Consider the following 144179-nt stretch of genomic DNA (forward strand, 5'->3'; position numbering starts at 1 on the left):
TAACAATTCGAAAGTTACAATATTTCAGTCATGTAATGAGACATCCAGAGGTGTATAACCTTCTACACCTCATAATACAGGGTAAGATCGCCGGAAGGAGAGGCCCAGGCCGACGAAGAACATCCTGGCTCCGAAATCTCCGAGAATGGTATCAAGAGACCACCGCTAATTTATTTAGAGCCACCGTAAACAAAGTTATTATTGCCAATATGATCGCCAACGTTCGATAATCGGACAGGGTACTGAAAGAAGAAGATGTTGTGTAGACTATGCTTTCCTATCGGAGGCATGAAAACTCGCTCTCGTCCTATTTTTGCATTCTTGTCATATAATACAATCTTAACGTAATTTCTGGGACATCTTCTGATTCTTCTGTAGGCTTGCTCTGCTGTAATTAAATAATTTCCCTTTTAAACGCAAATAGCACATTCTTTGACTGTTGGCTTTAAAGTCAATAACAAGCCCTTTTGTTTTGCCTTTTTTTAAATTTGTTTAAAAAAAATGGCGTTCAATACAAAAAAATATTTTATTAATATGAACTGCATTCGTTTAAATACCAATAATGTATCAAAGATCTTTTTATTTTAATTTTTGTAAAATTTTTTAACCACGTTTTATACTTTTTTTTTTAATTACTTTTTTATAATTTTTAATTTTTAACGTTTTAAGTCGATATTATAATGTAAATTATAATTATAATAATAAGTATTTTTTTTTGTAAAATGGTATGTAATTTTATTTTTAAAATTTCTAAAAATTATCCAAAATAGATTTATAAATTTATAATTGTTATCCTTTATCATCACTTAGAAAAATATATATTATATCAAAAATATTAAATTTTGTTAACGAATTGATTTATATAATTATAATGCCACTGATAACATGTTTAAGAAGTTTCATTCCCAATATGTATACCTTCTTAGAAATTTAAATAACGAAAAGTAAACCCTTCTTAAATATTAATTCCTATAACTTTTTAAAGTCATTAGAACTTCATAATAAAAGAAGTTAGTGACCAACCACAGAGTGCAAACAAATCATTTCAAATTTTACAACGAAATTGTCACTTTCCAAACCATATTTTCAAAAAGATTAGTGCGGCATCTTTAATAAAATATTTGAATATCTGCGAGTAATAATATCCCGAGCCCATCTGCAAAAAAAGAAAGCAGGTAGAAGGATCACATTCTTTTTTCACCGTACCTAATTCCTCTGTGCCCACAAAAATCATCCTTCTCATAAACACAAAATGGACTTTACAATTCTGAAAATGTAAAGTAGCAATTAGATTTACTACTCTCTTAATTAGTTTATTGCAAGTGAAGGTTAAGGCTCTGTTTAACGGTATGGGTAGTTTATACAGGTCAGTAACAAGGTATTTTCTGATGATTTTCTTATACATAGCAACAAATGCTATTAGACATAAAGGGACTTCAAATTTAAAGTACAGTACGACAACTTTGTTATCAAGATTTTGATAAGCGGCTATTTAGCTACGGCTTAATAGATTAGAAAGTTTCCTGAGAGAAATAGAATTGGCTTGTAGTCATGGTTGAAAGTATGGTATTTCATACAATTTTACATGCGTGTCAAAAATTTAGTTGTGATGTAAATATAACAAAAACTAAGTGTATTAAATGTTACTATTTTATATAATATTTACGCAATGGTTCATTTTAACTTGTATAATACGAAAGGAATAGTAAATTAAAATTAGGGCAAAGAAATGAGTGTAAGACATACTCAAAATCAGTTTATTGGATCTTGAACATCGGTTTCGAACACTAAACTTTGCTGTTCGTGTAAGTTTATCGTCGAAAGATTACTTAAATGCTAAAAATGACTACTATTAGTCAGGTAAAGACGGGATACCAAAGGAATTACTGAAATTTTGTGGAGCTGCAATGACAGAACAATTAACATTAATTAATAAAATTACAAAACACAATAAGAGAATGGAGAACGAGCGAACTGATTCTACTATTCAAAAAATTACATAAATACTACCCTAAAACTTACAACTAAAATTTAAAAGTACTAATAAATCAGAGGATAAGTTTAGCAGACGAACAACAGGGTTTTCGTAGTGGAAGGTCGTGTACAGATGCAATATTCGTTATAAAGCAAATTACTGAGTAATCACTAGAGTATAAAAGACCAGCCTTTCTGTATCTGATTGTGTCGCCAAGGTAACCAATCACGACAAAGATTGTTACTTTGGCCGGCCAATCATAGCGCTCGTTATTAACTACGCTGTCATTGGCCTCTCGGCGGAAGATTGCTGCAAATTCTCAAACACGATGTATATAAAAGAGCAGCACATCTTCCGATCGGGATCCAGTTTCCTAGCAGAATGCTAAGAGAGCTGACTAACTACAACGAAAACATCAGGACGGTACAAGGAAGACCAAAACAGCAGATAGCAGCATATAGGTCTCTCTGTCTAAATCACTTTGGTTTCATCCAAAATTTTAATTATCACTTCTACATTCATTGTAAATTAAATTCTTCATCATAGACCAAATATGGAGGGCCCGTCTGGCTCTCCATACACCGCATTAGCGGACTTGGCCCTCAAGGCAGATCAGGTGAATGCTGATCTTCACGCGAAATCCGAGCACTGAGGTCATGTGCGGCATACATGGGCTTAGTGGCCGGACCCCACTCGGGTGCTCAGCCGGCGAGGAGAAAAAAATTTATTTTGCCAAATCGGCGGCTAAGTAACCGAGCACACACTCTTTTCCGGGCATACAGTCGTCAGCTCAGGCTGGCGGCTCTATGGTCGGAACACACGCTTTTTTCTTTTGTTTTTAGGGACTCAAGTCCCGAAGTCATGATAGAGTAACTTCAATAGAATCAATAAAGTAAATAGGGAGAAAAGCCTAGATGTGGCTACCCCTACAGTTAGGTGGCATAACCACAGTCAATAAAAACAGACGGTGTTCCATTACCTAGGGCACCTTAAGTAACTTTCAGATCACAAGCCTCCTCGCGTAAGTCACACGATGAGGAGGGGTGGAGAAAAAACCTGGGGGTCAGATAGGTACCACTTCGACTAGCGAAGTATGACCGGTTTGATCTTCGGACATGTGGATCCCACTCTTACATTGGTATGCACATGTTCCTAGGGGCAGGGTTGATCACTGCGTGTGTGTGTGTGATCGGGATCCAGTCGTCATACACTACTAGCCCCGCTAGACCTTGTTGGCCTGGTGTGCTACCACGCTACTTTGAGTTTTATTATTTAGAAGACGTCGAACCAAGAATATTTTATCTAATTTAGAAGTTAAATTATCAAGAGTACGAGAACCGGCGTGTCGACTACAAAACGCCTCCTGGCAGTAGAACACGACTTTCTGAGATAGGAAAAGACATTGGTCTTAGAACTATTTCAAATTGTGTCGAACTGACCACAGCGTTATTTGGGCCTGTCACGGTAAAGAGCGAATGAAAGTCCCGACGGGGACTTGCAATTGCTTTTTCGATCAGGTCGAGCTGCAATAACACTTGTCGCCGGAAACCTTATGCAAATAGTAACTATAGGTAATACTGTTAGCGAAATGTAGCAACACGAAGCGACAGGCAGCAGGAAGAGTCGACATTGCCGGCATTCTTGTGCCTCTATCTCAAGGAGAGGGAACGCGGCTACACAAAGTGAGAAGGCCGGCATCTCTGTGGAATTTGAGATATACACCACGCATCAGCATTCTAACACAAATATTAAGTCATTGTAAGAATATTGTCTGTAATAAAGCTCGAACTGTTAGAGAATTCTGATTGGCAGTGTCCCCTCACCTACCACAGAGGCTCGGCGGAGCTTCTCACAGTAGAGGCCGGAATCCCAATTTAACTCCTCGAAATGAAGATGGACTCTCGAAACTTGAGATCCTCTTCGAGAGCGGCGGTCCTGAAAACCAGGAGGACACTACGTCCTTACGACAATTGACCTAAAGAAAGCGTTTGGTGGAGTAAGCCTCAAAGATGTAATCCATCTTCCTTACAATAGAAAAGTTTTCCTAAATATTATAAAAACTATCGAAAACATCTTCCAGATCAACAAAATGGAAATCAGAATAGATGAACAACTTATAGAAGCTATAGAAATAGGCAGCGAAATAAGACAAGGGGATTCATTAAACCCCATGCTCTTTAATTTAATCATGGATGAAATCATCAAAAGCATTAGCAAAGAAAGAGGATACAGAATAGGAAACAAAGAAATAAAAATTTTCTGTTACGCAGACGACGCAATATTGGTAGCCCAAGATGAAGATAGTCTGCAAGGACTGGTCCACAGATTTAATATAAGAACAAAATAATTTATTTTATTTATTATTTAAAAGAAACAATAGTAGTCAGCAAAGAACCAACTAGATGTAAAATAGAAATTGATGGTATCAGTAATAAACAAGTAATGGAAATAAAATACCTAGGAATTACACTGTTTAGCTATGGAGACCTGGACAAGGAAGTGAGATATCAAGTACAAAAAGCAAATAGACTGGCATAATGCCTTAATAACACTATATGGCAAAACAGATACGTTAACACGAGATAAAGTCAAGAATTTATAAAGCCAGACCAATAAAGTAAGACCAATAATGACATGCCTTAGAAACAAGACTCGACACAGCCACAACACAAAGGCTACTGGAAACGGCAGAGATGAGAGTACTGAGAAGAATTACAGGAAATACGCTGAAACATCGAAAAATAATTGAAGTCATTACAAAAAAATGTAACGTACAGTGTATAAATAAATGGACACAAAATAAAACAAGAATGAAATAACCACACAAGCAGAATGGAGGAGACCCGTGTCGTCAAAATAGCAAGAAATAAGTCACCAATCAGCAGAAGAAGTATCGGACGACCGCACAAAAGATGGAGTGACAAAATTCCATAGAGGTATTAATATGCCAATGAACAAGCAGAATTGCTTATAAAGAGAAAGAAGAAGAAGTACGACAATTTGGTTATCAAGATTGTGAGAAGCGGCTAGTTATCTGCGTCTAAATAGAAAAGAAAGTTTACTGAGAGAAATGGAATTGGTTTGTAACCATCCTTGATGGTTGTCCGGTATCCGGTTTCGAACACTTACAAGTGGTTGATGATCAGATCCAATATCTGCTCCAGGAAATGTAGTGACTTTTTTGACGAAAAATGACGGCATTTAGGAAACGCTATACTTGTAAATGTATATCGATCGTTCGGAAGAAAAGGGTTACAACTCGAAAAAACTACTTTTGCAGGAGAAGAGTTTTAAGATTTTTTTCGGAGTTTTTTTTTTATTACCTGATCATTAATGAATAAAACTTTGTGATTTTTATTTAAATAAGTAGGCTAAGTTGGGTTTAATTAAATGACATAATTGTGATTTTTCAAACTGTTTATTTATTGTTATAAAAAAATACATGCAACGGTTTTGAATTAAAAATTAGTAAATGTTTACAATTTGTAACAATGTTAACTTAATTTATAATTATTCAATACATACCTAAAATCGTTAAAAGAATTAGATTAAAGCATTACAAATTATTGTAAAAATCAAAATAATATGGCGGTACGCATTTTTTCTTTTCGACTAATGATATCAAACCTGTTTTTTTTGCCTCTGATATACCAGGTTTCGTGGAATATGCGTTTTTTATTTTGATTTGTTCTATACTAACAGTTTTTCTCGAACTAATAATTTCCACTTGGCAGAAATCTGTATCTTCAAAAGAATTTTTATAAAATACTGTATTTGGATTGTTTTTTTTTCTAATTTGATTTCCTTAAATGACGAAGTTTTTACATTTTTATTGATATTTACAAACAAGTCAGAAGTTAATTTTTTTAAATTCATAAAATCCTTAAAATAAAAGTTGGTTTACTTTATATGTTTTTCCGGTTTTTTTTGCTGATCTCATAATGCAAGCATACTGATCAGGAGCGTAAATAGGGCTTGATTTTCTGTATAGTTTTATTGCCTTTTCTATTGTCGCGTGTACACTATCAACTTCATTTTGGCTATGGCCGGAAACAAGAAATTTATGGGTGATTGAACTTATATTTAATTTTAGTATTGCATAAATATAAAGAGCTATTATGAATTTGTTTTTGTTTTGGCCTGTACAGTTGTCGGAATAAAGTATTACATTTAAATCTTCTTCATTTTGATTGCTTATATATTCTAGAAATTTAAAAAGACGGGAACCTACTTCATTCGCTCCCCTTTGTGCCTCACCCTCATGCCACATGAAGCAAGTACCTGGGTGGTTTTTAATATCATACAAAGTAAAATTTAGTACATTAAGCTTTGAAACATAATAGAAAGCTGCAGTATCTCCTACACGATCAGGCAAAACTGCCTGCAGATCAAAAACAATTACTTTAGTATTTTATGTAGTATTTCTGTCATTATCTTTTTCTTTGCGACTTAAATCCTTTTCTTTCAAATGTTTCTGATATTTTTCTAAAATATTTTGCTGTTCAATAATAGAGGAATTTTTAAATTGCAAACAAAACACCTTTGTTAACTAAACTGGTTATTTTTGTTGAAAAACTACCAAAAGATTTTTTTATAATTAAACAAACTTTTAATAAAGATACACAAAAAAATTAAATCATTTTATATCTGGATTTTCAACAAAAGCCTAGGTATTTAATATTTTTTTCATGCACGAAAATAGTTGCAGGTCTAAAATATTATCTTAAAAAATTACAAAAAGTATTAAGAAAAGTGATATATTTTGACATAACCCAAAGACTGTGAATAAACTTATCACAAAAGTTTAGTCAAAAGTGTAACATGTCCTAATTTTACAGTAACTATTTAAAAATCAATCAAGAAAATTAACTGAAAAAATTGGTTCAAAACAGTTACAAAACAAAATGTTGCGGCTTTGTTACAAACGCGAAATAGTTAATTTAATCGAAGATTGTAACATTCTGAGATGTATCTGTTTCGTTGTAAAATTTACATGCATTTACTACTTACTTTTTGCAATAATATCGAATGTATCTTCTTTCTCCTAAATATTTGAAACACTAACGGTGAGAAACTGAGATACAACGATCTTGTACAAAATATTCTGCGAAAAATGTAAAAATCCCCGTGTTACATGCGGACATCTTTTGGCTGGTAGTAAAGATTCTCTCTAAACTTCATGCGTTCCTAATAGTAGGCACCTTTTTAGTTAGTTTAATGAAATAAATTGAAAAATAAACATTTTTGAGATGTAACTAACCCTTTTCTTCCGAACGATCGATATAGTCTATTTGATTTCTTGAGGACTCAGGGTTATTGCCATCATCAAATGGGGCTTTCCAAGTGTATAGTCGTCGCTTGGATAGTTTATACCAGGTGTTTGCAATGATCATATCGTGTTCTTTACAAAATTCATACAATCTCTGTCCTTGATCGTTAGGTTATCCTAGACCATAAGGACCTACAGTCTGACCTCGTCGACCTTCCCCAATTTTTGCATTGAAGTCGCCTATAATATATAAAATTTCGTGTTTATTAAGTTTCTGTAAGATGTCTTGGATCTGATCATATAACTTCTCGACTTTGTCGTCATATTTTCCACCTGCAGTCGGGGCATAGATTTAAAGTATGTTAGTTTCAAATAGTTGAGTATTTATTTGGAGTAATATTATTCTATCCGAGACTGGTACGAAATTGGTCACATATTTACTCATTACTGATGTAACTAATATACCTACACCATTTTTGTGATGTGGGTCTTCTGTGCTGTTACCGGAATAATATAATACACTTCCGTCCTTTTTACATGATCCTGACTCTGGCCATCTCATTTCGCTGATTCCCAGTAGGTCTATTTCCATTCTTTTCATTTCTTGAATTGCGTTACAAGTTTCCCAGCGTAAATAGACTTCTAGCATTCCATGTGCATATTCTAAAATTAGATTTCTTTATTTTTAGGATTTTTTCACAAGGTTTTCGCATGTTTACGACCTGAAAGTCTTCGTGGTTAAATATGTTTCTCCTCTCCTGCCGAATCTTGTCCTCTGCTTTCCATGATTACTAACGGTTTGCAATTGCAGTTTCAATTCTATGGTGATTTTCCTGGGGGTACTCTATGAACCGTTAATGCAGTAGTTTCCCTTTGCCTTCTGCATTCTTATGCCGTTGACCATTATTTGTTGATTCATCTGCCTTCGGAGCCGATTTCTCAACCCCAGGACAAAATAATGCCCTACCACTCACCAACTCATCCGCCCTAAGCCGTTGGTCAGTAAGTGGGGGATTGTTTATATCGGAAATCACTAGGACGTCAGAGCCTCATTCATTTGTTATCTAACAGGATGCACCGGATGACCATAATCAAGATCATAACGCGGGCAGGTGAGGTTGACATTAGGATAGGAGAGGCTATACGTTGCGCATCACTATCCCTTGCATCCCTAGGATATAATCTACTAGGATCCATAAAAATTGACTCAAAGCTTGTTTGAAAAAACTGTGGTAGGCTAGATAGTTAGATGCACATCCAGATAAATTTACTAAGCCACATTCGAAAGCTTATTTGGATGTTGTGGGCTAGTAGATTATGGGAAAACCGTTTGCTTATTTCCCTACATCACTGGGAAGGCCTTGAAAGACTAATCTAATCTAAGACTTCTTCTTCTTCAGATGCCATCTCCGCTACGGAGGTTGGCAATCATCATAGCTATTTTAATTTTTAAGGCAGTAGCTCTAAATAGTTGTTTTGAGCTGCATCCAAACCATTCTCTCAGGTTCTTAAGACATGAAATTGGTCTTCTTCCGATGCTAACCTAAGACTGGATTTAATATTATTGGGAATCTTATGATTAGCAACAATTAGAGCTTCTTCAAAATTAGTTTTAAGATTTATGAACATACAACATTTAGTTGTTACGATTTCTTCTATCTAGAATTCTTATCATTATTAATTTTAAAAGATGAATATAGCTACAAAGATATAATTTTTATTTTTTGTAGCACAAGTTCGGCTCTGTAAGTTCTAGTACTTTCAAATAACAAATGCTTCAAATGTGACCGGGGAAAAAATAAAAAGAGATAAACCATTTTACATCCTAAGGCATAGGGATCTTCGTGGTGTAACGAGGTACCATAAAATGCGAGCCCATAGGATATGACTTCACGGTTTAAGGAGTCTTCAAATAAAACTTTTCAGCTGCAGCAGTTTTTCAGTTTATTACAGTTAAACCATGACTAAAAAGCACAAAGGTATGGTCTACCGTTTTGAGTTTAAGATTTTGGTTTTCTTTCTATGCTGATTAGGTCATATTTCAACACTTTTAGACACCAATTTTTTGTTGGGTGCTATATTTACAAGCGGCAAAGAGCTCTAGAGGACAAATATTTTTTCTGTGATGATTTTTGGAAAAGTTCAACATTTATATAAAATGAAGTAGTTTTAATGTATTGTAAAGTAACTAAATATTAATTGCTTTACTTTTATATAAGACTCACTAGATGTCAAAAATTGATCAAAAGGTATATTTTTATAAAGGAATAATTTTTATGACGGAAATAAACATCACAAATTTCGATCAGACGCAAATAAAGGTGTTTAGAAGGTTTTTGAGAATATCCAGAAGGGATATAACTAAAACTGATATTATCAGATTGGAAAAGCCTTTTATAGAAAGATCTTATAGTGCAAAAAAATAATTTAAACTGAGATTCAATCTGTGCAAGGACACGCAAGGGAACATAATAGTTAACAAGAAGAAAATCATTAAAAGATGGATGGAACATTTCAACCACTTGTTGTGTACCTAGTGATGGTGATAATGCCCCCTTGATAAGCAATTTATCCTTGATCCAAATAAAAATAAAATCGATTCACCGATCTTAGATGAAACTAACGAGGCAATCCAAATATTAAAGAATAACAAAACGCCATTAAATGTTGAAGTTTGCACAATGAACTTCATAAACTCTGTGTTGCTCGGATAATTCTTGGTTGATAGAAAAGCGTATGGGGTCTATGGTTCTGGAGTTTTTAAAATCAATTTGATGATGATTGATATGTAAGATGGTGTTGACCTAGAGCTGAAATTGAGTCAGAATTGCGAACAGAAATGGAATGTTTATAAATTCTATTTTGGATTCTACGATTTATTTGGCTTATGTAGGATCGGAGGCACTCTGCACAAGGTATTTCATATACTTCGTCTTGTTCATTTGGAATGTTGTCTTCAATTGATCGGACAAGAGATGAAAGTTTCTGTTGGGGGGTAAATATTGTCTTTATTCATCTTGATTCAAGAATTGTGTCGATTTTGAGTGAGATCTTTGACGTAAAAAAGAATAGCTTTCGTATAATGAAAGTCTGAGTCTTTGGTTTGCGATTTAGTGGGAGATTGATGTCTGTGGATGCTCCTACTGATGTGATTTTCACGTTAACCGTTTTGGATGAGGGTTCATTTTAAACTAGCGGGTCTACTTCTACCTAGCGGGGTTAACTTCAGCGGGTCTACTTGCATTATCGCAAAGGCGTATTGATCTGGAGACAAGGGTATTAATGACTGAATTAATTTGTCTAGGTAGATGATGAGAGTTGGTATGCAAGTAACGATTTGTATGAGTGGGTTTTCGATAAACAGAGTGATGAAAACCTTGGGATTGGTTCTTCTTTATGATAACATCGAGAAACGTTAGGGATGAATCTGTTTACACCTCCATCGTGAACTGGATACTAGGATGTATACCATTCAGATTGGTTTGAAACAACACCAAAGCATCCCTGCCATGGGACCAAATGATGAATATATCGTCAACATATCGAAGCCAATACGTGGGTTTGAGCATTGATGTGGATAGTGCCCGGGTCTCGAAGTCTTCCATGAAGATATTGGCAATTACTGGAGATAGTGGGGAGATAGCCCATTGAGACACCATTTATTTTTCTGTAGAATTGATTTTGAAAGATGAAATAAGTGTTGGACATACAATGTTTAAGGAGAGATAAGTGGTCTTGCTGGATATTGTATTTAGTTTTCAGAATGTTTAGAGTTTCGTCTATAGGAATGTTAAATATACAGAAAATGAGAACACTCCTTTTTTTTCTTAAATATGTGTAATTTTGATTTTAATAGATTGTTACACCACAATTTTGGCGAAATACTTAAAATCTTCTTTTTCTAGTTAATAGCTTTAGGTTATAATTTCTTCTGAGCTGAGTGCAGCTTTTGACAGTAGATATTGTCATTATTGATTTTTATTACTACCATCACAGACGTCAATTTATTATTAGTTAAAAGCTTCAAATGATGTGTGTTTTTGCACGTAATGTAATTAATTTAATTATACAACTAATCATAAAGTTGTTCTTTTTGCAGGGAAACGCAATTGAGTTTTATTAATGAAACTTTCAGTGGCGGATCCAGAAACTTTTGTCGTGGGAGGGAGGGTCGTGGGTCTTGAGGGTGATTTTGATATAAAATTTGGATTTTTGCACCTTTCAGTGGATGATCCCCAGAAATTTTGGTCGGGGGAGGGGGGTCATGAGGGTGATTTTGATATAGGATTTAGATTTTAGCACCTTTACGATTGATATGATTTGTGCCTCATGTAAGGTAATCATTTTGTCAATATTTATTTTAATGATATATTAAATCAATGAGAAGTTCTTAAAACCCAAATACCCTACGGTTGCAAAGTAGAGTACAACATTAAGGGGTCTTAAACTTATACCAAAAAAAAATAATTAAAACCCACATACTCCATAACAGTAAAATCAAGTGTAAAAGACTATTAAACCAAAGGAAAGTTATTAAAATATAAATACTGAAAAATCAAGGACTGTCAATATAAACTTGGTATTTTAAAGACAATTAATTTAAACCCACCCATCCTTTAGCTACAATATCAAGAACAAACCAATGGTAAATAACTATAAACCAAAGTTAAGTAATTTAAATGCAATAACTTAATGTAAGTGTAAACATTAATGAGTGTATTAAACATTTCTAATAAACTCTATCTTATCGTTAGATATCCGATATCAATTTGTAAAAACATCAGTTATTCCTTATTGCTATACGGAGTCGAAACATGGACTTTCGGAATTACAAGTATGAGGAGTATAGAAGCCTGTGAAATGTGTGTGTTTTCGAAGGATGCTGAAGATTTCTTGGACAAAGCACGTGACCAACAACGAGGTGCTGAGAAGAATGAGGACTGAAAGAGAACTCCTAAACATTGTAAACAATAGAAAAACGAGTTATCTAGGACATATTTACAGAGGAGAAAAATATAACTTTCTACGACTCATAACGGAAGGGAAAGTAGAAGGAAAAAGAGGTCCAGGAAGAAGAAAATGCTCCTGGCTGAAGAATGTAAGAGAATGAACAAGCATGGACACACATTCGATAATAAGAACAGCTCAAGATAGAGAGCAATTTGCTGTAGCTATAGCCACCCTTCCGTAATGAAAAAAGGAAGAAGAAGTGTAAACAGCATTCTATTTAAATTAATTTATTCAACAAAAAACATAATACAATTTAAGAATAGTTATTTCTATAATTAGACATATTAGGCTACAAGGGAGTGAAATATTTTTTTACTCCGTATTGAAATTTTTCTCACGAATTGTCAGCAACTCTGAATTTGCGGAAGTCGTGGTAGCGTTAGTTGAGGTATTACTGTATTCAGAATTGTTGATTTTTTTAAAGAGCAGTGTAAAAATCCTTCCACATAATTCTACACTTACCCCTAGAATAAATGAGTTTGAATCATTTCAACTCTTGACTTCCTGCTTATAGGGTTGATGGGTTTTGAATAATTTTTTTAGGATTATTTGATTAAAATTTATTTTTGTTTGGGGGGGGGGGTCATGACCCCTGTGCACCACTTGGATCCGCCACTGGAAACTTTGCTAATTGAAGAAACAAACATTCTTACATATATTTTTTACAATCCACAATTTACTGATAAATGGAATGGAATTTACCTTCTCTTGATAGCACATTTTATGAATAGTGCTAATTATGAAAATATATGTACAATCACAGTTCTATGGTTCTCTGTCACCTTTATTTTAATTTCCAGAAGATTTTCCTGACCATCTTCTCTCTCCTGCATTAATCGTAGTTGTTGTTTTAATATTACCAAAAATCTTAAACGCTACTCTACTTTTGGCATAATAATTTATTCTTTTTTTGTAATATACTAACTCTGCGTTGGCCCAAAACAAGTAATGACTTTTATTGGTTTCACGATACTAATTTTCCAAGTTTATCGTTTTTAAGTCAGTCATAAATCAGACTGATTGTGGTTTTAATTTCTGCGGCTATAAAGACATAAATATCAAAATGTTCTCCATTCAAGTGGAGTTTATGAGAGTTTTAGTGTTTTGCTGTTTTCGGAAATATGCACTTGTTTATAGTCCTAAACCACATGAACGGGAAATGTTAATAATACTATAAACCCGATAGCGATACTCGCAATTCAATAAACTTGTATCGTATATAACCAGATAAAATTTTACCGGTACACGTGCTTCTGTTAAAACCAAAAATCGCAGATGACTAGAAGTTATAGCTTTTTGAATACAGACTTTTAGAGTATTAGATGTTGGGAAAACCTAGATTCCCTTAGCTTAATCAAAAATGAACAAAAAATATGAATATAAAATAAAGTTAGTAAAGGGACTAAGCAGAATCAAATACTCATAGCTAAAGATATGTGAGACGTTATATAAAATAATATAAAATTAATGGGTCATGATAAATAGAATAGACAAATCTAATTTGTAGTTAACAATAGAATATAATTTAATCATTATTTTATATCTGGGATTTTAATCTGGGTATGTTGTTTCATGTTGTTGAAATACGATATAGATGGAAAGCAGACATTGTTGACTGCGAAATAATTTTAATATCCTCCATAAGGCATACCTTACTTTCAGGCAAAGTTAAAGGAACGATAAGGCATACATTGGACCTAGATATGGCCGCCGAATAATTTCAACAGGTTATCATATTCGCGTTCACAGACAACTTATCAAAAATAGTGAGAAATTTTAACACGAAAGTACCCTGGTGGAATCATAACCTTGCAAGTAAAGAAGTCAGATGAAAATTTAATTCCGAAAAAACATCAGGTGAGTGGGGCGATTATCGCAAAGCACTGACGGATTATAATAAGGAACTGAAAAGGACAAAAAGGAAATCATGTGGAAGACAGAACGGACTACAGAAATGTCCAGGTTCTACAAAGTTTTCTTAAAAGACTCTTAGATAAGTATTCCCTCGTTCCAAAAGAAGTCAGGTAAATATACTGAGAATGTCGAATAAACCCTGAAAGAACTTTGCAGGGCGCACTTTCCTGACTTTCAAACAAAACTTATAACAGTAGTAGCAGACTAGACTAGATACCATAACTTATGGTTCTATGAAAAACTGGCATGTGCCTAAAGAGTCAGGACAAAATCAAATAAGCAATAAACTCATTTAAGCCATATAAATCACCGTGTCTGGATGGGATTTATCCAATAATTATACAGAAGGGAAGGGACCTTCTGTACAAAAATTATATAAGATACTTCAGACTAGCATAGCACTAATAAGGAATGATGGATATTGTACACAATTACATCCTAGCAGTCATTAAGAAGAAAAAAAAAAGAAAATAAACACTAGCCGGACCAATGACAGAAAAAAGATCTAGATAAAAGACGGGAGTACTCCAAAAATTTCGTCAGCCTTACAGCGCTCATCCCATTTTCGGAGTACGGTACGTGCGACAGCTAACTGTAGCAGAACTTCCTTCTAGGAAAAAATGTGCTCGGATGTATTCCTCTACAATGAATCGAACACACGTCAGCTATCCCTAGGGATAAGTTAACCTGGTACAGTTTTAAGGACTGTGGTACATACCCGAAGTATAGAGGCTCAAAAGGGTAGTTTTTATAGAAAAACCTGGCAAAGTCAGTTAGAAAAATGTCCCTGGCGACAATAAGTCTTATGCGGTTTGTACTGAAGGCTCTAGACAAACTGCTCGATAGGCATATTAGCGATGGTATATTGGTAAGAAGTCCAATACATCAGGGAAAGTATAAAGCAGAAGTCGGAAACGGCACTGCACCAACTCGTAGAGAAGGTACAGTACGTTCTGGAAAACTAAGGAGTGCTGTTGGGTGCATTTCTCGATATTAAAGGAGTATTCGACAACACCTCCTATGAAGCAATCATAAGGGCGATTCGTTTAAAAGGAATATATGAAACTAGCTGTAGATGATAGACTGCATACTGAGGAGCCATTGATATACGCAACGTTACAGTGCCAGTACAATTAGCCAGATATTGTCCAGAAGGGAGAGTGTTGTATTTTCTCTTGTCTTCTATTGTCCAGGGCTAAGTGGATGACCTAGTTATCTTAGCCTACGACAAATTTAATGGTAGATAGAGATAGAATGCAACAGGCTCTGACTCTAGTTACAGAATGAACTGCAAATGTAGGACTTAAAATAAGCCCCCAGAAGTCCAAAATCATGAAATTTATCAGAAGGAGAAATTTGAAGAAAGTGATACCTCTAAGCCTAAATGGTACAAATCTAAATCTTTAAATCTGGTGAGTGAATCTTGGAGTAATATAATATTAGAGGCTTCAATCCGCAGATAGAACGAATATCCAAGAGAACGGTATCTACGTAAATGGTAACCAGACGCACTCATAGAAAAATGGTGGTAAAACCAACAATTACATAGGCATCAGTGGTATGGTGGCCAAAAGAGTTATCCTTAAACTAAGCAACATACAAAAATTTGCTTACCCCAGGATCACAGGCTCTATGAGAGGCACAGTAACGGCAGCCATGAAGGTTTTACTGGATCTCCTGCTACATATAATTATAAGGGTCTAGGCGAGGATGGGGTATTATAGACAGCGAGAAAACCTGACTATGAAACTAGAACTTCGACTATGAAACTACTGTTAATAATATTATCATAAATAAAATTAGGGATTCCGAATAGATGACAATTTATGACCATGAGGTACATAGTTATAAACCTAAAGTACCTTTCCAAGGGATTATCAGTCTACGTGAGGAATGGAATAGAGGAAACACTCAACTAAGACTGCAGGAATATGTCTGATAGATATAACTACTATCTCCAATAATCTGAAAAGTTTTGAAGTGGTTATAACATCTTCTTATTATGTATAAATCGAAAGGTTTTTCGATTAATTAATTGAAAAATGTAGCAATGAAAGGGAGAAGCTAGCCATTTGTGTATTTGTTAATTTTAAGAATTTAAAATATATAGTTAAACTCTCAACTTTGGTAATATTCCTAGAGTTCCATTTTATAACCTTTTTTTTTCATTTACTCTAAAACAACTTATTCTCGTATTGTCCTACTAAATTCTCCCTGAATATTTTATATATGGAAATAAATCGTAATTAACTGTAATAAAAATTTCATTTTTTATTTTGTTTTTGACGTTTCAATTTAGTCACAAATTCGTTTACAAGAAAATTTTAATTAAAAATTGTGATAAAACTAATTTTAACATATTTACGGTATTTTCAATTGTATTTAATTACTAGTTATCATCACTTGTTTTGATTAAAAAAAAAAAACACAAATAACTCACTCAAGAGCTTCTTAATATTCTTTTCCTGTGATTTTTAAAACACTATAAAAAGCTGGATCCTTATAAGTTAACAAATTTGTGGCTGTACAAAAATTTCTTCTTAAAATTTAGTTTCACTTAATAAAAATAAAGGAAAGTTATCCCATATGTATTTTAAGGCCTGTCCTTCTTGGTTTATCTATTTGGCAGAATGCTTTACTTAACATAGCTTAATATAGGTTTAGCAATGATATTACTTTTTTCGGGTTAAGATCCCTTTTACGAAAGAGTTGCATCAAATGTGTGGAGTGCAAGTCTTGTTCTGGTACGCTACCTTAATACCAAAATAATAGGCGGTTTTCACAACAGGGTTGAGTTTACGCTTTTGTAATAAATGTTTACTGGGTATCTAAATAAAAGGAATTATCTTACAATAAAACACTAAAAACTTTTGTTTTTAAAACTTCCACAAAATTTATTATATGTAATATATTATAACTACAGCCGTTTCGACAGTGTACCTTTTTCAAGTGATCTATTTTTGGTGTGCGTTGACACTTTATAGTCTTCAACTAAATAAGTTAAGGAGGGCTGAACTGTCTCAAGTTCATTCAGAATTATGTCTGTATTTTTTAATTTGCTAGTTTTCATAGATTCTAATATCCTCCTCCTCTATCATTTATCCTTCGTAAGGATTTGGTGACGTTATGGTATTTCACGAATGGTTGCTATCCATTCTTCTCTCTCCTGGGCGCGGTGTGCTGCATTAGACAGAGAGTAACCGGTAGCGCACTTTATTTGGTGTGGCTATCAGATTCTAAAATAAATAGCTTAAAACTTTTATTTTGAATGGGATAAATTTAAAATTTATCATTAAAAGAATGATTATGGTCTGGAAGGTGAAGTGCGTACGTAGAATCTGAATATGCTCTGCCATCCATCTGTTAAAAGTTCTTCCAGTTTGACCAATGTAAGTTTTTGGGTAATCGCCACATTTAAGTTTGTATACATCACTGTATAAGTGCTTTTTCTTTTGGCTCTTAATGTCCTTAATATATTTGTCTAAGTTTTTGTTTGTTCTGAGGGTTGGTGTTATTCCTTTCTTTTTTACGTGTTTGAATATTGTTTTTGATATCTTTCCTGTATATGTAATCGAGCAGAAAGTACTGGGGTTTTCTTTGCTGGTGAAAATAATAGTTTCAGGGCCTTTTTATGTAGTTTTTGATTAAAAAGTTTATGTATTGTTTGTTCGTTGTACCCATTGTTTACTGCTATTTACTTAATAATATTTAATTCTATCTCGAAGTTGTTTTTTGACATGGGAACTTCTGTGTGTCAAAACATAAATCAGAATGACCAACTTAAGACAAACAGTTCTCCCCTCCTCAACTCATTCAGTTAAAGACTATAAAGTGTAAACGCATGCCAAAAATAGCCTACTTGAGAAAGGCACCATCCCGAAACTGCTGTAGTTATAATATGTTATGATAAATTTTGTGGAAGTTTTAAAAACAAAAGTATTCAGTGTTTTATTGTTAGATAAAATAAATTTCCATCAAGTAACGGTCAAGTCAATCATCTAAAAGGAATAATTGTTCACTGTTAAACTGGAAGTTGACACACTTCCGTGACATGTTCATCTCATACAAGCAAATTGTTCTGAAACAAGAAATCTTACTATCATTATAGCATAAATTATCAAAACCCATAAAAAAGTTGTACTTTTACCAGTCCAGATAACATAAATAATATAAATCTCACAAATAAAATTGAAATGTTAAAAGAAGGAGGGGAAAAGATAAAAGACTACCTAAAGATACTTTTCAATAAATGTTTGTTTGAAGGACAAATAGCGCAAGAGTGGAACAAGGCAAATACAATTCTCATATATAAGAAAGGAAATAGATCAAAATTAGCTAACTATAGACCAATATCTCTCTTGTCACAAATCTATAAAACTTTCACTAAGGTGAAAGCTTAGCAACCAGCCAGTTAGCTCACCAACCAGTTGAACAGGCAGGATTTAGAAAGGGGTACAGCACAACCGACCAGCTTCACACACTTAAAATATTGATAGAAAAGACCAATGAATACAACATTCCAATATACCTAGCGTTTGTTGACTATGAAAAAGCGTTTGACAGCATAGAACTATGGGCAGTGGAGGAAGCGCTAGTTAATTGCCGAATAGATTCACGGTACAGAATGTTAATCCACAATATATATCAAAACGCCACTATGAGAATTCAGCTAGACAGAGATTTGCAAACTCCATTAATTAGAATTTGTAGAGGTGTCAGACAAGGGGATACAATCTCACCCAAACTATTTACTCTGGCGTTTGAAGACATTTTTAAATCTATAGACTGGGACAATAAACGGTATAAACGGGAAATATTTAAATCATCTAAGATTCGCCGATGATATACCCCTGATAGCAACAACTATGGAACAACTACGAATAATGATTTCAGACCTAGAAAAAACATCTCTTGAGAAAGGACTAAAAATAAATCTGAAGAAAACTAAAATAATGACCAATACAGAAGACAGATCAGTAATTACCTTAGGTGGAACAAACATAGAACACGTCCAAGAATATATTTACTTAGGACAAGCTATCAGAGCAGACAAAAGTAACCAGACTAAAGAAATAACCAAAAGAATAAGAATGGGGGCATTCGGAAAACTCTCATATACTACCAAAAACCAAAAAATACCTTTAAAATTAAGAACGAAGGTATTTAATGCATGCGTCCTACCTGTTCTGACATATGGTGCCCAGATGTGGACGTGTACCAAGAGCAACTTAGATAGAATAAAGAAAACTCAAAGAGCTATGGAAAGACAAATGTTGGGAATATCGTTGAGAGATAAAAAGAGGAACGAGTGGATAAGATGCAAAACCGAAACAACAGACGCTGTCGAACATGCATTGAAATTAAAATGGAAATGGGCCGGGCATAACGAAAGATATCAGGATGGAAGATGGAATAAAGAAATTGGCCACTGAAAACCATATACTGCAAAAAGGTCAAGAGGTCAACCGCAAATGAGATGGAAAGATGACATTGAGCAAAGCGCAGTTCCAATGTGGAAAAGACAAACAGAAGACAGAGACAAATGGAGACAAATAGACAAATGGGAGAGGCCTATATTCAACACATGAATAGATTTTGGGCTATAGATAGATAGGTAGATAGATGAATCTCACAAATATGACATCAGATATGATGGTTATGTGCTAACTTTAAAAAACTAAACTTCTTTTAAACTAAAAACATTAGCTGTTTTACTGCTCAAACGATTACATTATTGGCAATGTAAAGAACGGGGAAAATGTTTATAAAGAAAATCAGAAAAAACAAAAGACATTTTAAAGGAAATCGCCGCAGATTCTACACAATAATGAAATACAAAGTTAATGAACAAAATATTTTTATTATTCGTTAATAAGTGTTCTTCATAACCGTCTGTAATTCAATCCTCGTTAATATTGGTAAGACTCTTTTTTATACTTCCAATCTGTCATGAAATTGAGATTAGCAACTAGATTTATGACCTCGATGAACATGTAACACATACTTTATTTACAATCTGGTCATGTAGGCACATTAGTTTTTAAACTGTAGACAGGTGTTTGGTCAGTTCCTGAACACAGCATCGCAACTAGAATGTTATGTCTTTGAGAGACCACCCTGGCGGCATTGCGATGTTTAGGTAAGAAATTAACGTGTTCGTCCTTCGATACCTGATATACGCTGTGTGTACACAATATTTTTATGGTGGCCTGTTCCAAATGTCTAAAAGACCATAGCATATCCCTTACTAATTACGTTCAGGCTAATAAAAAGTATGAACTTATGGATTCCTATAAGAAGATATAGTAAAATGCAGTTAGTGTATTTTTCAAGTATAGACTTGAAAAGATGGGCGTTTAGTCTATAAAAGGTAGGCTAAATTTTTTATTAAACAATTTGTGAAAATAATTTTAAAAATTCAAGTTATATAATTATTTTCGTTGTTATATCTCGGCTGCTATGTGTTTTAGAAACATTTTGTATAAACAAAAAAGGTTGGCAATTAAATTTCCTACACGTAAAAATTGCCTGCAAATTGAAACAAGGATTATTATTATTACAAAATTAGCAAAAACCATTAAAAAAGGGTAAAAAATCAATGTTTTTCAATAATCTTTTTCAAATACTTAAAAGCCACATAGAATTTACAAAATTTACTTTCTCTGAAATTCTCTGAAATATAAAAAACTGCACAAGCTTTCAGCACATTCAATTTAGCAGTTTTTACAAAATAATTTTGCAATCTATATTCGAATCATTGAAATCCGTTGAATAGGAGAGCCTAAGGAATTTTTTGAACAACTGTATAATTTTTAAGCTAATAAACAAATAGAATATTTTTTTCAATTTTCAATTACAATGCAATATATGATTAAAAGGCTTGGATTAGAATAGATTTTACAGTTGTGTCTAATAAAATTATTTAATTTTTTATTTTTTTGTTTATTTTTGTATTTAACTCTTAAACCAAAACATCTGGTCTCATAATAATGGGAAACATCCGGTCTCAGGGAAGCGGCGCAAAAATATCTACATAGAAACATTTATTTTGATTTTGGATGTATAATATGATGTAGGATGTATAATTTATATTTTCATTCATAAAAGAAAATACTAATGATACTATTCTGAAAATTTATTTTTTAACACAGGGATACTTACAAAAATATTTCAAAACTTAGAACTATTTAAAGTAAACACACCGATTCTCAATAATTACTATTAATTATAAAGTTAGACCCCCATTACAGCACAATTATTGTGGATTGTGGATTGGATGTATTGATAGGATTCCTACATTTTATGCATTTGTATGATGTTTTTCTCCCTTTCTGAGGTGGGTAGATAGCATATTTTGCGTTTAAAAGTTTTTTTAGTTTATTGTGCAACTCAACTACAAGGTAAACAAATTTTGAATACAAATTCGTTTTTCGAAGGAAATCTGGTACATTCTGAAGAAGTTCTTATTGGCTAAGAATAATATTAGTAAAACCTTTTTTATATAGACATTTTTGACTATATTTTCATAGACAGGTGATTTATCAGAAGCCATGAGGTGTCCGTGTGTTAGCCGAGTTTGGCCAATTCTTAGCCTGCGAACGATTCATTTGTTTCTTCTAGTTAAGTTAGGTAGCTGAAAGATTTGGTGAATGATAGATAGGTTGAATTTTGTGTAGCTTTGAGACTGATCTCCTGTATTGGCTTTACCAGAACTTTTTGATCTAAAGCCTGAAAAGTGGGTTTGGATCTGATACTAGTTGAACAGATTTGATGTCTGACTTGGTTGTAATTGCTTCCTTTGTATTAGTAACAGCAGCCTAATTACTTAAAATACCAACGTGTGAAGGAGTCCAGATTAATGTCACATTTGTTCCAGTGTCTAATGGATGTTCGGAATATATATTTTAAATTGAGTTGATGGAGTCTATGCAGCTAGAATATATCGTGTAATTTACCGAATTTATTTAATAATAACTATATTTATTTATTGCTCGACACTCGCTATTTTTTATATATTGGTATATATATAAGTAATTGCTAATTTTTTATAGCAAGGAAATCTTTAAAATTTATGATGTTGCTAACACAAGGTTTATTATTCTAGTTTTTATTGACATAAATATATTTTTCTTATTCTTATTTTTTTTTTCTTATTCCCCTTGTTGGGTGGAATTTTCCTGCTCCTCTTGGTGCATCACACATTAGATGACAGACAAAACTCTATCTCCATCAACTTACAATTTACTCATTCAGCTACAATCCATCGAACCAACATCAGAAACCATCAACAACTTATCCTATTACCCACATGAAGTTATAAGTGTCTGAGAGAATACGTGAAATGATGGGAGTCAAGCATACAATAGTTGATGACATGAAAACAAAACAGTTAATATGGTACGGCCATGTACAGAGAATGCCAGATGACAGGATTCCAAAACAGATTTTGACGTGGACACCAGTAGAAAGGTATGCGTTTCACCCCACTTTGACCTTTGACCCCTGACGTCTCAAGCACCGTCCGCTCACTGGTTACGTCCCGCGATGACGTCATGAACGCTAGCCCGCGCCCCGTCATGACGCTCAGCCTACTAGGCCAATCGGTCATTTGGTAGGTGTCAATAGGTATAAAAAAAAGTATTTATCAAAGGTGTAACGGTCATTTGTCATGGTTAGAACGGGATATACGAAGCAATGTGTCGATATAAAGTGTAAATACAAACCGCAGAGAATAACGCAAAAGCGAATAGTAATGTCAAGGTTGTCGATATGGGTATTGCAAACATATATTTTTATTTAAACTTGTGTGTTAAAGAAATCCGCAAACTCAAAGTGCGATAAAGAAACTATTTTTAATCGAGTATTTATAATATGAAAAATTACGAATGTATTTACAAATTAGCAAAGATTTCAGATATCACCGATGCAGAAAGCCGCAAAATATTATTTTTATTAAAATGCAAATAGCAGAAACACATGAGAAATTGATAAAGTTGTAAGCAGGTTGCGATATCGCCAAAACCGCAAACTGTTATCTAGGTGTAGAACAACAGCGAAGACTTCATCGTTTCATTTTAAATAATATTTTTCAAAGAAATGTGCGTGTTATGGATTATAGTGTAAAAAATCAGAAAAATGTGGCAAAATGTAAAAATTTTGTGAAAAAATATGTAAATATACATTTATATGCCTGTAAGGACCTACCAAGAACAAGGATTAACAGAAGAAAACAGAGGTAAGTAATAAGAACTATTATTATTATTATTCAATGACTGGTGTCTAAAACGATTCAAAAACGTAAGGAAGGTAAAAGCGCTAGCATGTATTTTGTAAAAAATGTAGATTTAATACACATGTACAAAATGGCGGTTGTACCGGCCAAATATTTCAAAATGTGGTAAAATAATTAAGAGATTAAAACAGTTTTACTTTTGCTTACAGAGTATACCAAAGGGATAAAAAGCCCATAAAGTTCTAAATTGTCAAAAACTAAGGCGTAAAGACCGACAGGAATAGACGAAGTATACAGATACTAAGGTAAGATATTGTTATTCTGCATTAAACATGCCTATTTTTTAACAAATACCATAAATGTGCCTGGTTTTTAACAAGCACGTAAATAAAATGTCTACGAAGGTTTTTTTTTGCAAAATGTCCAATATGCAGATGTCCCAAATGTCTAATGAGCATGCGCAACAAAGTCACGCTATTTGTTTAATAAAAAACGTTTTTAAATGTAAAAGAAAGAATACACGAGTACCTAGAAAAAATATTACACAGTACAAGCATTGTACAAATTATGTAAACTTATAATTTTAGATGAGAAGCCGAACATGAAGCATCAGTGCCCACCGTAATTAATATTTGGAAATCAACAACAACAACAATTGACAACGTTAGACGCTGAATAACTAAGGGTAAGCAAATGATTGTAAATTTTTGCTTTAAAGAAAAGAATATAAAAATATGTAAAATTTGATTGTTGTAAGTATCAGAAGTCATAAGTTTGTGCAATATGCGGACAAAATAATAAATTTATCGTTTTCACCGGTTAGATAACAATTTCCTGTTGTTTGTTTGGGAATTGTCGATCTTCTAATAGTATCAATTTATTTTACATAATAATTAAAAGAAATACCAAATGTTTAGTAATTGTTTTTACATTAAGAATAAAGAGATTATAAATAATAGATAAATAACAAAAATTATTATACAGGGCGGATAAAATGAAGATTTTACATATAGGTTTAACCAAAATGTTCTTGTACAGGGTGTTTATAAAACTTAAGTAAATATAATAGCCCTAAGTAATGTTACATCTCTTTCCAAGGCCTACCCAGGAGGCAATACGTCAACATTATATGACATATTCGTGGATATATCAAAGAATATTGAAGTATTGGAGATGCTTACGGCCTCGTTAAGATTCCCCGCCATATGTCTCAATATACAGAGCATAGAAAGACATAAGACAGGCCTACGGTATTTGGGCCCATCCATGCTTTGCTTATGTAGAAATCACATATAAGTAGTGTAAGGCCCAGTAAATATCTTTTAGTGATCTGTGCAGAGTATCTTTTGGGTATCAGGCAGCTAACAAACACATAGCTCCGGAGTTAACCAGACAGGTTCATTAAGTAGCCAGTGACTCATAACAGATATCTTTTGGTGATTTATCTGAGCATCTTTTAAGATTTTTTATTATACAGAGGTATGGTCAGGGCTAGTTCAAGGTAAGGCTCAGTAAATATCTTTTAGTGATCTGTGCAGAGTATCTTTTGGGTATCAGGCAGCTAACAAACACATAGCTCCGGAGTTAACCAGACAGGTTCATTAAGTAGCCAGTGACTCATAACAGATATCTTTTGGTGATTTATCTGAGCATATTTTAAGATTTTTTATTATACAGAGGTGTGGTCAGACCTTAGTTCAACGGCTACTACTTTGGGGTAGTCTACCACTGACTAAATAGTACTGACTCTTGGGAAGGTTATCAGGGATTAAAGCTAAAAGGTTTTTACACTTAAATATGTAGATATTCTTCGTAAACAAAGCATGGATGTTGTCAAAATATAACCTATGCAAAAAAGTACAGTAGCTCTTAAATATTTTTTAAAAATGGTAGATAGCATTTTTAACATTGAAAATAAGATAACATTCTGAAATTTTGAATATTGTTGATGTTTTTTAAATTGAATGATAATTTTCAAAACAAATCATTTTACATAAAAAAAAAAGTAATTAACGAGGCATTTTTAAGATTTGAATGTCGAATTTAGTGTCTTTAAGTTGTATGTAAGCATTGGAACTGGCTACATTTTCAATTTGTTCTAACATTTTTGCCATATTGACATCTGTACTAGTTGTTGTCGAAATAGGATGATTGAAATTGTCATTTAAAGCCACAATACGGATTCTGTCACCCTTTTTGTAACCAATTTGTTTTTTTATATCGTTAAGAGCAGAGTCTAATTTCTTTTTCAAAGAGTCTTGATTAAGACCACCACCTACATAGTTTTCACAGCATAGTTGGAAAGTGCACTGATGAGCATTGAATTTTTTAATTTCTCGTTGATTTATAATATTTACAGACCACATTTTGATACGTGTGTACTCTACGAGTGTTCAACTGTGAATGAGGAGATTTTGGCATGTGACACACTATTAACATCAATCTAAGAGGCCTTGTAGCCTAGAGGCAATGTATCCATACACTCATCATTATGTACAATTTTTCGTTTTTTGTAGTCCATCTTGAATGTCTTCGATACCCTTTTTTTCGTCACTATGTCTTTAGTGTGGACATCGCGGCATATTTGGTCATATGTGAGCTTGATTTGTTTGGTGGGATCGTGTATGATATCATTCATCGCTGAGGTATTGAGTACTAGGCTGTTCTCGTAGTTTAAAGTAAAGCCTTTGATTTTAGTCACCTCTTTGCCCTCGACTGTTTTGTAGTAATAACTTTTTGGTCCAGTAGCCTGCCATTCTACAATATAATCATCTGACCCAAGCTCATCGCTCCAATCGCCCAACATTTCACCTGTTTCGACAGTGTTTAGGCCATCATCAATATAAACAACGGAGTCTGTGTCGAAATAAGCTACAGCCTCTCCTAACCTATCAATCATATCGTACAGTCTCAGACGAGCGTTACTTGTCGTAAATAAAGCCACAAAAATATTTGTAGATGTGGGGTCTTCTACAAATACGTCCTTGTAATCATATGAGACTTGGGCTATATGATCGTTAACAAATATCACATTAGTTATGTTAATCTTATCATCCATCAAGAGCTCATACCATCTTTTGAGATCCACAACATACTCTGTCTGTTTCATATTCATTCTTTGCCCAAACTTGCCCCATAGACTATTCAAGCATAGTTTAGCGACTGCTCGTTTACCAAGATTTGGAGATATCTTCTCCAAGTCTAAGTCTATGCCCATTTGTTCTTTTACAACCCGAGCGTATTCTTCGTTTGAGGCATATGTATGTGGACTAGTTTCTAATTTTATTTTCATAAAATCTTTGACATAGCCCTTAAATAAATCCGTCGAAGTTTGTTCAAAATTCCACACCTCGTACACTTTCAACATTTTATACCCCTTTTCTAGGGCTTTATTGATCTCTAGAGTCGTCCACGTACCTTTTAATGCGCGTTCTGAGTCATCATGATCACAATGTTCGCAATCTTCCAAGGCGCATTGATTACACAACGGAAACATTAATTTGTCAGTTTTGACAGGTAGGACTGGGTGATATAAGTTGGTAGGTGGTAGTATTTGACAATGTACTAGGCCAAACCACGAGGGGTTGTATGATTCAGGTGCATGTATTTTAACAGGGTGGCCAATGGGGTAGCGGTCATAATACTGTACAGTAGGGTAAAGCGATACAATATCTATATATCTAAGCTTTTTACCAGTCACATTTAGTTTTATGGCGTTTGTTCGTCCTCCAAAGAATGCTTCACGAGGCTTTAAGGGTTCAACAATTTGAGGGCTCGGTGCATTTTTACATTCTTTTGATTTTAACCATTCACATTCCCACATTTCTACTAGTTTGTAACCAGCTTCTTTTATTTGTGCGGCTCTCCTCAGTGTTCGTTCGTACAAGTCGCTCATTGCCTCATTGTTGACATGATTAATAGTGTTGGGTGCAAAACACTCGGGGTGGCCATGCCAGAAACAACCGTGGTACTGGTACACAGTATTTGTACAGGCATCATAGCCATCCACTTTTGCACCACAGATCGTAATTTCGCCTCCATTAAGAGCATGTTGTACGTCTGGAAACTGACTGAGCCACTTTATGGATGCTTCACTGTATGTATCCTTAAGATCCTGTTTTACAACCCCAATAGTATTTGGTTGCAGATATTTGGCCCTATATATAGCCATACAAACACTAGCAATGGTCAGATATTGAAACGGGTCTATGTTAGCGATCCCCAAAAATTCTTTACGAAATTCCAAACAACCTCTTCGTAGAATATCTACATCTGAATCGCAGTAGGTATGTAGCTCCCTCTGAAAATCAAACTCATCGTTTTTATGGTCCTCATACCATTCGAGGAAAGCTGTACGTTGCTTCTCTTTCATGGTATTGGGACCATAATATTTAGGGTTTGGTAAAGCCCCAACATAGTGCTGGTTCTCAGGCACATTAAAAAAGTGAGGAAAATACCCCTTCTTCAACTCTGTCAATCCAAACGTTTTGGGGAATTCTGCCAGAGGACCGCTCACGAAATTCGAACTATCAATTATTTTTAATTTAATAGCAGGTACTTCTAGCAGCATCAGTTTTGACCCGTTGTAGATGGTGTACGGTTTTATCGTGTTTTCTACACAGTATTTCAAAATAAAATACGAGTCGTAACTTTTCCCGTTATGGGCAATTGCTGTATAACCCCTGTGTTTCTCAGAAATTAACCATTTACAGAACTCATCATTGTCTTTGAAAACAAATTTATTACCATTAAAATCGTGGGCTATCACCAAGTTCGGTATGTGTATACCTGTGTCTTGCATTGCTTCGTAATCGAAAAATAAATATTTTTCTGTATATGTGCAACGGTTTATGGGTGTGTTAGAGAGGCCGTTGCATTGACATGGATATTTACATGTAACAGTTGTTTTATAATGCTTCCGACAACCCATATTTTCTTCATTACTACGATTATTACATACACACGGTACTTCGCAAATTCCTCCTTTGGCGGGCTTTTTCATCATATAGCAATGATGCGTAGCTATCTCTACGAATGTGTTACAATTCCTGCACATCGAGTAGCCGCACACATGCTCGTTGGCTCTTTTACATACTTTATTGCACTTTTCACATTTAAATACTTCTTTGCACATTGCTTCGTGATTATGCAGGCATTCAATATTAAAGCAGAAGCGGTTACATAATTCGCAAAGGATCTTTGTGTGCGTCGACAAGTCGTGTTCTGGCTGCTTGCAGATTGTACACAGAGGTGCTTTCTTGCACTTGTGCTTATTTGAGCCCTGATAAGGTGTATCGCACTTTGTACAGTAAAAATTGGTGCCATACAACCCTTTCAAACTGTTGATTACATCGAAGTGATTACCGTTTTTATATAGATAAATTTTGTTTGTTTTTTCGGGACCCTCGTATATGATTGTGTTGAAATTTTCAGCGCAGATGATCTTAATTTGCACATTCAACAGTTCTTCGGCCTTCTTAAAATCATCCAAAGTAAAGCCGTCGACATAGCAACCACCCAATAGACCACAAAGTTTTTCCGCCAAAACAGTCTGTAATGTTCGGCCATCACGTATGCTCTGAGTATCCCTTTTGATCAATTTGTGACCCAAAATCTCGTTTGTGATGTATGTAAGAGCCGTTACGATTGCTCTAGCCCCACAAAGATTATCATTATTAACAATCCGTGTAATGCTCTTTTTGGTTCGACGATCCTCTGACAAATTTATCATTCTACGACGACCGCTACCCCTAGGCATATTGAAAATTTGAATATTGAATTTCGTGTCACCCAAAAGAACAGTATCGTTAGATGTTAATATGTTTTCAACTTGTTGTAATAAATTATCCATATTGTCTTCTGTGGTCACTTTTGTCGATATAGGGTGATTGAACTTGTCATTTAAAGCCACAATACGGATTCTGTCACCCTTTTTGTAGCCACCCTGTTTCTTTGCATCATTCAGCGCATCCTCCAACAGAGCTTTCAAGTTCTCTTCGCCGCGGCTAGGAGAACCCCCTGTATGCTGCTCGCAAGAGAGCTGAAAACTATGTAGGTACGCACAAAATGTAGTTATGAATCTACGCGCTAAAACCTTCAATGACCAATTTTGAACCATTTCGAAAATTATCAAAATTAGAAATTTCAAAATCAAAAAACTTTACAATTTTTCAAAAAAAACTAAAAATTCAAAATGTAATATCTATTTTTCAAAAAAAAAAATGCACACTTACTGTAAAGGCTGATAAGAGCAAAAGCTGATAAGAGAGAGAGCACGTCTTAACGCCAGGGCTGACTGATAAGAAATGAGAGTAAATCATCTTTTGCGGGCCTTTTATACGTTTTCACCCTAGGTCACGTGACACTCTATGATAAGGAAAAGGGTAATACTGTTTGAGAAAAACAGGGGTGTTTATTTTCAATTTTACATAAAAACAGCTGTATAAAGTATTTAAAACATATCAGTTAGTCTTTTTACGAAATCCCGGTTGTAAATTATCTATATTTTCGAGTTGCGGCTAGCTATTATCATATTGTGATAAAGCAATTAAAACCGAGTTTATTCAAAATAATAAAAGTATGTACATTTATAATTAATTATTAGAACAAAACAAAATCTATTTTGCCAAAAACAACGATCATTTTTTCAGAAAATGATATTAAAATTTAGGGCGTTGTCCCGCTTCGGGAGAACTCGTAGCACTTCGGCTAGAAAATCTTTGCAAAATTAACAAGATCTTACCTGTCGACGAGAATTACGTCATCGCTACTTTTAGGCAAAGATAGTGCCGTGTGCAAAACATACTTGTTGTTTTTTATCAAGGTATTATGTCAAACGGTTAAGATAGGTGATGTCATTGATATTTTTAGGTAATGACGCGGGCGCGGCGTTTTGGTTATGTAGAAAATAAAAAGGCATGCTAAATTCCATATTATTTTATTTGTTAAATTAATACATATTACATGATATTCTTGAAGGAAGGCATCGGTTAGTGGGATGATGACTTCTGAAGTATTCCGTTTTCTTAGTAGCCACTAGATGGAGACAATTAATGAATAAGCTCTAGATAACGCAATTCACTTATTATTTCTTCTGCTTCTTTTCCTTGTAGAGCATCGCTTTTCGAAAGAATTTTGAGGCCTTCTACAAGTATATTTGGATCGTTATTTTCGTTATAGAGGGTCCATATTTTTTCCACTTCGTCAAGTAACTGTTTGTCGACAGCACTCAGATCCTCAATACGAATTTTATTTTCCTGCTGTATGTCTGGTGTATCTTGAACATTGTTGTGTCTTTTAGACTTTTGATGTACTGACATTGACGCATCGTGGTCATGTATTTCGACCTTTCTTGTAATATCATTTACGGTCTGTGGTCTTCTTTTACACAGGTGTTCCGATGCAGCGTGGTCACGTGATTCGTCATTTCTTACGTTAGAATGTAAAGTCTGTGGTTTTTTTCTTTTAGCTGGATACATGGGCTTAATAATTTTTTCGTATTTAACGGTGTGAGATTGGTGACGTAGCCTGCCTCGTCCGTCCTTGTGGGCACCTGATATATCTAGCAGAGATTTGTAGATTTTTTGATCGGCTAGTGTGTATTGTAGAGGGTTTTTGGAAAAAAGCAATTCGTATAAACCAGGTGTAGCTTTAAAAATGTGTGAATCCATTTGAATGTTATCTTTATCAAAATCAATGGGATGAGTTCCAAACTTCCAGTCACCGGTAGACCAATTAAATCTCGGACCGTATACTTGGTCGATGTTCCCCACATCTTGGATATATTTTTTAAGATAAGGGTAGGTATCATTACCCTTCACGGCTTGAGTACGTCGAACTTCCTCGGAAGTGAGGTGTTTTGTTTGAATATTTTGTGCTTCGTCTTCTTCGAGATCTGGTGCTTTATTAGTGTTGGTTTCATTTGTGTAGTTGAGTATTTCATTAAGAGGTGTAGTTACTGGTTTTAACGTCGATTCTAGTAGCTCTTTTTGATCAATTTGCATCCTTTTGAGATCGTTATACTTTGCCCTCACAATTGCGGCGAGTCTTTTTACTTGAACTGCTCTGTTTGACGACATCTTAACAAATGATGTCATAGTTTTCATCTCCTGTATTTATACCCTCTGCTACCCTCTGGTACCCTCTGCTACCCTCTGCTACCCTCTGTTACCCTCTGCTACCCTCTGGTACGCTCTGCTACCCTCTGGTACGCTCTGTTACCCTCTGTTACCCTCTGCTACCCTCTGGTACGCTCTGTTACCCTCTGGTACGCTCTGTTACCCTCTGTTACCCTCTGCTACCCTCTGCTACCCTCTGGTACGCTCTGTTACCCTCTGCTACCCTCTGGTACGCTCTGCTACCCTCTGGTACGCTCTGTTACCCTCTGTTACCCTCTGCTACCCTCTGCTACCCTCTGGTACGCTCTGTTACCCTCTGGTACGCTCTGTTACCCTCTGTTACCCTCTGCTACCCTCTGCTACCCTCTGGTACGCTCTGTTACCCTCTGTTACCCTCTGCTACCCTCTGTTACCCTCTTCTACCCTCTGCTTGCATGTCGCTGACGGCGTCTGAACTGTTAGCGTGCCACTGATGGCGCCTGCTATGTTCTGCAAACCTCTGTTACACTCTGTGTGTCTCTGTGTAAATCTGCATCCATCTGCTAGTATATAGACATTGGCCTATTAACACTTTATTTGATTCTCTTTTATGATTTTTCTTTTAAACAATACCATTCTTATCTGATATCCTTTACAAAATGACTGCGGTTTCTTGTTTGTTTCTACATAAAGATATAAATTTCGAATTTCGACCTGAAAATGTAACAGTCTTTGATATTCTTTTATCTTTATTGGTTGCTTGAACATGGCTGAGTGCGAGTTTCTTGTTCAAATTAACATTTTATCTGAAAATTTTCAATTCGTTACCATAAATCTGATTCAATTCACACAAGATCTTGACTTTGTGTTGATTACGTTCGCAATAAATAATTTCGTCTACAGTGGTGAGATATGGCTAGGTAATAATTATGGTGAGGGCGACTTGCTTCAATTGCAGTTTTCTATAGATGGACAGATATTTTACATCGAGAACTTGTATGTGAACGAGGGTGAAACGATGGAAGTATTCGTAGAAGATGGTTATTTTACCTTTGGCACTGTGTACATTGTTTTCACACCTACTATCAGTAATGCTATAATGATTCTCTAATGATTTAATGGTTCTATTATATATGTAGTTTTTACTGTAAAAGTGTAAAATAATAAACACATGAAATTTTTAAAATTTTTATTTAAATGTCTTTTTTTTTTTGGGGGGTGGTGGCGTTGTTGTTTGATCCTCCTCTTCGCTACTGTCCTTACCATCAAGCCTGAAACAAAAGCCACATTATATTATACATATTGCAACACGTTTAATACTTACTCATACAAAGACTCCTCACCTAAAATATCCAGGATGGTTCTGTAAATCAATAAAACAATAATTCTATATGTAATAAAATGTGGTATATACATACTCTTCAGCAGCTGCCTCCCCCTGCTCCTCGCCCTCCTTTAAAGTACCGTCTATTAATTTATCTATTCTGTAAACATAAATGTCTGTTAGTATAAATATCAGTATTCATTAAAATTTACTTACTCTTCGTTACATTCTAAACCATCAAGCCTGAAACAAAAGCCGCATTATATTATACATATTGCAACACGTTTAATACTTACTCATACAAAGGCTCCTCTCCAAAAATATCCAGGATGGCTCTGTAAATCAATAAAACAATAATTCTATATGTAATAAAATGTGGTATATACATACTCTTCAGCAGCTGCCTCCCCCTGCTTCTCGCCCTCCTTTAAAGTACCGTCTATTAATTTATCTATTCTGTAAACATAAATGTCTGTTAGTATAAATATCAGTATTCATTAAAATTTACTTACTCTTCGTTTTCTTTAGGTCTTCCGCCACAATGAGGCTGTACCAGAACCCCATTTTTTGTGTAATAACTATAAAATAATAAATAATAAACAATAATAACTAATAAAATAGAATTTATATAGTAACTTACTCTAGTGTCTCTTGACAAAAACAAAATAAACATTTGCATTTATAGCAGAACATTTTGTATGGTTGTGTAACAGCTTGGTAGGCCTTATATACATTGGAGTAAACCACTAATATTTTTGTTATTGTGTATTTTACGAAAAACAATCTTGGTTTTGTATCGTCCTAACCAGGCATTTGTTTGCTGCATTTTCCTATTATATGCAGATAAATCAATACTTTGATAAATAAGTGGTTAAGGTGTTACAAAAATCTTTTAAACAATTTTTCAAAGTGCGGGAACGTTTTCGTTATCGTTATTGTCCTTGCATTTGTTTGTTGCACTTTTCCGTATTATCTGCGGTGTGTATCAATACTTTGATAAATAATTGGTTAAGTCGTTATAAAACTGTTTCAGTTATCACTATTGTTTTTCCGCTTTGGTAGGTTTAATCAATGCAGAAGCTTGCATAACCCGATCAACAACAGATTCTGTGGTTAGATATACGTTTTTAGAAAAACAAGTCTTAAGACCAAGCCTTGATACTACCCCACCATATACATACTATAAAAAGCCTGCTCGAGAGCATTGAGTACTATTTAGTGTCTACAACCTGAAGCACCAACACGATACCTCCAGGTATGTATATTCTAAGCAAAATAATATTTCTTTTTTTTTATTTTGTACATGACTTTTTATACGCGACTATGTCTACTTATAAATATTACTTAACCTCTTTACTGTTTACTAATAATTTAAAGGAGTCGGTTGTTTTATTTGTATACCTTTCATAGCTATTGCTAGACCCTTGCTGTACATTTTCACAAGCAAGTGGCTGGTCAGTAAAATACTCTAGATAGGAAACTGTGTTTGATATCATTTGGCTATGCGGTTTGTTTGTTAGTCTACTTGCCCTGTGTTCTGGTTTCATCACCCTCTTAGCACATGAATTATACTTATATCTACTTATTTTATCAGGAAATTCTGTACTAAAGTTGTTTTCTTTAACAGACATATCACAATACCTTATTAAACTAAGGGTTATTGTAAGGGATAACTTTTGGATCGTCTGAGGTATCAAAATATCGATGGAAAATCTTGCTTTGTGTTATAGGATTAACACGTTGTTTGTCAGATCGGATGATGTTCTGTGAGACAGTTACCTTTTTTTTTTGTAGTTATCCAGGCATTTTATATAGTCCTTTATGTAACTTAAATATACGTCATGTAGTCCATAGTTGTAAATGTTGAGATCTGTGTGGAAAAGCCTAACGAAAAGGTTGTGTCATGTGTAAGGAATTATGTCCTCGACCGTCCATACAAATTATTAACATCCAAATACATCATTTACCGGTTTTCGTTGAAGCATAATTGTTTATATACTTACGGCGGATCTTGTGATCTTGCTCATCAGTATTAGACTTTTAGATATATCCACTTATTTTTAATCATTATATAAGGAAATTTTTATGGCCATATGTTGGTTATTATTTGCCTGAGCGACACTGTATATTCCTCGAACGCCGTTTACCTCTGTAATCCTTGACGGATAGTTTGTATTACGTTTTTCGTTTTTTCTATACGACTAAATTATATAGATGTATCATAAAATAATAATAATATAAAATTATGTAGTAACTTAATCAGGCTCTTTTCTGTGGTTCTCCTGATTTGTTGTAATACTCTATGGTATTACCTGTACGAACCCGTATAAAACATCTCGAGGATTCATCGGTCAAGTTGTCATTAGATGTTGAATCTCCATATTTTACATACCCTAGGGTATAGCGTTTAAATATCTACGTATATTATTTTTAGCTGTTCAGCCTGAAGAATCGCAACGGCACCTTCCGTATTCTGGAGGCTTCAGACGTTGTTGTTGTTTCTGATAGCGGAAACCTCAGTACTCAATATATATATATATATATATATATATTACAGTTTTGCTTTAGATATATTCGGACCATACTTGGCTTTAGAAACTGCTAATACTTGTTTTTTTAATTAGACCCTATCAATACTTCCAAACGGTGCTTCATGGTGGGGTGTATTACCTTCTGTGTCACAGCTAAGTACTTTATTGCTGAACTGTTTACATACAAGTACATATTATACTGAATAGCTTTGTTTAACATTATTAAATACCTCCGTAAAACATATTTGTCGCTTATAGGAGGGCTTTTCGCTGGTTTCTTTACTTCCTCCTGTGAATATGAACTAACTATATTTAACCTATTTTTGTACGAGTTGCTGTAGTGCCGTTTTAAATGGCACGGTTGGTTGGTGCGAATACCTTTGTTCTGTTCCTTTAAAAATGTTCTTTTTCCTTCTTTTCTGTCGTTTAATCAAAATATTCGAAACTATAAAACGTGGTGTTTTCGTTGATCCAGTAAGACGTTCAGAAGCCCTGTCACAAGCGCCTGTAGACGTTATGTCAACTAATTACTTTTTACAAAACGCACCTCGTTTCGCAACGAGTTGCGAAACATAAGAAAAGTGCCTGCTGAAGTTCGAGTCCAGTGGTTACTTTGGTCGATATCGGATGATTGAACTTGTCATTGTGGGCAATTATTCGAATTTTATCGCCCTTTTTGTAACCGCTTTGCTTCTTTGCATCAGCCATAGCATCCTCCAACAGAGCTTTCAAGTTCTCTTCGCCGCGGCTAGGAGAACCCCCTGTCGCAGAGAGTCGAAAACTATGTAGGTATGTGTGATTTTTTTACTTTCAGCTGTACCGTGACCATGCAATATCGTCGACCTTAAATACTGGCTTTAATTTTATGTTAATTGTTTTTAATCCTATATTTAACCTATTTTTGTACGAGATGTTGCAGTGTCGGTTTAACTGGCACGGGCGGTTGGTGGGAATACCTGTTTTTCTGTCTCCTTTACCAATGCTCCTTTGTTTCCACCTTCCTGACGATTGTAGATTTTTTCAGTAATCATTGAAGTTAGGACCTCTTATGTTTTTCCTGTGGTTCTTAGCGTTGTCTAAAACGTTATCTGTAGCCAAAAAGCGTTTTTCGCAAATATGGCACAAAGTTGCTCCATTTGTGTTGGGCTTTTCAGAACCGATATAGCTGGCTATATATATATTGAACAATATTTGCTTCGTAAATACTTCTTTGTTACTTTACTATTTTCTGTTCGTTTACTTCGTGTTGCATGAAGTGTGAAATGAAGAGGGTTATCACCATTTGTTTTACCTACTTCGTGTAGAATGGTATTACTTTCTATAGGTAGTGTTATGCTTATACTCTTTCTAATATGTAGCCCTGTTTTCATGTTTATAACTATTTTTGTGGCGGGTATTCTTTAAATATCATTGTACGAAATATTTGACCTTTAGCGATGTCTTTTGTTTTAGCGTCTATACAGAAATTGTACACTTATTTTGCTGGATATTTGTTACCCTATTTTACCTATTTTTTTTTTTTGTACGAGATGTTGCAGTGTCGGTTTAACTGGCACGGGTGGTTGGTGGGAATACCTGTTTTCCTGTCTCCTTTACCATTGCTCCTTTCTCCTTATCATACTGTCGTGTTGTTTTTTGATGTTATTTATAAGGTTTTAAGGATGTAGTATATCTAATAGTTTTTTGTAGTTGCATATTCATATCCATTCATCACCATTTCAAGTGATGCTTTCAAGGTTTTGTTAGAGTTGAATTTAGAAGAAGAACTCGCTGTTTGGCCACCATTACTCTAGATTTCCATAGTCTGCCGGAGAAGGTACGCCTTTTACCTTTTTACGCCTTGGTCAGCTTTTTCTCTGTCTTTGCGGTGGCTTTTGTTTCAGGCTTGATGGTTTAGACTGTAACGAAGAGTAAGTAAATTTTAATGAATACTGATATTTATACTATCAGACATTTATGTTTACAGAATAGATAAATTAATAGACGGTACTTTAAAGGAGGGCGAGGAGCATCTGAGTCGCAATAGACATGTAGATCCCTCTGAAAATTAAATTCGTCGTTTTTATGGTCCTCATACCATTCGAGGAAAGCTGTTCGTTGTTTCTCTTTCATAGTGTTGGGGCCATAGTATTTAGGGTAGGTTAAACCCCCAACATAGTGTTGGTTCTCAGGCACATTGAAATAATGTGGGAAGTAACCCTTTTTTGTCCTCTGGCAGACCAAAAGTTGTAGGATAAGCTGCTAAGGGTCCGGGATATAATTCAAAATATCGAGAAACAGGCCATTACCAACAAATAGGGGGATTAATCTTATTCATGTAATTTTTAAATCTAAGAATGTTTTTAGTTTTCTCAGGCATTTTAATGGCTGTTTCATTAATTTTTATGCAATCCTTGGTGTGGGCTTCAAGCTGGGTAGATGATGAAAATGGTTGTAGGCATCTATCGCGTATATGATTTGATCGCCCTTTGCAGCATGCCTTATGAATATTTAATTTTTCATCAGTTCTAAAATAGTGAAGGCAAGCATTACAGAAATATTTTGTTTTCTTTTCTTTGCTAAGCTGCTTAGAAAGGAGACGGGATAAATTTTTTATCCAAACGTAAGGATATCTAATACAACCTTGTGCATAATCGTATTTATCTTGTATTAATAATAAGTTAATATGTTGATCCTTCTTTTCTTTTGTCAAATAAGTTGGGAGGGTCGTAAAATGTTTATCTTTTTTTTTAGGTAATATAAGTTTATTGAAATGTCATTCTGCTTTAGAGCCTACCTGTCGTATTCTTTTTTTTGTATCGCTGCTTAATCATTATTGAAAATGAATTTTAATACTTTATGTATCTTTGTTAAAACCAAGGCGTGTGTTAGCGTTTTATGTCCTGTTTTTAGAACCACTTACTTTACCCTATACTGAACGAGATGTTGTAGTGTCGGTTTATCTGGCACGGGTTGGATGGCGGGTATACCCATGATCCATTTCCTGGACCTGTTACCTTTTCCTTAACCCAACCTGGCGTATTCTTATAATAATTTTACTAATTTTTAAATTAGTTTCTCTCGACATCTCCTTGTATTCTATGCTTTGCAGTCTGCGTAGTAGGCATGAAGCCGCCCTCCTTCTTCTGCTCACCTTTTAGTTGGTTTGTTAATGTTTTTATCTACCTTTGAAGAGGGCTTTTTGTACCTTGTTGTTTTCAGGACCGTCTTTAGCTTAAGGGCTTGGTTGTATGATTTTTTTTGTATTGCCATCCTGCGTTGAGTTTTGCAAACTAGCCAAAGTGCTACGCGTTCTCCCTAAGTGGGACAAAGCCTTATATTTTAATATCTTTTTATGGAAAAACGATCGTGGTTGTTAGGGAAATAGATTTTGTTTTCTTTAAACAGTCCTGTAAAGCAGACAAACATATTTGGTATTTGTGAGAGGGTTTTCAACGGTTTTTTACTTTCAGCTGTGCCATTACTAAGTATAATCATCGAATTTTAAATTTGATTCTTATACCGGTTTTTTGTTAATTGTTTTTGATCCTATATTTAACCTATTTTGTACGAGATGTTGTAGTGTCGGTTTAACTGGCACGGGTGGTTGGTGGGAATACCTATTTACCTGTTCCTTAACCACTGCTCCTTTTTCCCGCCTTCCTGTCGTGTATATTTTTTTTCAGTAATATTTGACGGTTAGGGTCTATTATGTGTTTTCCTATATGACTAATGTGTGCAGCGTATAATAATAATAATAAAGAAATTATATAGTAAATCTATCGCCTCTTTCTTGGAATTCCTTTTTTGAGAAAATATTATTTTGTTTGGAATATACGTACTGAGTCTTGCTCACAAGACGCTTCAGTTTTAGGCATGGAAAGGTGTGAATCGCCTGCCACTAATGGTTTCCTTGTGCTGTGTTTGAAAATTTTAAAAGAGCATGACCTGTTACTGGACCCATTGGCGTTGTGGCTGAATTTTTAAACATACACACGGATGCATAGATCGTAAGTTTTTACCATTAAGTATATTTACTTTAGTTATTACTATTTATTTTGAACTCTTTATTAAATAACATGTCCCCTATAATTTTCTACTTTTCATAAATATTTATTGCATTCCGAATATGTGCATTGGGTTATTATGAACTATTTGTTTATATTACGCTTACGATACCACAGAACTTTTGCGGTCTTCTGCAACACTGATATTTAACCTAATCTTTACTAATTTGTAAATAACCGAATTAGATACTCGATTCAAAACATAATTCTTTACAACTAAAAACTGTTTTTGTTAAAAATAGTTTCTCTTTATCGTACTTTATGTTTGCGGCTTTTTATATTTAACACACATTTCTTTGAAAAATATTATTTAAAATGAAACGATGAAGTCTTCGCTGTTGTTCTACACCTAGATAACAGTTTGCGGTTTTGGCGATATCGCAACCTGCTTACAACTTTATCAATTTCTCATGTGTTTCTGCTATTTGCATTTTAATAAAAATAATATTTTGCGGCTTTCTGCATCGGTGATATCTGTAATCTTTGCTAATTTGTAAATACATTCGTAATTTTTCATATTATAAATACTCGATTAAAAATAGTTTCTTTATCGCACTTTGAGTTTGCGGATTTCTTTAACACACAAGTTTAAATAAAAATATATGTTTGCAATACCCATATCGACAACCTTGACATTACTATTCGCTTTTGCGTTATTCTCTGCGGTTTGTATTTACACTTTATATCGACACATTGCTTCGTATATCCCGTTCTAACCATGACAAATGGCCGTTACACCTTTGATAAATACTTTTTTTTTATACCTATTGACACCTACCAAATGACCGATTGGCCTAGTAGGCTGAGCGTCATGACGGGGCGCGGGCTAGCGTTCATGACGTCATCGCGGGACGTAACCAGTGAGCGGACGGTGCTTGAGACGTCAGGGGTCAAAGGTCAAAGTGGGGTGAAACGCATACCTTTCTACTACAAGGGAAAAGGAAAAGAGGAAGGCCGAGAAAGAGCTGGAGAGAGGGAATTGAAAAAGAACTAGAGGAAAGAGAAATCCCTCCAGGCCTAAGGCTGAATAGAGAAGAATGGCGGTTAGGAGTCGGAAGGCGTCGGAGAACTCTATAAACCGATAGTAGTAGTAGTAAGTTATAAGTGTCACGTTAACGCAAACGGTCAATACCAGGATTTTAGTGCAATATAAGCTAACGGAACAACAGTAACTAGAGATGCAGTTTCTGTCACCTTCAGACCTACATTAAGAAACACAAATTTGGACAGAACATCAAATTAAAGTGAGAACATCTGATTCAACAATATCGGCTACATCTCAACGGCCACCAAACTGCTTCGCTACCACATGCACAAACCAAGACAACTACCTCAGTGACATATTTGGTTACTGTTCTTGCTTTTGTACAACAAACACTAAATGTGAAACACTGAAGAGGATGCAGAATCCTAAACTAAGAACAAACTAATTTATGACCTTCAATTATAATTACAAAACCTGTCACCCAGTCAATTTATGTTTTTTTCAAATATTCAACACAAATATTCATAACAATTTCAACAAGGGACTTGACATTGTGATGTTGAGGTTCGTGACTGACTAATATATTATGTATGTTAAATATTATGCCATGGTACTAAAATAGGATAAGTTTGTAGGAAAATAAAAAAATATTTCCTGTAGTATTTCCAATCGCCTCTTCATACTCAATGTGCATTCTAAATTGAATTCGAGCGTTAACAGTATTTTTTGTCGAAAATAATAAAAACAATGAGTACAGCTTTCAGCGGTTTTAGCTCATATAAAATGAGCCGTGAATAATGTCAATTTTCTTGCTATTGTTAAAATCTAATTGTACCTAAGCCGTTAACACAAATTGTTGATTTTACACAGGAACCACAATAAAGTGTGTCAATTAGATACGTGCTAGGCATTTAATTCTACTTCGGCGTTAGTTGGTTAACGCAAACCGAGGGAAACTGCACTAAAATATTTCTCGGTCTAAAGAAAAAGATTCAATTTTTTGGTTTTGTAGATTACGTTAAAAATTTTGGTTATAAGGACAGAAATATTGAACGAGCTAAGCTATAAAATTTGTATTTCCCCGTATGCAAAATTGAAATTGTATTTATTATTATTATTACTATTACATAGTAATAAGGGCTGGGGTCATTAAAACCCATAAGCCCATTTACAAGAAAAATTAAATAGTACAATACAAAATAATTAGTTGGGCAAATAAACTTCAGGCTATAAGTTTAGTAGATTGTACACAATAATGTTCAGATTACAAACAAATCAGTCTAGTTATAAATTGAAGAGGTGGATTCCAAAGAGCGTAGGCGCAAAATTTCGGGCCAAAGCTTTTTAAATGCAATCATTTTTTTTTCGAATCCTGAGAAAACTAACAAATATTTTTGAAAAATTTAAACGCAGAATGGAAGATTACATTATTACCGAGGGCCGAAAGTCCCTTAGAATAAACAAAACGTTTTTTTGAATGAGATATTTAAAATTAAAAATCACACTAAATTTTCTCTTTTTTTTCACCCCTGTAACTTATTAAAATAAACATTATAGAAGTTTTCAGGGACTTTCGGCCCTCAGTAATAATGTATTCTTTCATTTTGCGTTTAAATTTTTCAAAAATACTTATTAGTTTTTTTAGGATTCGAAAAAAAAAATGAATGCATTTAAAAAGCATTGTCCCTAAATTTTTCAGGAACGAATTTTTTGTATGTTTAAGAATATAATTAAATGTTAATTTGGAATAGAATCAGTCATGTAATTTTCAGGTTCAAATTTGGTTTCAAGACAATTAAAAGTAAGATTTAAACAAAAAATCATGGCTTTTAAGAAGTTAAACATTGTTTTTTTTAAACGACCTTAAGTGATTTAAGTACTTTTGAAAAATTCATGTGGGAGACAACTTCACTTTATTATTCATTTGTAAGTTTATTGATAATCAGAGCTTGTCTTTAAGATGTCAGCAAAGGTTTAATTACTATCTAAGTACATAATTAAAAATTAATTTTTATTCATCAAAATAAATGATTTACATTTTTATCAAAATTTGAAAAGTAAAGTTGAAAAACTTTTCAAAGAAAGGGATCTAGTTCATCATACACTGCAGTATTATTATCGTTGGAACCATTTTGAACATTGGTAAGTGCAGTATTATAAAAGTCTTTTGAACTTTCAGATAATGAAATAAATAATTTGAGAAGGTTTGCCACATCTTTTTTCTTCTTTTCACTTACATGATTCACTAATGACATATACTTCACTGTACTGTACACTTCCAACAATTTGCATCCTTTTTTTATAACTTTAAAAGTACTAAAACCCTATTCATTTTACAAATTCCCAATTGTCAATAGAAGCACGTGAAAGCCAAACAGGGTCTTACTGATGTGTGTCATATGATGTTTAAAAATATCTACTTTTGAAACTGTTAGTGTAAGAATTTCTTGAAATTTAATCATTATATCACAATTAAACTAAACTCTAAAAAATAACACGACCAGTAAATAACTTAACAATAACTATAACATAAATATAACACAATATATTAACTTAAAAATCAACATGATACAATTTGAATTTAAAATGCTGGCAAGTTTGGATCTGTAACATGAGAATCTGTCTGGCTTAAGCTAATAAATTATATTTAATAGCCTCTTGACGAATTAGATGGCGAATATCAACACGTGCTCATGTTTATAGATGGGAATTTGGTAAACGAATGTACTTATCACCACAGTAGGTTGTTTTTAGCTTCAATATCTTTATTACTTTTGTTTAAAAATAAAAAAACTCGTTGTTCCTGCATAAAAAAGAAAGCTTCTTCAACAAAAGTCGTTTTGCAGCATCCATGAAATCAAAAAGTTCCCAGTATTTTCCTCAAACTTTAACTGTAGCTGAAGATGCAAACACTTTGTAGTACTCTTCTGGTTCAACTATTGTTTCTTTTCTTTTAAGTATTTTTTCAAAACGTCCTAATACTCTATCAGGAGGCATATAGCTAAGTCCCCTGATTGGAAAGCAATGCCGAATATCACTAAACGCTCTGGAAGTCTGCACATAACTAAGTAAGAAAACCCAAAACATTTTGATTTTTATTTTGTCCACTGCAAGCATCAGAAAACAGTTGAAGTGTCAATGATTTTACTGAAACATTTTTAAAGTTGTCTTCCAAAATCTACAAAAAATTATACAGAGCTAAAACTATTTAATTTTAGCCTCGTCCACTCTGGTTTTCAGTGTATGTGTACACAAAAGTATTAGTAGAATCTTGTATATCTTGCATAAATACAAAAGTAAGGTTATAAACCCAAATTTGTCGAGAATAAAATACCTCACCAACTCTTAGTTTTAGAAGAGGCTGCTTTTGTTCCATGTCGGAAGATACCTTAACTATATTAGCTTGTGTTCTTTTAAGCAGTTTATAAAATTTCACTTTTTGTTAGATCACAAAATGAACAAATGTCTGTCTTTGGACTGCCAAAACTTAGATTGTTTGGAAAATCTTGAAGAACTTTAAGTAAGATGCAAGTAACTTCCTCTGTTATTTTTGAGTCTGTTTCCAAATAAGCCACAATTTTTTAATAGATAACTCAGCGTTAAGGTAATCGCGGATGCTCTTACCCCGACCATAATGACTTTCACAGCACTTTAATGATTTTATGAAATCAATCATCAATTGAGCTGTATTTGAATCTTTGGGTTTTATCCTAGCTCTACCTCGCTTTTCACGAGGACAATCTCCTGACTCGTTTTTGATTACTCACTTGTTTCACCTCAAACAGTCAGCATAACCAAAAACTCACAGCAAATAGATGCTGACAGCTGGAATCGCACATACGCAAACACTCAACAGCTGACGCTCTTTGATGCTACATTGACGCTACATTCTTTGATGAATCACGAATGTAGTAATGATAATGGTACTGTCCAATCTGGAAAAATCGACACATTTATTTAGGAGTGTAATAAATGTATATTCTTATTGATATTTTTATATTTTTCTATGTGAAAGTAAACTCCTGTGCTGCGTCACTGAAGCGATCAATTCAGGCTTAAACCCTTAGGAATTGCTTACGTACATTTTGTGTTGTACTGTAAGCTTGTCGGGGTGGTCATATTAGTTTTATAAATTCTTGTACTAAATAGAGACAAAAGGATATTGATATTTATATTTTTCAGCTTTTAATAGTGTAAAGAACGTTATAATCTTATGCAATAAAAACTGTGCTATCATGCATTCACAAATAGACTTTAGTTATAAACTTGACTTGATGCAAATATACTTCAATCTGATTATAATTTTCCATGTCCTTTTTCTTGGCGCATTCTGTATTTCTTTATCTAAATAGTTCAAGGTAGGTTCACCTTATTCCCGGGAGAACAATCAATAGGACAATAAAAAAATTCCAGCAAAATTACATTATGCATTACGTAGGTTGCATGTCTGAAGAAATAAAAATAATTCATATTTTATTGTGAGAGTATGTTTTGAATATAATTTAATTAATTATAAATGATTCAAACAAAGATCTATTCAAGTCACTCCTGATTGATGTAATATGATAATAATATAGGAATATATACCGGGTGTGCCAAAAGAACTGGGACGGTCGAATATTTCGTAAAATTTGCGTTGGATCTAAAAACTGATCAAAAGTACATCTTTTCAATATTTTTTAAAAATCTATCGAATGATAGCAACCATAACCACCTGCGGGTGTGTGTCCTGAGTCCTGAGTAATTTGGGCTTCTCTTCTTCGCCTATTTCGCTGAGGCCGATGTTGTCCCATTTTATTCTTTTCAGCTCTTCCTCCAGTTCCATTATCTTCTGGTCAGATATAAGAGTTCTAACATTGTATGAAGTAATATGCATTTGTCGCTCTTTGTAGTAGCCTGATACTTTCCGGGGATTCTTAGCACTCTCTGCTCTAAACCTGTTCCTACCGCTACCTTAATTGGGAGGGTATGCCGCCAGAGACTGAGGGCCTTTGAGTAGGTTCGTCTTTTATGGAACATAACTTTTGCGGTTTTAAGCCATTAAAACGCCACGCTTGGCTAGTGCGTGTTGGCAAGTTGGTTTGGTAGTGGGGGGAGGAAAGGAAAGAAAGGGTGGAGATCGAAATGGTTTGGATTTGGAAATGGTTTCTCCGGGGATAGGAGGCTGGGGAAATCCATAAGCTCGTGTGGGCAGGTGTGCTATTCCTGAAGTAGACCTATCCTCTGCCGGGATCGCGGAGAATATCCACCCGCAACTCATAAAATTACACTATTCATTAAAAAAAAACCAAAAAAACTAGATGAAAAGCCAAAAAATAGTTTAATTAAAATCCTTTGTAAAAGGTATATATTTAAAAACCCAAACGGCCTGTGTTAGACAAAACGTTTTCGGAATTCATCATTCCATCATCGGTGTCTAGGAGTACATGAATGTAGCCACTAAATATATGGGTAAAAACCCGTTAACAAATAATTAGTTACATTTGTTTGACATTATATCTTATAAATAATTAGGATGTTAAAAGTTTGGATTGTTTGGGTTTTTAAATATCGTCGGTATACTGCGAAAACCAGGTAAATGTCGGAATACCGAAATCGAGAAAAAACGTTTTTAAAGTTTAGTTTTATATTGTGCATTAAGCAGTCAGCTTGTTTTTGATATTAGGTATTCTAAAGAAAGATTCATATATCTGAAATAATATTCTATCATTAGTTTGAAAAAGTTGAAACACCTATCTGAGTAATCCTAAATTTAAGTTGGAAATGCTATCACTTACCTGGTTTTACCTGTAAATCTAAATAAATCAATTACTCTTCAAATAACATATTTAACACAAATATAATAAACCAAGTATAATATTGTCCAGTTTTGTGATCGAGATATGAGGCTTTTACTAGGTAATAGCAATGTTTTAAGGTATTAGTCGATATTTATGACATTTAACTGGTTTTCCCTGAAAATTTTATTAACAGCTGTGTGTAGTTATAGTTATTGTTTATATGAATGACAGGCAGTTTTATAGAAAAAATCAAATTTATTTCGAATATAATAATAACAATATTATTATGAGGCTTCCTCGTCCGATTCGTCACTGAAAGCAGGTGATATCACCCGTGATATTCCTCCGGTATCACTCCCTTATCACATAGCTGTACCAAATCTCTCTTTTTTGCTGTGCTAATTGGCAAATGTGCATCATAAAGTCGCTTAAGTTCTTCAAGATTGCTTGAATTAGTTGATAACTTGGTGTGCTTTTTTCTTGTTGACTGCCGTGCAGTATCAGTAAGGAAATAATTGAAGCTTGTTGACATGTCATAATTAAAATAGATTATGTTTGTCTCTCCTTTCACGAATCTCATTCTTTTTATCTTCAACCACATTATTTTTTCGCCGTTTTGGTCTTTTGTCCGGTTTTTAATTAAAGTGTGTGACAAATTTTTTAAATCATAAAAGTCGTAGTATTTAAATTCTTTACATTTGTATGGTTCTATACATACTTTTTTATCATCAACCTTGATATTTTTATCTCCTCTTGCATTTTGAAAAATAGACAAGTAATCTGGCATCCCATAGATAGATCTGTGTTTTTTAGCGGTTTCGTTACTACTCTGCATATAGTCAACTTCCGTATAGGAATGTCCAGACTCTAAAAATTTGTGTTCAATAATATTTAAACGGATTCTGTCCTCTGCAGGTATCAGAAAATAAACTTATTTTACTTACATATTCTGGAACACATTTTGATAAGTAGTTGAGTATAATGCTTTCTATTTCAGAACTTCCTTGTCTACCGTTAATTTCTGACCAGTCAAAACAGTAAGCTGCATTTGGTAATGCAGCTTCATATACACACAAATTGTAGACACATAATTTTCGAGAATAATATAGTTTCCAGTCAATCCACTTGGAATCTGTAGTACGGCCTGTAGATCGAAAGTAACTGAAACAAAATCCCGTTGTTCATTAGATCGTTTCTTATCATTTTGTTTTTTAAGATTACATACTTCTTTTCTTTTCTGATGTTCTCTGTAACTGTCTTCTAAATCCGATTTGTCAGTTGGATTAGCCCTATCATATTTATTAAAAACTAAACATTGATCTTTTTTAGCAACAAAAAAGCTTAAATTATAGTCGTTAGAAAATATTCTTCCATATGTAATTTCACTAACACCTTCCAGTTTCTTCTGCTCATAGTGATTTATAAAAAGTTGGTACATTTTTCTTATACTTAAATTTTTGTCCAAATATCTACGCTTTGAACTTTGGCGAATATAATGTGGGCCCATGGTTGGAAAAGACAATATGAGCCTTCAAGATTTTTCGGGTTTTACTGCTTGTTTTATTTGGCGGTGTATGCTTGCCTCTTTTATCCGTATCTGCAAAACAGCCTAGAATATCAGTTTTTCGTACATCTTGTAATAACGACGCTGATATACAAAGTGTCTTACAAAGAAATTTCTCACATACCTGTATGTCTTGACCATTCAAAGAAAAGTAACACTTTTTGGAAAATGCACGTGGTTTTTTAAACTTCAACGAACTGCAACGACTCTCTTTGGTGGCTCCGTTTTAATACGTGCAATAAGAAAATGTTTCTGGCCTATATATTCTAACTTTCAATAATCACGACATAGTCTTTGTCTGTAATCTTTGCTGAAATAACTGGCACATTTGTAAAAGCACTCTGAACAATTAACTGGTTTTGGCATTGCTGGTCTATGGTCTTTTTTTTTATCTTATAAGGCAAACCCTCAGCACGCCTCCTTTTTGCAACATTTATTACCCAATCTTTGGGGTTAGCTTTTCTCCAACGTTTTAGTGGACGTACGTCTTTCCATACTTTATCAAAAAGTAGATTTAATATCCAACTAGCTATTTCAGTTGACACTAAGTTGTTCGTGGGTGCACCTATTTCAGTATCTTTTTTCTCATCATTTAGGCTATCAAAGTGTGTAAATCATATAAACTTCCTAGAGAGAGCGATCCCTCTTCACTTGGCTGATATGTGGGGTCTATATCTGAAAAGTCACTATCAAAAATAGATTCCATCATTGAGACTATATTGTTCTCAGAATCATCAAGAATTGAACTGCTGTCTTCAGTTATTCTATCTGTGTATGTGTTATAAAGATCATTTATGGGTTTAGCTTAGTAACCATTTCTAAATTTTAACTCAACCCGTTTTCAGGTAAAATGAGGTAAGTGTACTTAAAGGTTTTCACTAGTCGATATGAAAAAGAAATTTTAATAAATCATACACGTAAAATGTATTAAAGACACTTATCACCTTTTTACTGAATATGGTTTGCAGTAGTAGAAATATATTGTTGTCCGGCATAATAATATATGTGGGCTTACTTTGTTTTACATGCAACAGAACTTTAATTTTGGGAAGTAAGTAGCGATATATTGTTTTATTTGAAAATGAAAAGTTAATTAGGTGTAACTTATTTGTTTATTACACAAATTATCTGCTGAATGGTAAGTCGTATCATTTATTGGGTTTTACCTGTATGTAGAGCGGAAAAAGCTGAGAATTTTCGTATACTTAACTCAATATTTTAAAATTTACCATTAACTGGTTTTCGCAGTATACCGACGATATATACCTTTTACAAAGGATTTTAATTAATTTTTTAATATATGGTATACAGCCAAATACAGGAACGTAGATTCCTTGTGGATTACAAAAAATAGATGTTTATTATTTTTTGAAAATCTATCTAATGACACCAACAAGACTCATCAGCTCTACTTTGAACAACTTCGGCAACTTTGAAATCTTGAATATAAACCCCCAATTTTTTATTGCAAATTTAGATTCTACTTAAAAAATTGTACTCAGTATCATAAAAATTAGATCGCAGACTTCTGTTTTGTATTTTTTTTTAGTTATAGAGTAAGTGAGAAAAATATTTCAGATAAACTTGTTTACTTTTTTTTGCTCCCTTTTTGGGATTTGCCCCTGTAGCACCTCCACAGGTTGGTGGTGAGTGGTCGCGTTTGATGTTATTTGATAGGTTTTTAAAAAATAATAAGTACGTGTATTTTGTTTTTCATCTAACAGAGCATTTCTCGAGAAAGACTGATTTTATAATTTTCCTATGGTTTAGATTTTCAGATTACACATAGTTTTTTCCGATTATAATTCCATATATTCGACTAAAATGTTTCTAATAAAAGTTATAACATATTATATAAAATCACCTCCAATCATGCATAGAGAAACTCTTTGCACACACCAACGATTTACATAACCTGGTAGTTACCTTTCCTACGTCCTTTAGAAACTCGTATTACAATAATATGACACTTAGTGACCCATTTCTCGAACACCTCATTCTAGGCTCTTAAGGATATCAACAGTCAAAACGTTACGTGAGGGCAGTTCTACTATCACTATTTCCCTAATCTAATTTATTTAGTCCCATAATATTCCAATAATTTTTCCGGAATGCGTTGAATTTCAAGCCACAGCTCGGTAGGAAACAGCGCCGTACCAAATAATATTTACGAGTGTCTTTAAATGGCTTGTTAAGTTAAAAAATAAGAAAAAAGGTTAGTTTTTATTAAAAAAATTAGTCAATTAAAGTAGTTGTACCAAAAGCAGAATTTTTGTATAAATATTTTTACTGTACAAAAAATAAGAAATCTGTTTGACTCCTTATAATGTCCCGATGCGATTTCAATCTCATTTTCATTTTTAAGTATTTGTTATGACTAAATCCTTGTATCGACTGAACTATATTAATCTACCCCCTCTATCGTTTCTCTGACCAAGAATAAACTTTCTCGCTACATGATCTACAGCTCCTTCTCCAACTTTCGCATTAAAATCCCCTTATACGATGTTAGATTCGTAATTTATATACTAATAGAAAAATTAATATTAAACTCAACAGTCTTTCGGGGTGAACCGCATCGATTATCATTGTGCCGAGCTTTCGACATCCTCATCGATGTCTTCTTCAGGATTTCCGAGGTCTCAGTCTCCCGAGCCCCCAGACACTACTACACTGATTACTAACCAATACATTACTGCCACTGTGAACAAAAGACGGTTCATTTATACCGTCGATGATGATGTGGTTTGGGTGGAGGTTGGCGTGGGAGAATGGCGCGAGAATTGGCGTGGGAGTTGTCGCGAACATTTTTGATAGTAGGATTTTGATTGTTGGGTAGAGCAGACGATATTTTCTTTATGAGAGGTCTTCATGTCGAAGGTAACCATATGCCGTCATCTCTTTTATTGGGATAATTTGGCCTTCTTTCAATTTTTATGGCTTCTCGGATAATTCTTGGTTTATAGAAGCGGATGGGAGCTATGGTTCTGGAGTTTTCAAAATAAATTTTGTGGCCTGTATGAAGATGGTGTTGACCTAGAGCTGAAATTGAATCAGAATTGCGAACAGAAATGAAAGGTTCATACATTCTATCTTGGATTGTACGATTTGTTTGGCCTATATAGGATCGGGGGCAGTCTGCACAAGGAATTTCATGAACTCCGTGTTGTTCATTTGGAATGTTGTCTGTGATTGATCAGTCAAGAGATGAAAGTTTTTGTTGGGATGTAAATGTTATATTTATTCCTCTTGATCTAAGAATTTTGTCGATTTTGTCAGAACACCTTTGATGTAAGGAAGAAAATATTTTGTATGATGAGGGTCTGAGTATTTGGGCTCAGATTGAGTTGGAGATTGATGTCTGTGGATGCTCCTTCTGATGTGTTTTTTTCGGTAACCGTTTTGCATAAGGGCCTGTTTTAAACTAGAAGCTCAGCGGATCTACTTGCATAATCGCAAATGCCTATTGATCTAGAGACAAGGGTATTAATGACTGACTTAATTTGTGAAGGTGGATGATGAGAGTTGCGATGGAAGTAACGATTGGTATGGGTGGGTTTTCGATAAACAGGGTGATGAAAACCTTGGGATTGGTTTTTCTTTATGATAACGTCGAGCAAAGGTAGGGATAAATCAGTTTCCACCTCCATCGTGAACTGGATATTAGGATGTAAACCATTCAGATGGGTTTGAAAAGACATCAAAGCATCCCTGCCATGGGGAACAATGACGAATGTATCGTCAACGTATCAAAGCCAACATGTCTGCAGAATTGATTTTGGAAGAGATGAAAGATGGAAGATGTCATAAGTGTTGGACATACGATGTTTAAAGAGAGATAAGGAGTCTTGTTGGATACTGTATTTAATTTTCAGAATGTTTAGAATTTCATCTATAGGAATGTTTGCAAAGAGTGATATTTTTTAAGTTCGATGCAATAAAAAAGGATTTTTGACGAAGAATGGAGCATTTTCAGAGATAGTTGTTTTGTTGTAGAGTTTTGGCCAAGTACCTGGTCAATGATTGAGTAGGGCAGTTGTATGCAACTAAAAGTGGACGTAGAGGAATATTGGTTTTATAAATTTTGGGTAGATCATATATTCAAGCTGTTCCGGAAGACTTTTCACGACGAATTAGAGATTGTTTTATGTCAACTGGAAGAGAGGTTTTATTGACAATGGCTTTTGTTGTTTTCACCAGATATGTTGTTAAATTATTAGATGGTAAATCAATCGGTCTCTTGTCTGCAGTAATAATGAGATTTGAGAGTTTATTAACATCGCTGTAGTTCTTAGAAACTCAAAGCCTCCTCCTCCAAACATTAGCCAATCCGAGGAAAAGCCCTAAAAGAACTTTAGTCAAATTCAAATCTAGTCATTCTTAAAGCCGATAAAAAAAATTCCACCTTCACCCTAAAATTTCTTCTTACATTAATAAACTCTCAAATTTCATTAATGCTCGAGACTACAGACCAATTCCTAATAATTCAACAACCTATCTGGAGAAAACAACAAAAGCCATTATTATATACAATAAAGTTTCTCTTCCTGTTGACATAAAACAATCTAATTCCCCCTAAAAAGTCTTTTAGAAAAGATATCGAATTTTTACCTTCCAGTTAATACAAATTTTAATTAAAATTGATTTCGCTCGCGTAACTGACTTCAAAGTCGGCGGTCGCTTCAAGCGTTGTTTCTGAGAAAACGATCAATTCTACACAAAAAGTAATAAATCAATTTCTTTCATTCCCCCCCCCCCCCTACAAGGAGGAGTTTTAGATGGAAGCCATTTTTTTCCATTTCGTAAGGAAATGCCTATGAACAAGAAGCTTGAGGTAACAAAAGAGCTCTTTCCGGCAGATGTCATAGTGTATGGAGGGATGAAGGAGCTGAGCGAGCTGTACCCTTTACCATGGATAAACTTATCGAGGCATTGGGTTCACTGAAGACTCGTAGGTCCCCAGGACTAGATCAGATACCACCTGAGGCGGTGAAGGGTCTAGGACGGGTGGAACCTGCGTGGCTTCTGGAACACTGAGTCAAGGCTCAGGAAAGCCACACACACACACACACACACACACACACCTTTCCTGAGCCTTGGAGGACATCGAGGTTGATACTGCTTCCCAAAGCTAGGCAAAAGTATCGCCCCATCTGTTTGCTTCCATGCATCAGTAAGCTGTATAAAAGGATGCTGCGAGTACGCATAGACGACATGATTGAGAGGTCAGGTGGTTTATCAATGAGGCAATTTGGTTTTTGTAAAGGGAAAAGCACGATTGATGCAATCATGAATGTACTCGAAGCATTGCACAACAGAGGAGATGAACATCGCTGGGCGGCCCTGTTGTTGTTTGATGTTAAGAATGCATTCAATACGTTGCAGTGGAACGAGGTAATGAAGGCAATGGAGGATAGAGAATGTCCTGGTTACCTGATGAATGTGGTGGCGGAGTATCTGTCCGAGAGAAAGATTATGGTGGAAAAGGGCACGATCGTGGACGTGACGGCCGGGGTACCCCAGGGATCTGTCTTGGGCCCGACGCTATGGAATATGGCATATGACGCGGTTATGCACTATGAATACGGAGAGGGTACAACCCCCTTCGCATTCGCGGATGACCTCGCTGTACTGGTAATGGGCCGGGGTAAGCCAGATCTCAAATACCGGGTTCGAAACGCAGGCGGCGTCGTAAAGAAATGGATGACGCAGCACGGACTGAAACTTGCGACAGAGAAAACCGAAGCCATCATTCTGAAGGGGACAAGTAACAGGCAAAATATTGAAATAAAATGTACGGGAGCATGTCTAACACCCAAGAAACAACTAAAGTATCTAGGAGTGACATTGCACCAGAATGGAAAATGGGGGGAGCACGTGCAAGAGGTGGTCCGGAAGGCTGCAAATAGTGCGGCTGCGTTGGGGAGGGTGATGCCGAACATTGGAGGACCCAAATTCGAAAGGAGGAGGGTCTTACACGGTGTTGTACAGTCGATCGTAGCCTCTACGCGGCACCAGTCTGGAGCGAGGCGGTAGAGATAACGGCCTATAGGAGTCTCATGACACGAGTAGGCAGAACAAGTCTGTTGCAAGTGGCATGCGCCCACAGGACTGTGTCTGCGGCAGCCTTATGGACCATCACTGGATGTGTTCCGTTGCATGTTTTGGCGGTGAAAAGAAAAAAAAATTATGAAAGAAGAGGTCCAAACCTTACTGTGACCGAGAGAAGACAGGAAAGGGAAAGGTCAGTTGAAAGATGGCAAGAAGAATGGAACAACACGGAAGATGTGGCACAGTGGACGAAAATGCTGATCCCGAACATAAGAGATTAGGTGGACTGTGGCCACAGGCGACTGGATTATTTCCTGACGCAGGTGCTCACAGGACACGGGTGTTTTAGGGCCTACCTCTATAGGATCGGAAAGGCTGATACAGATGAATGCCTATACTGTGGATACTCGGACACTGTGACACATACGATGTTAGATTGCAGCAGATGGATAGTGGAAAGGAACAGAATGGAGAGAGAGACAGGTGTGAATTTTGTTACATGGACTAACATACACAGCTATATCCGTGCAGTGATCAAGAAAAAGGAAGAGGAAGAAAGACTGCTGGACCAACGCTAAAGGTAAGAGTGAATGATGCTGAAAGGTCAAGCTAGAAAAGTGGGTCACACTGTATGAGTTAGAATGCGTGAGTCAGACTGTGGGGAAGGAGAAAATACCCATCTGGGAATGATGCCGAACTAGGAGCGATAAGTGTCTTCTACGCGCTACCTGGAACGAGACAGGGAGCCTCCTTGCTGATGAATAGAGTGTTGATGTGTATGAATGGAGAATGAATGAATAAAGGTAGTGATTCGGAAGTGATGCCGGCCTTACAGCGGCCATTCCGCTTCGGGATCGCTGGATGACATAGGAGGGTCTGGTTTAGCAGGTAGGCATTCGGCGTAGACTCGGCGACGAGAGGGCATTTTAAAGTACCTCGGGAACTATCGCCGGGAGTATGAAGAACGAATCCTGCACTAAAGTTAGTCAGGCGGCGTCCTGGACTAAGATGTCTTTCGAAGATTCCAGACCCCCCCCCCCCCTCTATAAAGACGAAAAAAAAAGATGGAAGCCGGGGGGTAAAGGTTGGTAAACTTTTTTATATCTTTTTTTGAGTGCCATGATTAACATTCTCACAAAATTTAACTTGTTCGTATGATTTTTAGAAGTCCAGTGGCATTTTCGTTTCTAACGACTGGAATATCAACTTAATTTTCTAGTTTTACTTCTTAGTCAGCCTACAAATCCGTTCAGATATTGGATCGAACTCCAATATCAAACTTTGTAACCAGTCACTAATTATAAAATCTGTTCTCAACATTCGGTCTTTCCCACGACAGCTAAAAAAGCTGTAGTTGTCTGTCATTGTTACACTAGTTTCCTTTTGTTTCGTTTAAATGTCTCTCTGGGGGTCTGTGTTACAATAGGTATATATATCGGATTACCAGTAGGTCGGTTTTTAAAATTTTGCATAGATCTTGTCCCTCACTATACTTCTCATTTTCCAGGAATCTATCCGGATTGTACTTAGATGACATTTATTTTTCCTTATTTTTCTTGTTTCCTTATTGATAATCCCTCCATATTCCCGTTCATTGTCATAGTTCCATTTTCCTTTGATCCATTCCTGCTGATCGGGTCTAGTTTGCTGTGGGTCTAGCTTCCCTTTTGTTTGGTTACATCTTTATACTCTCTTAATTTCGTGATTTTTAGTAACGTTTAAATTTTAAAGATATGTATCATAATAATCATAACTCATGGTCATAACATATTCATCACCAAAAACCTAGTTTCCTCTTAAAAAATAACATTTTATTTACATTTAGTTAAATCGATAAAAAGTATCAATTATGAACGTATTTTGTAAGTTCCACTTTTATTGCATTACAATCAATATTCAGCAAATATTTCTCTCGTTACTTTTTAATCCAATGTTGTATATTACTTTAGCTATGGCACACAAAAGAAAATAGCAAGTGGGAACAATCGCCACTCATACAATATCAATCTCGTTGTACGCTCGTGCTGCGGACTTTTCATTGCATAGTCAGAATGTCAACGGGACTCGATTTTCCTTTTCTCCAACGTTTTCATGCAAATGGAAATGATATTAAAAAGTTAATGTCTCTTTACCACAAGAGAATGGATCTAGATTTTTATCGGACTGCGTCTCGAGTATTCAAAAAAACAGTCGAGTGTCTCGTAGAGACATAAATTAAATTTTTTTCAGTTGGTAATTAAATACTTTGAATTTTGGAATAAAAGTGAATATTCGTGTTTTCTTTTGTCTCCACGCTCTACAAAGCGAGGTTTGTTAAGGGATGTGGCGCATGATTTTTACTTAATTAAAAGGTCAAGAAAGTTTTAGTCGAATTAAGTACTTGACAAATAGAACTGTTAATATAATAGAGTGTTAATATAATAAAGAGGTGCTTCAAACTATATTAAACAGCATTAAAATTGATGACGATGTGGTGTCAGAGTCTTATTTAGTCGTATTTCAGCGTATTTTAATTTTATTGTTTATAGCTTATCTATTTCTTTCAGTTTTTTGATCTCTAGTAATTGCTCTCAGTTTTTCGGTTGTCTCACCTTTCTTTTGTCCAATTCCTTTGATTCTACCTATCCATTTTCACTTTGTCTTTTTTATTTTCTTTTTTCTACTTGCTTCTATCATCAAAACAATTCTTAGGTAAGTTCATTCTTTTCAGTCAATGTAAATTGCCTCACGTCTGGACAGAAGTATAAGCTGCCCATTAATATAAGCAATTCTGATCCGTTTTTCACGTGGAAGACTCCGCCTTTTCTTTATTTTCTTGTTTTCTACCGTCTTCCTCTACTGGCTATTATTGTATAATTTTGCGATTAATTTGTCATTGGTGATTAATCTACCTTTTCTTATTTATTAGTATCTTCAATCTATCTAGCACTGCCCTATCAAGAGTTTTATTAAACTGCATCTAAACCAGTCCCTTAAATTTTTCAACCATGGCACTGTAACGGGTAGCTCTTTCGAAGCGACAGACTTAGTAAAAGCCAGGTTGAAATAAAAATAAATCTATTAATCTCCACTTATATATAAAAATACAAATAAAATGTATTCTATGTCCTTGTCTGGATCCCGCGGGAGTGAATTCCCCGGCGGACGCCTGTAAAAGAAAAATTATTATTACTAACACAAAGATGGAATACGCTAATTCAATCCCACGCAGACTTATACTCGCTTCCATCTCAATCCAGCGGAAGCGCCAAACGCACTCGCAATCGAAATATTCGCTTGTGCAGATCTACGCTCTACTCTGAGTTAGAGTTGACGGTAAGGTTCAATGCACGATACCCACGGGTTCTGCTTAATTGAGGACCGAGTATAATTCTCAATAGGGAAGTCTCTCTGTCCGGGTCGGCTCGCAGATTCAATACACTAGCGAGCCAGGGAGCCTAGAGCGTTAGCCACAAGACTAATTTTATTCCGCCAGTCGCTCGCCTTAAATAGCCGCTCCGGATACCACCTCGTCGTCTCGTCGTGGAAATGGGTGCGTGATTATCGACACTCCCATGGTTCGAACTGTTGAACGTTCAGCATATCGTTACAGCATTCTCCTTCTTCCTAGTCTCCTTCCTTCTTTTATCTTTCCCTGCAATATCAATCTTAGCATTTCTAGCATTTCATATCGCTGTCTCTAATTACGTGTCCCACTTATTATAACTGTATTTTTTATTTCGTATTCTTGGCCCATTTCTCGCAATCATTCCGTATTCTTTTTCTTTGTGTGCCGTGCTTATTTTCAAGCGTTGACTATTATAGTATTACCAAGCTAATGAAATATTCTGAGCATGCGACGGTAACACCACAACTCGAACGCTTTTTATTTATTAAGATTTGTTATTTTTGTGTCCAGGTTTCACATTTATAGAACAAAGTGGACCAGACGTACTACTTCAATACTCTCAGACGTGTGGTCAATGACATACTTCTACTGCACAATACAGATTTCTTGTATAGCAGCAAGCAATTTAATTAAACCCAGCCTGAGAGACTTGTTCACTCCTTGAAATGACGTTCGGCTATAACAATTCGTGTTCCAATGCTCCAGACCATCCCTTTTACCTTAGCACTTTGATGCGCGATAGCGGCATACTTTCAGCCAAATGGTTTTCATGTGGGAGTCCTGGGAACAAGGACTTTAACATGGTTCCCTAACCGAATCACATGCAGGCTAACGTTAGAACTGGATGATAGATCACGGACTAGAACTTGTAGCAAAGAAGACCAAAACCATCATTCTAAAGAGTTAACGGAAAAGACAAGTTTAGTAGTATCATTGGAGAACACAAATTGGAAAGGTGTTGTGTGGTCAATAATCTTTTACTCGGCATCAGCCTGGAGTGAGGCAATAAAGATACCGATCTACAAAGGGCTCATGATACGAGTAGACAGAACAAGTCTGTCTACTCGTATGTACTGTAGTACATACGAGTACATACTGTAGTATGCGACGGCCTTGTGGACTATCACGGGTTGTGTTCGTCTGCATGTGTTAGCAGTAGAAAGGAGAGATCTCTATGAGAGAAGTAAATATTTGACAGCAGCCATAAAAAAAGAAGAAAGAGAAAGATTAATAGAAATATGGCAAGAAGAGTGGAACAACACAGAAGATGTTCAGTGGACCAAGGTGCTGATCCAGAGCTTAAGGGACTGAGGAGACTATGGTCACAGGCGACTGGATTACTTCCTGATGCAAGTGCTCATAGGACATCGTTGTTTTAGGACATATATTCATAGATTCAGAAAGACAGATACAGATAAATGCTACTGTAAATACTCTGACACTGTTACTAACACAATGCTGGAGTGTAGTAGATGGACAGTAGAGAGAAACAATATGAGCCTTATTACTATGAGAGAGATGATCGTGATGATGATGGGAGGTAAGGAGGAATGGTATATTGTACATAATTACATTCGTACAGTAATTAAAAAGAAATAAAAAAAAACAGCCGGAACGACAGATAAGATATAGATAAGAGAAGGAAATGCTCCAAAAGTGTCGTCAGCCTTACAGCGGCCATCCCACTTTCGAAGTACGGTACGTGCGACAATCAAGTGGGCCCAAGTAGGAGAGGGTGTTTTTTGTTGGAAGGCAGAATAACAGGAGGGCATCTGTTTGCAGGACTTCCTTCTTCTAAGAGGACATAAGCTCGGATGTACTCCTCTACAATGAATCTATCACACTCCAGCCATCCCTAGGGATGGGTTAACCTGGTACGGTTTTTAGAAATTTCTACCCTCAGAGAAAAAAAAAAGGATAGCATTAGACGCTTTATTCCTGCTATTCTTTGCTCGGGCCCCAAGTTTCCGCTTTGGGCTGCGACAGTTCAAAGACTTGGTGCTTACGGGTTTGGGCCCTAAGTGCCCGGGTTTTTTGGTTTCTGTTAATTTTTTTAGTATTCTTTGTTTTTTTTTGGTGACCGAAACTCTTTTTATATTTCTTATTTTTTTGTAGGATGTACTGAAAAAAAATCTTATTAGTAAGTCCATACAGTGATTGTGACTGTCTGTATCGATAGATCCAGGAACTATCCTCTGGTTCTTTCTTTTTGTTTTCTCTCTGTGTATATATTTATAACAATCTTTTCAGGTTATTTACTGCTATAGGATCTACATTTCTATGTTTGGCCGCTATCGCTGTGCCGTCAGCATAAAAGCTGAGTAGAGTTTTAGGTTATCTTGAAACATTGGCGGGGTATATTGTATACAGTAGTGGTGACAGGACCACTCCCTACGGTACTCCAGCCTCCAGATTTTTGAGTTCGAACAGGACTTGTCCTATTTGAACTCTAAAGCTCTGGTTGCCCAAGTATGAAGAGAACAGTCTCGTCGTTGACCCGCTGTATTTATAGACTCTCATTTTGTAAATTAGCTCTTTATGCCAGACTCTATCGAACGGTTTGCTTACATCCAGGAAGGTTGCTCCTTTTATTTCCTTTTCTTTCCATCTTCTGTTTGTCATTAAAGCCGGCTGTTATGTACTCCGTTACTCTTAGTACTTGTAGCTCGCTGGAATGTTCTGATCAGATTTCAAACTGTGCTTTTGAAATTATTTCTAGCCTGTCTATTTTTGGGTAGAGTCTGCCAAGGATGACTCCTTCCACAATGTTCCTGATTGCTGGAAGTAAGCTAATCGGCCTGTAGTTTTTCGGGAATTTGCTGTCCTTTTCTGGTTTGGGAATTATGATGACATGGGCCTCCTTTCATCGATTTGGGAAGAGCCTGTATCTTAGAATCGCTATGTTGGTTAGAAATAATGTGGCTCTTGTCGGTAAGAATTTCAGACCCCTATTTGTTATATGATCTGGTCCAGATGCTTTCCTTGGCGAACTGTTTTAAATTAGTTCTTTTTGTCTCCTCTGGTGATGTTAGCGGGATAATCTTGTCTAGTTCTTTGAGTCATTTTTGTTTTTCTTCGACTTCTTCTATAAATTATTATATATTTCATGTATAGTTCTTCTGCAATTCGCTTATACGTTTTTCATCTGTCAGAACTCATCAGAGCACCCAGTATAGCTTTTTTTGTACATACAAAATAGATATCGTTTAAACGATGAGCGTCAGACTTAGGTCTGTCTACTGCTTGTTTCTGTTTTAGACTCATATTGGGATCGATTTAAATATGCTTTGTGTATACTATATAAAACACTTGACAATAAAATACCACAAGTTTAAAATTTTAGTATTTTAGTATTTTAGTATTTAGTATGACCGACCAAGTGAAGATCATGCGAGGAGTAAGGCAAGGATGTGTGCTATCGCCGACTCTTTTCAATACATACTCTGAGTTTAATGAAGCCCTCACAAACCTAGACATTGGGAATCCGAGTGAACGGTGAATACATCAATAATATCCGCTACGCCGATGACACTGTGTTACTGGCAACCAGCCTAAACGATCTGCAGGCCTTACTAGACCGAGTGTGAACTGTGAGCGTACAGAGAGTTGACAGATTCACTTACCTCGGAACTACCCTCAACGTACAATGGGACTACGCTCAAGAGATTAGATCCAGAATTAAAATGGCACGGTCTACATTTATTAAGTTGAGATCCTTGCTGTGCTGCAGTGATCTCAGTTTGGGAACCAAGATGCGGATAGTGAGGTGCTACGTTCTTCCAGTGTTACTTTATGGAGTTGAAGCCTGGACACTGACGCAAGCCACCGAAAAACGAATCGAAGCCTTCGAGATGTGGATATACAGAAGGATACTAAAAATATCTTATGTGGACCATGTCACCAACGTTGAGATCCTACAGCATATGTCAAAAGAAAAAGAAGTGCTTAATTTAATTAAACAACGTAAGCTTGAGTACCTCAGCCACGTGATGCGGAACGAAGAAAAATATCGAAATATTCAACTCGTTATGCAGGGTGAAGTATTTGGCAGAAGGGGACCGGGACGCCGTCGTATCTCGTGGTTGAAAAATCTCTGAGCTGTTTCGCAGAGCACTCAACAAAACCATGATAGCCTTGATGATCGCCAACATCCGAACCGGATAAGACATTGAAGAAGAAGTATTTAGTATAAAGAGAATAAACGAACGGAGCCCCATAGGAAGGAAGAAAAGAGGACGACCCCGAAAGAGGACTAAAACTAAAATTTTAGTAGGTATTTCTGGGAGAGACAGATTGAAAATTCTTTAAACAGTGTCAAATATGACACAACTCGTCCAGGCTGTCCAGCGAGGATGAACCTATAATCACGTGGAAAAGTCTAGTAAAAATATAGAGGTAAAGAAAATCTATCTGTTCTTTTTTTGACTTTAATTAATAATATTTGTTTACTTCTAAAATTTTATTGTTAAATCACGAGTAAATTATAGCAAGTGTATCATTCAATTAAAATAATGTTGATCTTTTTAATTGTAGTCTTAATAGGATAAAATAAACACCTGCTTAGTTAACCGAGGAGAAAAAGCGTGTTTATTGAATTATCTCGTCATATTCTCGTCACACAAGAATGCAAAAAGTAATCTTTAAAGGCAATTTAATTTATTTACTCTCGTATAGAGTTTCGAAACTTCCAGTAAAGACTCAGAGAGCGTGATATAATCCAGTTACCTACCTCACCGGCATTTCACATTCTAAATGAAAAACGTGTGGATCTGTTAAACAATCGCAAATTAAGGAAACTAAAGAACAGCTTAAGAGAGATCAAGTCGTTTGGTTTGGGATTCGCATACAGACTGTCTCAAAATAAACTAAAGTTTTGTTTATATCTATTGGTTTTGTTTAATAGTTTTTGGCAATGTACAAAAATTTGTAAAATACGATATTTATTATTTGTTCTTTTCACTTCTAATCAGAGATTTTTTTCTATCTCTTCTACTGAGCGATCGATTTTAGTAAACATATTAGAAATATGTGTAATAAGCAAAAATAATCTGCATTTATCTTTATCAGTTAAGAAAGGATACAAAGATATAAGCGTATAATTTAAATTTTGTGTAAAATGTTCTCAAATGAGCACGTACGTTTTTATGTTAAAAAAATACAATACTTTTTAAAAAATATTTTTTTTCTAATTTCATAAAATTTCATGAATAGTTATTCACTTAATATTAATTTTAGATTCATAAAATTCACGATAAAAAAACTCACGCAATAGAGGTGAATGCCTTCCAGTAGTATACATCAAAACTGCATCGGGATCTCATTTCTTATCTTACTATTATCCTTAGATTGACGGTATCGTCTTGTAAATTTAAATTCAAATCTTTACCACTTTATATTTTTGTATACTACGGCATACGAAAACTGGCTGAAATTTTGCTCTAGAAACTAGCCTAATAAATTAATCATATCATTCTACCGACTGCGCCATCGACCTCACCTACATATTGGCATGAGATTGATTTCTGATAATGCATCTTCTTTTTTGGATTAGATATTTTGATTCCAATATAAACCCAAACCGTACCTAGCAATAATAATAGTAATGTCAAAATGGTAAACCAAACAAACACTATATATCTTAAGCCGCGTTTACACGATGACAATTGGCGAGACAATTTTCAGAAGGCAACTGACTGGCATGAAATTATTGTCTTCGTCTAAACACTTCAGGCCAATTGCCTTGCCAACTGCCCTCACAATTGGCCCAAAATTCAGTTGTCTCCGGACAACTGAGAACTGAGGACAATGAGCTGCGCGCAGTGAGCCCCCCCCCCCCCCCGACTCGAAATCTCAATTGTCGCGACAATTGGCGCCGTGTGAACGGTGTAGGCCAGTAGTGCTGTCTTGTTTTTGGCCAGTTCCCTCACCGGACACAACAGATGACGAGCAGTCGGCCATGTTTTAAGTGTCTACTGCGATGACAATAGTTGGCCCCATATAAATATCTTCTAGTTCAACTGGACTGGCCTCCGACAATCCGCAACCACGTGATGATAATTGTCCAATGACAATTGTCATCGTGTAAACGCGGCTTTAGATATATAGTGTTTGTTTAAGTATAGTATAACTATAGTTATATATATATATATATACAGTAAATCAAACAAACACTATATATGTCTTTAAAATACATTAATGGATTTTCTGAACAAATGTTAAAAACAAAGACAAAATATTATATCAATGTTAGACGTAAATGGTCAAAAATATCCGGAAAATATTTTTCAAAATTTGAACCCAATATTAAAATAGATCATCAGTCGGATCTTATCTATAAAATAAATTGGAAAGACTGTAGTTTAACATATATTAGACAAACACACCAATACCTACATAGAAGGGTTTTTGCACACAAACTTAGTGTAGAAACCAAAAAATTAAACACTACAGCCTTAGCCAAGCATTGGTGGAATAGCATTATGTAGCTTAAGTAATTTTGCTGTACCTATTTGGTCATATATAACCATTTTTGTTCCATCTGTCAATAAGATCATTATTCCTTTTTGGTCACACAAAATGCTTTTCAACCAAAAATGTATCATTAACCTAAAATACACAAGAAGAATATACTTATAAGTTCTATCGTTTCCTGCATTCAGTGTCCCTGCGAGAATCTTTCGAAGTTCTTAAAAAATATTATTTGTAATGTCACAAATAAAAATCCTTATTACGTTAAAGAGTCCAATGACCTTATTTCTAAAATTAAAAATATTCACGTATCAAATAACCATAAATTAATATCTTTAGATGTCATTTCATTATACACTAACATCCCAATAAAGCTAGCCACTGACATCACTAAAAGTGACATAAAATAACATAAAAATACACTGATATCCCATTGCAAAAATTCCAATCATCTGTAGAGTTAACATTAAACTTAACATATTTTTATATAAAGACCAAATATACCAGCAAATGAATGGGTGCAAGTATTTCTAGTGTCATTTCTCAGCTGGTTCTGGAAGATTTAGAGGAATGTGTCATGAGTCACTTAGATTTTAATGTACCATTTTTCTACCGCTACACAATGAAGACTATATGGTTCACAAAAAAAACATCGTCTTCGCGAAATCTCAACTATAAAGTCTGTAATTATAGGTCTTCCTGATAGATCTATAAAACTAACAGCTCCAGAATACAGACTTACTGCAATAAAAAACAAAATAATTCCTTCTAAGTCATACATATCTCGAACATCTAATCGAAATAACTTTCATCCGAACAACTAGGAAATCTTTTAGCCAAACATAACATAGCAGTAGCTCATAATGGCAACAATCTTTTAAATAAAAATTTTATCAAACAAAAAACAAAAACTCCAAATTTAAAAAATTACATGTTGTTTAGAAGATAATATGTAATAACTGTGAAGGTGTCTGTATTGGGCAAACTAGTCAACTGCTTCAATCCAGAATTCGTTCCCATAAATATGACAAGAACAAAACCACTTTGACTTCGAAAGTATACAAATTTTAAAAACCGAGCAAAACAAAAAGAAGAGGGAGATATATGAATCAATAAAAATAAAAAGAAACACAAAGAAATGCAATCAATGACAAAAAAGATATAACAAACCTAAATAACATGTCTATTTTAAATCTAATTTAAATAATATCAATATTAAAATTGTAACATATCTCCACTTCGCCTTGCATGTAATGTAACAACACCAAAGCATGTAATAGTATATTACATAACGAGAGTTGTAAGAAGCTTATTGCATGCGAGTAAAAAAGTACAAAGTTTTACAAGCATGTAATAAGCTTACAACTCAAGTTGTGTGCTATACTTTTTCTACGATTATTTTCATTTATAAAAATAAAAAGTACGAGTATAACAAGTAACTTTTATTTATTTAACAAAATTCGGGGACAATTTAAATTAAATATTTATTTATAATAATTAAATGTAAAATTTTGGCAATTACTTATAACTATACCCTTATCCGAGTTTAGCGGTTGTTCAATAATACGTGGTGAATGGTGAGATGACGTAAACTGTACGGTGTGTTCTTTTTGAACATTGGTATTTTCAGTGTATGTAAAGGTCTGTAAATTACTTTCAATTGAATTTATAATTTTATTGGCTGTTGACGTCTTATTATGTTTTGACTCATCGACATATCCTTCGGCCGTTGTTGAAGATTTTCATCCACCATGTCGTTTAAGAGCCAATAAATCACCACCGGAATCTACCAAAATAGTGGCAGAAGTTCGTCTTAAACAGTGACCTGTGTACATTTTGGGACCTGTAACTTTAAATATTTGGCTATTTGTTTAGGAACACCGCCTATTTTGTTTAATCCTACCACCTGTTTCGTACATTTACCTCTTTGATAATTACGAAAAAATTGATTTATTTACGGATCGCTAATATGTAGTCGAATTTCTATATTGTTTGCAGATTTTATAGAAATTTCCGGAAATAACGAAAGATCTACATATTTTGGTTTTCGTATCAGGAATTTTAACCAATAGCATGGTACTTAAATCATCAATGTCACAAATTTTAAGATTTTTTAACTCTTGTTTCCTACAATTTAATTGCAATAACCTTAAATTCATCCCTACAATTCATCTTCGCTATTCGATGAGCTCATTTTATTTATCTGTATTTAAATTACCACTATATTTAAACTGACAGATTAATAGTTTTTAATCTGTCAAAATAACGTCTGTTAATTCGTTTTCATGATAACTCTGGTAACCAACTGACTTACAAGGCTTATGTGATATTACACATTTTTATAGAACTGAAGCGTATTTTTTTTATTACGTGCTAGTCATTACGTGTCAGTATCTGTTTTGAGGTATTTACTTAGCATCCAAATAGTACGTAATATACAATTTACTAGTAAGAGAGTAGAAAAATACAATTATATATTAATGACAGTAAGCAATGAGCTATTAGATGTCAGTTTTTACTCTTCGTTCGATCATTAATTATAGTGTCTCACTTTAAGTGTTGGTAAGTTCTTATATGTTTTATAATCACATCTCGTTTTTAATTCTTGTACATTTTAGAATCTTGACAAAGACTAGGATTACCTGCCGAAACTTTGATTTTAATGGAACAAGAAAATTCTAGTTCTAGACTAGTTTCATATATACATATATACATATATATAATTTAATATACAATAATAATAATAACCAGTAATTTCTACCTGGTAAAAGAAGGACATTAAATATATTCAATAAAACAATAAAAAAAATTTTAAAAAAGGACAAACTGTCTGTCGTAAACCATTTCCAGCAGAACCTTATTGGTAAGACTACCTGTACAGCTGGAGCAGTTGGTGTAATTCAAATGCGAAAATGGAAAACGTATAAGAACACTTAAAGAGAAGGGAGTACATAAAGCACATGAAAGTAATTGCTTTGCTGACCCCATGTGAAACAATCCCATAATCGGACTTGTCAAATATAACATCTCTTGACGGTTGATCCAGTAAGCCAAGGAAAAAATTGATACTATTTAGTGGCTTTTAGTCAGGGAATTTGTACCAAAAAGGCTCTTGTATTAATACTATGAAATTTTTTATTATCAATTTTATTAATTTTTTTTTATTCTTCAATTAAGGTAACTTTAGCAGTTATATATTATTTGTTATTGGCTTGTTTTTTAGCTAGTTTTTAGCTTTGGCACTGTGTGCCATCTAAAACGTATTGTTGATTTTATTTTTGAACGAAAACATTACTTACGTATTTCAAAATCTTTCTTTAGTTAATGAATTTTTGCTGTTTTAAAAAATACTAAGGTATAAAGTCCTATTTTTCATTTTTAGTTGTTTCAAAGAGATGGATTGATGATGTTGAAGAAGACCTACAGATCCTTAGGGTCAGAAGAAGAAGTAAAGTTGCCAGGAATCGTCAGGAGTGGCGGCTTCTTTGTGAGCAGCTCAAGATCCACAACGGATTGACGAGTCACTTATGATGATGAGTCTTTCGGGTTGAACCGCGCAGATTATCATTGAACCGACTTTTCGACATCCTCTTTAATGTCTTCTTCAGGGCTTCTGAGGTATCAGTCTCCCAAGCTCCCAGACAATTCATTTATATTGTCCATGGTGACGTGGTTTGGGTGGAGGTTGGCGAGGGATTTAGCGGGTGGTTGACGCGGGGATTTGCTCGTAGTTGGCGCGAATATTTCTGACAGTAGGATTTTAATTCATGGGTAGATCGGATTGATAGGCCATTCAAAATCCTATTTTCAAAAATAATATATATATATATATATATATATATATATATATATATATATATATATATATATATATATATATATAATGCGCAATGAACAACGATACAAACTACTTCGGACCATACTTCAAGGTAAAGTGCATGGGAAAAGAGGTCCAGGACGAAGAATAATATCCTGGCTGTATAACCTGCGAAAATGGTTTAACTTAACCACTACCGGACTTTTCAGGGCAGCAGTCAACAAAGTCAGAATAGCCATGTTAGTGTGTAACATCCGTAACGGATAGGCACCATAAGAAGAAGATTGTCAAAAACGCCAATCCCCGTGCAAATCCCCGCACCAATCCTCACGCTAACCCTCACGCCAACCTTTACCCAAACCACGCCACCATCGATGGTATAAATGAACTGTCCTCTGTTCCCAACGGCAGTATTGCATTGGTTAGTGATCAGTGCAGTAGTAACTGGGTTATCGGGAGACTGAGACCTCGGAAGCCCTGAAGAAGACATCAAAGAGGATGTCGAAAGCTCGGTGCAATGATAATCGATGCGGTTCAAGACTGTTGATTTTAATATTAAATCTTGTAATAGTATTAATCTTAGCTCTAGGTTTCATTTTAGTAACCGCGGAAATCTTTCGTAATATTTTATATAGGTATCATCATTCTCAGTGTATTATACCAATTATGGTGCAGCATCTATTGCATGGTCGTTTCATTTCTCTGTGCCATGTTGTACCGGCTTGTTTCGTTATGTCTTGTCGTTGTATTAATATTTACCCGGATGCATAATTTGAGGAAAAGAGGATTAATTACTAGAGAATTACTAGAAAATGATGGGCTTTTAGTTTTTAGTAAAAAATTATGGATACTCGCTAGCGTCGGTAAAATAAACTTCTGTTTTTTTAAGTTTTAGGTTTCAGATCCTTAATTTAAGATTTTAAAACAAGAACAAGGGCTTCATGTTGATCTAACTGAGCGGCATTTAAAAATTTACTTTAAATTAACAAATCTAAAACACATCTTTTGACCGTATTAATTGATAACTTTTTCAATGACTTTGCTTAGCAATTAAAACATCCTCAACATTGTTACTGTCCCATCATAACTATACATTGTCGAAAATCGATATATTCAAAAATACATTTATAATGGTTGATTCTGATTCCAATAAAAATTCCTATCCACCATTTTCAGCAGCGGAATAATGTCTTCATTTCTAGTTTTTTCTCATCCATCTCCCGGTCTCAAAAGCTCGTTCACTTCGGCATGGCATCACTTTTAACCGTTCCGTTCTTGATTTTTTTATCGCTTCGGCTGTTGGACCCCCTCCAAAGACATTAAACAATAACCACTTTGGTGTTTCATCCATCATACTCGTTATTTCTTCGTGGTATAAAATCTGACCTTCGGAATGAGTGAGAGACACTGGCGTCCGAGATAGGTAGGGCTTTTTCGACAGATGAGGTAATTTATGTTGATGCTCTTTTTCATTATAAAACCGTATGCAAAATTTTGTGGTCTGTAGATTTTAAAAATACTTTTGAACACACAGAAAAAATATGTTAATATTATTGAAATCGCACAATATAGCACTTGTCAAGTCGTGTATCTAAAACCACTTTACGATGTTATGTAATAGCCATTCACTTATGACACATGTTTGTCATATCCATCAAACTTATTAAAGTAATAGTCGTTTCATTTTAATCAGTTTATCCATAATTCACGAGCGCCACTGGGAAATGTCTGAAGCGGAGATGCGAGATTAGGTGCGAAACCCCGCTGGGCGAATCCAAGTAAGCGTTGAGCCCGGGAAAGTGACATTTAATTTGTTTTGATATGCTGCTTCTTATAGGCTCACTCGAATCCGAGGTTTGAATTTGAGTCGTTTCTTTATTTAAGAGCCGACACATTCTCGGCATAACTCGCTTGACTTGTTGTTAGCCTTTTGATGTATTGTTTAATTAGTAGTAGGCGGTGGCGAAGGCATTTTGCAACTTTGTTTGCATTTAAATTGGTTCTGTTTGGATTGAAACTTTTTTTATTCGGCTTTCATTAAGAAAGGATAAAGAACTTACAGCCGAAAATGGTTCTTTTAAATTATGTATGGTTGTTTGGATTTTTTAAAGTTATTTCTGATACACTAAGTGAGTGATATATAAAATTATAATTCGTTTATAGAAAACAAAGCATGTAAAAATATTCGTGTTGCTCGTACGTAAAGATTATAATAATTTATACTGTTATTATATAGTGGAAAACCTTCATTTTTTACTGATTTAATAACACCAACTATTCTTACCATTGAGTGATGGATTCGACCGTTACTTGATGGAAATTCATTTAATATAACAATAAAACACTGAAAACTTTGTTTTCAAAACTTCTTGTCTTGTGCAAAGAGCGAGCGACGGGGTATGCGAGGAGGATGGATGGAAGTATAGATAAGGAAGATAGAGAGAGAGAACGATAAAGGAGTGACACAGAAAATGGGCGAATGGTAGCGGAAAGGAAAAGTAAACGGAGCTTATTCCCGATATGGGGCTGTGGTTGTAATGTAACTGCAGGCTACTAGACTACTACCTGGCGCAATTTTTGACCGGATGTGGTAGTTTTGTACCTCCACAAATAGAATAGGCAAATCTGCCTCGGCGGACTGTACATTGTACAGCTTGTGGGGTTCCGGACGCTATTGTCTCCCTTTTCAACTGCCACAGAGAGGGCAAATGAGGGGGAGGACTTCGAGAGGCCAATGAATTTCAGACTGGATGAACCAAACATGGTAAACATATTAATGAGAGGAAAGAAAGAATGGAGAGAACTATACTGTCTGATCTCTGGGGTGATGAAGAAGCAGGAGCAGGTGGACAGAGGAGGAAATTGAACCAGGGATCTTAAATTTTGTTTCTTTTTTCTCAAGAGCCAACAAGGTGACCATTAATATACGGATTTAGTTGTTTATTGAGGCACTATCCTGTGATATTCTGGCCTAGTATTTTACTCGGTCGAAAAATGCCAGGGTGTCTTGCTCCGTGACGTTAGATATCTAAAAAATATTTACCCCACCGCTGCCTGCCAGAATTCAATGTATACCATCTCAGGTTCTTGTCAGGGGCAGGTTTGCTCAGGAGGTGTATAAGAGAATGCAAGCAGCCCTAAATATAGTTGACGACTGGTGTAAACAAGAGCGACTGATAGTCAATGCTCAGAAAACACAAATCGTCAACTTCACCAAAAAAACAGCACTACAAGACCTAAAACCACCGGTGCTGGGAGGAACAGAGATTTCATTTGCCAAAGAAATAAAATACCTTGGGGTGTATTTTGATCATAAGCTTGGATCATAGACATAGAATACTCACATTCTGAAAACCACACAGAAAGCTATTATGTCCTGGGCAGACGTAGAAGAATGTGTGGTAAAAATTGGGTTCTTAACCCCAAAATGACTCTACGGTTATATACAAGGGTTATTAGACCAATAATAACCTATAGCTCGGAGACGTGGTAGACAAAGACGCAGCAAGTGAAAGCAATAAGGCTGCTAGGAAATACACAAAGGCTAGCATGCCACGGGGGACACAAAAACAACTTCTACAGCAGCGTTGGAAGTCCTGCTGAATTTACCACCACTTTATATCTTTGTACAGGACGAAGCCAGACCAGTGACGTACAGATTAATCTATAGTCAGCGACATATCAGCCATATGCATGGTGCTTACGGCACTAAATATATTTAAGTACGCCATCTTTATAGGCAACCAAATATACACTGAAGTAAATTTGGTTGTGGGAACTTTTGTGAATAATTATGGATTTAAAATAGTGTTATTTATTAATTAAGATGTTTAATTTATATATAAGTTTACATTCTAATCTGAAAAGCACAAATTTCCATAAAATTCTCGATAGAAGAATAAAGAATTATCTAGAACTCTAAAATAAGACGTCAATAGAAAGAATTTAACCTTTCGTCGGAGTAGAATGTTCGCGAACATTGTAGTGTCTATAAAATAGAAGGATTCGAAGATATTTTCTTTCAAGAATATTCGGGAACATTGAAATGATATAAATACGATGTGATTTGGATTCAAGATGGTCAGTCAGTCAGTCAGTCAGTATGGTCAGTATTAGGGTATTAGTACAGTCATTAATGCAGTATTTAAGATAGTTAGTAATCAGTGACTCAGCAGTTGGAAAGTATATTAGATGAAGATTAAAAAATAGTATTAGGAGAGTATTAGCAGGAGATTAAAAATTATATTATGTATATGGTGATTGAAGATTGGAAGAGAAAAAAAGATTATTTGAAAGAAGAATAAACAAAAAAGCAATAAAAAAAAAGGAAGAGTATTTTACCGATTTATAAATGCTATTAAAAAGAAAAATATTTTAAAATGGTGGAAGCTGATAATTAAAACATTGTGGTGTATTTGGCAATGCAAGTTCACAAAAAGAAGGATAACCGAGGCTGACAGCGAAGACATTGAGTGGTGATTAAAATCTTTATTTTGGAAAACAGTTTTATTTAGGCATTCAGTGACAGAAAGGTACCAAATTTTGTTAATATAATTTAATTAGTGTCATAAGAATTTCAATTTAAAGATAGTTTGTTTTAAATGTGTGTTTCATAATAATTATAGTAAAGATAATTTCAAAAAGTGCTTACAAACTAATTCTTTTGAGAACCGCGATAAAAACCCTATATATATATATATATATATATATATATATATATATATATATATATATTATTTAAAAACACTCATTGCTCATAAAAGGATACACAAACAAAACATCATAACAATATATATATATTATTGTGATATTTAAAGTCTTGGTGCGCCAAGCAATAATTAGCTAATTAATTTTTTTTTATTAATTAAAATTATTTAAATGATATGATTATGACTCTATCACAATTTTTAATTCTTTTATCTCAGGGTTAAATTCGTGCTTCAATATCTATGCTATTACATGTGAAAGGTAAGGTCCAGAGAATACCGGAATAATAAAAAACACATATGATCTAACACTATATATTGAAATAAACATAATGAAATAATTCACACTCAAAAGTTTTCAATAAACAAATCTCATATAAGGATTCTCATAATTTTGTTCTCCGTACGTGAACAATCAAAATTAATGGTACAAACAATATTAATTGAAATCTCAAAATCCAAACTATTCTAACTCTCCTAATCAAAATATTTATATCCTTTCTAAATTACGTGTAAAAATTGTGTTATCAATAAAAGAAAAAACTGCAGAAAACAAAAATATCTCTCTCTGATGATGAGTGGTCCAAATCCTTGTTCCTTGTAGACTGTATTATCTTCTCTCAACCGCTCCCTATGTAATCAGCAATCTTACACAGATTGTTGCAAGTATATCGTCCTTAATGATCTCCTTCAAAAGCACAAATCATTCAAATTATGATAGCCTTTCTCCTCTCGATAAACTGAATCTCTCGTTGGCCCGAGTGAAAAATGACTCTTGGAATATCTTCTCTTTACGATAAACTGAATCTCTCGTTGGCCTGAACAGTGACTCTTGGAATATAAGTAGAGAAATATGACTTACAATATTTTGGCTGCTTCAGCTTCTGTCAGATACACTAACTCCACAAAAACTCACTAACATTCAACACTACTGCTTGCTAAATTTCAGGAACCGCCAGAGAACAATCACTGTTCTTCTTACAGACTTGGAAACCAACTCATTCTATCTTTTCTCTCTCCTCAATCTCGCTAAACTTTTTCCTACATACTTATCCAACCTTTTTCAATCTCCGCCAATCAAAACTCGTCACAATTCCCCCATTTTTTCATTTCGATAACAAACAAATTTTTACCTATAATTATAAAATTTCCTAAAACTTATTTACAAATAATATTTTCTATAATTCTTAAAACTAACAAAAACCACTTTCTAAAATCTCTTCTATTTGTCTCTAATCACTGCATTAATGTATTTTGGAAAACCCCGTTCAATTGTCTTTTTGTTTTCACTTAAAATTATGCGGGTCACTCAAGTATAACAAAGAAATAATTTATGCAAAGCTTATATTTTGTTTAGTACAGGTAATTCAAGGATTTAATAACTTTCCTTCTCCGAAATGTTTGTTGGATATTATCCTACTTATCTGAAATATTTTAATGTTTTTGAACTTTGAAATATTTTTAAACAAACCAATATTTTTCTCGATTTTACATATCATAACAATATATATATATATATATATATATATATATATATATATATATATATATATATATATATATATATATATATATATATATATATATATATATATATATATATATATATATGAGTATTTATTAGTATTGAATTAATAACTGTACAATAAAATATCTCGTACACAAGTAGGTAATATATTTCCATTTGTGTTATTCAATTTGTTCTATAATTAAAGAAAACTGTGAAAGATTTAAAATAAATCAGAAAAGGAAATGTGTCACTGTTTGCTACTAATTCTCAAAGAGATCCCTAACAGCCAAAATAGTCTCTCAAATCTTTTCCCGCTGCTTGCATTGCCACAAATTTACTCCTAGCCGTAATCTATTTCCCAGGCAAACCATATATTACCCAGCGTCGTTTGCACCATTAGAAAAGCCAAAATTACTTAAATTGATTGTTAAAGGTATTGAATACCATTCAAGGAAATTTAAGAATTTTAGTGACTTTAATTAATGAAATAAAACAATTATTATGTACTATTGTGAATATAGAAAAAATGTTATGTCAGTTAACGAGTAATATGATGATGGTTAGGTTCTCCTTACAGAAATCCAAGTAGACTAAGATCTCGGAAAATCTTTTTGAAAAAATCGGGACTTCTTCCTGAAGAGCCAAAGACGCGCCGAATACAGCTATGGCAAGCGTCAGCTACAACACATTTTGCCCCCTCAGAGGAAATGGCCGATGTGGCCGTATCCCACATGGAAAGCACTAAACAGACTAAGAACTGGGGTTTCACGTTGTGCTAGTAACCTGAAGAAATGGGTATACCAGGAGGACGATACCTTACGACTGTGGCGCGGTTCAAAATAGTAACCATCTACTATCATGCACAGAGATGAGAGAAGCATGCACAAAAGACCTATTTTTAGCGAATGGCAGGGCCATCTATGTGGCCAACCATTGGAAATACAAAATTTAAAGCTGTTGGTGTTCCGGATACGGAACGAAGTAAAAGTTACAATTTGTAATTTTTTTAACATTTTAAGTTATCCTTGCCAAATACCTGAGGATGGAGAGCAAATTTGAGTGTTTGATACCGGTCATCATAGATTTAGTAAAATAGACGAGTAAGTCTAACACTTATTGCTACAACCCTTTAAAAATAAACTCAAATGTGCAACCAATTTATCATTTTTCATCTCATTTCGATTCTCTGAATACATTTTTCACTTTTTAATGAAATAATTCACAAAATATTTTTTATTAAAATGTTGTAAAGAAGAATACTTTTAATCGATGTGACAATATAAAAATTCAACTCGCTATGCAAAACTTAAAGGCATAATATCGTGGTGCAACCGACTTGTTTGTATTAAGTTATAACGTAAACAAAATAAAAATGCTTTATGGATGGCATCTCGAATGGTGCCGGTGCTCAGTGTTGTGTCTGGGTGCGAGAAAAGTAAAGTGGAAAAGAAGAGGAGCAGGAGGAATATGAACTATAAACGTCAGGGTGCGTTCACAGTTCATTAGGGAGGCATCGGCTTGTAAGCTAAGAACCGCATACCGAGACCCCCGCGACAGAAAGAACAAACAAAAAACTACTACAAGTAGGTAAGATATAGGGTGAATCAGTTAATAAAACAATGGAACTAAAATAAAACATACGTCAACTATGGGTATATAATATACAGTGTGTACATAAAGAGTGGAATATGAACACAAAGTAAACTGTATAACAATATGCAATAAATACATTATTTAGAATTGTGAGACCATTTACTAATTTATTATTAGCTTATAATGATTTTAGTGACAATTATCTGTATCTATCAATATTAGTCCATCTATAAATTGTTAGTAGGTTAGTACTCCAATATACAGTAACAAACTTCTGATAACGGTATGATCGTACTCGATCTGAAAGTAATGGCTGTCAGGCTGTGCCAATTATTTGAGAACTATTGCTATTTTGTAACTTTAAAATAAGCTTTTTACACCGCAATTATGTCTTCAGAAATTGTATCCACATCCAAATTTAAAAAATAGACACGTACAGCTGGTTCCTTAATTGATACGACTCTTATAAGATTTGATCATTTTGAGCAGTGTATTTGATTGGTCTGACATTATAGTATATTTATTATGACAGACAAATAATAAAATAAATAGATATACACGGAGTGTGTGCGAGCACTATACACTTGGAAATGCACACTCCATAGTTAAGTTAGAATAGTAGTAGATAGGGAAACAATATAAAAAATGCTCACTGGCTAACAAAAACCATGTCATTGTCGAATAAATACAAACAGTTTTACTAACACCATCATATATGAATAACGGAACTACAATTACGAATTAACAGCGACGGTTTTAATCTCCCCCGCAAAATCGGAAACTATATCATCTGCTAAAGAACAGAGATAATTAATATACCGATAGAAAGACGCTAAGACACTATATGTCGGATACATATAGTTACTAATTAAATAACAAGTTATGAATTAATATATCTAGTCAAAGCCATAAGGCAAAGCCCTTCAGGCACAAAACTCGCGAATTCCGAGCATCAAGACCATGTGCGGCAAACATGGGCTTGGTGGCCGGGCCACCTTCGAGAGCCCAGCCGACGAAGAAAACAAAATTCGTTTTGTCAAATCGTCGGCTGAGTGAACGAGCACACATAAACACTTCCGGGCAGAGAGCCGCTAGCTCTGGATGGGGACTCTCTGATCGGAATACACGTTTTTTTTAGGGACCTCAGTCCCGACGTTGTCATCAGGTGCCACCAATCACGCACCTCGATGTGCATCGCCCTTCCTTCTGGAACTTATAATTAAATTTAATTGGTTGAGAAATTAAAGAGTTTCATATAAAAGTTAATTTATCTTTAAATATGGGACATTTTCGGATCTCAAGTCAGTACAGTGATAGTATGGTTTTACCCGTCTAGGGTAGCTCCCTAGAGCACTTTGCTCGAAGGGCTCTGCGAATTTTCTAAGACTCTGAAGCTGAGTTTTTTTTCTTATTAGAAAACCTGTGTTTTATTTCTTCAAAAGTAAATAAACCATAAAGGCATTGTCTTTTTTAAGACAATGCCACAATAAGAGCGTACCGGCTAACTACGCAATATTGCAACATATTGCGCAATAGTTAGAGACATTAATAAACATGGAAACTTGCACCAAGATGCTAAACAGTTTTTCATACGTTTATTAATTACACCGGAGACGACAACGTTATGATCGAACAAAACTAGAATCAGTAAAGTACATAGGGAGAAAAGCCGACATTTAGGCTACCCCTACAGATAGGTGGCATAACCACAGTTACTAAAAACGGAAGGTACTTCATTACCCAAGGTACCTTAAGTAAACTCTAAGATCATAAGCCTCCTCACGTAAGTCATACGCTGAGGAGGGGTGGAGGAAAAGCCTGGGGGTCAGATAGGTACCACCTCGACTAGCGAGGTGTGACCGGTTTGATCTTCGAACATGTGGATCCCACTCTTATATTGGTATACACATGTTCCTAGGGGTAGGGTTGATCACCTCGTGTGTTAATGTGTGTGTAATAAAATAAACAAACAAATAACAAACAATTGATTACATATGTTAATTCATAAATTGTACTGGTAATAATTATTAAGGTCTAAATTTTGATACTATTTTCTTGCATTTATTAATTCCTTCATTTTATAAAGAGTATATATGATAGTTTTTACATAAAATAGGTTTGTTATTATTTTTATTATTATTAAAGAATAAAACAAACGACTGAATAAAGCAAGAATTGTAACCAAATTAAAAGATAACTGAGCACTATCAGAGGCAGCAAAACATTTTAACATAAGCAGAACCAGAGTTTTTCTATTCAAAACTATGCTAAATTTAGGTATGTAAAAACAAAATTAATATTTTGTAATATGTTCATCAGCATTGATAACAGATTGTCGTCTTCGGTCCATCTGCATGAAAGAAGCTATGAAATTGTCTTCTTCAGAGAGTTCTTTACAAACCTGTTGTATACCGTGCCATAGTTCTTCAGCATTTTGAGGTATAAAATTACGTCGATACAACCGTTTTATAATAATCCTCCACACATTGTCGATTGAGTTTAAATCTGGACTATAGCTGGGCCATGGTAAGGTTTTGATGTTGTTATTCTGGAGCCACTGCTTTATTATATTTGCAGTGTGAACAGGACAGTTATTTGGTTGAAGGAAAAAAATATTTTTTGGATACAACTGTTCTACACTGGGAAATATGAAGTTTTCTAGAATATTCAGATAAGTCTACCCAACAAACCTGCCATCAATGCACCATACCATTCCATTCCTCTAGATGAAATCCATACCCATACATTGGCGCTAAAATGATCAGCTGCTCGATATCTATCAACATATAGAAGACTAAATCTATTAATATATGGTCTATACACCCCAATTTTGTCCTTTTTAGAAGATTGAAAAATTGTCTGATCTGTAAATATTGACTGATTTTGTAGCTGATGATTTAAAGCAAATATAAGTCTTGATTGCTTCTGTTGCGATATAAGAGCGTGTTTTTTTGCTGCAGTTCGGTACCTAAGACGCGATGCTTTTTTTCTGCGCCAAGTTGCTGTCTTTTTTCCCGGTAACTGTGACATATTTCTTGCAGTTTTCGCATCTTCAAAAGGATTTTCTTCTAATCTCTCCAAAAGCGTACGATCTTTATGAGCGGTAGACATTTTTGGTCTTCCAGAACCTTACTTCCTTTTGGAGAAAAATGTTGTTCTGCTCATGTTAAAATGGTTCGCTATGGCAGATAGTGACCAACCATCTTCTAATTTCGTTACAATTCTTGCTTTTAGTTCTTTGCTAGCATGTGGAGTCATTTTTTGAGGTTGAATACAATAAGATATCTGAAAAATTTTAAGATTTGGCAGTGACAGTGACAGTATGTAAATAATAAGTATTTATCCTTCAAAATACACTGCTCAATATTCTACAAAATACGCCTTAAGAGTCGTATCAGTCTTTTTAGGAACCAGCTCTATATATCTGTTTGATGATTTATTCTTCAATATTTTTATTTCCAACAACTGTTTGTACAAAGAGTTACTAATGTTAAGGTACTTCGTCGCATGTGTAAACAAAAAGAATTACTAAGAATAATCAAAGAGAGGAAAATGCAATACTTGGGTCATGTGCTGAGAGGCGAAAGATATGAATTACTTCAAGTTATACTGGAAGGAAAAGTACAGGGCAAAAGATCAGTAGGAAGACGCCAGAACTCGTGGCTGAAAGACCTGAGGAGATGGTTCGACCGCTCATCCGCAGAGATCTTTCGCGCAGCAGTTTCCAAAACTACAATTGCCATTTGGATCGCCAACCTTCGAAAGGAGACGGCGCAATGAGAAGAAAAAGTTTGTTGTGAGTTTGTGAAATTTCACTAACTTGATTTTAAAAATTTTCGTTAGTTTAGAGAATTCAAAACTTTCACACATTTGTCATTCTGGTTACTACCATTATCAATATATTTTAGCCATATAAAAATCAACACATTTGTATTTCACTTTTAAATATATTTAACTTATGTTTTATTAATTTTTTTTTTGAAAATGGTAAAATCTACACTCGGTTGGGTTCTTATTTGGGATAAGGTACTTAAAAGTACATATTTAGAAACATATTTAATCAAATTTTTAACTCCCTAGGTGACCCCAGGAGTCCAGTATCCAATAAAAAATATGTTTTTTCGAAAAACATTTTCCTGAGCGATCCTTTGCGTTCAAAAATCTGAAAATATTTATAAACATACAATTTGATGTCCAAAAATCCTCTGATTTTTTTTTAGATTTGCTTGTGGCAAGCAATGCTTGTTGATACTCATGCTTATTTTAAAGACTCAAAATTAAAAAACCGAATCACACGACTACGCAAAAGACTAGAAAAACTATTGGATCATGAAATATTTGAACCGGATAGTAATTCATGTGTTTACACTAAACATTGGTGGTTTCAATAGTATATTACAATAGAATTTAAATGGGTATTATACCCATTTAACCATGCTACAGTTCTACTCTCAGAGTATGCACCAGATTTTATTTCTTTACCAAAAAAGCACAACCTGAAAGGTTACACTGGATTTTGCACCAATCAACCTAATCAGAACTATGCGAGTGAGGGAGTAGCTCTGTATATAAAGTCAAATATACCTGTCCAAAATATAAACCTCATAACTAATATCGAAGCAGTCTCTATAATACTGGTCTGATTAAAGTTCAATATTTGTAGCATTTATATATTCACCAGACGAAAAACTAAAACTAAACCCGAATTACTTAATCTTCTCCAACAAATTCCCTTACTTCGGATAATCATGGAAGATTTTAATGGCCATAACATTAATTGGGGACCAAATTAAACAACACAGAGGAGAAATATGTTAGAAAACGTTTTTAACACTATGAACCCAGGCCTACTCAACGACGGATATCCAAAAGGTTTAATATTTCTACGGGAACATCTTCTGCTACAGATCTCTCTATATGCGAATCCTCATTGCTCACCCAACTCGATTGGACAACACTAAAATATTGTATATAGTAGTGACCACTTTCAAATAAAACATACAATTAATTTAAATACAACTACAATAACATCTCAAAAATGGAACCTAAATAAGGCAAATTGGATTAAATTTGAGAACATTATATCAGACAAAATGAATCAGATTAAAATTTTAGAGTCGTTTGACGACACACTCACAAGCTTTAATCAGCTTGTAGCTAATATAGCTATAGGAGAATCATAAAAAAAACAAACAAAAATCCTGGTAAAAATAGATTTTTAGCATTAATAGCAACACAAATATATCATCGATTTGGAAAAAAAAAAAATAAGAGGACAGCATACTTACCAACAAATCGTAACTCTATATACAGAAGGGCATTACTTACTGACCCATAGAATATAGTAAATGAACTAGCTGATAACCTATCAAAAATTCTCATCCAGTCAAAATTACCGTAACGAGTTCTTAACTTACAAACAACAGGAGGAGGCAGTAACTATTACAATTTCCGACAAAACTATTTCCGACTATACACCTCTTTTAAGTTATGGAGAGTTTCAAGAAGCACTTAATAGCATGAAAGGTACTTCATAAGGTCCAGACGACATACCTTCTTCTCTTTCTTCTTCTTCGGCTTTTCCTATTATGAGTTTGCAGCTTTCGTTTTGCACAGCACTCTATTTTCCTAGTCATTTTCTCTAAGGTCTCTATCTGCCATAGTATTTCCAGACGAGATACCAATACAATTTATTAAAAACCTTCCCATTATTTGTTCACAAAAATCAATTCTAAAAATCTGAAAAAATACCATTGTTATCACTATTATTAAACCAAATAAAGATAAATTACAACCAGAATCAGATCTTTCTATATCACTAACATGTTCTTCATGTAAAGTTATGGAAAAAATGGCCAAAAAAAGATTAGTGTAGAACCTAGAACAAAATGATCAATTTACCATCGAACAAGCTAGCTTTAGACCAGGCAGATCTACAAACGCCAACATTATAGATCTGGAAAATGCTATTCACGAAGCTTTTCAGAATAATTAAAAATGTATGACAATTTACATTGACATAATTAAAACATTTGATACACTATGGAAACGCCATATATTGAACAATTTAAAAAAATTGGGATATCAAAGAAATATTTTGGCCTACATAAACAATTAAAACAATTTAGTCTAAACTAAATATTATTTAAAGTGTACTGTAGGTTGTCATTTTGAGCATTAATGTCGGTACAAACTATTAATATGATATGTAATTATTAATCGTATTTTACACTGGATAGGATAGTTGGTTGTTTAGGTATCTTATGATTTGTATTCTGAAATCCAGTTTTTATTATTGCATTTATGTTATACTCGGTTCGCTATTCCCAGTCCGAACTGTCTAGTGAATTTATTAATTATTTTTTTGCGAAGTTAGTTACTTTTTGACAGATTAGAAGTGGATGGAAATTACTATACAACCAAACACACGTACTCATAGACAATATTAATACTAAACAAACTAAATAGTAAGTAAAATTAATGTTTATTTATTTGCACCATATAATAAATAGTTATATTAAATTATAACAACTGAAATATATTTTTTAAATGTATACTACCCAAAATTTTATGGGTTTTGTATACACTTCCACTATTTATAATATTTCTTCTTTTTTCAATGAAAGAAGTCTGTAATAAAAGTTTATTTAAGCTGTTAATACTGTGAGCTAGGAACTTTTGTGTTGTAGGTTTCCAGCTATGAATCTGTCAAAATATGCCCGACTTGAGCGAATGGACCTTAACAGTAATACTGCAATTTAATAATTAATTTTATTTACTACATCCAATGTTTACCTTTTAATAACCTCATAACCTCAATCTTAAATGTCAAATAATAAAATCTAAACTTAAAAAATATACTTACGAATTTTTACAGTTAAAAATATTGTATTAAATAAACAAGTTTAAGTCACTTTATTTGCAGCTAATATAAGACTAGAATATTAATAGTGCTAACAACTTCGTTGGTTAATGCCACTAGATGTCGCTATTCCGAACTTGCACATAGCGAGTATGCCTTCCCAAGGTTTTTTTTAATTATTGCGCTCTAAAGTTCTTTACATCACATGTATTTTTGCAGTTTTGATACTTAGCAAAAATAAACCAGTAACAATTGGTAAACAATGAAAAAAATTAAGCAGTACAAAGTGCTGGCTATATTTATGGAAACATCTTAAGTTAAACAATAATTTAGGTTATTTTAGTAGCAATAATTTAGATTCAAATAGTTACATCTCTTATGCATACTTTATACAGTGTGTAAAAGCCAAATAGAATAAATTCATTATTTAGGTTACTGTACATAATTATAAAAAATCCCGAAACAAGTCAAATTTAAATTATAACTTGACATTCTTTAACGTGAAAATGCAACCCATACCTCCAACCCCCTTAGAATGACAGGTACAACCCCCAATTTTTAAAATAGGAAGTATAGGCTTGTGATATATCGTTTGAAAGTTCTTTTCATTCTTCATTTAAAAATGTTGTCGCTTCCAAGTTTATTAAGATTAATTAAGATAAAATACATTAAAATCATGTGGTTACCGAAATTCGCTAAAATTTTTTAATGGTTACCATCTAAAAACTACATTGCTATGGTGTTTGTTCACTTTCTCATTATCAAGACCTAAACAGGAAATAAGTTTTGAGTATATTTTAGCGAATTTCGGTAACCACATGATTTTAATTTATTTTATCTTAATTAATCTTAATAAACTTGAAAGCGACAACATTTTTGAATGGAGAATGATAAGACCTTTTAAACGATATATCACAAGCCCATACTTCCTATTTTAAAAATTGGGGGTTGTACCTGTCATTCTAAGGGGGTTGAAGGTAGGGGTTACATTTTCACGTTAAAGAATGTCAAGTTATAATTTAGATTTGACGTGTTTCGGGATTTTTTATAAATATGTACAGTAACCTAAATAAGGAATTTATTCCATTTGGCTTTTACACACTATATACAAATATATAGGGTTCTTATAGATTCTCAATAAACTTTTAATCATATTTCTTCTGGGTGATTTGTACCTCTGATAACTTTGTTACACACTGTGTCTCACAAATCGAATCATCCTGTAACGGAAACTAAACGAAATAGCAAATAATAGAAGGAGATGAGAGTATCTGAAGCTCGTTTATGTCGTGACAGCATCAGTTGAGGTCATGGAAGCGATTTGGCCTGATTTACGATGGCGTCGTTTTTTTTTCTTCCTACTTTTTTCCGTATAAAAGGTAAAGTTTGAGTATGCACTAAGTGTGTATTGATAGAGAAAAATAGTTTAGCGGTTTTGTTTGTCGATGACATAGGGAGTTGTATTTTATTAATTGTTGAACTTCAAGAACAACTTAACCGAGTTCGAAGTAGTAGATAAAGGACTATTACAAATAAAATCCATTAAAAGACTTACAAAATATATAAAACTTTTTATCTCGCCCAACAAAGTTTTTTAAAGCGAATAGAGAGATAAATCACTTTTTTACAATTTATTCTATTTTCTACTTTTTTTCATAAATTATTTGGATCTTATAATTTAGAAACCATTACGCACATATGTAAGTGATGCTTTACGTCTATTCAAAAAATGTAACGTTTTTAAATTACAATATTCTATTGACATAAACATTTCTGAAATCCTAAAATCGTTAAAATACTATTTTCTCTTCCACATGTGGAAAGCACCGAAGCAAGACAAAGTTTTTTATTTAAACGGTTCCATTTTTGTACCCTTAATTAGGGCTAATCTTGCATGATCAACCCAAAGTTTTCTTCTTCTTAGACTAAGTTTTTCAATACTTGGAGATTATCTCAAATCGAGATTATTTCTTGTGCGTTATCATAAGCAGTTCAACTGGCGGTGAGTTTAATTTTTCTTATATTATCCATCTATCTTTGTAACTGTTCCTTTAAAGTAAATTTTTTATTGTCCTTATAGACAATGAGTCAATTCTGTTTGTTAAGACGCGAATAGATGCCAATAGACGCCAATAGACGTTAACAGTGCAATATTCCTTGCCCTTTCGCTATTTTGTATCTACGCAAACAAAAAAAAAAACAAAATTTAACCTTATTTAAAGCTCGAATACAAGAATGGTTAATTAAGAAAAACATAAGTTTTTGGTTAAATCTCTTTGCGTCATACCATACCAGGAGTTTCAGAGTTCGGATAGGGTCAACCTAAGGGGAAGAAGAAGAAGTAATTAGTTTTGATCTTCAGAAAGTAATGCTTCTTCCTAAACTAACCACAGGAGTTGTTTACTATAAGAGGCAGCTTTCATGCTACAATCTTGGTATACATAATTTTGAAAATAATATCGGGACAATGCATGTTTGGGATGAGAGCACTGCCTCACGAGGTTCCCAGGAAATAGGATCATGTATTTTAAAATTCATAAATACCCATGATCATAAGGACATATTGATTGCATGGTCTGACTCATGTGGCGGCCAAAACCGCAACATTAATATTGCCGCGTTATGGATGTACATAGTGCAGTCCCCTACTTTAAACATAAAGGAAGTAGTTCATAAGTTTGCTGAGCCAGGACATTCATATCTACAAAACGATAGCGATTTTGGTGATATAGAAAAAAAGTTGAAATATCATCCCGAAATTTATGTGCCTACACAATGGCATAACATAATTTCAAACTCAAGAGTTAAAAAGAACAAATTTGAAGTAGTATGCATGGAAAAAGAGGATTTCAAGAGTATGGATGCATTAAAACAAAATCTGGTAAACCGCAAGAAAGACTCAGATGAACAAAAAGTAGAATGGTTAAAAATAAAACAAATGAAATTTACTCAATACCATCCAGGAGTTATGGAATTTAAATACACACATAACAAAGAAATACAATTTTATTCAGTAAATCTAAATAAGAGATTGAAAGGCCGACCTGTAAACCTAGCTTCTTTAAACTTAAGCATTCTTTACCCCGAAGGAAGAAAATTAAGTCAAGCAAAACTTAATGATATCAGATCACTTTTGCAATTCGTACCACCATGCCATCACCAATTTTACAATAAACTTCAACAAAGTGAAGTATTGGAAGATGACATTGAAGAAGAGAATGACAATAACAATGAAGAGGAAAATGAGATGAACAATGCGATCTAAATATTGCTACTATTAGTTTTTTTACACATTTGTATAATTTAATTACTCATAATTCTTGAAAATTTAATTCTTTTGTATTGTTAGTTTTAATGATGTATTAATAAACTTGATTACAAACAAAAAGAACAATTTATTTATACTTCTCGTGCCAGACAGAACTAAGTGCTAAAAAGTTTGCCAAAGTGAACCATGTACTGCAAATGCTGACCAAACAGCTTTAAAAGTAGACAAAATCATGTGCTGTTACTAAAAGTCTTAAAGAAATGTTCTTTTGAATAGTCTTAGAACCTTTTATATCCTATAAGAGATTATAACATATTGCGTATATTTTATAACACCTTCATAACTTTAAACTGTCGTACTGAAAATTTTCAATTTCGGCTTTTGGTTCACTCTGGCATGAGCCCATCCATATAGACAACAGGATACACCAACTGAACTGAGACCGTTGTTAAGCCTGTACGCTGACGACGTACCATAGCAGCTAGCAGCAGACAAAGATCAGAATAACAAATAGTATAATCCTGCCAATAGAATAATAAGAATGGTAGATGAAAAGGCGTAAGAAATCTACAATACCCTCAGAAATCACCCAAGGATACTAAGAGAGTTGACTGCCTACGATGAAAACGTAAGAACGGTATATAGACGGCCAAAACATCAGATTAAAGGATATAAGGAAAACCAGGACTAATGAAAAATAAGATAGCCACGTGGTAGACAAAAAAAATTAAATTAGGAAAACAGAGGTAAACAAAAAAAAGCCAGAGCTGTTATTACGTTTTACCATATCAGGATGGTGGTCTGTAATAATGGGTGACCGATGTCTTAAAAAGGAAGACCGACGTGTGTACGGTGGCCTTAAGTCGCGTATCACTAGAATACACAGAATAAGTGTAGCCTGATGGCAAAAGTCTCTAACAAGAGGGTAAGCTATAATAAAAATCCCTACCTCTGTCTTAAATCAACATTAGTTAACATTACTTGCAATATCAATATCACCTAATTATTAAGTTTTATTAGTATAAAAGGTCCGTCAGACCTTGTGTACAATCCATTTAGGCCTATGCCCTTCAGGCAAGTCGAATCGACGAAGCGAAGTCTGAGGATCAGGGATATGTGCAGTAAGCATGGGCTTGGTAAAATTTTGCTAAAGTGTATAGCTCGACTCTTAACATATCTGTAAATGGTATATTTCTCGTTCCTAGCCACTCTTTTATTTCATCTTTTTTTGATGCAGTCGTTATATTTTTTTCACTTTTAACATTGTGGTATGGGGCACTATCAATCACTAATACACTTTGTGGTAGTAATTTCGGAATCAACATTTCCACTAGCCACTTTTTATAATTTTGAAAGTTCATCTGACTATGGTAATCACCAGTTTTTAAATTTTATTTAAATTTTAAGTAGGAATTTTTTATAAACCCCATCTCTCCTACTGCAAGAACTATTATTAACCTCTGTCGTTTACAGATAGGCTTACGTAAACCATCGTGAGAATCATCATTCCAACTTTTATTGAATGTGTGACAAGAATGGATGTATGTTTCGTCCATGTATACGATTTTCATTTCTGTACCTCTTAATACTTTACAAAAAAGCTATCTTTTTTTGTTGGATGTCAGGTTTTTCCATAAGCAATTTTTTCTTTGTCTGAGTTTTTCGCCAACGGAAACCAATTTTATGTAATACTTTTCGTAAATTTTCATACGATCCTGTGTAATCAATTTAATTGGCAAATTTCCTGTGTATGCCTCTCAACGTAGGAACTTTTTATCGTGGACGTGAAAATTTATTACAAATCTCCGAAGAATTTCCTAATCCATATTATCCAACTTAGTTTTGGTCGCACTTTTTTGTCTTTTTATATTAGGTGTATGGAACGAATAACTTTCACCATCTTTAACTGATCTCATTGATCTTCACTGATCTTCATTAATCTGGTCCACTCTCTTCTACGAGCAAATTCTATCACTATGTCTACCACTAACTCAATTATTCAATTATTACAAACTTGTCTAGCTCAAGACTTTTTTGTTTTCAATAGTAAATTTTACAGACAACCTGATGGCTTAGCCATGGGTAGTTGCCTTTCCCCTCTCCTAGCTGATATATTTATGGATCACTTAGAATCCACACACATTATGAAAAATCCTGAAATTCTCCATTGGTTTCGATATGTTGATGACTGTTTAGTCTTCATATCAGGTAACTCGAATTCAGCTGATCTATTACTCTTCAAAATAAATCAAATCCACCCAAACATAAAGTTCACCATGGAACTAGAGTCGTCTCAATCAATTAATTTCCTCGACCTTACTATTACCAGATTAAACGACCATTTCGATTTCAGTATCTATAGGAAACCTACACAAACCGACCATATCATACCTTTATCTTCCAACCACCCAATGTCACATAAATATGCAGCCTTCCATAGTTATATTCACCGCCTAGAAACAATCCCACTATCACAATCTAACTACCAAACAGAACTCAATATTCTAAAACAAATAGCATCCAACAATGGGTATGACCCCAACCTCATTAACAAACTTATTAATAAGAGACAACTCAAACTATTGAGAGAGGCTGCGTTCCCCAGAGACTTGACCATTAAACCTCATTATGCTTCCTTACCTTACCTTCAAGAACGTCTTTCTGGAGATATCAGATATATCCTAAAAAGATCTGTTGAGAATACCCACATTTCTTTTAAAGTCCTGAACAATCTAGGACAATGTTTAACCAATTCAAAAGATTGCATCAACTACATGGATCGTAGTGGTGTTTACAAATTACAGTGCTCTGATTGTGATGCTACATATATAGGTAGAACCTGTAGATCACTAACTTCCCGTTCCCTAGAACACACTAAAAAAGAGAACACTTCCACCTTCTCACAACATCTTGCACAACATAAACATACCCTCAACATACCAGAAGACGTCTCTTTGTTACATAATATACCCCAAAAAAATTTTCTAAAATTAGATCTATATGAAGACTTGGAAATAGTCAAGGAAAAGCAAAGAAGCCTCAACTGCGTTAATCGCCATGTATCTTTCAACCGTGACTTTCAACCCTTACACCGACAACTCTTCTCATAACCCACACTTCTCAAATTTACCCCATCTTCTTTATCTGACCTTCCTCTATAAACGTCAACACCTTAATCCTTCTCAACAATTGTTGCTTTTTAAAACAACCATTATCTCTACACTACTGTCACAACACTCCCTCCAAAAGAATTTTTCAGCCCCCTATTGTTAACATCATATCTTTTACACCTCACTATCTCATTATTTTACAATCTTCACGTTTACATCATATTCCTGTCCATTCTTTTTTCTTTTGCTAGTTCGCTGTCTTTTCATATATCTACCATCCACTCATTAGTTCTAAACTCAGTAAACATTTAAACACAATCCAGCAATTCATCAGAATTCACTTTCTCCCACTTTACCTAAACCCTTAATCAACCATTGCTCCCCCCTCTCTTAGTCAACAACTTAGTACACCATACTCACAAATAAAATTTCAGGCTTTTATGTATCGAATTTAATATAACCAAAATATATTTTGTTCAGGGTGCTAGATGCTTTAAGCATGAAGGACCTCACTCGTTTCCCTTTAACCCACTCTCCTTTATTCTTTAGTCATTCCATTTACTTTTATTCCTGCCAAGTCTCTGAGGATCTCAGTCTTTCCAAAAATTTTTAAATTTAATCACATATATTATAACTTTAATTCCTTCAGCCGGAAGATTTTCAATCCCTTTTCTCAATCTATTGGACTCACTTATATTAAAAAAAATTTTTTTACGATACAAGCAGTATTAAACAATTTCATCTACACCAAATTTATCTTAAAGATGCAGTAGCAGTAAACAAACCAACACACGTTATCAACATTATGAATATTACGAGGAGCACTCCCAAATCACGATTTACAATGTATAAACGTACATAATATCCACCTCATAAACTATATAAATAGACATCGTATACGAAACTCAGCATACCATATCATTTAGTAGTCCTTGTACGCGGAAGAATTGCCATAACTTAATTGGACCACTGTTGTTCTAGTGATAATATTTTAGCAAGGGCGTGCGTCAGGGAATTACAGCGCTTGAATTTATTCATTTATATTTATAATAAATGTTATCATTTATATTTTATGATCAGAAGAATAACAAAGATAAAATTAAATTAATAAATGTTAGAATGAGGTTTTCCAACAATATAATATGCGAATTCGTTATTGTAATGCATTGAATTAATAAAATTAAATTAAATATGTAAAAATTGTTTTAAAATTAAATGTAATATCTAATGGCGGTTTCCCACCAAACGGACAAAATAAAAACAAAACAAAACACAAACTCGTATCCAATAAAACAAAATAGCAACTTTTCACAAACTTTACTAAAGACTGGCGTGTTTTGAAACAGTTCGGTTTGTTTTTCGAGTCCCGAGTTTTTGAAACTCGAGTCTGTTTAGTGGAAACGGTCAGTTGTGTTTATTAATGGACTACCTCACCTCTGACGTTACAATGGGCGGGGCTTCGAAAACCTTTCTAAACATTTCTACACTAAATACAAGATAGAGCTGCGGTAAGTATAAATAAACAGTATGATTGTTACGAGGGGCACTCCCAGATCATGATTTTAACGATGTATAAACCTATATTTTCCTGTATTATGAAATACATATGAAAATATGAAGTAGACATCGTAGCATAAGTCGTTCACAGGAATAACAGAACTGAAAATAACTGAATAAACATGTTAGAATGAGGTTTTCCAACAACATAATAACGTGAATCCGTTATTGTAATGCACGGAATTAAAATACAATTACATTAAATGTGTAAAAATGTTTTTAACGTAATATTTAAGGTTGGAACGGAGTTGCCACTCGTGAACTGAGCTCTTAATGGCACTCCATTCGTTGGTTTAAGGAAAACGAAATTTCAAATCAAAAACCTATGCAAAGGTCAGAAAAATCTTGTCAAAAATAAAAACATTCAACATATCTGAGTAATAAATAAAACAAAAAACTCAAAGTGTAACTTAGGTAATATTTTACTCAGAATCTACCTCGAGTGCCTGTGAATACCTTCTTTTTTCTTTACCCATTTCATCTACAATATGCTAACAATAGTGTATTTTTTTTATGTTTATTCACAATAGTCAAAAGCTCGACTTTTAGAACTGAATTGTCAAAACTTTTGATCGCAGCCACTTTTGAATATCCGCTTTCTTCAACTCGGTTGTCGATATTTATTAAACGGGGAGTATATAACGAATATATTAAGATAGAAAAAAACATGGCGACTACCAAAATGGCACTACACAGGATCTTGATTATATAGAACGTATAGTTATGTACGAGATATCATAAGGCACTATGAATGAAAATAAATTTACTATAGACAAATTTTGATTTATTGACTTAAGGAAGGCCTCTGGCTAAGTTCAAAATAAACAACTGATCGAAACCTAACTTGCGACATAGCAAATGAAAAGGGACGATATAACCAATCTATTAAGATATGTAATTGATTTTCTATCTTAATATATTCGTTATATCCTTTCCTTTCATTTTCTATATCGCGTGATGGGATTTGATCAGTTGTTTATTTTGTACTCAGCCAGAAGCCTTCTTAGTCAATAAATCAAAATTTGGCATACGGTTTTGCTTTCGTATTAAATTATTAAATGTATACAGCATGTTCAGCAGAAAGTCGAACAAAAGATGTGGGATCTTGACAATATCATTGAGACTCAAGTTGAACCACTGATAATTAACGTAGTTAATGAGAGCAGCACATCAGACTCTGATTATGAATAAAATATTAATTTACACTGTGAGTTTTTTGTTTTATTTATTAGTCAGATATGTAGAATGTTTTTATTTTTGACGAATGATTTTCTCGGACATTTGCATAGGTTTTTGTTTGAAACTTCGTTTACTTTAAAAAACGAATGGGGTGCGATTAAGAGCTCAGTTCTTGACTGGCAGCCCCGTTTAAACCGGAAGCTCTTAGATATTAATACTCATAATTTCAACGCAATTTAAGAAGTTTTTACTTCTGGCGGCACTTCTCCAAGTGCACCTTATTTTTTTTTAATGCAAAATTTTCGTTTATGAAAACATTTAAAGTTAAGGTATATCTGTATTCAAATTTACGAAATTTATATAAAATGAGATTTCAATTTCTGGTAACATTTGTAATCTGGATCACGCGAGTTTTATTGTTTTTCAAATAAAAACTGAAAACATAATAATAAGTTACTTCTTTTGAGGCGAACTAACACACAATATACTTTAAAAAATAAGTGTATTTGATGTTTTGATTTCGATCGTTTAAGTGTCAAAACAACGTTGCAATTACTGCTTTATTATTTTTGTCAAACCATAAGTTTCTTTTTATTTTACAGTAGTGAAGCTAATTTTGAATTTCCTTGAAAATAATACTAACATTGTATATTTTATCTTCGTTGTTCATAGTAAACAAATCTTTAATTGTACATACTGTTTTATTAATTTGATAAGAAATATGAAAGCAAAACCGCACGCCTATGGAGTCTTACGTAGCATAGCCTGGTTTTGTTTACTTTTACTGCACGTCGAATTTGAATGAGGTGTACATACGAAGTCTTACATTAGCTACAAATATATACTATTTATTTTTCCTTGTCCTAGATGTAAGCAACATAAAAGGACATTTCCATATATTTCAGCTAATTCTTCACAAATTACACCTTTTAGACCACACTCCATACGATAAAGAGTAACATAAGCTGCCTAATGCATACGTCATCCTCTTAAACATGACCTTCAACAACACCAGTAATTTACATCTTTTATATCCAATATTAAATAATTATAGAAAAATTTTTAAATCCCAACACCTGGATTGCTGTTATCATTTTAACATCATCAAAGTTTTTTAATCTTTTGGCTGTAGTAATATAATGTTTAACTAACACTGTTTCATGGTTCATTGACATTTTGTTTTTGACACCGTTCATGGGTATTTTATCAATCAGTTGCCAGCCGTAGTCCGTTTGAAGAGGTTTACTCTCCGGACACTGGAACTCACTTAAGCATGGGTGTATGTTACCTGAAGTAAAATCTAATTAAAATATTAAACATCATATAATATTATCAACATCATGTACAATCTTTGGTAACACATTTCATTTTAAAGGGTTTTTACCCAAATATTTTGGTGGCTCAGGCATGGTAACCTGTAAGTATAACCATTTTATTGTTTTTTTTTTAACCTTAGTCAAAATTTTAAACCACGTTTGCTGTAATTAAATGGTTTATACTTATTTTAGGTATTTTAACCTGATGATGGAACAGTTGTTCCGAAAACGTTTGTGCTTGTAATGTTGCCCTTTTAAGGGTTTTTATAAAATAAAATATACCCACATACAAAGACTAACCTCTTTTGTTATACGTGGTATACAGCCAGCTACAGGAATTATTTTCCTTGTGGATTTTGATCTCATTTCCTTTGAAATTTGCTTTACAGAACCAACACTAACATCAGTTGCGCGCGAAACACGTTCTTGAATTTTAGTTAGTTCTATTATCGGGTGTTTAGCCTCCGCTTCTCGTTTCCTAAAATATATTACATTTGCTATAATTTCACGAGATTGACCACTCAAACCTTTACGATGAACTTTTGATTTAAATTCCATTGTAACGGTACCGGATTAATAAGTCCTACACCAGTGTAATTAATATGCGTCTGATCTGTTTGCTTCTGCTAACAAAATGGAACTGAGTATATTCCGGTTACTGACAGATCCTCCCCCTCAAATTTATATTCTTGTCAAAACTCAGAGACATTGGTATTCTTGACGAGCTGTAGTAATGTTAGAGTAACTTCAATAAAAGAACTAATATTGACAAATCTTTAATAAGGTTCTGAAACTTCTTGAAACAGAGCATTTTGTTTATTCACCATTTCCTCACAGCTATTACCTCGTGTCAGATTTTATCGCATCCCTCACTTAATTCCTTATGCAACTTATTATGAAACTTTCGTATTTTGTTATTACTTTTAGTTTGTTTCGCTTGAAATATAATTATAATAAGTTATTTAGAGAAAAAGCGTAGTTCTCTTATTTGCAATTCTGCTTGTGATAATAACTATTAATAATCGCCGTGGAATATCAGTATTACAAAATCTGACACTTATGGCGGTTGTAAAATATTTTAATTGCTTGTTGTCATAAGCGATTATATGCGCTACTGCCATTCTATCCACTCACTAAATGTTTATCACTTCCGTTATATCGACCAGACAATTACTAATAATATTAATTACCAAGAAAGGCATACAACGACGAGAACATGCTTTTTACGGGCTGTGAGAAAAATTTACAATTTAAAAACTGTTCAATTTTACGTTTCGTTGTAATTGGGCGAAGAACATGTGCAGCAGCTATTTCTCATAAAAATGTATCCTGCTCATCATGATTGATTTATCGCTAGTTGCATCGTTAAGATTATGTAAATACAAGGAAAACTTTATATAGAATGAAGTAAAGATATATATATATATATATATATATATATATATATATATATATATATATATATATATATATATATATGTTTGTAATAATAGCGTAAAAATTATTTAAATGGCGGAGAAATGAAAAGAAAGTATTGACATTCATTATCATCATCATAAGCTTTACAAAACTTTGTTGGTGTTAGGTTGTTCTATGATTTTCCACCATTCTGGTCGGTTCCTTGATTTGTTTTTTCAGTTGGTAGTAAGGATGGGAAAAACCTACCGGTTTTAACCGAAAACCGATTTTTTTACTTCGCAAAAACCGGTTTTATCGGTTGTTTTTTGTCCCGGTTAAAACCGGTTTTTTATTTTTAAAGGATTTTATTTTTAGGATTAGGTTAGGTATTATTTTTGATCCCAATCATAATTATTATTCTCAAGTAATTATTCCACACAAAACCATAATTCAAATTTTATTTTATTTTATAAATACAGAAGCAAACTGAAAGTGCAAACTTGTAAGCTATTGGATTAAAAAAAACCGAAAACCGGTTGTTGCAAAAACCGTTTTTTTTTTTGGCCGGTTATAACCGCCAGGTTAAACCGAAAGCAAAAAAAAAACGGTATAACCGAAAACCGGTGTTTTGTCAAAAACCGTCATCCCTAGTTGGTAGAATAGAATAGAATAGAAATATGCTTGATTGTCAGTGAAAATTGTACACTTTTATGGACAAAGCTTACAAAAAGTAAAAAAAAAAATAACAAAAACAATTAAAATTTACTAAAATCACATAAATCGTCAATATCCCAAAATAAAAGATAATTAAATTATATTCTATTGCAAAATTTAACTAAATTGCAAATTGCATAATAAAACCTTACACATTAGTTTACGAATAAGTTTAAGTTGCAGCATGTGATAAACAAATATATATAAAAAATACTTTAGTTGCTTGTACCTAAACGTAGTGTAATTTCTTAGTTGTTCGTTAAGAAACTCTTCCAGTGAATAATATGGTTTTTCAGATAGATAGGCTTTTGTCAATTTACGGAACTTAAGGAAAGAAGTTGTAGATTTAAGTTGCAAAGGGAGATGGTTGTATAATTTTTTTGCCAAATATACTCGTAATATAGATTTCTTTACTAACTCATTGGACGGGATTGGTAAATACTACTCATCAAATGTACACATCAAAGCTTGAATTTCTGGTGGAGTAGTCATGAGCAGTCTTGCTGGAAAACATGTACGTGTTTACGAATTAAGCAAACAGTTTCTAGAATTTATAAAGAGGGAAGAGTTCAAATCCCGTGATTTTAAAGTAGCTTCTGCAATGTGTTATTCTACTGAGGCCAAAAAGATACCGTATTGCTCTTTTTTGTAATTTAAAAGAACATTAGATTGAGCAGTTGTACTAGAACCCCAAAAAGGAAAACCATATCGAAGATGAGACTCGAAGATGATAAACCTATTTTAAAAGATACTAAATTGATTTTCTTCGAAACAGATCTTATTGCATAGCAGGTTGAGGCTAATTTTTTACTTAACAAATCTTGCTGTAACAACAAAGGTTGCTGTCTATAAAAATTTTACAGAATCAACAATACTGATCTGGCTGTTGATAAGAAGCAAGGATAAAAGAGCTCCTTTATAGGATAATCCTGCTGTCTTATCCACGTTAAAAGAGAGTAAATTAGAGTCGGACAAAGTTTTTATTTTAAGTAGATCAGAAGCTATATTTGCTTGAAGAGTTGCAATATTAGAATACCTCCAGATAATACTGGTATCATCACCTAAAAGAAAAATTTTTCCATCGATTTTTAAGTTAGTGATGTCATTTATAAAGATGAGGAAAAGTAGAGGACCTAGTACTGAAACTTTTGGTACTCCACATACAATGTTTTTGTGACTAGAGTCAGTATCATTTGCTCTAACTAGTGTTTCCTATTCCTCAAGTAAAATTCGCACTAATTCAAAGAAATACCTCGAATTCCGTAGAAATTTAGTTTTTTTTTTTAATTTAATAAGCATAATATAAATAAATTTTAGCATAATCTTATGCATAATTTAATTTAGTTTTTAAAACAGTTGTGTTTTTACGGAAAGTCGTTTACCCTTTGTAAACTCATCTTAATATTAGTTGTCGTATCGGTTTCGTATGAGATAATGCTTAAATTTGTAGCCCTTTATATTTTTATTATATTTGAATGTATATTTGTCTTTTGCTTTTATTCTTTTATTTGTTTCTAAATAGCGGTTGTATAGCCTACTTGTTTATTATGTTTCTATGGAATATACGTACCCAATGCGAGAGGGATAAACCAGAGAGTTCTAGATTAAACATATATGTAAGTTCTTCCTTTCAGATGGCTTTAGGGTCATCGTATGTGCAGAAAGCAACAACTGCTATTTCTTTAGTTTAAACGAGATTGGTGTTGAGTATTAAGCTTGTATTACTTGACTAAAAAAATTTATTAGTTTATTATTAGATATATAAAGCAATTAAGTGTGCTTTTAATTTGTATTACACCAATTTTCTAACCTGGGGTCGTATTTTCGAATTCATTCGAGCATATTTCGCATACGAAATTAGAAGAAATTCGCTCGAAATCCAATTTTGTGTATTTTCGAACATTGCGTGTACGAATTTTTTCGTATACGGCGACTAACGTTTATTAGGAGCAGCTAAAGAATTAGTAAATTAAATTTTATAAAACAATCCTATAGATTTTAAAAAATTTATAGTATTAGTAGCTGAAGAATTAGTGCCCAATAAATACTGGTGCAATGGACACAATAGAACCTACTTCTACTATTAGGTATGTTAAATGAGACATAATAATTAGCAAAACGAGGGCATACAAAAAATGGTTAACGGTAACTTATATATTACATGTTTCACATATAGGTATATCACTTTTAGACAATATATAAATGAGTAAGTCTTGTATGTCCAATTCGTAATCGCGTTTTCACAACATTTTGTTTCTAGTTAAAGATTCTCAAGTTGTAATTATTTTTAATTAACTTCAGTGTTGTGTGAGAAGATTGTCCTACGTTTTTCCACTTGTACAAAACTCGATTCTTAATAAAAGCTTTTATATCACTCGCGGTATTTCGATACTCGACTTTTTCTATATCGGCATAAATAGCAATTTCACTCTTTGGTTGACTGCAATGCCAATGTGGGAAAGTATCCATACAAATCTGATATTTCTAGATTTCTGTTCAGGCCTACATGGGTTCAAGATTTATCAGTTTCTCAAGAGGATCTTTGGTATAAACTGTTTAAGGGTTTTAAATGCGCTTAGTCGGTCACATAAGATAACTGAGTAAGAAATATCATTAGAATTTATATGCATAATAGCTTTGAGCACCGCATAGAGCGTAGTGGAAAAAATCGTGAAGTAGGTATGTATAGTAGCGAAGGCAGCGCCTACTTTTCAGTCACATGTGTCGCAGTCTCTGTGGAAAATTTCGAACGTAGATTTGAGGTTCGAATCGGTTTGTAAATGCCCCTTTGTCCGCTTCTTGTCGATCGACGATGATAGGTATAATAAAAGGTTGAAGTTGTGGAGTAAAAGTGTTGATTTATTGACAGCTACTGGTAATTACACAATATGATGTTCGTTAGGTAACTACTTATGATTGACTGTAGTAGACTGCGCTCACATAAGCTCAAATCCCCAATTTATAATCTCACAAATATTTCATACCTAAGCACAGAGGTTATTGCTTCATATCATACCATACCAACTTTGCACTATTAGCTTACATTACAATTTAATCTAGGCCATCATTGCAATACTTAGGAAGTTCAATTAGAAAAAATATATTATTCGACAATTCATTAACAGGTGAATGGACTTTAATTATTAAAATATTACTCGATATCAATTTCACAATGTCACTTATACACGGTGAAACTATAATAGATTAAGAAGTTAAGAATAATGTGAGATTACAAATTAAGGGGTTAATTTGTGATTGAACACTCTGCATGACTATTACTATTGGGTTGTGAGTATGTATATTTGGAATATTTATTATTCAAGGTGGGGATTTTTAATATTGATTAAAAAAGTATTTAGAAATTCGATGTTCAGACATCTCAGGAAACACCGTACTCACTCATAGTAAGGCTTACGTTTGATACTATCGTTAAGAGATTTATATATTCATCAGTGAACGTGTCATTAAATAGAGGTTTGTTTAAATTTGAAGCTATTGCTGTTGCATGTGATAATGTTCACTCGGCGGTGATATAATGAAGGTTCTCCACTTTCACAATATAAACTTTATACAAGTGATGTTCGGAAAGCTCCAAGAGATCGTCTAATGTGTATAAAGTCTAGCAGTAATTGTATACAACGTCTAGTAATTCTGTATAGAATCTAGCTGTTTCAACCCCTCTTTATGGGGGATGCAGAGGTGTAGACAGTTGATCCATAACCAAATTTGGATTTAATTAAAGTTCTGTAGATTTCAAGGTATAGCGATCGGGGCCCCAGTATCTAACTAACAATGTTCTCATTAGATTAAGTTGCTTATTAAATACCAATACTTATTTTCTAATATGTTCTTTTCAAGTAAGCTGTCTCAAACTACATAGTTAAGAATTTCATATTATGATTTGAAGGACAGTACCATCAGTAATGTCATACCTACAGTTTTTGTAACCGAGAATTGAAAACCTATATCGCAGGACCACTTTTTGAGTTTTTGTAAAAAATGTTTAAGTTAAATTAATATCTTTATCTTTTACATCAACAACCAAGTCATCTGCATATATACGTGAATTTATTGTCATTAAAGGCAATTAAGAAGAGTGCAGGGCTAATAAATGAGACTTACGTGGTCTCATTTTCTTTCTCATATTTTTCTGAATATTAGTATTTGTTGTTAATTCTTATACAAAACTATCTATTTTCACAAACATTTCATGACTGTAACTTTTTTAAAATGTTATATCTCCATCGTGTGGAAAATGCTTTTTTTAGGTGAAAGAAGACCATGATACAATACAGTTTTGTTACCAGGGACTCGTGAATAACACTCTCCAGGTCTAATATAATCGTATTTGTTGATTTAAAAAAAATAAGTATTAAAAGAATGTATATAATATTGATATTGTACAGTTGTATCAAGTTTACACGATAAACAAACTGAATAATACGGGTAGTCATACTTGTTTTTTATTCAGGTTTATTGATAATGTATTGTTTATGTTAGACAAATAACTAGCATATTATATTCACTGCCTTATCAATAATTATTGTTTAATAAAAGTCGCATAATAACAACAACAAATAAATCAAATCGCTCTTGTAATATGTGAAGGCAAGGCCGTCATTTTTCATACATTCTTCTGAGAAAAAAATCAAGGCTTGTATTTTAAAAACATCAGTCGAAATATAAAATTAATTAGTTCCAATTAAACAAATGTGTTAAATTGCCAAATCAAGTTACATTTATGACATTTGTTTGCCTTTATGACAATTATTGCAAAAGCTGGTATTTTAAAATCATAGTAAGATATTTTTGTACTTTTAGGTACATGGAATTGTTGATCAAGAATAATAAAATTATAGTTTTCTACGTGATTATCTAAGGGACAAACGTAAGCACTAAGATAAGCTTTAGATAGAACCAATAACTATACATTTCACTATTGAAGAATTCAAGAATTTGAAAATGCTTAAGCAGAGTTAAAAAACTGTAGTCCGGGCCCAGACTACATCTCAGTAATATTTATAAAACATTTTCCTTACACAACCAAATTATTTGTCAACTATTTAAATTAATTTGTCAAAATGACAAATTTCGGTTAATTTGGTCTAAAGCTATTATATTCCCACTTTTAAAAAACACCAAAAATCAAACCTAGAACCTGACTTACCAGCATAACATGTACTGTGGGCAAATTAATGGAAAAAATGGTAAATCTCAGAATAATATGAAGATTAGATTCATCAAACTGCTTAATTTCGGAAAAAAATTGGTTTTAAACAAAATCGCTCGTACATTGAAAAAATTCTTGATCTAGCATCTGACATTCATCAAGCACCAGCAACCAAGCAAACCTATGTTGCAATGTGTTTTCATTTCAAAAGAGCGTTTAGCACTTAGAAATTTAATACTCTTAAAGAACTACGTTCATGAACTACTCACGACAATTACATTAACATTATTAAACATTTTTTTAAAGCGGTCTTTTTACGTCAGAGAGTAAATATTGCATTGTAGCAACATTATTGCCATAAATTTCTCCTATTGGCTCCATAACTTGGCTGCACCGTACTTCAACCTTATACACCTATTTAGTTTTTTTTCCTTGTTTCAAAATATGATATGGTATACTTTTTACCCTAGTGCATAATTTTATTTCCAATATAAATTAATACTACTAAAAACTGTACTCCTGCATCTGATAACATACCTATAATATTCTTGGAAAAAATACCAGACAACGCTAAATATGTTCTTCTAAAAATGTTCAATAAAATATGTTTCAATGATGTATTTTCAACTACCTGAAGCAACTAAATAATTATACCTATTCTCAAACCTAACAATGCACGAACTGAAATTTCCTCATATAGACCCATCTCACTCACCAATATAATATGCAAAGTCATGGAAAAATGGTTAACAAAGTGTATTTTGACAAAACTGAACTACTACTGATAACCTCATTGATATGGAGTCTGAACTTCTGGAATCTTTTGCAAACAAACAGGAAACTATTGCAGTGTTCATAGATATTTCCAAAGCATTTGATAGCATGGCGTTATGATATTATCAAAACACTATATACATGTAATTTTAGAGGTAATACCTATCATAAATTACATTTCAGATTTTCTTAAACAACGGTTTTTCAAGTAAGGGTTAAACACTGCACATCTTCAATGAGACATAAAGCAAATGGCACCCCTCAAGGATCTGAAATAAGTGCAATGCTATTTTTGATTGCCATGAACAATATTATATTAGCAAAATCTAGCTTGGTTCGTGACATATTATATGCATATGATCTGGTGTTAACATTTTCAGGGAAAAATATATTCTCAGTTCAGCGTCACTTAGCTACAAATCGCACTTCGCGTATTCGAAGACTGGTCGAAGAAAACAGAATTTCAGTTTTCACTCCGCAAATCAAAAGTGCTTGTTATTTACAAAGAAACGTGATCCAATTAAACCACAGCTAAAATTATATAATCAAATCTACAAAACTAACATGGAGAAATCGTACAGTGCAAATTAAAAAAACGTGTCAAAATTGAATCAATATTATGAAAACTCTCTCTAATAAAAACTCTGGAGCGGACTGTAACTGCTTAATCCATGTTTATAAAACCCTAATAAGATCTAATGTTCCGTAGTTTATGCATCTGCTAAAGAACCTATATTAAATCACCTAGACTTTATTCAAACTACGGCATTAAGAATTACCACAGGAGCATTCCGGACCAACCCAACAGAGAGTTTGAGAGCACAAACTGGAGAGGTACCACTTAAATATGGAAGGATGCATTTAACTTTCACATATGCATTTGCCTCTAATTCTAACCCGAACAATCCAACTAAATACAAAATATTCACTGATCGGTTTAAAAACTTTTATACTGAACATAGGAATTTGAAACCACCATTCTACGAAAGAGTTTGGCAAACTCTTATGGCTTTATGTAACAATAAAACACTGAAAACTTTGTTTTCAAAACTTCCACAAAATTTATTTTAAATTCTTATCACTACAGCTGTTTCGGCTGATTGCCTTTCTCAAGTGATCTGTTTCTGGCATGGGTTTACACTTTATAGTCTCTAATGGAATAGGTTGAGGAGGGGAGAACTGTTTGTCTCAAGCTGGTCATTCAGAATTATATCTGTGTTTTTTAATTTGTTGATTTCCATAGATTCTAACAAAGATAGCTTAAGGCCTTTATTTTGAATGTGGAGAATTTTAAATTCGTCATTAAAAGAATGATTATGATCTAGAAGGTGAAGTGCGTATGTAGAATCTGTTTTTCTATTATTGAAAACCCCTTTTATGTTCTGCTATTCGTTTATTAAAATTTCTACCTGTTTGACCAATGTAAGTTTTTGGGCAGTCGCCACATTTAAGTTTGTACACACCACTGTGTAAGTGTTTTTTATGTTGGCTCTTGTTGTTTTTAATATATTTGCCTAGGTTGTTATTTGTTCTGAAAGCTGGTGTTATTCCTTTCTTTTTTATGTGTTTGGCTATTTTTGTTGATATTTTGCCTGTATATGTAATCGAGCAGAAGGTACTGGGTTTTTTCTCTGGTGGTGGAAATACTAAGTTCAGGGCTTTCTTGTGTAGTTTTTGATTTAACATTTTATTAATTGTTTGTTCGTTGTATCCATTGTTTACTGCTATTTGCTTAATGATATTTAATTCTGTCTCAAAATTGTATTTTGACATAGGAATTGCTGTTAATCTATGTAACATACTATGATAGGCTGCCAGTTTATGTTGTGTGGGATGGGATGTTGAATTGTGAATAGTCGTGTCAGTATGGGTAGGTTTATGAAATATGGAGAAGTCATCAATTTTTATCGTATATTAATTCTCTTCATAGTCATATTGAATTTACAATAAAAACAGGACAAAATCAATCCATAAATTTTTTAGATTTAAAAATTACCAGACTTAAAAACAAACATGACTTCTCCATATTTCATAAACCTACCCATACTGACACGACTATTCACAATTCAACATCCCATCCCACACAACATAAACTGGCAGCCTATCATAGTATGTTACATAGATTAACAGCAATTCCTATGTCAAAATACAATTTTGAGACAGAATTAAATATCATTAAGCAAATAGCAGTAAACAATGGATACAACGAACAAACAATTAATAAAATGTTAAATCAAAAACTACACAAGAAAGCCCTGAACTTAGTATTTCCACCACCAGAGAAAAAACCCAGTACCTTCTGCTCGATTACATATACAGGCAAAATATCAACAAAAATAGCCAAACACATAAAAAAGAAAGGAATAACACCAGCTTTCAGAACAAATGACAACCTAGGCAAATATATTAAAAACAACAAGAGCCAACATAAAAAACACTTACACAGTGGTGTGTACAAACTTAAATGTGGCGACTGCCCAAAAACTTACATTGGTCAAACAGGTAGAAATTTTAATAAACGAATAGCAGAACATAAAAGGGGTTTTCAATAATAGAAAAACAGATTCTACATACGCACTTCACCTTCTAGATCATAATCATTCTTTTAATGACGAATTTAAAATTCTCCACATTCAAAATAAAGGCCTTAAGCTATCTTTGTTAGAATCTATGAAAATCAACAAATTAAAAAACACAGATATAATTCTGAATGACCAGCTTGAGACAAACAGTTCTCCCCTCCTCAACCTATTCCATTAGAGACTATAAAGTGTAAACCCATGCCAAAAACAGATTACTTGAGAAAGGCAATCAGCCGAAACAGCTGTAGTGATAAGAATTTAAAATAAATTTTGTGGAAGTTTTGAAAACAAAGTTTTCAGTGTTTTATTGTTACATAAAATGAATTTCCATCAAGTAACGGTCGAATCCATCAATTCTTATGGCTTTACAACTTTCGATACCAAATACCTATCCCAACTTCATAGAGATTCCTCCTCCTTGGACAATAAGCATTCCTCAATTCGACACATCCTTAAATAATTTTAGAAAGAACGATACTCCCTAGTGTTTAATAACAAATACCTTATTTAAATATCATAATTATGTTGATACGATAATGATAAGCGAAATAAAAAAAAAACATTATAGAATCATAATTGCATAAAAATATAGTCCAAATACATTATAGTGTGTATTATAAAATTTATATGAATGCATATTATTGAAGATTATTTTCCTATAAACTTCACTAACTCCCATTTCAGTTTTACATCTGTATTCCATCTTTTTTGTAAATATCAATTTTGCAAACACATTTTTCTCCCCCGGATCGTGCTTAAAAATTCCTTTCTGAATCTCCCACATTTACTCTTCTAAAACAGCAACTAATTTAAATTTCCTTTGACAAGAAAGTCAGCAAATCCGAGACTGTCTCTTAAATTTACTGAGAAGCGAAAAGCGAATTTTTTCCAACGCTCATTTCAATAAAACACAGATCCGAGAGGATCATTTGAAAATTATGTCGATATTTCAAAGAAAGAAGTTGATATCCATTATTTTTCTGGCCAGACAAAAATACTTGAGTTTGGCATTGAATTGTTATAATATAGTAATGTCACTATCAAGTGAATTTAGTTGTTTTGAAAAATATTAGATATATTTCGGTATTTATAATATCTTATGCAATTAATGGGAGAGGAAAAAAATGGTTATGAGTTTTACTTCTTCTTTAATTGAGGGTTTAGCTATTTGTTGCCTATTTTGGCATCAATATTCGTTCTATTTTTTTTTTTCGATTGAAATCAATACTAAAATAAATTTGAATGCAATACGTCTTCAAGAAAAACTAAAATACCTTGGAATTGGAATTGATTTATTCTACATAAATTCACTTATCTAAATAACATTCTGGGGATAAAACATTTAAAAATACTGTATTATACTTTGATTGCATCTCGTTTACAATATGGCATTTTATTAGATAGAACAGTCGCCTAAAAAACAGTAAAATCGCAAAAAAGAATAATAAAAAGTAGGTATCAACGAAATATTAGGTATAGTTTATTTCACGAAAAATGGTTGAGTGCTTAATGATTGCAACAAAACCCAACCGCAAGTATCCCAGCTTAGTCAACATTAGTTGAGCAGGTAAATATTCAGGTAAAATTGAAGCTAATGTGGAGTGTCGTTATCTTGTTTGTATAATAAATTCCTGGTAAAATAAAAACGATTAAAAAATCGTATAAAATTATGTAAACATTGTATTGTAAACATTTTAACAGTGAGTTTCACTATCAATGGTTGATCTTTTAATGACCACAATAAATTTGTTGATCGTTAAGTATTTCCTGGAATAATTATACAGGTTTCCTCTATTCTGTATAATTTGTAAAAGTATATAAAACCGATGAGAAATTTTTAAATATCCATTTTGTTTCATTTAGTTGAAAGTGTTACAAGTGTTACCATTGTTATACCCATTTATACCTATAAAACAGCATTATGTGGCGTCCGTGGAAAAACATTAATGGTGCTTCTTTCAGTGTTCCAGCAAAGAAAAAGCATTTATCCGCTGACGCTAAAGAAATCGTAAAAACAATATATAGTTCGTTACTTACAAGAGGACTTAATGCTAATACTGCTGTCAGTGAAATATCTGATTTAATGAAAATACCTCTAACCACACTGAAAAGAATTACATAAAATCCCATTAAGTCAAGAAGAAAGCGTAAGGATGCCGGTTCTACCAAATGTATTGACGAAAGTGATAAGGACTTAATAAGACGAAAAATTTACACAATGTACGAAGAGCAACGGATACCTACATTAGATGCTTTAAAACAACGGCTTACTAACGATGATACACAAATAAACTGTAGCCGCATTAGTCGTTGGAAGATTTTGTCGAAAATGGGCTTCAGATATCGTACAATTGACAAAAGGCAAGTACTTATGGAGTCCCAACGTTTACAAAAGTGGCGTACTGAATATATATCTTCCATAAGAAAGTACCGTACAGAAGATCGACCAATAATTTATCTGAACGAGACATGGTTTGACACTCATGAAACACCATCCAAAGGATGGTCCGATTCTTTCAACAGGTGTCAAACAAAAGCTCCATCAAACAAAGGAGACAAGAATAACAATTTTACATGCAGGATCAAAAAATGGTTAGGTCCCAAATGCCTTATGGTTTTCTGCAAAGAACATTAAAGACTCCTGAGTGGACTACCATGAGTATACAACGGCAGAGCTTTTTGAGCAATGGTTTAAGAATTGTCTTATACCTAAAATTCCTCAAAATAGTGTGATGGTATAGAACAATGCAAGTGACCACAGTCGTCAATTACATAAGTCTCCAAGTGAAAATAGCACGAAAATTGAAATTCAAAACTACCTGTTAGAAAACGATATATATTTTGAAGAAAGTTATTTAAAAAATGAACTGTTAGAAGTGTTAAAATCATTTTCTATTAAAAAAGTATATGTTTGTGACGCATTGGCCGAGGACGTGGGACATACAGTATTACGGCTTCCGCCCTACTATTGTTTATTTAATCCCATAGAGCATATGTGGCACCAAATAAAGTCAAATGTTAGGTCACAAAATGTTTCTCCGACTTTTAGTGGTAGTGTAGTCGAATTAATAAGGAAATGTGTTGATGATATCTCCCCAGAAAGTTGGAAAAATTCAGTACGCCATGTAATGAACGTAGAAAATTTATATGTTACTTTGAATCATATAATTAAACCAATTGTTATTAATCTTGAAGAGGATAGCGACAGCGAAACAGAATTAGGTATTTAGGAATTCATAAATATATTTTGGTTATTTTGGGTATTTTTTTACAATATGTATTCGTTTGTATGTATATACTGTAAGTAGATCTATTATTACTGTACATTTTTAACGATATCCGATTAGGAAGTGCAAAAACTTTTAAACACGCCAGTTTTTTGCTGACAGTCCTCAGCCTGTAAAAAGTGTGAAGGAAAGTACCTTTCTGAATTTAGATCCATATACTACAATTATTCACGTAGAACAAAAAAACTACTTTCTTCATGTTAAAAATTGTTCAATTATCAAGTATATACACTTGAACAACCTGAAAATACCATATGAAATAATTTCACAAATTTTTATAATCGTGTATTACACAGCTGCCAATGAAATATATTAAATAACAAATCTAAAGTGCGACCCTGTGTACTTCGGTAGTTTATTGAGAGACTCTTGTATACACAATAGGATCAACTCATCAAATTAAGCACTCAACCATTTTTCGTGAAACAAACTTTACCTATGCAAAGGAATTACAATTTTTTTAATCACAACTTTTGTATATAATACAAATTTCCAATTACAATACCTTGACATATTTATTGTCACAATCGCATAAATTTTATTTCTCCAAATTCATACTAGGTACTAAATTATTTGTTTAAGATATATTTTAAAAATTATCTATTATATCCGGATTGCACGGTTCACTCACTTATTTACTAACATACTTAATTGATGCGGCAGAGGATCTTCTATCCCCTAGTGTCCGTACATTATAATGCTAAGATTAGGATTGCTTATACTTATGTTTAATATTCACTTTATACCTACATTAAATTAATCACAATCAATCGCGCAACCAATTCGCTGTAAATGGGTTTCTGTTTTAGTCCAGTCGTGGGTCGTTATTGCGTGGAATTTTGTTACTTAAGTCGATTTTCTTAAAACTTTAGATTTAGGCAGTTTTATCACCTTCTAGAAAAATCTACACTTTGCACTGAAAAATATTTTCCATGTATTTCTGTTTCCTATCGTACAAGTTAAATCTTTTTGCGTCGCCGAGATCGGTAATAAACCTAAACATTTTAGAGTTTGTTTATATATCACAGATGCATATTTCTTCGGTATTTTTTTATCGTTAAGCCGCTTAATATTGCGCCTGAAATAAACATCCACTTATATCGCTGAGAAGGTTTTTTGGGGAAGAGAATTACATTATTACATTATTATATTATCCGTAAAGCCGCTGTCAAGAGCAGTTGGTTTCGTGGTAGTCCGAATTTAGCTTCAAATTCGTAAATTTTTTTGTGTTTCGTCGGTGAGCAGTTAATAGTGCAGTTATGGAGGTTTGGAAGAATCGTTGAACAGTCAAGACGCTGTCAAAAACCGGCAAATTTGTTGAAAAAAGTGAATTATACTCAACGTAATGTATCAATGTTGAACGAGTAATCACTGTGCCGTTCTCCAATGCCGTTTCTTATCTGAGATATTTGTAAAACGGCGTTTACAATATTTTTGAGGGATAACCACATGTTTCCATTTTGCCCAGCAGCTTCCATCCTCGTTTTGTTTGTCCCAGTTTCCACTCCCAGAAATTTTAGTGAAATCCAGGTAAATTTGTGTTTGATTTTTAAAGGAAAAATAAACATTTTTTAATAATAGTTGCTTTCATAACAGTTTAAGAAATTGTAATAATTAAGATTGTAGATTTTAGGGTGTGGCTTAGCTGTCATTTTAATTGTTTTTAATTTTAAAATTTGATATTGACATCTGACAGCTAGCTTTAATTTTTTGAAATTTGGTAAATACCTAATCATAATAGAGATTTTGGTTTTGTTTAAAAAAAAAGACATTTGACCAATTTGACAAATTTATAATAGGATAGGTAGGTAGGCACTTGCGCATTAAGGAAGTTTAAATAAAAGTTCTTTATTTATTTTGTTTCTTGAGACTGGTGCGTAGTTATTCTTAACAGTTTTTAAAACTTTTTGTTGGATTATAACTACATTATAAATTTTGGTGATTTTTTTCGTAGCACCTATCGAACATACACGTAATATTGTTTTTTAATTTACCTTTAGATCAATCATATTATTTAATTGAATTTATTTTTTTTATTTACTTTAAAGTATCTACATCACAATGAATAACAGCCGTGTTGTTTACGGCCATGGCCAATAGATTATCTACACCGTATATAAATTTTTGAAAAACGAGCAAGAAAAAAACCACAAGAAATCTTCTGTTTTTAATATGGTTGTTGAAGCCAATGGAGTTTCTTATGTAGCTTCCAAAGAATTATTAAAGAAGAAAAGAGAGTGTCCGATTTTTCGTCTTCTTCAGACGACTCGGGAAAAATCTTTACATCTCCCAGAAAAAAAATCAATCAACCACATCCAATAACAAACGATGTTTATGAGGAAGAAATTATAAGAAACACAGCATACCTTTGCAATGATTCATGGCAGCAGACCTACAATGTCAGCTGTTGACAACGCTGTTAAGGATGATATTAAAGTAGACGATAGGAAAATTATCGTCCTTCAGAGTAGGGGTAAAGAAATTAGATTTTAAATGGTAAAAAACCAAGGACAACAGAAAAATACTGATGGATAAAACGGATATTCGAGCTAAAATAACAGAAATCTAAGACAATTAAAAATATATATAAAACAGAAAGTTATGATATTATCTATATTGATCGAACGTATCTCCACATCAGTCATACAACATCTTAATCATAGGATTATGGTTCAAACAACTGTTTAAAAGCTCCTGTCGCCAAAGGTCAGAGATAATTATTGCACATGTAGGAGGGAAAAAAATTTGTTCCAAATGGCCTCCTAATCTTCAAATCTGGTCAGCGTACTGGAGATTATCACAACGATATGAACCACGACAACTTTACAAAATAGTTTCAAGAAAAGTTAATTCCTAACTTGCACCAGAGAACCGTGCTTGTGTTGGATAAGGCACCCTACTACAACGTAGACTATGAAGTAACCAATTTAAAACCCGAACTTAGGAAAATTCACTTGCCAGTAAATTCAATGCCTGATTTTTCTCTAAAAACTACTTGACTTTCTTTGTAATGATGTAATGAATTACAGGGGAATAAGTTACCTGAACGCAGTAGCCAAGTTAAGCTTTGTCTTTGTAACCAGGCATACTATAAAAGTGGGAAGAGTCAGGGATTTTACTGGAATACCAGGCAGGTTGTAGAGGGGGATATTCTACAGTAGATTAAATGTTTAATTTGACAAGTATTATTAAAATACGAAGAGCAAGGGGTTATAAGAGAACTTATGCTTTGTTTGTGGACTTCAGTAAAGCGTTCGATACGATTAATCGACAAGCTCTGTATTACAAGCTTAGCTGTATGGAGTTGCCTTCTAAAATGCGGAAAATTATTAAATGTCTTTTTACAGGACTACAATCTTCAGTTTGGGAGAGAAATGTTATGTCACGTTTGTTTAACTGTAGGATGGGGTTTAGGCAAGGCTGCGTTCTTAGTCCCTTGCTATTTGCATTATTCCTTAATGACCTACATGATTTTCTAGGAGGAGGCGTTGATTTAAATGGATTTATCATTAGAATATTGCCTTGTGTTGATGATATGTTGGTGTTGGCAAGTAGTCCGAGAGTTTTACAAATTATGGTTAATAAATTGGATGAATATTAAAGGCTATGGAATTTAAAGATCTACATGGACTAGTCAAAAATTATGGTTCATAGACAAGAGGGTGGAGTTATTAAAGAAGATTGGAAAATAAATAAAGAAATGGTAAAAGTCGTTAATAATTATTTTTTAGTGTCCACTTTAATGAAAAACGTCGAGTGGCCAGAGCAGCTATAAACATGACTTGGCAACAGGTTTTAGCTAGGGTAAATCTTTCACTTTAACTTAGGTGCGCATATATGAAGGGGTAGTTCGAACTATTCGACGCTAACGAAAACAGATGAATCCGCTCTATCCATTTTTGAAAGAAAGGTGCTACGCAAGATATTCGGAGCGGTCTGTGAGAACGGAATATGGAGGCGTAGATATAACTTTGAACTGCAGAATATCTACAAGCATACGTTTGGTGGTAAAGATATTACCACAATAATTAAGCGAAACCGCCTGCAGTGGGCAGGACTTGTAGCCCGGGCCCCTGAGTCAAACATGATAAAAAAGATTCTAACAGCGCAACCCGTGGGAATGAGAAGACGGGGTAGACCAAAGCTGAGGTGGATGGACGGGGTAACACAAGATGCTGAGAAGATCGGAGTCGGCAACTGAAAAATGCAAGCGAGGGACAGAATAGAATGGCGTAGAAAGCTTGAAAAGGTCGAGGCCCTCTAAGGGCTGTAGCACCATGATGATGATGATGAAGTTCGATCTATTCTGACTTATGGAGCTCAAGTTTGGGGACTGGAGGAATTAAAGGAAATTGAGGAGGTAAGAAGGTTTTTTATAAAAAGATGTTGAATATTCCTAGGTACTGTCGAAACTACATGTTAGATTTAGTAACTATCATAGAGCATGTGTATTTATTTACAATCAAATTACATGAAAATTGTGTCAAGAGAGTGCTAGAGTATGAGGAAGGCAGCCTGCCAAAATTTCTTCTGCAGGAAATGATAAGAATAAATTGTGGTTGGAGAAGAGATTGAGAAAAAATGGGGGAAAGATGGGGAGTGCAATTTAACACAGAGTGGAAGGATAGAAATTTTTAGGTTATTAAGCTGGAACAGGTAATAGGAGCAATTTGTGCTGGGATAAGGGAAAGAGAGGAGCAATTCGTGCTGCAATAAGGGAAAGAGAATCGGAAAGAGCAACTAAATCTAATTTCTGCAAATGATTATAGAGATTTAATTGGACTCGGCGTTCAACATGGTTATATGAGTAATGCAGTGTATTTTAATGATATAAGATGGATATTTAAGATAGGACATAGTGTATTATATCTTATAGATAGATCTGGTAGGGTTGATGATAGGAAAATGTGTGGTTTAAGTAATAAAAGGGAGGTGGAAGGTATTTTGTGTTTCATGGCGCGATGCTTGGTACTATGTAAATACAGAATAGGGTGGTTCGGAAAAAGTAGATTAGAAAGGATGAAATTGTTGGAATTTAGTTGGATACGCGAGGGATGCATGGAAGTATAGATATAATCTGGATACGCGAGGGATGCATGGAAGTATAGATATAATCTGGTGTTGGAATATAATTATTAGAATCATTACATGCAACCAGTTAAAAATTTTTAAATTGTAATTTATATTTATCGATTATTGGGTGACCTTTTTCTCTATATTACACTTAATATCATATCATTAGGTGTTCTGGAGTAATTATATCCCAGATATGGAATATTACAATAATTATCTTTTTTAAATAATCGCTTTAGAATATGTTTGCATTACTGATAACTTTAGAGTGATTTTTTTTGTTAATTGATGTTAATTCTATAGTTACTTATAATGAAGAAAAAATGTTTTATATTCTGCTGAGCCTACCAGACGATCCTCTGTTATAAAGGAGTAAATGTTTGTTTTATTAGGAGAGCTATTACTTTAAGTAATTACTGTATTCTAAAGCAATAAAAACATTTCTGAATCTGAATCTGAATCTGAATCTGAATCTGAATCTGAATCTATTAACTCCTTATCCATTGCTTTCAAAAATAAGGTAAGATGGGGCAAGTGCATTATAGGGGCAAGTGCAGAACATTATCATAAAAACCTATCACTTTTGAAATATGGGCTGCCATCTATTATTTGGTATCTTTAATACCCGTGACAACAGTCTTTAACAACAGCGAGCTGCTTTATTACGTTTCACTGATGTTATAGGTACGGTAGTGTCACTTGTGTTTTGCAACTTCTCGAGCAAGGTCACTCATAAAAATTAATTCATTTATATCTACCGAATCTGTAAACATCTCTCATATTATTTTTGGTAGGTAAGTATCTTAGGCACAATAGTTTATGATAAACATAATATATTTTTTAAATATTTACTTTTTGACAGTTTTTATTGTTGTACCGCTCTTGCCCCACGTATTTTTAAAGTCGGGGCTAGTGCGGATAAAATTGTGGGGTAAGAGCAGCACATATTACGCACTTGCCCCAAATCTCACACAGTTTTTCTTTATGCTTTTAGTTTCACCATGGTGAGAAATTACATTCGCAGAAGTAGCAGGGGCAAAGGATATACGAAAGAGAGTTTAAAAATTGCACTGTCGGCAATTAAATCTGGGCAAATGACTTTATACCGAGCTACTAAAGTATACACAATTCCAAGAAGTACTCTCCATGATCACCTTAAAGGTAGGAGAGGACAAAAAAGTTCCAGCTATGGAAGAACTCAGGACATTCCTCAACAGGAAGAAGAAAAACTAGCAAATGGCCTTCGTACTATGGAAAATTGGGGTTTTGGCCTTTCTAGAAAAGAAGTGTTGCAGGTTGTAGCTGACTTCGTCAAAGAGAATAACATTAAGACACAGTTTAAAGATGGTAAACCAGGAGAAGATTGGTTTCTTAATTTCAAGCGTAGACATAACCTCTCTATTAAAAAACCCCAGAGTGTTGAATTTGCTAGAAAAAAAAACCTTGACCCATTCCTGATCTACAACTATTTTGATTTACTTGAAAACGTTATAGAAGAACTTGGTTTACAAGAACGCCCGTCGCAAATTTGGAACTTGGATGAAAGCAGTTTTTGCACAGATCCGTCAAAAACAAAAATTGTCGGACAAAGGGGAGCTCCATCCACAAGAACTATTAGTGGGCCTGGCAAACAAAATACAACTGTTCTTATGTGCTGCAGCGCAAGTGGCAAATAAGCACCTCCGCTTATTGTCTTCAAAGGTAAACATGTTTGGGACCAGTGGACTGCTCCGCGTGGCACGGAGTTTTTAGATACTACCTACGCTGCCACTCCTAAAGGGTGGATGGAGACAACTGTATTTAGAAACTATTTTGAAAACAGTTTTTTAAAGTTTATTGGTTCAGAACGACCGGTATTAGTAATTTACGACGGACACGCGAGTCATCTTGGAGCAGATGTGATAAATATAGCTGTTGAAAACCATATTACGATACTTAAGCTCCCTCCTCACACCAGTCATGTACTCCAGCCCTTAGATTTGTGTGTATTTAAATCACTGAAGACCCGTTGGGATGCTAAACTTGTTGAATGGCAGAGAAGAAATGTGGGGGCCGCTGTAACAAAAAGTATGTTTTCCAAGATGATAGGAGAAATATGGCAGGAAACCAGGCCCGAAATATTAGTGAGTGGTTTCATTAAAGCAGGAATAGTTCCGCTAAATAGGAATATTATTCAGCAAGATTTATTTGACCCAGTGGCTCTCCAACGTTGGCAAAAAACCCGTAACGTGGCTAGGTTTGATGGTCCTGACTTAAATTTGCCTAGTACATCAGCAAAAAATAACGAAAATCCAATCACAGTCGAAGCACAGTCAACTTCCAGCTCGACAGATATACAAACATTTCAAGAAACTGAGAAGATTCTGGATGTTTCATTCGAAGAGTTGTTATTGAGGTCAACCAAACGTGAAAACAATTCTAATTCGAAGAAAAGAAAACGCGTGTGCTTGGGTGCAGAGGTGATAACAAGAGCCGATGTTGAAAAAATTTTAAGTTCAAAACAACAAAAAAATATATACCAGAAAAAAAAATTAAAAAGATTTACAAAAAAAAAAAATTGCTGAAAGCAGTTCCGAAAATGATAATAGTTCTTGGTACAGTGATTCAAGCGAAAACAGAATTGTTGAATTTGACGAGCTAAGCAAAAGTGATTTGGAAGAGTTTGATGAAAAAACCCTACTAACAAACTTACATTTACCAAAATACAAATTGGGGATTTTGTATTAGTAAATTTTCCTGGAAAAAAGAAAATGTTCAAATATGTTTGTTTGGTGAAACAACTGATCAATGGTGATGAAGCCGAAGTAACAGGCTTGAAAAGGCTCACAAATAAGTGCCATTTTATTTTAAAACCCAACGATGTCTGCACTATTCTACTGTCGGACATAGAAACAAAACTACCTGTTCCAAAAATATCAATAACTGCTGATTACGAAAAGTATATTTTTGAGACTGCACCTGAAGTGTTTGAAGCATAGCATAAGTATTTTTTCCAATTATAATTATTTTTTGTTACTGTTAACAGGATTTATTCATTCTGGTACGTTTAGTTTATGTTTTTATTTTAAATAAATATTTTTCAGTCAAAATATCTGAAATTATTTTGATTCTCTCCTAAAAAATATTTCGTAGCATTTTTTTCTTAATATTTTATTAAAGTTAAGCATAAAGAATAAAAATTACATATATGTAGGATTTCTGCACTAGCCCCGTATGGAACACTTATTATTATTAGCAAAAATAATGGCACAATAATGGCACCCCGGATCAGTGGTGCAAGTGCGTAACATGTACTTGCGAAAAAAAATGTATAGGCAAATTTGGTAGGTAATGTATTTTTGTTATCTAAATAGTTTTAATTGGTCGGTTAATAATCACAATTATACTACAGAAGTTTAAAAAAATCTTAATTTGAAAGAGGCAATTTTTGTAGTTAAATGAATATTAACTATGAATTTTTTCGTTCGCACTTGCCCCATCTTATCTTATCTAATTTGAAATATAGTTACTATAATATATTATTATTATTATTATAGACATTTTGTCACGGCACAACAAAAGGTAATTGTTTCTAAATTCTTCTCAGTGGTGTATAATAAGTATAAAGGCCTAGTCAATTTATTGGAACATATTTAGAACACACCCACAACATCCTACGTTTAAATAGCATCAGGATATTGTTGATAACTACCCCACCATAACACGCACACCCTGTGTGAATTTAATGCCAACACCTGTATTATTGCCATCAAACGCGTGGCGCTAATCTTTTTATAATTCGTCGCTTATTTCCTTTCAATTATTTTAGGTTAAAATTAATCCATTTCCGAGACCAGTCGTTGGGAAAATTGCATGGAAATGTAAACAGTAGATGTGGCAATTATCGTAATTGATAAAAATGCTGGGGCAGTTTTTTTCACCGGTTGGTAATGGATCGCTTACTCAATTTGCCACAAGTTCATTTTTTTAAAACTTGTAAATAGAAAACTCTACCTTTTTATGTACATGCTCATTTTGAGAGACACATCAAGTTGTAATTTACTGTTTTTAATTAACATTGTACGCTTTGTCATGTACTTTTTTTAGGGTAAAACCAAATAATGAAAAATCCTGAATCCTTACGGATTTGTATTGTAAAGTAGGTATATCAATGAAATAACAAAAAATATAGATACAGTTTTCATTTTTATTAATAAGCCAAGTAGTATTATATAGTAAAATTGTTCTGAAGTTATTTTTATCTGACTCATTTATATTCAAAATTCGGACATACATTATACATTTTAAAGTAGACGACTTTAAAATGATATTGTCAATATTGTTGAGTTGCGTTCCTGGGACGATTTTATTGTAAGATAGTTCATTTAATTACATGAAATCAAACTTTCCCGGTTCTAGTGTCTCAACAGCACCAAACCGGATGGAATAAGCAATCATACCCTCAATCAACAACTGGCTTCTCGCCAGAACAATGATTAATGAGGAAAAGGTAAAATGGGCCATATTGTGCTTCACCCCTTTCAAATTACCAAGGCCTAACGGTATATATCCAGGCCTACTACGGTGGGGACTGGATATCCTTCTGCCGCAACTCGTGGAAATATTCAGAGCCTCTTTGGTTCTGAGATATATTCCTAGGAAGTGGAGAGAGGTACGTGTGGTATTCATACCAAAACCAGGTAGGATGGACTACATCCTACCAAAGGCTTCCCGACCAATTAGCCTAACATCCTTTTTGTTGAAAACGATGGAAAGGCTATGCGAGAGGTACATAAGGGACGAAGTTCTGGTCCATAACCCACTTCACCAAAATCAACATGCATATATTTCGGGAAGATCTACCGATTCTGCACTGCATCATGTAGTGGGAAGAATTGAAAAGTCGCTGGATAATAAAGAATCTACCCTATGTATATTCATTGACATTGAGGGAGCGTTTGATAAAATCACACTCCCAACTATCACCCAACAGCTCAACGTCAGGAATGTTCCTCTAGCCGTAAGCGAATGGATATTCAGTATGCTCTCTTATAGAGCAATAAGCATAAATGTAGAAGACGTTTCTGTTAAAGGCATGGTTACGAGGAAGTGTCCACAGGGAGGGGTGCTATCACCACTACTCTGGAACATAGTTCTAGGTACCTTGGTTGACCAACTCAGTAGCAACGGTTTTTACACAATAGCCTATGCATACGATATTGCTGTCCTGCAAAGCGGTAGATTCCTGCAAGGATTCTAAACTACAGTCTAAATTTTTCTGACGAGGTGAAGTAGCTTGGTATTACCCTTGACATGAAGTTAACATGGAACTCACAATTAGATGGAAGAGCTAAAAGAGCATATATTGCCTATGAGCAGTATCGACGAACGGTCGGAGGCACCTGGGGTCTTACGCCCAGGGTGATCGCCTGGGTCTACACCGCTGTCATTAGGCCAATGCTAACTTATGGAGCTATTGCTTGGGTACCAAAAGTGCTACAGGCAACAGAGATTAACAAACTAAACCATATTCAGCGGATGGCTTGGATATATAACAGGTGCCATAAAAACAACACCAACTGCTGCAATGGAGTTGATCATAGGCATCACGCCTCTAGATATATATGTCAATGATGCGACTGCGCTCAGCTGATACAAACCTTGATGTAGGAATGGGACAATTGAGAACTCGTTTCTGGTGGGGAGAGCTGGATGCGCTACCACTGCTACAGGCAGGCTGCGACTCAATTGAACCAAAGTTTGTCTTTAACAAACTCTACAAAATTGAAACAAGACAGTATATGAAGACAAACTTGGATGCCTATTGCATATACACCGATAGCTCCAAAATGAAAGAAGGCTCAGGATGCGGGATATACTCCAGATCACTGAACCTAAGAATAAAGTGGGGTATGGGCAAAAATGCCATCGTAGTTCAGACAGAACTGACTGATATCTCCATAGCCATAGAAAACTATAATGATCTGCACAGATAGCAGACAAGCGTTACTAACCTTGAATAGACCACGTGTCACATCAGGTTTAGTAATGGATTGTCACGAGTCACTAACTCAAGCTTCGGATGATCCTGAGGTGGGTTAAAGGACACAATAAGAATAAAGGCAACCGCATTGCTGACCAATTATCTAGGAAGGCGGCAGGCGTAAGACTCTTAGGACCTGGGGATCTTTTTGGCTGTTCAACTACAAGAATCGCGGAAATTGTTAAATGTCACTCCCATACGCAAACCGTAAAATATGGGAAGAAGGGTAAGGATGTAAACTTGCCAGGGTAACACTAAGTAAACTTGAAGAGTCAAGATAAAGAAGTACTTGGAAATGACCAGGAAAAACCTACGTTTAGCAGTTGGTTTTTTAACTGGTCATTGTCAACTAAACAAAGAGCTCCACACACTAAGGCTAGCAGACACACCTCTATGTAGGAAGTGTGAACGAGAAAACGAAACTGTAGAGCATGTCCCATGTGAATACCCAGAGTTATCGTTAATACGAGAGTAAGCGTTCGGCGAGTCCTGGCCCACACCTTCCCACATAAGAGAGATAGCTCCCTGGAAGGATGCACAATGGTTCAATTGTGGCCTAAGTGCTGTGAAACTTAACTTGTTCTCCCTACTCTACAGATACAGATACATGAAATCAACCTTAACGTAAGAATATTCATCAGAAAAACGATAGCAGAAACATTTTTTTTTTGACAATATCGCTTTGATCACTGAGTATAGTGCTTTTACTATGTAGTAAACTTCGTTAACAATATATAAATCTACTTGGGGGTCACATATAATAAATTTTAAATAATAAATTGAAAACTACTAGGTATTTATTTGGCTGTAAACCTATAATGAGTTTTACAAAATTTTAGTTTTTGTTAATACATTGTTACATATACATGAAGGTTTATTATCAATCAACACAAGATTCTAAAATACTTTCAGCCAATAAGGTGGATGATTTATGGGCAATTTTATTTACAACTTAACGTTGTAACGATGATTTATAGCTAACGTCCATATTATTTTTCACAATAATAATTATATACTCATAATAAGCTTTAAAACTTGTAAAAAAAAATGAATTTCTGGTAAAGGAAGTTTTAAATGTGTGCTACGTAGAGAAAAAATATTACTTTTGATAATAATTATTTTCATTAATTGGATTTATAAAGTAAACAGTCCTAATATCAGTTGAAGATTTTTAAAATGTGGATTTTGACTTAATTTATGCGTAAAGTTTGTTTCTGATTAAGATAAAACATTCTCTATAACTCTTGATTTTCACTTTATGAGTGACTGTAACTGCAACTGCTTCAATATTTATTTCTAGTTATATTTGCCATGTCCGTTCCAGTCACAGTACATAAATACCGGTACGCTTTTGCGCACGCTAGCTCTATCTCTCTCGTACTGTGTGACGTCACGTGCGAAGCAAAGTTTCTATTAAAACACTAACGCTTGCCCTGTTAGTCAGTTATTATCAAATATATAGGCAATGAAATATATATATATATATATATATATATATATATATATATATATATATATATATATAAAAGCATGCATATTTGGTACTTTATATTATAAGATGTATAGTTTACAATATTTTTATTTTTTCTTAGGTATAGGTTTTTTGATTATTAAAAAATAAAAAAACTTTTTTCGACGATTCGCTACATAAAGTGTTTATATTATCTAGCACTTCTGGATTCAACCTCGAAGTTAAAATATAGTCAACGTTGTATTTTGTGTATAGGTAAGAAAGTAACTTTTTCAGAAATCTATTAGTAAGCAATATCACTTTTCGAAATGGAATAAGTCTCTTATATTTATCAACCCGCATTGAATTGACTATTTCTGACATTTTATCCAGTAGACGTGACTGGTTATCTAAATCTGTACCATATGCATTTCGTGTTGAAGAATTGGCAACGAACTTACATCGAGAAATTTATAGATCAAACCAATCATTAAATAGCTGAACAATTACAGCAGCTTCTTTTCAGTAACTATTTTTTGGCATAAGACCATTTTCTCCAGCATAACTAATAGCTTTTATCACATCATTTGACAATAATTGAACTGCAGGTCTGACTCTTTGCCTCATTTAAAATTTAGAATTTTTGCGTATATTACATATATATTTAATAAGACTAACGTGGGTTTTTTAAATATTTCAAAAATAAAAAAGGAAATTGATATTGGGATTCGAACTCACATATACCAGCGTATAAACCAAACACGTAAGAAATTTGCCAATTAGACATGACAATAACGTATTTCAAAATTGACAGTTCTCGGTCATACAGTGATTTATTGTAATTATTGTTTTAAAATACAAAAGCCTAAAATAATTATGAACATTTAATAAATAATACAAAACATATCATATAAATAATAATATTATGATATATTATATTATATATATATGTATAATATTATATATACAATGTATACAAAAGGAACATTTTTATTCCCGATAGCGAAAGAGAGAGAAAATATATCTTCTGTCTCTCTCTTTCTCATATCTTACATATGTTATGATTTCACCGATTCACTCCCGTGCAAATTTCCAACGTCGACCGTGCGTATAGAAGTAAAACTTCAAAAATATTTTAATATAGGTAATGTAAAATTATTTATTTTAAATAAAATATTGTTTTAGGCTTTTCTAGCGACTATTTTACGATTTCAATAATTATATATTATTTTGACACATTTCTTCAGGGTCTTGTTTATATTTGTGTTTTACTATTTTCTCTATTTCGTAAAATTTCTTATTTATAAACGGGCTTTATTTCGAACACTTATCATATTTCTTTATCAAATTGATATTTGATTTTTTCTTTTTAAACTCGACAAAATCCTATTTGCCGTCTGCTAGTCACTCCCCTTTTTATTTTGTACAACGTCTGTCAATATTTTAAATTCATTGAATTGCACTGCAATGTACACTCACTGTTACACTAAAATCTATTCTTTCGGCAAAATAGGTGCAACCGACTGGACGGAATACAGAAAGAGAAAATAATGGGGAGAAAAGTGGTTCTGGGATGGTATCAGTTGCAGTTTGAGTTGGGGCTGAATGAGTCGATTTAATCGTAGATTAAATGTTTCCAAGAGCTTACCTTTCAAAATTTAATTTTACACCTTGAGGGTACTTTGGTGTTGAGAGGTAGGTAAAGGTTTTTTATAATAGTTTATTGTTTTATATAAAATAAGTATTTTGAGATTTCCTTGGTCAAATTGTTGGGTGGCAAAACACTAATCATACTAAACAAAAGCAAATTAAATTTATAATAAAATATTTTGACTAATTATTATAAAAAATTAATTACAAAAATGTGGTATACGAGGTTTGCTGAGACAATATGACTTTTTACTTTTTTATAAAATAAAATTGCATATTCATCAATGTATGTGTGTTCTTTAAATCATCTCAAATAGAATATACTTTGTTAGCGCTTATTCCAATTCCAATCGGAGCACTTTTAACGATACACTGTTTAGTGTGCTCTCCAAATCTTATTAATCGTAGGAAACCTCCAGAAAATAACAGTTAAAATTCACAAGAATCCAAGTCCAATGAATTTGGTCTACATTGAGTAGACCTACACTCTACAATTTTGAGCAGGAGCTCATGAAGTACGACGTAATTGAACTCGATGAAAATAACCAGAAAACCTTTATTTTTGACCCAACAGGACAGTGGTTTCTCCCAATTATATTACTCATAAGACCCCAAAAAGAGGGTACTCGTAAACTCATCACCAATTACCATAAATACCCCCGTACATGGTACAAACTCATCAGCCCCATAAAAATAGGGATCTTAAAATAGACCCCGAGAAATTGGTAAACTCATCACTGGTCTACCTGCACCCCGTGGCAAGTATTGACCATAAAATCCTTGCAAACCGTTAAGGTTTGGTAATTTGACAGAATAATCTAAATCTAGTTGTATAAAATTGTAAATCCAATTCATTGGTTTTTATTTGGGAATTACACAAAATTCTATTGATAACTACCTAAAACAATGCTAAAAGAAAAATTTCTCTTGATTTGCCCTTGTTCCTTCAACGTGTATAGTGAACTGCTTATTGATTATGTTCTGAGTTATAAAACGCAAACCAAAAATAATTCTTCTTCTTCTTCTTGATGTGCCTATCCGTTACGAATGTTGGCGATCATCATGCCAATCTTTATCTTATCTGCAGCAGCGCGGAAAAGCTGCACAGATGTTGTATTGAACCAGATTCTGAGGTTCTTTAACCAAGATGTTCTTCTTCTTCCTGGACCTCGTTTCCAAATATTTTTTCTTGCAGGATGGCTTGAACCGAACATGCAACACAAAAGACAGGTTAAAGCACTGTATCTATAAAATATCCTGTGAATGCAATAATTTTTATGTCGGAGAAAAAGCTAGATTGCTAAGTGTCAGAATAAATAAGCATGAAACATACATCAAAAACAGGGACTTCGACAAACCACAGATATGCAAACATGTCTAAGACAATGAGAAAATATGCATGCAATAGTCATAAAAGAAACAGACAAGAAAAAGAGAAAAATCAAAGAAGTAGCATGTGCTAGTTCTAATGTGTTTTCTTTCTGGATTTTATTTGGCATTTGTGTTATATTTGATCTTCTTCTTCTTAAAGTTCCATCTCCTATCGGAGGTTGGATATCATAACGGCTATGGTCACTTTGTTGGCTGCTGCTCTGAAAAGTTGTAGTGAACTACAGTTAACCATTCTCTAAGGTTATTCAGCCAGGAGATGCGTCTTCTTTCTATGCTTCTTCTTCCTTGGATCCTTCCTTGCATAATAATTCTCAGAAGCTCATATTTTTCTCCTCTGGTTATGTGACCCAAATACTCTAGTTTTCTTCTTTTTGTGCTGTTCATAATTTCTAACTCATTATTTAGACGTCGTAGTACCTCAGCATTGGTATTCCTTTGAACCCACTGAATTTTTAATATTCTTCTGTAAAACCACATTTCGAACGCTTCTATTTCTCTTATGTGTTGTTTCTTCAATGTCCAAGCTTCCATTCCGTATAGTAAAATAGAAAATATGTAACATCTTAGAGCCCTCAATCTGAGATGCAACTGAAGGTCTCTGTTGGTAAGCATTGTCTTCATTTTCATAAATGCTTGCCTTGCAGTTTCAATTCGGACTTTAATTTCTCTGCTTTGGTCATTTTTGTCATCAACCCAGGTTCTCAGATATTTATATGTCTCTACTTTTTCTATTTGGGTTTGCTCTATCATTAATCTTTCATTTCCATGTTGCGTTTTTGAGACAATCATAAATTTAGTTTTTCTCTTATTTATGTTTAGTCCGTATCTAATGCAATAATCGTTAATTCTAATTACCAATTCTTGTAGCGATTCCAGGGTGTCTGCCATTATAACGGTGTCATTAGCGAATCTTATATTATTTACTATTCTTCCGTTTACAGAGATTCCATCACCCAGATCCGCTATCGCTTCCTGGAATATGGCTTCACTGTACACGTTAAACAGTAATGGTGACAGAACACAGCCCTGTCTTACTAATCTCATTTAATCTATATTTTCGGACTTTTGTTCTTCTATCTTTATATTGGCCTTTTGATTCCAATACAGATTGATAATGATTCGTAAGTCTCGTCTGTCTATATCTTTGTTTCTCAGTACTTCTATTAGTTTTTCATGTCGGACCCTGTCGTATTTGATCTAGGTATTGTTAATAATATAAGTAATTCTTTATGTTTATGGCTTATTCATTTAAATTATATAATTAAATGATTATCAATATTTAATTTTCAGATATTTTCAAACAGTTCTATATACGTAATCCTTTAACATTTATTGAATGAGCGCCTCTGCCGCAAAGACAAAAAGCAGTAAATTAACAGACACATCATCCATTTCCGTTGCCTGTAATGTAAAACCCATTCTTAGCCTTAATAAATTGCAGGTTGTTGTAACGTATAACCCATAATTGAAAAGTACGATATTTTCACGTTATCGCCAAAACAACTTGATGAAAAAACTTAACAATGCGATGTTACACAGAGTGGGTGGTTCGCTAGTGACCCAGACAACGTTTTAGAGTCTGTAAGTCTCCTTTTTGTAAAGAAAGAATATAGCCTTGAGTTACCTACAAACATCTTATAAAAATAATAAAAGTGTAAAAATAAGCCAGAAAAGGATTTTTTTTTTCGTTTTTATGAACAATCAGAAATTTTAGAAAAACTACTTTCTTCCATAAATAAATGTCCCATTACAATAACAGTCTTTTCGGTCTCTTGTTCTGTTCAGAAATAAGTATCACCTTGTTCTTAAAATTATTATTTTTTAGAAACTATCTGAATATGATGGAGAATAAAAGAGTAAATCCAAAGAGAGTAAGTAATACGTCAAAGAACTGAAAAAGAAAATTATGGAACCAGGGAAATATATCTTGAAAAGGATGAAAAAGGTAACACGACATGTTTAGTAGAAATGAAAGATATGTAAAATAAGTTCTAAGAGTTCAAAAATAAATATAAACTCAATGATATTACTGTCATAAAATCAATATTGATTTAGACTTGACAAGAGAGGAGAGGAAAACTCCAGACAAAAATAGGCAAATAGATAAGACGATAGTGATAAGGAAAACATGGAAAATGGAATGAAAATAGAACAAAGACCAAGAAGAAATATTACAAGAAGTGTCTTCTTCTTTAAGTGCCATCTCCGCGGCGGAGGTCGGCAATCATCATAGCTATTCGGACTTTTGAGACGGCTCCTCTGAAAAGTTCATTTGATGTACATCCGCACCACTCTCTCAGGTTGCGCAGCCATGACATTCTTCGCCTCCCTATGCTTCTCTTTCCTTGGATCTTTCCCTGCATAATCAGTTAGAGCAAGGTGTATTTCTCTCCACGTGTAATATGTCCGAGATATTCTAATTTTCTTGTTTTTATTGTATTTAAAATTTTGATTTCTTGGTTCATCCTTCCCAGAACCTCTTTGTTTGTGACGTGTTCTGTCCATGATATTTTCAGAATTCTTCTGTACACCCACAGCTTGAATGATTACAGTTTTTTCATTGATGTCGCATTCAAGGTCCAAGATTCCATTCCATAAAATAAAGTCAAAAAAATACAGCACCTTGCCAACCTAACTCTTAGTTCCAGTTTTAAATCCCTGGCACATAGTACTCTTCTCATTTTGTTGAAATTTGCTCTAGCCTTTTCTATTTTTATTTTGATCTTCTGATTGTAATCATTTGTGGAGTTAATCATTGTTCCCAGGTATGCATATTTGTCCACTTGTTCGACGTTGGTTTCGTTTATTAAAAGATTCTCGTTATTTCTTTGAGTTTTCGATATTCTCATAAATTTCGTCTTCTTGACATTCATTGTTAGACCATACTCTTTTCCATACTCTGTTATTCTGGTCACAAGTCTCTGAAGATCTTCAATATTTTCGGCTAAGATCACAGTGTCGTCCGCATATCTAATGTTGTTAATGGGAACTCCATTTACCTTTATTGCAGCTGTTTCACTTCCAAGAGCTTTTTTCAGGACCTCTTCGGAGTAGGCATTAAAAAGAATTGGCGACAATATGTATTCCTGTCTCACTCCACATCTAATTTCAATTTCTTCTGACAGCTGTTCGTTAACACGTACTTTTGCTGGCTGTTTATAGTATAAATTTGATATGATCCTGAGGTCGTTGTACTCAATCTTCTTTGATTTCAGGGCATTCATTAATTGTTTATGTCGTTCTTTATCAAATGCTTTATTATAGTCAATAAAACATGCGTATATATCTTGATTGACGTCCAGGCATCTTTGTATTAGTATATTAAGTGAAAAAAGAGCTTCACGTGTTCCTAGGCTTTTGCGAAAACCAAATTGTGTATCATTAACGTCTATGTCCAGTTTGTGATATATTCGGTTATGGATGACTTTAAGTAGTAACTTTAGCATATGAGACATTAAGCTAATGGTGCGGTAATCGCTGCATTCTCTTGCGTTTTTCTTTTTAGGGAGACAAATAAAAATCGACGTTAACCACTCTTTGGGTAATACGCCTGAACTATAAATTTGGTTCAAGAGTGTCACTAAAACATCAATGTGCTTCTCATCTAGAATTTTTAGGATTTCTATAGGAAACATATCAGGTCCAGGGCTTTTCCCACTCTTCATTCTTTTTAATGCGTGTAATATTTCTTCTTTTGTAATATATGGACCTATTTCTTCTTAAGTTCTATGTGCTCCAGATCTCCTCTTTCATCATCGAACAATTCGTCGATATATTCTGCCCATATTTGTACTTTCTCGTCCGTATGTGTTATAGCAGTCCCTTGTCTATCCAGAATTGCACATGTGGGATTTTGTTTTCTTAGTCCTGCCAGTTCTCTGACTTTCTGGTGTAGGTTAAACAGATCATATTTATTTTGAAGACTTCCATCTCTTTGCATTGCTCTTCAAAGTATTTTTCTTTTTAGTAGTCTAAAGTATTTAGTATTTCTTTACAGGGTTTCAGTAGACCATCTTTTAGTCGATTCCAGTACTCGTCAATATCATTGGTGTTTGTGTTTACAATTTGTTGCAGTTCACATGCAGTTCATGTTGGAGGCATTCTTTTACTTTAGGTTCTTTATGTTTTCTTGTGTCTATTGTAAAAATTCTTTGATGTCTTTTAATATTTTTAAGAGTCAGTGTAATCTTGGCTATAAGTGGATTGTGATCTGAGGCCACATCTGATCCAGGATATGCTTTCACGGCACAAGAAGTGTAAATAGGTACAAAAAACTAATATTAACAGGTTAAGTGCCAACACGGACTCACACATAAAAGTTATATACGGGCTGCGTGATGCAAATGTGGACTCACGCGCTAGGTCGTCAGAAAATGCTATGTAGCTCAACAGCGGCTTCTAGAACTCATTTAAAATGCACGGGGACATTTTGAGCCCGGCCAGATGGTCTAGAAAGCATACTTGGCCTGTGCTTCTGAGATGTCAACGAGGACTCACATGGCCCATAATATTTATAAGTAACAATTGCGTAGTTATATATGTTTTTGTTATATATTCATAGTAAGAACATATTTTAGGCAAAATAAGCTTTATTATCATAAAACGAAACGTAATCTAAAGTACTAATTTAATTTTTTGTTACGGAATGTACGACAAAAAAACAGCCAAGGCAATAGAATTTTTTACAGCAATCACATGTCAATGAGGTGTTGGTTGCTTTCCTCTGTTGTTAAATTCTACTTGCATTCCTTCCTCTTCTACAATTTTTGCGTAACATGTTGTACATCGTCTTCTGCCTGCACGAACAACAGCGCTGAGTTTGTGACTATTTTCCATAATGACTGGTGTGACAATAAAATCTCCTAAAAGGTCCCTTATTACCTCTTCCTTGAATTTTGTAATCGTCATCCTTTCATTATAAATGTTTTGATACTAGGCATTTATAAGTGCTGTGTCAGTCAAGAGCTCCATCGATAATTTTCTGTACCATTTTATTGATTTACGTATTGGCGAACTACAGCTTTTCATTTGATCTGATATATAAATGAAGCTTTTATATTTATTATATTCGATGACATTATTTGGCTTTACAACATCACGGCGTGCTTTCTGCATTGTCACCATTTCGTCAGCGAATTTGGTACTAATCATCAGCACATCTCGCTTCTGAACAACCATGCCTGAATTGCTTTCAGCTACATGTTAACCTACTTCTAATTTTTTGGAAATGACGTTTTTGAGATTATATTGGCGGTTTGCACGTAGCGTACTAATCATATAAGTTTTTCGGTGTAGGAGTTCATGTGCAAGTGTGACAGAACCGTAGTAGTTATCAATCGTAAGTGTACTTTGTTATGCAGTCCATCCATAAGTTTCATCACTACATTTGTTGGTACGGTGCTACTTTCAGTAGGTTCTTTTCCACAATATACGTTAAAATCGTAGGTATAACCACCTTTCAGACAAAGTTTAAATAATGTTATCCCAAATTTGTGCCGCCCTTGAAAAGGCACTAAAGTTTCGTCAATGCATACGTTTTCCTTTGGAACGCTGTCAGCCTTGAACTTATCGTTCAGTCTACTAACCAAGGTTACAATCTTCTGCAAACGGTTATCTGTTGTTCCTGAATTATCGTTGAAATGCAGCTTTCTCCACAATAACTGAAGGCGATTCCTTGACATTACTTTTATGATATTATTCACATAAAAATCATTCTTTGGCCAATACGAATGAAAAGATGGAAATGACATAATCTCATCCACATACCTATACCCTTCTTCGTAAGGTGCCTTCTCGATTACTGAAGGTTGGCTATAACTATGTATGCGCGGTATGTATGCACGCGGTAATATGTGCGCTTTTTTTGTGATTTTTTCCTGACACTGCAGGGCATAACGGTTTGTTTCTTCGACCTAAAATTAAAAAAAAAAAAATAAAATTAGTTAAACAAAATAAATTAGATATTAACTATCATGGATAAAAGACCATCGTGTACACAATATTCGTAGAATTGAAAGGGCGATTTTTTCCCCAAGTGATTTAAAGGTTTCTTTCCCAACCGACACAAGGGTATGTTGAATTTTTCCCCACTTTTGGTCAATAGTTAGAGTTTCTGAATTATCTTCTTTGGCTTTTCTTAAGTTTTCGTTTATTTTAAATTTCGTTTCCGCATAGGTAAATGAAATAAAATTAGACTCGCTCACAATCAATTTAATTTTACTACCAAAACGACCCATCCAACGACTATGTATCACGAATCATTATCTAAAAATTCTTGTATCGGCATGTAAGTAGTATTTTGTTTGTTACTAATTTATTACAATTCAATAGATTATCTCTTACCAATTTGTGGGTTTTCACTTTGTCTGCTAAATCAATTTTATGCATATTAATAAACACAGACATGTAATATTGTCACAATTACTATACCCTTTTCTGATCTATATCTTTATAAGACAGCACCCTAATATGGGCTTTTTATAATTTCAACATTTAATTTACTTTGTACCGTTTGACCTGAAGATGCTTGACAAAGTTTAGAAAGCGAAACCGGTCATTTTGGTAGTAAAATTAAATTTATTGTGTTAGTCTAATTTTATTTCTCTTACCTATTTAAAATGGACTCACACAAGCAACACATGATTCGTTTCCGCATTTTGTGTTGTCTTGTTTGAGCCGCCATGTATCCATGATTTTCTTGGAGATAGGATGCTTTATATTCTTTAGTTTCACTCTTATCGACAAAATAACCGGATTGTAATTGGAAAATATGTCCGCTTCTTGATAAGTTTTGGGTGATAACGTATGGTCCTAAAGTTTTGGGAAAAATTTCACCTGGTCTGATTGAGAAGCAAAATGCATTTAACAAAGAAGGCCATGATATTGAAATGTCATCAGTTATTGACATTTAATAAACAAAGCAGAATATTTTGGTTTGTGCTCTGCAAAATATCTTATAAAATTGATATTCGTCGAGGTGTTTATAATATGGTTGGGCGAATGTCGAAACGAGATATTGTTAATATTTATCGAGATCAAAACATAAGGCGGGTGTTGGGGAAAAGTGATATAAGTCGAAAAATGTAAAAAATGAGTTAAACATAGATACCACTTTCAAATGCATATATCTTTGATAGGGTGAAGTGATATAAGTCAATTTAATAGGCAAGCAGGTGTTATTTGTTTGCGTTACATGATATAAGTATTTTTAATATTATTTAATATAGTGAAAAATGTTATAAATATTCTAGTACTATTTGTTTTGCCTCCATCTGCCAGACAGGAAAAAAAATTATAGAGAAAACTGAAATAACTCTAGTTATAATAGTCTTCCCTATATAATTTTATGATTAATATTTGTGAATAGTGATACAAGTGCAAATATATCAAAAGTTATTGGTAAAATATGATTGTGAATAAAGGTATATGTAAAAATATATCACTATTCTCATTAAAAAATATAGGGAAACACATTATATGTTGACATATCACAAATGTTTTAACTCCAAAATTGAAAACTGATGATATATGTTGAGATATACTAGAAGTTACGGCAATAGAAATTCAAACTGTGCAGTTTTAGGTCGACTTACCTCGCTTTTCCTTATTAAAATAATGACCGCTTTGTTCCCGCTCAATCGACTTGTCTGTCATTTGCGGTTTAGTACTACACGTGTGTTACTGTTGGTTTTATCCACTTTTGTTTTGACCTTTTAAATGAGCTTTAAGTATTCGAGAGAAATGTAATAAGTAGTGTAGTGATAGTATACCTCATCATCATCATTTTGGCTTTACAACCCTGTGTGGGTCCTAGCCTCCCCAAGAATTTTTCTCCAGTCGTCCCTATCCATCGCCTTCCTCCGCCAAGCACGTATTTCCATATTTCTCATGTCTTCATCGATGTTATCTAGGAATCTTGTTTTGGGTCTTCCTCTTCTTCTTTGACCAATAGGTCTATCAAGGAGCGTTTTTCTAGCTGGGTCGGTTTGCTCCATCCGCATAACATGGCCTACCCACCTTAGACGTCCTATCTTTATGTGTTTGATAGTATACCTCACCTAGTTGTAATATAACATCAATTCCTGTTCGAGATTATTTAGTAATAGCCGTGAGAAATAAAAATTAGAGGTTATGGCATCTCAAAGAAGCAAATTGATTTTCAAACTGTTGGAAGAAGATAATGTAAATACTGGAGACCTCCAAGGTAATAATTGTTTATTTATCTGTACAATAATAATTAAAACAGTAATATCATTATTTTTTATACGACATACTAGATTAACAACATTTATTTTTGCGTAAAAGTTTTCTAGATGCAACTCAACTATAACTTGGTGAATATGCCTATTGTTTTTGGTTAACTTTAACCAGTGGCGTTACTTTAATTTGTATCTCTAAAAATTTTAAAAATTAATGTATGTAAAAGTTGATGCTTAGCTTACATACTCAATTCCAATTTCAGATTTCTTATCATTTTATACATAAAATAATATATTTTCGGTTTTCTCTAGAGGGGACCGAATTTCCATAAAAAGTAAAAACCAATTTTGGCGTGACAATTTCATTTTTCTGGAAAAAAAATTGACAAAATTTATTAGTTTTTCAAAAATTTGATATTAATCTGGGTTTTTAGATGAAAATTCCATGATGGGCAATGCGGGTGTTTTCCTTGAAGAACCTGTCTTAGCAGATGAAGATAATATATCAAGTCCTGCACCTTCACTGTCCTTCTGTGAACCGAATGTTCGAAAGACTTTGGAAGAAGTTATTGATCAAGTAGGTGGGATTGATGACGACGACAAAGGTTATCTGGAATATCCAGGTAATGAGGAGGCGTTTGATGATAGTGACGCGGACCCAGATTATATACAAGAAAATAATACCGACTCCGATAATGACATGAATGATAATAATCTTAAAAAATTAACCATGACGAAAATCGCTAAAAAATGAAACTAGGCTAATTCGTGAGGAACGAAAGCAGAACAGAAACCTTGGGTTATCGTACACCACGAACAGTGGGAAGGTTATAAAAGCACGGACATATCAGGAGCTATTAATTTGCCTCTTAAAATGCAAAGACAGGATAACTGAAGAAAAACGACAGGAAATTTTCAAAGAATATTGGTCTTTAGCGAGCTTTAACAAACGCGTGTCTTTTATAGCTAGGCTTATAACAACAGACGGAAAGAAAACCACAAAATGTAAATTAGAAAACAAAAAACATAAAAATAGGCTTCTGAAGAATACAAAAAATGGCTACCTCACGAGAAAACCCCAGTATCGAAATTCAAATATCAAGAAGTATTCCATTCCATGGAAATAAAAATCAAACAGCCTAAAAAGGATACCTGCGCTACATGCGATAAATATCATATGCTCCTGATGCACAAAAAATGCAATAAATTCAAAATCTTCTTGATAATCACCAACAAGAAGCATCAAACGCTTATGAGGCTAAGCGTATAGATAAAAATACTGCGTTAGAAAATGAATCAAAAATCATTTATACGTTTGATTTGCAACAGTGTCTCCCCACACCTGATCTTTAGACTTCAATAGCATTCTATAAAAGGCAGTTGTGGACCTTTAATTTAACATTACATAGATTTAATGATAATCAAGCAATGTATTTTATGTGGCATGAGGGCCTAGCTGGACGGGGTGCAAATCAGATTGCGTCATGCTTATACAAGCAGATTTCACATATTTCACCTGAAATAAAGGAGATCACCTTATATTCTGATACGTGTGCAGGACAAAACAAGAACTCTTTTCTACCTGCAATGTTCATGATGGTTTTAAAAGAGAATCCCAATCTATCATACATTAACCACAAATTTCTCGTTCCTAGTCACACCCACATGGAGTGTGATTCAGATCACGCAATCATAGAGAAAAAAAAGAAAAGATATCCCTGTTCGATAGAACACCCAAGAGACTGGATGAATTTGGTAAGATTATGTGGAAATAAGCGAACTTTTTTAGTTACTGAAATGTGCAGATCGGATTTTCTTGAGTTTTCTTCTTTGTATAAGAATGTCCTTCAACAAAGAAAAATTTACAACTTAGGAGAAAAAGTCATGTGGAAACAAATGAAATGGTTGAGATTTTCACAGAATCCTGGTGTCCTTGAATACAAAAGTAGCTTAAATGTAGACGAACCATTTAAAAGCGTATGTTTTTTAAGAAAAGGTAATACGTGGCCTAAAAACATAAAAATTCCTCTGTCATATAAAGGTCACAATCCAATAAACATCGATAAAAAAAAGAACTTGGTAGAGCTATTGCCTTATATTTCAGAAACATTTCATGATTTTTATAGAAATTTAACTACGAAGGAGGATATACCAAATATGTTACCCGAGGATGAAAATAGTAGTGACGAGGAGAGTGTACACACAGAAATTGAAATTTTTAAAAATTAAATAAACTTTTACGTTGTATTTGACCACAAATGTACCCCCTTAAGTAAACATAAAACTTTTCAGTTTCACATTTTTTTTGTTAATGATTGTGAAAAGTGATATAAGTCATATTTTTTTTTAAAAATTGTACAACTAAGTCCTTTTTACTAGTAGATCTATTTTAATCCAACAAATTCAAAGCCATTTCCAAAAATTGTTTAACGAAAATACCTTATTTGTATCCGTAACAACAACATTAAATTTGAAAAAACTATAATTGCGTTTTTCTCGAAACTTAAAATTTAGACTTATACCACTCTTCTCCAACACCCGCCAAAGCAAATCGACAATTTATCGCACAATCAGAGAATGTGAAGAAGGGATACCATGTGTTAACTTGCGTAAAAGTGGCCGACCGCGGATTTTGAACCAGAGGCAAGACTGATTGAAGCAGCTAAGAACAAAATTGGGGTCTCACAGCGAAACCTGACCAGAAGATTTCATGTTGGAAAGACTACAGTATACAGGACCCTATCGAGTAACAATAATATCCACCGGAAAAGAAGAAAAGCTCCAAAATACACAGAGGATCAATTAGAGAGAATTCCGAGATGTTGCCGAGCGTTAAGGTGAGTGCATTTCGTCAACAAGTTGATCGTGATGGACGATGAAAAATATTTTACTTTGTCCAACTCTGAGATGAAGGGTAACGATGGGTTTTACACGAACGATTACGAAAATGTACCTGATGAAATAAAATTCAAAAGTAAGAAAAAATTTAAGGACAAAATTTTGGTATGGTGTGCAATTTCTGAGGCTGGCTTTATCTCACAGCCCTACATTGGTGTTGTTCGAGGCGAAGCCTTAAACGCAAATATTTATATTCAAATATGTCTCTCAAAATTGCTTCAGTTTGTGAACACACATCATGCAAATGATCAAATAGCCTTTTGGCCAGATCTTGCTTCGTGTCATTACGCGAGGATCACAAGGGACTGGTACGAAACTAACAACATTACCTTTGTACCGAAAGCAGACAATCCCCCCAACCTACCTCAGGGTCATCCAATTGAAGAGTTCTGGGCAATATTAAGTCGGAAAGTCTATAATAACGGATGGGAAGCACAAAATCAGGATCCGTTAAGACGCCGCATATATACAAAAATTAGAGAAATTGACGCCGAGGTCGTCCAAAGGATGATGCAACTTGTCAGGGGAATTATTAGGCAAATCGAAAATAATGGTCCCTTGTCTGTCATTTGAATTTTGATTTATAATAAGGATAGTTAAGTTAAATTGTTAAATAATTTAATAAAAATATAAGATTACTGTGGTCAGAGTTATATGCTTTTCAAATTTTTCCCAAAACTTTAGGAGCATACATTATTAGAGAACATCTATATTTTCTGTTGACGATAATATTATCAATTTAATTTTTGACTAAGTTGTTGTTATTGTCAGCTGGTCACCTCCATGATGATAGTTTAAAAAGATCGAAACGGATATTTTTTGACGTGACAACGTCTTAAATTAGGTTGTGGCTCGGAGTCACTCATGAAAAAGTGTAACGCCCGCTTACGTCTGTTACGATGAGTCACCGAACGAGAGAGAGGCCCGCCGGATCGGCGAATGCCTTGCGTCTCTCTCCCACTCAAACATGATCGGTCCGCTGCGCGCGCAGCACTAGAGAATTAGGCGCGTTGGAAATTAGTTAAGTTTAAGTTTACATGTACAATGTTTTAGTAAACAAAATATATTTCTATAGTTAAAATTTGTGCAATTCTTATTTTCATTCAATTCCTTGTTCCTATTGTGCAATTTAATAATATTCATATCAATAAATATTCTACCGAGAAAAAGACGTTGTCACGTAAAATCTTCGCCCGTAAAACCGACTTTACAGGCAACCGATTTTTTTATCATAAATGTATACCTTTATACATCAGTAGTAGTACCAAATTTTTACATAATTGTAAGTTTTTTTAAACTATAATATACAGCCAGTCACTGGGATTTTCCCTTTTAATATTTAATACAATTCTTTGGTATGGAAATATTTCTTTTAAAATACTAAAAAAAAATAGCAATTAAAGTATCAAATTATAAAATGTATGTACTTTTGATACGTAAATTATATATTGTTACATACCAATCTACTAAAGAATGTTTCATCTGTTTCGATATTTCCATTACTATTTCCTTACCTTTAACGATATTGTCTGCTTTCCGACAAACTCCCGGCTATCTAATTGATCCTTTTGAAAATTGATACCTCCGGATCCAATCTACGATCTTTTTTCCTCACAAGAACGCTTTTCGCTCGTTGCAGGGAGTAACGAGACTTTTTTCTCATCCTCCCTTTTATTTCAAATTCCTGATATCTACCGGGAAGCAAAGAAGCAAAACTAAAAAGTTCTTACAAATCTTTTTGCCGAAAATAAAATACAAAGGGCCGAATGGACTCTTAAGAGATTAAAGATTAGTTTCTCTGATTGCATGTTTTCATGGCTGGAGGTAGGTGATTTGTTAAGGGAAACACTTTGATAGACAAATAGACATTAAATAATATTTATTTAGTTAAAAAAAACTTTATAGATGATCTGATTAATTTAAATTAAAAATTGTAAATGCTAGTGAAAGAAAAACGGCTATCAGTTTAACTGGATGTGGATGCATTTGATAATTTTAAATTAAGAAATACACAGTTTTTACAATAAATTAGACAAAACGCTTAAAGTAATCAAAAAAGAATGCTGTAAAGAAATTATTGTGTGAAAAGAAGTTAATGTCATTTTAGGAAACTTCATTGCAAAAGTAGGGAAAGAAAGGACGAAGTAGTGGGCAAATATGAATTAAAAAAACATATTAAGAGAAGAGAGATACTATGTAGTCCAGTTTTGCAAGGATAACAAAATAATTATCGAGAAAACATGGTACATAGTACCAGTCCGAATATATATCTAGAAAGCCCCTAGAGATAGCAGTAAAAATATATTAAGAAACCAGATAGATTAAGTCATTAAAAACTAAAGATTCGCTAACGCAATAGTATCAACTAAAGCTTACAAAGTAGTAGATAAAGTAAGTAACCACAATCTTGTTTTAGCAGACATAAAACTCAACCCAAAAAATAAAAACAGCAACCAAAACACTTAGACTTAATCTGCGAAACCTGAAAGCAGCTGATCTCTTCCAACAGATCAAAGAACAAATACCCAAGGAAGTTCAGCAAATAGAAAGACAAAGACAACTTAACACAACCAAGAAATGCAGAAGGGAAGTAAAATGGCCCAGTTAGGTCACAAATCAAGAAATTGAAGCAATTGATGCCATTATACAATATGCGAAACAATAAGTTACACAAGCGAACGAGGAATGAAAAGAGGACCGAAGTGACAACGCACGTCCTGGTTTAAAAATTTAAAGCAGTGTAGTGAAAAAACGAAATAGAATTCTTCAGAACTGCTGTAGATGTAAGTAAGTAGTATGTATGTAGTAAAATGGGTTGTAATGATCCTTAAAGGAAAAGACCCAATAATATGAAGACGACTAGGCAATCCTGTCTGGTTATATAATTAACAATATACAATTAAAGAATAGAAAATTGCCAGGCCCTGGCAATATCCTACCTGAGCTACTTAAGTACAAAGAAAGGTCATGAGGTATTCAAGGGTTTTACTATCAGCAAAGGACTCAAACAAGGATGCTGCGTGTCTCCTACTTTGTTTAACATCTAAACGGCGCAATATTGTACATATTGAGTTTTGCAGACGACCAGATAGTGATGGCCCAAGACTATGAATACAACGAATAAATAACCCGTAAACTTATCGAAGAATACGAACTATGGGGGCTAGAAGTAAATATCAAGAAAACTGAATACCTGTGTATTGGGTTAATTCAACAAAATCTTGGAAGAAATACAGCGAGATATAAATTATTGCTAAAAATACAAATATTTAGGCAAGCAAATAACAAATGATGGTAAATTAGACGAAGAAATTAAACATAGAAATAACCAGGGAAGAGAAACCATTAGGCAATTAAACAGTGTACTGTGGGACAAAACAATCTCCAAAGAAAATAAACACAAAATCTATAACAGCATTATAAAACACATTGTTACGTATGGAAGTAAGGTATGGCCACTGAAAGGAAAAAACTTAAAAGCATTAGAAGCAACCGAAATGGACTTCTGGAGAAGAGCAGCTGGAAAATCAAGACTAGACAGAGTTATAAACGAAAGAATACGAGAAATTATGGTTGTTAAGCACAATATAACAGATGACATGAGAATAAATCAACTAAGATGGTATGGATACGTCCAAAGAATGGATAAACACAGAATACCAAAGAAAGTATTGAACTGGACACTGCATGGAAAAAGAAAGCAAGGTAGACCGAGATTAAGTTGGAGAGAAGGAATCGATAAAGACTTAAGGGAGAGGGGAGCTGAAGAAAATCTTCGCAACGACCGAGATACATGGAGACTGGAAATCAGAAGACGGCGTAGAACGTTATAAACTGATTGATTGATCTTCTATTTCATTAAATATCACCTTGTTAATTTGACGGATATTATTGAAAATATTTATTACAAACCAACAAATAAATCAAAATAAATTATATTATTCTGTATCCCACAAAATATGAATAATCTCAAATAAAATTAAATTATCGTAATTCTTTATTACATTTTTCGTTAGTGTTTATGCATCGCCGCCACTGGTTCACCGTCGTTGCTTATTGTAAGAACTAATAAAAGGTAAAGGAATCGAAATAAAGAAAAGGAAAAACTGTGTATTCATCTGAAATAAATGTTTGATGTTATCATTTACAAAGTAGCAATTTCGTGAAACTTTAGATCATATTACCGGGCCATTCAGAAGTTCGGAGGGCAATTTTGCATCTGTCTGTTAGATAACAATAAGCCCTTGTGAAGCCCCACCGAGCATCACGGCGGTTCTGGATTATGTGATTTAAATTGAACTTTGATATGGTTTTGATTGCTGGTTGGAGATAAATCGTAATTAAAAATGGGCGGAATGGAACATGTGTCCAAATGATCGGAGACAAAGTAGAGAGATTTACGGATTGTGATGATACAAAGTAAGAATTTATTATTTTCGTTAATATTGTTAGTTTTTTAATTCATTCGTATTCTACTTATTTGAGAGGGAAAATTTAATGCGTTCTTTACTTATATCACTTACAAAACATGGATAATATTAGATCCATTACATAGGCTTACGATGAAAAAACATTTTTCCTTAAAATGATTTATTCTTCTTGTTTTTATAGAGCTAAACCCAAATGTGATACTTACTAAGCTATATCACCTATCATTTCTTCACATTTACACTTAAATTTATTAAATTTTGTGATTTTTAACATTTAACAGCTTTTATATAGTTCAAATGGAATTGTAAAGTAACTTGTGCTGGATGTAGAAGAGTTGACAACACTGCTGAAACTCATTTACTATCTATTTACAGCTGATATTTTGTTTTCTGTCAACCGAACCTCACTTTTTGGTTTCCAGTATATGTGGTCACTAAAATATTTAACGAAAAATTGGATACCTCGGCCATATTCTGAGAGGAAAAAAAATACGCAATCCTCAACTAATCATCCAGGGAAAGATTGAAGCCAAGAGAGGAGTGTAGGAGTAACATAAAGAACTGGACAGGCATAAATAACACTGTGATCTTTTGAATGCCGCAAAAGACAGACGTCTGGCCTTAAGATAATTCGCCAACGCACTATAGGTGCACGGCACGATAAGAAGAAGAAAATATTTAATCTATTACTCAAAGAAACATTACAGACGTTGTGAAAAATGTTTCTTATTCATATTTTTGAGCAAAACTTTGTGATCAGGATAAATCTTGGGTCTTGCCTAAGGTATGTTATGTTTGTGCTGAAGATTCTAGAAAATGGTCCTATAGGATTGCTGTTCCTATGATACGGAGGGAGCCTAGAAACCGCTCTGATTATTGCTGCTTTTGAAGTATTGATATTACTACTAAAGAGAAACGAGAGGCCTACACGAAGTACAAAACATCAAATACTCCAGAATCCCGAGATACCTATAGAAGAATACGAAATAAAACAAAGCAGTTGATAAGAAGAACAAATAATAAACACTGGGAACAGTTTACAAAAAGGATGGGAAAGCGACATCTACGGTACACAAAAACAAATATGGAGATTCATAAGAACCCAACGGAAAGAAATGGCAGAATTGAAGGAATACAATAACATACCATCAATCGAATGGGGAAGATACCTGACGGAACTGTTTAAAGGAAAGGAAAATAATAATCAACACAATAACGTACGTGAATTAAGACACGAAATAGAAATCAGTTTTCAGTAGAGTTTTAAGTAGAGATAGCCATACATTCACTTAAAAATGGAAAGTCATCAGGACCCGACGGAATTACCAACGAGCTTCTAAAACACGAAGGAGAAAGTGTAACCCTAGAAATGACAAAACAATACCAATGTCCAAGAAGGCAGATAAAGAAGACCCCAATAATTATAGAGGTATAAATCTACTGAACACCGCACTTAAGCTTACCACAAAAGTCCTAACTCAATAAATCAATAAATTAACAACTTTATTAGCTGAACAACAAGAAATCAGATCCAGAAGATCCTGTGTAGACGCCGTAGTTTTACTAAGACAAACTACAGGAAAGGTCCCATTGAGTACAATAAACCAGCATATCTATGTTTTATAGACCTGACAAAGGCTTTCGATCGCATCCAAGTCAAAGACGTCTTACACCTACTGTATAAAAGAAACATGCCATCGAAAACATCTACTTCCATAATCGAATACAGGCAAAGATAAATGGAAAACTAACACAGTGTATACCAATACAAAGATGAGTCAGGCAGGGTGACTCGTTAAGCTCACTTCTCTTGAATATAATAATGGACGAAATAATACAAGCAGTAAGTAAAGGCCATGATTACAGAATGGAGAACAAAAAAATCCAAATATTATGCTGACGACGCCGCATTAATCGCCGAGACAGAAGACCAGCTCCTAAGATTCTAAGATTAACACGCATCTTCAATACAATAGCCAAGAAATACAATATGATAATATTAGCAGAAAATAATATTAGATGTAAAATCGAAATTGATGGGAAAATAATAAAGCAGGAAGCAAGGTTTAGATATCTGGGAATAGATATAACTAGTTACGGATATGTTAAAAAAGAAGTACGACAACAAAGCTTAAAAGCAAGTCAAGCGGCGGAAGCTCTTAATGACATAAACTGGAAAAACAAACACCTGAGATAAGACACAAAAACAAGAATCTATACAGCAGCAATTAGACCTACATTAACATACTCGGCGGAGATCTGACACATCTAAAACGAGACGACTACTAGAAACAACAGAGATGAAAATACTCTGACGAATATCAGAGAAAAGTCTGTTAGATACGGAGAGAACCGAAAACATAAGAAGAACATGCAATATAGAAGACATAAATGGATGGGTGACAAAACGGAAACAAAAGTGGAACGAACACATTAGTAGAATGGCAGAGGATAGGATAGTACGAATAGCACGAGATAAGTCACCAAATGAACGAAGAAGTATTGGTAGACCAAGATAAAATTGGTTGGGTAAATTTAAACAATTTAGGAGGCTAATATTCAAGAATAAACAGGCTTTAAAGCCTACATACAAGAAGAAAGAAGAAGAAGAAGAAGATATTACTGGCTATAACTCGAAAAACAAAAAGGTCATAACCTACCGTAACCTAATGTTTTTTTCCTGTTGACATCTCAACTACAAATGACAAAATAAACTCTTTATAACAATTTTTCTTCTGTATCAAAAAAGATGTGTCCATTTTTGGAAATTTCACTTAACAGATATTTAAACAGGGTGTTTTATAAATAAATAACCAAATTGTAATTATTTATTACTAATTTCATGACAATAACATAACAAACTGTGTATTTAAAATGGTAATATTTTGCGTGTAATAAAAGAAATACGATAAAATCAGGATGGCTTAGAATATGATGCATTACAAGCAGATAAAAATGTATTCATGCAGCTACATTATAAGCTTAAGATATCGTTGAACATAATAACAAAATACATAAACTATACTAGTAAGAATAATAATAAGTCTTCTTCTTGATGTTCCTATCCGTTACGAATGTTGGCGATCACCATGGCAATCTTTATCTTATCTGCAGCAGCGCGGAAAAGCTGCACAGATGTTGCATTGGACCAGATTCTGAGGTTCTTTAACCAAGATGTTCTTCTTCTTCCTGGATCTCGTTTGGCAAATATTTTTCCTTGCAGGATGGCTTGAAGGAGAGCATAACTGGATTCATTTCGCATAATATGTCCGAAGAATTGTAACTTTCGAGATTTGATGGTGGTCAGTACCTCTCGGTTCTTATTTATTCTTCTGAATACCTCCTCATTTGTGACTCGGTCAGTCCACGTAATCTTAAGTATTCGCCGATATAGCCACATCTCAAATGCTTCCAATTTTCTTCACATACCTTCTTTCAAGGTCCACGATTCAACACCATAAAAAAGGACAGAGAAGACGTAGCATCGCAGCAGTCTTACTTTTTATCAAGAGAGAGGTTGTGATTCCAGTAAAGATTTCTAATTACTTGGTTGTTAATTCCTGCTTCTTTTAGTATTTGCATCATCTTGGAGTGCTGTACTCGATCAAACGCTTTCTCGTAATCAGCCAGACATGCGTATACGTCGCAGTTGACGTCTCTGCATCTCTGGAATAAGACTTGTACTAAGAACAAATCCTCTCTGGTACCAACAGCATTTATGAACCCGAACTGGTTGGGGGAAATTTGACTTTCACGCAGCTTGTAGATTCTCTTATGAATTATGAATTATCTTTAGGAACAATTTTAGGAGATGACTCATGAGGCTTATAGTACGGTAATCTTCGCGTTTTTTGGATTCTGGTTTTTTTGGAAGTGCAATAAACTCAAATTTCAGCCATTCTGTTGGTATTTCTCCAGAGTTATATATGTTGATAAATATCTTTGCCATTACTTCTATTGAATCGTTGTCCATTAGTTTGATTATAGTTTAATAATAAGTAAGACAGGAAAAACAGAAAAATTATAACATTACAGAGACTTCGACAAATTTATTTATAAAAAACTATTAGATAAAGTAAGAAGAAAATTACACAAAAGAAAAACGTTTTCCTGTATGAACCCTGCGTCCCGTATTTTGTTAATATCGTTTATTTTTACAATTACCAATTTATTCGCAAATGAACTGAATGGACCCTTTTGGTTAATCATGCAAATATATACTGTATAATTTTGAAGTTTAAACCACACTTTTTATTTTACTGCAAGCATCAGTAGCTACACCTCTCCCTCGGTATCACTACCCTGTTTTAATTTTTTTATACAACATAAGAGGGCGAATAGATTTTATTGTCATTTCGGTATGGCTGAAATAACAAATTGTTGAGGTGAAAAACGGCTGCGTCCTAAACAAACACATTTTAAATGATATGAATTTTTAATTGGAAGAACCCGGATTTATGTGTCAGGCCAAGGTGTGCTTCGCTTTTTATTTTGCCATGCAAATACCATTTGTGGTTAAATGAATTAACTAGAAGGGGTTGGTTCGTACGGTGTCAGCTGTGTATTGAGTATATATTTTTATCTTTCAGTCTTTTTTACTGGATTTACAATAGACGCTTAATTTAAAAAGTATCAAATAGTTCTCCCAAACGTAAATAACATATTTGTTTTCATTATTCTAAAACGATTTCTGTGTGGCATTTAAGTTTAATTTATATTATAATATGGCTACAAAGAAAGTAAAATCGCAAAAGAAATTTTTTATTTGATGTTTTGGTCTCTAGACCGGACGTTTTAGAACTAAAATTTTATTTAACAGAACTTAACTCTACACCGTACTTAACAATCCCTCAATAGGAAGCGACCACAGATTAATCCAAGCTAAGAATAGCCTTAATAATGACGGCTCTAAAAGAAACGTAAAGCGGGTGCTACCTGACCGTTTTGACCCATAAAGAAAAACTAAGAAAAAATACCAAAGAGCTAATAGGTAAAAGAAGACAGCTGACGGAAAAATACGGCTCCAACTACTCAACAATAAAGAAATTAGATAAAGATATCCACCGGTCAATCCGAAAAGACGTAAGAAAAAACAATACAAGAGAAATAATTAAAATAATTTAAGAAAATAAAAGTTTAAATGTTTTGAGGCGAAATATGAACAACATCTTCTTCTTCTTCTTTCAGTGCCTATTCGTTCCGAATATTGGCAATCATTCTGGCTATAATTATTTTATTGACTGATGCTTTAAATAGATTCGTTGTTGTTGTGGAGAACCATTTCCTCAGGTTCTTCAACCATGATATTCTCCTTCTCCCAATTCCTCGCTTTCCGAATACTTTACCCTGTAGGATTACCTTCAGTAATCTGTATTTAGTGCTGTTTCTCATTATATGTCCGAGATATTCTAACTTTCTCCTTTTAATGGTATACATCACCTCTCTTTCTTTGCCCACTCTTCGTAATACGGTCTCGTTGGTTATCTTGTCTGTCCATGATATCCTTAGAATTCGCCTGTATAGCCACATCTCGAAGGCTTCAAGTTTTTTCTCCATTGCTTCAGTTAGTGTCCAGGATTCAACTCCGTAATAGAATATTGAGAAGATATAACATCGTAGGAGCCTTACTTTTATCTCCAGATTAAGATTGTGGCTTTTAAAGAGTTTGGCCATGTTATTGAATGCACTCCTAGCCTTCTCTATTCTACATTTACATGAACAACATAAGTAACAAAAATATGTACAAAATAAAAAACAAAGATGGAAACATTTACTACTGATAGAACCAAAATCCTTAAGGTTGTTGAATCCTTTTATCGTGAAATGTATGACAGCACCGACGAAATGCAAGATCAGCCCCTTCCCAAAATCACAAACCAGGGATCAAAATTAAGGCCAGACATATCTCCATACGAAATAAAAACTGCACTTTTAGAAATGAAAAATAACAAATCCCCTGGCGATGGCAGAGTAGTGATCAAGGCGATCAAACTAGGTGGAAATAAAGTTATCCAGGCTTTGGCCAAGCTTTTCACCGAATGCATCTACCAAGGAAAAACTCCTTTTTAATGAAACAATGCAGTCATTATTGTATTGCACAAGCAAGGAGATATAACAGAATAAAAAAACTAGGATACAGCACTAAAGACCACTTACTAGTGATAAAGAATCTGATGGAGAAGTATATAGAATTCAACAAACCATTGACACTGATATTTGTCGACTACGAGAAAGCATTCGATACCATAAGCCAGGGATCCTCACTAAGATTTCTTTGAGAGCCTAATAGTTTGAATGAAATTTTCCTCAGGGCCGCAAGTACAAGTGGTGGTATGAAATAACTTTAAAACTATATGACTATAACATAAGTTTATTACAAGTTACGTAAAAACAATATAATTATAAATTATATGGACTGTTTTGAATGTAAAAAGCAGGAAAATGTCTTTTACTTGAATGCATGAATGTCAAGTCCTGAATTTGTTAATTCTTTGAAGTCGACGGGCGAAATCTATCACAGCTCTCTACTTAGAATGACATATATGTTAGCAGGTTGGGAAGAAACTGAAATTATCAAAATGATTTCAACA

General features: G+C 33.9%; 2 protein-coding genes, 1 long non-coding RNA gene and 1 pseudogene across 4 annotated transcripts; 3 read left to right on the top strand and 1 right to left on the bottom strand.

Moving 5' to 3' along the window:
• Nucleotides 1-23143: 23143 nt before the first annotated feature.
• LOC140435165 (uncharacterized) lies at nucleotides 23144-69706 on the top strand. Of its 2 annotated transcripts, XR_011950112.1 has the most exons (6): nucleotides 23144-23403; nucleotides 23610-23705; nucleotides 23988-24085; nucleotides 33883-34075; nucleotides 39199-39340; nucleotides 67016-69706. It is a non-coding gene; the product is annotated as an uncharacterized lncRNA (long non-coding RNA). The 2 variants fall into 2 exon arrangements; XR_011950113.1 differs by lacking the exon at nucleotides 33883-34075.
• On the bottom strand, nucleotides 32686-33513 carry LOC140433096 (uncharacterized). Its single transcript, XM_072521152.1, has 8 exons — nucleotides 33461-33513; nucleotides 33333-33398; nucleotides 33211-33276; nucleotides 33117-33155; nucleotides 33037-33063; nucleotides 32915-32980; nucleotides 32821-32859; nucleotides 32686-32767 (listed from the first exon to the last, which is right to left on the bottom strand). The coding sequence occupies exons 1-8, from the start codon at nucleotides 33511-33513 to the stop codon at nucleotides 32686-32688; spliced, it is 438 nt and encodes a 145-aa protein (XP_072377253.1).
• Nucleotides 69707-112550: 42844 nt separating the features above from the next.
• LOC140433981 (uncharacterized) lies at nucleotides 112551-113225 on the top strand. Its single transcript, XM_072521950.1, has one exon. The coding sequence runs from the start codon at nucleotides 112551-112553 to the stop codon at nucleotides 113223-113225; it is 675 nt and encodes a 224-aa protein (XP_072378051.1).
• A 16890-nt stretch (nucleotides 113226-130115) lies between these two features.
• On the top strand, nucleotides 130116-132508 carry LOC140433982 (uncharacterized; annotated as a pseudogene).
• Nucleotides 132509-144179: the final 11671 nt, after the last annotated feature.

Source organism: Diabrotica undecimpunctata, chromosome 2 (genome assembly GCF_040954645.1).
Source record: "Diabrotica undecimpunctata isolate CICGRU chromosome 2, icDiaUnde3, whole genome shotgun sequence".
Lineage (NCBI taxonomy): Eukaryota > Metazoa > Arthropoda > Insecta > Coleoptera > Chrysomelidae > Diabrotica > Diabrotica undecimpunctata.

What these genes read in the sequence shown, in the direction of transcription:
- LOC140433096 (XM_072521152.1), bottom strand. Translation starts at nt 33,513, where the DNA reads ATGTTCTGCTATAAATGCAAATGTTTATTTTGTTTTTGTCAAGAGACA. An exon ending in TTTTGTCAAGAGACACTAGA is followed by an intron (nt 33,399 to 33,460) that starts GTAAGTTACTAT and finishes ATTATTTTATAG; the next exon opens with TTATTACACAAAAAATGGGG. An exon ending in GGTTTAGAATGTAACGAAGA is followed by an intron (nt 32,981 to 33,036) that starts GTAAGTAAATTT and finishes TTATGTTTACAG; the next exon opens with AATAGATAAATTAATAGACG.
- LOC140433981 (XM_072521950.1), top strand. Translation starts at nt 112,551, where the DNA reads ATGGTGAGAAATTACATTCGCAGAAGTAGCAGGGGCAAAGGATATACG.